The following is a 144179-nucleotide window of genomic DNA, read 5'->3' on the forward strand; positions in this document are numbered from 1 at the left end:
AGTCTCTGTTTATGATTTAATTAGATTAAAAAGTAGTTTAATGCCATTGTTTATGGAAAGGAGAGCAAAATGGTTGATGCTATCATTGTATTTAGTGATAAATATCCAAATAAAATTACTGCAGAAAGAAAAAGAAATAAATGGCTAGCGTACAGCTTTTAAAATAGTATTGTTAAAAAGCTTTTGGCCCAAGGCTAAGGGATCCTGCCCAAAATGCCATATGTATTACACAATCAAGCACTGCAATGTAAACAGAATACTGTGCCATGGAAGCAGGGTGGTCTAAACCTCCATCCCTCTTCCCCCACACCCCCTCCCACACTTAAAAATCCTCTCTGACGTGAAATGACCACAGTATTTGTAGTGTTATTTCTGTTTTGGCTGCTGAGCCAGGTTTTGGAACAAAACTGACAGTGAACATTTGAATTATTATAGGCCCTGCACTGCCAAAGAACTGCAACTGAATTCAAAATCCAGTAAAATCTGGGTCAGATACAATTATCTCATTGTTTTAACTAGCTTGTAATGCATAAAAAAATCAGAATTGAAAAATGTATAGGCATATACATGTATCAAAACACAATGCATTTCTCTCTAAACATCTACATAATTTTCAGACATGGGTATAACTCAGGTCTAAGCTGATCAAAATCTCATTGCCTTTCATCTTGGATGCCCCTTAGTAAAACAAAATTCAATTTGATATGTAAACATCTTTAAATTACATCTATACATGTCTTTGTATGATGTATTCTTTAACAAATTCTGAAATTTTAGATTATTAGTGTAAAAGATTTTCTTCAAAATTTGCTAGGTTGCCTTTTCCCAGGGCATTCTAAAGGTGATTGTTACACAGTTTCTTTGATCAGTCCAAACTGATTTTATTGTTCAAGAGTGGTTCATTTTGTTCCATATGAAGTAATGGAGATTTTTTTTCTATCATCTTTTATCACTAGTTTTATTGTTTTAATACCTGGTGTAAAAAGAACAAATGCTGGTCATCTGGAGATCTTGGGAAGAAATGGGTGGATCTCGTGTTTTTTTTTCTTTTTTAAAGCTACTGTTTCACATGGCTTGCAAAATATATCTCTTCTTTTTTTGTTTCCCACACCAATTGATTTATCATTTTGCTTGCAAGCAGACTTAGAATGTTAGGGCAGGAACACACTCACTTTTTTCTCGTAACTTTTTTGTTGCAGGCCGAAACCAGTTGACTTGAATAAATTTTTCTGCAGTCTGAATGAAGCCAGCAACGTGGAAAAATCTTGCCATTCAGGGTTGTCTGAATGTACATTTCAGCCACACAGTAAGCTGTATTTGTAGGCAGTGGACTGCTAAATACAACCATTTTTCGCAGCGGAGAGTTAGACAGGTGATTAGCATAATTAGCACAGACCGAGCTATACATATGGAAATGCTAAGTGTGTAAATGCCAGCTGCGGTGTAAAATTTATGTCAGGGGGTCGACAGGGCTGTGTGAAAGTATTGTGTTACAGCTGCAGGTCAAAGCCTCCATTGCTTACCCCCTTTCTTTTGATAGTGAATGCGCTAAACAGAAGAGAGGAGAGAAAGAAGGAGAAAGAGAAGAGGAGGAATATAACAGATAAGGCTTTAATAAAACATCAACATTTCTCTAAAAGTTTCTATTTTCTTTAGTGGGTTTGATTTTAGTTTTTCCTATCTTCAGTGCAAACGTGTATTTGTTGACGTTAGCTATTTCTCATCATAATTTCTATGCCCATGCACCCATTTTGGTTTACTAAAAAAAAATTCTTAAATTTGTAGAATACTTTTGGGAGTACCCATTGTAGTTAGTTTGCAGGGAAATGTACAACTGCTGATAGACATTTAAATATTTGTTCTTTAAAACTTTCCTTCCATGCGCAAAGGTATCAATTTGGTGGCAAAACTGAATGAGTGTCACCCCTAATATATCATGAGATGTGATCTTTTGGAATATAAAAGGTCTAGATTTGTGTAGGTTTTTTTTAAATTGGGTTACTAAATGTATTTCCAAAGTTCCTATTATCTCCTGAAAGAGAAAAAGTAACATCAAAGGGGAGGTACTTGAATATTTGAAAGAACCCCATAAGTTTCATTTCCTATAAATTGTTTCATTCATTTTTTGGTTTTGTACCTACTTTATGGTAGACTTGTGTTGTTAGTCAAGTATAGTTAACATCACACTGACCCTGTGATGAAACTTCCTTGTGTCTGCAGGGGGTCCTTATGAGTCGGCCCCTAATCCAGCTAATCCTAGTCGCAACAAAATCATGAAAGTGGCCCCCAGTGATGTGTGTTTCCCTGCAGAGATGCAAAAGGAAAAGTGTTGGTTATAAATCACTCCAAAATGATGTTCCATACAGACTGAGAAGCATGTGTGAAGCTGGGGGCGGCCATTGTGTTTGCCCCAGGTGGCCTACAGTGGAAAACCAGTGAAAGAAACTTTGTTGCCTTGAGGTGAGCTCTACTCAAAACTGATCAGTGATGTCAGCTTTTACAGAATATAGATGAGAAGTGGAGTTGGTCTGATGCAACAGAATTAAATGTAATGACAATGTAATGCATTTGCAGTTTCTTTTATCAGCTTGAGTATGCCCATACATGCCATGTAATAAGACTGGTCATGTAGATGTTTCAGGAATTCTTTTTATACTTTGAAATTCAGTTTTGATTCCTTTTATGTGAAGGTTATCATTAAATTTTGCCAACATAAATCCACGTGTATCTTTGAAAGAGGATAGTCAAAATTTAAAATTTTGTGATGTTTTACAGATGTGATTTTTCTTATTTATTCATGATATGTGTGCTGCTGGCTAAGGAAGCATTTATTGTCCATCCTCAGTTGCCCTTGAGAAGGTAGTAACAAGCTGCTTTATTGAATGACTGAAGTTCTTGGAATGTTGGGAACTCATAATGCTGTTGGGAAGGGAATTCCAGGACTTTGGCCAGACAATGCTGAAGGAATAGGGATATAGTCAGTATGGTGTGATATTTGGAGGAGAATGTGCAGATGGTGTCATTCCCATGCATCTGCTGCCCTTGTCCGTCTAGGTGCTTTGAAAGGGACTGACAAAGGAAACTTGACTATCATAGCAGTATAGTGAATGTTGGATGTTGAAGGATTATAATGTCAATCAAGCAGGCTGCTTTGTCCTTTTTTACAAATTCGCTCACGGGGTGTGGGCATTGTTGGCTAGGCTAGCATTTATAGCCAATCTATAATCATCCAGAGGGTGAGGCTAAGAGTCAGCCACATTACTGTAGGTCAGGAGTCACAACCAGGTCTGATCAGATAAGGAGACAAGATTTCCTTCTCTGAAGAGCATTAGTGAAACAAATAGCTTTTTACAACATTGATAATTTTTGTGTAGTCGCCATCAGGTCAGCTGTTTATTCCAAGATTTTATTTAATTCAAATTTCACGATCTGTTATGGTGGGTGATATTTTCCATGTCCCCTGAACATTAGCCTAAGGTTCTGATTGCTAGTCCAATGACATTTCCACTATGTCACTGCGTCCTGGATGGTGTTCATGTCCTTAACTGCTGTTAGAGCTGCATTCATAATCATGCAGGACCTCAGTATACAGGTAGACTGGAAAAATCAAATTGGTAGCGGATCCCAAGAAAAGGAATTCCTGGAATGTCTACAAGATGTTTTTGTTTGAAGCAACTTGTGGTAGAGTCCACTAGGGAACTGGCAATTCTGGATCTGGTAATGTGTAATGAGGATTCAATTCCGCCTTCAGGCGACTGTCCGTGTGGAGTTTCTGCAGTCTCACCGTGTCTGTGTGGGTTTCCTCCAGGTGCTCCGGTTTCCTCCCACAGTCCAAAGATGTGCAGGTTAGGTGAATTGGCCATGCTAAATTGCCCATAGTGTCCAGGGATGTTTGGGTTAGACATGGGGAAATGCAGGGGTAGGGGAATGAGTCAGGGTGGGATGCTCTTTGGAGGGGCGGTGTGGACTTTTTGGGCCGAATGGCCTGTTTCCACACTGTAGGGATTCTATGAAATCTGTCATGCCTGACAAACTGATAGAATTATTTGGCAGAAAGGAGAGGGTGGTAATAAACGTGTCTTTTTCAGGATGATAGCCGGTGACGAGTTCTGCAGGGGTCAGTGTTGGGACCAAACTATTCATGTTATGTATTGATGATCTGTACGTAGGAACTGAGGGCATTGTTTCTAAGTTTGCAAATGATGCAAAGATGAGTGAAGAGATAGGTAATGTTGAGGAAGCAGTGAGGCCGCAGAAGGACTTGGACAGGCTAGGAAAGTGGGCAAAGAAGTGGCAGGTGGAATACAATATGGGAAAATATGAGGTTATGTACTTTGGTAGGGACCTTACGGGCATAAAATATTTTAAAAATGCGGAAAGACTTCACAAATCTGTAGCTCAAAGAGACTTAGGTTCCCTGATTTGGTATTCTCTGTCAGTTAACATAGTCATACAGCACGGAAACAGACCGTTTGGTCCAACTCATTCATACTGACGAAGCATCCCAAGCTAAACTAGTCCCATTTGCCTGCATTTGGCCTCTATCCTGCTAATTTCATTTTCATGACCCTGTCCAAATGTCTTCTAAATGTTGTAACTGTACCTACATCTACGACTTTCTCTGGCAGTTCATTCCATGTACACACCGCCCTCTCTGTGAAAATGTTGCATGTAGGTTTAGTTGGCAATTAGGAAGGCAAGTGCAATGTTAGCATTCATTTCAAGAGGGCTAGAACGCAAGTGCAGAGATGTGCTTCTGGGGCTGCATAAGGCTCTGGTCAGACTGCGTTTTGAATATTGTGAGCAGTTTTGGGCCCTGTACCTGGTGTTGGAGAGGGACCAGAGGAGGTTTACAAGAATGTTCCTGGAGATGAAGGGCTCATCATATGAGGAATGATTGAGGACTCTGGGTCTGTAATTGATGGAGTTTATATGGATGTGATAGGATCTGATTGAAACTTAAAATACTGGTAGGAAGAATAGAGGGGTAGGCTATTTTCTAAATAGGGAAATGTTTCAGAAATCTGAAGCACAAAGGGTTTTGGGGGTCCTAGTTCAGCTTTCTCTTAAGCTTAACATGCAGATTCAGTTGGCAGTTAGCAAGGCAAATGCAATGTTAGCATTCATTTCAAGAGGACTAGAATACAAGAGCAGAGATATATTGATGAGTCTGTATAAAGTTCTGGTCAGATTGTATTTGGCATTGCAAGCAGTTTTGGGCTGCATATCTAAGGAATGATGTTCTGGCATTGGAGGGGATCAAGGGGTGGTTTACAGGAATGATCCTGGAGATGGAAGAGCTTGTCAAATGAGGTGCGGTTGAGGACTCTGGGTCTGTACTCAATGGAGTTTGGAGTTTAGAAAGATGAGGAAGAGATCTCATTGAAATGTACAGAATACTGAGAGGCCTAGATAGGGTAGAAGTGGAGAAAATGCTTTCGTTAGAAGGTAAGACTTGGACCTGAGGCATAGCCTCAGAGTGATGGGATGACCTTTTAGAAATGAGATGAGGAGGAATTTCTTCGGCCAGATGGTAGTGAATCTGTGAAACTCGTTGCAGCAGAACACTGTGGAGTCCAAGTCATTAAGACAGAAATAGATAGGTTTTTCATTAGTAAGAGGATCAAGGGTTACAGGGAGAAACCAGGAGAATAGAGTTGAGAATCATATCAGCCACAATCAAATGATGGAGCAGACTTGATGGGGAGAATGGCCTAATTCAGCTCCTGTATATTATTGTCTCATCGTCATTCAAGCAAATGGAGAGTATTCCATCACACTAAAAGTGCCTTTTATAATATGAACACACACCAGAGAGTTAGGAGATGAGATAGTCTCTGCAGAATTCTTAACCTCTGATCTAATGTAGCCATTTATGGTTCAAGTTTACATTAAACAAAACTGTAAAAGTTGAATTCTACAAATTGTCATTTACAGTTCCAGATTCTTGCAGTAGATATGTGCAATAAATGGTGGGATGCACAGCCATACAGACCAAGCTTTCACATCTAATCTGTGTTGAGATAACTGATCCAGTTCATCAAGCATTGATATAGTTCTTCAAACCAACAGTTAAGATAGCAAAAAAATGATCAACCCAAGTTTCCTCTTGTGATCAGGGAACAGTACCCACTTCCATGTTCCCTCCAAACCATTCACCGTCCTGACTTTGATATATATCACCATTCCTTGACTGTTGCTGCATCAAAATCCTGGAATTCCCATGCTAATAGCATTGTGGGTCTACCTACACCACATAGACTGCAGCAGTTCAAGAAGGCACCTTCTCAAGGGCAACTAGGAATGAGCAGTAAAGGCTGGTGCAGCCAATATGATACCCACATCCCATGAATGAATTTAAAAATCTTGCTTGACTGTGGGCCAATTAGCTACATGTCCATGTTGAAGAGCCTGATGACACTCATGTATGGTACCAGAGGTTGTTCATATCCATAGAACAGTATCCAGAATGATTTCTCTCTTCCCAGGGAGAAAGCTGAAACAGTATCTATTTTGAAACAGTTGAGACACAGAAACTTAGTGGTGCTTTTGACTAGAGTAAAGCTGGTTCATGTGTGATGGTATAGTGAACCAGATCAAAATCTTTGCAAAGATAGTAAAAGTTGATGCTTTCCATTTTCATATTGTCTTAGTGGAAGACTGCGGTTCCAAATTTAACTAAAGTGCGCTCCTGGGCTGGGAATCAAGCACAATAACCAGCCTAATGTAGGACATCCTTCAGGACTCAGGGATGCTAGAATTCCATTCACAGTTTTGTCTTCTGGTAATTCTTCTGGTTGACAAACATTGGTAGCAGAGGAGCTAAGCGGATATAGTTCCAACCACTGAACAAGCTGACAACTGGGATGAACATAAGTGTACAGGCGTGGTTATTTTCATAATTGTGACCTACCAGAATCCAGGCTTAGTTCCAGCCTTGTTCCCTATCGGCAGTCCTGTAGCATAACTGGCGTTGGGCTTTTTTTGATTATTGTCAGTGACTGACTTGCTCGTACCAGTTTTTCCCACAATCCATCCTCTAGCAAGCTTCCATGCACCATCATGGCCAAGGTATTCTCAATATGAATTCAAGTCAATTATCCAGTCCTGACATGCAAATTGCAATAGGGTTAGGAATGAAAGCATTATCAGTTCCCATGCTGTCAAGCTTATGTTGGCAGAACAAGTCTAAGATTCTTGACTTCAATTAAATTAGTTATGACAGTACCATTAGTAAGAGGAGAGGTCGTGGCATGGTAGTAATGCCACTAGAGTAATAATTTAGAAACCGAGGTAAATTTCTGGTGACATGAGTTCAAATCCTAACATGCTAGATGGTGAAATTTGAATTGTGTTTTAAAAAAATACTAGCCCAATGGTGACCATAAAACCATTGTCAGTTGAATAAATGCATCTGTTTCACCAAAGTCCTACAGGGAAAGAAATCTGCTGTCCTTACCAGGTCTGACCTGTTTGTGACTCTAGATCCACAGCAATTTAGTTGACTCTTAACTGCCCTGTGGGCAATTAGGAATGGGCAGTAAATGCTGGCATAGCCAATGATGCTCACGTCCTAATAACCAGAATACATTTGTATTCCTGTATAAGTTGAATCTGAAGCCTCAGTTATTAAAGATGAAGCAGAATGGATTATCAGGAGACACTGACTATGAAATGTGTATTTCTCATGGCCATTTTGGACGGGAGATTTTATCATCTGTACATATCATGCTACCAAGTGCATGATTTGACAACACCAGTGCTGTTGCTGGCCAGACAGCAGAAATGACTGAGTGTGGATTAATTTTCTATTTTTTTTCTTTTTCCAACTATGTCGATAACCAATTTCTTCCATTTGATATAGCTGAAATTGAGAATTCTTTCTATTGCTGATTTTCATCTTAAAATGGCTTGTGTGAATGTGGGTAGCAGAAAGTTTCTCCTGGTCTTGTCGATTATTGTACAAATAAAATTGAGTATACATAGCTGACTGAGTTGAAACATTTAAATATCAAATAGCACCACCCACAGAATAAAAGAGATGATTGCAGTGTATTGGCCAACAGTCAGTTTGTACCTTAATAAACAGGAGGCTTTCTTGGCTGTACCTAGTAGAAAAGACACACTTTTTGGATAAGTCATTGTAAGGGAAGACAGTGATATTTTTTGAGCTTCACACACTGGGAAATGTTAATCTGACCTGATCATGCTCAGCAGAAAGTTTCTTCAGAGTAGTTCTGAAGTTCTGCGAAAATGCAAATTAGTTTTCTGTAAAACTTGATGGCTGCAAATGGTGGTAAATCATTTCAGTAAACTATAGCCAATCTATAATACATTTATCCGGTAGTAAGTGAAACAGGGAAGCCTTGCTGAACCCATATATTTCCAAATACAATAACATTTACAGATGTCTGATTTAACACCCTATCATATTTTTGCAACTTCTTGAAGGAAAATTTGACCGCAATATTTATTTATAGAGTTTCTTTGAGCACTGATTAATACCTATATCAAGATATATTATTATTCAAATATTGACTGAAGTTACGTTAACAGTTGACATGAAGGTTGACATGCTTGATATTAGAATATTAATAACAACTGGTTTCATGTATAGAAATTTCAGATGTTACCTTGGATTCTTGATGCACTATGTCCATCAATGCTCTCACATCATGGGGGAATACAGTGGTTTATTTCCCTCTCCAATTCCATCTTGGCTTAGTTCCTTTCCTCCTCCACACACCCCTCTCCCACTGCCTCAACCCACCCACCCTATTCCCCCTCGTTGTACTTTACAGGCTTTCTTATAAATATTCAGTTGGCCACTCAGGAGTTTTCCTGGTGGTGGAGAAAATATATGTAGTATATATTTATTCACAATGGTGTCTTCATTTTTCTGTCTCACTATATACATAAAAAAAAGGATGATTTGGAAAAAGAATTGAAAAAAATTTTCCCTGGGCCCTCTTGTGGCACAATGATAATGTCCCTACCCCGGACTGTGAGGAAGGGAAAAATATAAGTCACTGTTATCAGTCTCTGTGACGGAGTGGTTCAGTGCATTTGGTTGTTAACTGGAATGTTGGTGGTTTGAGTCCACCCAGGGATGAAGTCCTCCTTACTTAGGCCTTCTTGTGGCACAGTGGTAGTGTCCCTAACCCTGGACCGAAAGGCATTACGGGAGAGTTGACCATGCCCTACAGGAAAGGAGGTAAAATGTGATGTTGTGTAGATACACTAGTTGTGCTGTATTGAGGGAGTACCAGGATTTTGACCCAGAGACAATAAAGGAACAACAAAAAAGTTCCAAGTCAGGATGGAAGCTTGGAGAGGAACTTTTAGCTGGTGGTTTCTCATGAATCTATTGCCTTTGCCTTTTAAGATGGTAGAGATGATGGGTTTGGAAGATGTTGTTTAAGAAGACTTGGTGATTTTTTTTTGTTAACTCGATGGGCTGAATGGCTTGCTTTTGCTCCTACATCCTAGTCACTTACCAGCAGTCGTCTCACTCTAATGAGGGAACAACCCTCTGATTCTCTGGGATTATGGTGACTTTACCTTTATTGAATAGCATGTGGCAATAAAATCTTAATAAAATAAAATTCACTGAAGAATCTCAAAACCTTGTGGCTGAGTAAAGTATGTATAATCTGGTAACATTAGAAATTAATCTAATTCTTGTAAGTTGCCAATGGCTATCGCAAAGTTCCTCTTAGGATGCTTCAAACATGAATGTTGTTCAGTAGTGTGATTGAAAATGTTGCAGTTGTGACATAGTTTAAATTAATGCACATAAACCAAATGTGTGTGATGGAACTATTAAATAACTGGTTAATGTAACATCTGCATCAATTTAAAGCACTTGTTTTAATTACTTAAGAAAGAAAGGATTGATTTGAGATGAACCTGTATTGTGGAAAATGTAAATTTCACTGTGCTCCCACATTCATTATTGCTGCATCCCATTTCAAAATTAAAAGAATTCAACACTCCCAGTATAAGAAATAAAAAAAACTATCAAAACATGTAACCTTTTAAACTATGTTGCATAAATTTGCAGTTTATGACTATTACACGATGTTCTATTGAAACCTGACTAAAAATAAAAGTAAAAATTTTTTATTCGTACCATTTGTAAAGAAATTAAGTTATTGCAGTATCTATGTAGTAAATATGTAATACAGTCTATCCGACTTCCTTAGTGGATAACTCAAAATTAATACTGCAGTTATACATGTATTATGTTACTCTTGAACAGAAGTCATTGACAAATATACATAATGATTTAAGTTGTCAATATATACACTAAAAACTGTGTACTTTCAGTACTGTATGACTTTCATCTCCATATCACTAAATGCTAAACATTGATCTACTCAAAGATCTTTGGGTGTTGAGGATCCCTTGATGTCTTCAGGTGTTTGCCCTATTGTTAAACATTTGGAACTGAAATTTAATTATGCATAAATTATTATTGCATACAATAATGGGCTGTGTATCTGTTTTCTCTCTGAGACTGTATATGTTCTGTGTTCAAATTGATGTTAGACCAAAGTGGTCAAATTGTTGCATCTTCCAGCCTTTAATCAATTTGGCAAGACTAATAAAGAGGAGAATTCTTTATTCACTCGTGGGACATAGGTGTTGCTGACTGGCGAACATTTATGCCTATCCCTAGTTGCTCTTGAGAAAACGGTGGTGACCTGCTTTCTTGAACTGATGCAGTCTGTGTGCTGTAGGTTGACCCACAATGCCCTTAGGGAAGTAATTCCAGGATTTTCACCCAGTGACAGATATATTTCCAAGTCAGGATGGTGAGTGGCTTGGAGGAAAATTTGCAGGTGGTGGTGTTGCAATATATCTGCTGCCCTTGTCCTTCTAGGTGAAAGTGGTTGTGGATTTGGATGGTTCTATCTAAGGACCTTTGGTGAATTTCTGCTGTGCATCTTGTAGCTAGCACACACTGCTGTTACTGACCATCAGTAGTCAAGGGAGTGAATGCTTGTGGACATGATGTCAATCAAGCAGGCCAGTTTGTCCTGGATGGTGTCAAGGGGAAGCAATGGTCTAGTGGTATTATCGCTAGATTGTTAATCCAGAGACCCAGATAATGTTTTGGGGACCTAGGTTCGTATCTCGCCATGGTAGATGGTGGAATTTGAATTCAATAAATATCTGAAATTAAGAGTCTAATCATGAGAATAAATTGGTTGTTGGGGGAAAAACCCATCTGGTTCATTAATGTCCTTTAGGGAAGGAAACTACCATTCTTTCCGGTCTGGCCTACATGTGACTCCAGATCCACAGCAATGTGGTTGATTCTGAACTGGCTAGCGACACCTTCATCCACGTGAATGAATTTTGAAAAAAAGCTTCTTGAATGCTGTTGGAGTTACACGCATCCAAACAACTAGGAAATGTTTCATTACATTCCTGACCTGTGCCTTGTAGATGATGGGCAGGTTTTGGGGAGTCAGGAGGTAAGTTACTCGCCATGGTATTCCTAGCCTATAACCTGCTCTTCTAGCCACTGTGATTTTGGTAAATCCAGTTGAGTTTCTGATCAGTGGTAACTCCAAGGATGTTGGTAGTGGGGGCATTTCAGTGATGGTAACACTATTGAATGTCAAGTGCTGTTGATGTCTCTTATTGGAGATGGTCGAATGTTACTTGCCACTTGTCAGCTCGAGCCTGGATATTGTCGAAATCTTTTTGCATTTGAGCATGTAATGTTTCAGTATCTGAGGAGCCATGAATGCTGCTAAACATTATGCAATCATTGGTGAACATCTCCATTTCTGACTTTATGATGGAGGGAAGGCCATTGATGAAGCAGCTGAAGATGGGTTGGGCCTTGGATGCTACCCTGAAGAACTCCTGCTGAGATGCCCAGAAGCTGAGATGACTGGCCTCCAACAACCATAATCATTTCCTAGATACCAGGTATGACTCAAAACAATTGGAGAGTTTGCCCTTGATACCCATTGATTCCAGTTTTGCTTGGGCTCCTTGATGCCACATTCTTTTGAATGCAGCCTTGATGTCAAGGTTGTCAATCTTACCTCATCCTTGGAATTCAGCACTTTTCATCAATGTTTGAGCCAAGGCTGTAATGAGGTCAGGAGGTGAGTGGCTCTGGTGGAACCCAAACTGGGCATCACCTAGTAAGTTATTGTTGAGCAGGTAATGCTTGATAGCACTGTAGATGCCACCTTCCATCACTGTACTGATGATCGAGAATCGACTGATGGGGTGGTAATTGGCTGGGTTGGATTTGTACTGCTTTTTATGTTCAGGGCATACTTGGGCAATTTTCCACTTTGTTGGCTAGGTGCCAGTGTTGTAACTGCATTAGAAGAGCTTGGCTAGTGGATTAGCAAATTCTGGAGCATAAATCTTGATTAGCACTGTCAGAGTGCATAGCCTTTGCAGAATCCAGTGCCTCCAACCATTTCTTGATATCATGTGGAATGAATCAAATTGGCTGAAGGCCAGTATCTGTGATGCTGGGGACCACTGGAGGAGGCCAAGATGTATCATCCACTTGGCATGTTTGGCTGAAGATTGCTGCGAATGCTTCAGCCTTATCTTTCGCACTGATGTGCTGGGCTATTTCATCATTAAAGATGAGAATATTTGTGGAGCCGCCTCATGGAGTGAGTTGTTAAATGTTCACCACCATTCATGACTGGATGTAGTAGGACTACAGAGCTTCGATATGATCCACTGGTTGTTGGATTGCTTAGCTGTATCTATCACTTGCTGCTTATGTTGTTTGCTACACAAGTAGTCCTAATTTTTAGGTATTCCTGGTGCTGCTCCTGGTATGCCCTCCTGCCTTATTCATTGAACCAGGGTTGATCCCCTGGCTTGATGGTAGTGATTAATTGGGGTATATGCTGGGCCATGAAGTTCCAGATTGTGCCGCAGTACAATTCTGTTGCTGTCGATGGCCAAAAACCATCATGGCTACCCAGTCTTGAGTTGTTAGATCTGTTTGAAGTCTGTCCCATTTAGCATGGTGTTAGTGCCACACAGTACGATGGAGGGAATTCTCAAAATGAAGGTGGGACTTCGTCTCCACAAGGACTGTGTGGCATTTGCAGCTGGTGGATTGTTAAGGATGAGGTCAAGTATGTTTTTCCCCTTTGTTGGTTCCTTCGCCACCTGCTACAGACCCAGTCTAGCCGTTGGGTCCTTTAGGACCTGACCAGCTCAATCAGTGGTGCTACTGCTGAGACACCCTTGGTTATGAACATTGAAATCCCCCACTCAGAGTACATTTTGCACACTTGCCACATTCAATGCTTCCTCTACCATGGAGGAGTACTGATTAATAAACAAGGGAGAGTGGTACGTAGTAATCAAAAGTAGGTTGCCTTGCCCGTGTTTAACTTGAAGCCATGAGACTTCATGAGGTCTGGACTCAACATTAAGGACTCCAGATGCAACTGCCTCCTGACTGTATACAATTGTGCCACCATGCCAGTTTTACAGGACCTATCCAGGGATGGTGATGGCAGTGTTTGGGACATTGTCTGTAAGGTATGATTCTGTGAGCATGAATACGTCAGGCTGTTGCTTGACTAGTCTGTGAAACAGCCCTCCCAGATTTGACACTAACCCCTAGGTGTTAGTAAGGAGAGCATTGCAAAGTTGACACGTCTTTATTTATTCAGTCACCAGTTTATCAAAGCTTTGTTTTTATCACTAAAAAGAGCTCTGATGAAGAGTCATCTAGACTCAAAATGTTACCTTGCTTTCTCTCCATGGATGCTGTGACCCGCTGTGATCTCCAGCACTTTTTGTTTTCAGTACAGATTTAGTGTCTGCAGTAATTTGCTCCTACTTTTTTTTTAATCAGTTCATTGTCCAAATGTAACCTATAATATTTTCATATTGAATACTAATTGATTGGGTTAAATGAAAAACTCTAGGGCTTCAAAGTATTGCTGACCATTCATACTGTCTCATAATTTTGTAACACCCTATTAACTTCACCTTGGGTTTTATATTTATATATAATTAGCAACTTCTCTACTTCCACAGGTTTTAAAGCTGTTGCAATCATTTTATGTTATGGTTTACCTCTGTATCATGCAATGGCAATATTTATACATTAAATGTTACAAAATCTGTGTTGATCCAAAAACAGATATCTGTTCTGGATTCAACGTCATATTCACCTAAGTGATGATGTGGTTATGGTCATATTCACCCTCGTATGGGTGAACCACAGCCATATATAGGTGCCAATGCTTCAAAAAGGCGGTTCATTTCCACCTTCTTAAAGACAGTTAAGGATTGATACATAAATGCTGACCTGTGAACACCTATTGAGCAATCCTGTATCTTGTAAACACTGATCATCTCGAAAGCTGATGGACCTAGGCTGTAGAATCAAACGTTTGCTTCATATTTGTAGTAAGTTCAAATGGAACCATTGATGGTGGGATTTACTGTTGTCCTTTTAAAGTGTTGGGGCAATGTCGTAAGACATAGATCAGCAAACCATGCCTTTAAGACCTTTAATGGAATTTGACAGGAGCTTGTTTGGGAAATAAAGACTAGTGTTGATAGTAAACAGTTGGCCAGTTTGAGAAAAGATGAAGATTGTCTTGTTTGTCTTGGTCAGGATTTGGCTTTGATGCAAATTAGTGTTAAATTTCATTGATCCCAAAAGGAAATATCATCTTAGACAAGAATTCCTAATAGAGTCCCTTTGCTAATGAATGAAAGGCTTCTAAAGTTAGTAAAGTTCTTTTTTTTGTCTTGACCCTGGTGGGGATTTAACAAATCTTATTAAGTAATACTTTATCTGCATGGATGTCAGGGTCTCTCCTTTTTCAGCTCTTTGATTAGGGTGATAGTGGCTGCAAAATGTTACAGCTGTACTGATACTTAACACTGGTGCAGACTGTCTCATTACTGGAGTAATGGAAGCTTTGTGCTGATGATTGTTAATGAACTGTGTAAGTGGATCATTTTGGGCTCCTTTTGTACATTACTGATTGCTTTACTGTTCAAAGCTTTGTTTTTTATAAAGTTGAAAAATCAGGTTGAGAGTAGAAAGCGTGCGGTGTAAGTTCCACAATATTGTGATTAATGAGAACCAGGAAGTAATTGTCATGATGGGAAATAATAGCATGTAGTGCATTAAATTACTTTCTAGGCTTCTACAGTAATTTAGATTTGATGTAAAAGAAAGTAATTTATTATACTGATTGCTGAGTATCTTTACCTCATTTTGCTTACATTACTCATTTGTTCTCGGGATAACCTGCAGGACTTTATTTTCTGTTGTTGGCCACATGAACAATAAGTACGAGTGTCCTTGGTATAATATTCACAGATATATTTGATGGAAAGTAGTTATATTTTGCTAGCAGAACAGTTAATTTGTAATTTCTTTACCGTGCTGTATTTAGGCAGGGAAATATTCAAAAAGCATTAGAGTTGTACAATTTTTTTTCTACTTGGAAAAAGGCGCATGTCAATTTTGTTGCAGCATTTGCACAAGTACACAATATAAATTGATCATATTGTAAGTAGCCCATTTATTCTTGTGAAAGTTTGAGGGAGTCTGGTTTCACTGCCAAAATCATGGTTCTTTGGTCAAGGACAATAATGATATCATTGTTCTCAAAGTTTGATGAGATACAGAAGACTATTTAAATGGCATATTTAATAAGTTAATTTGACCCATTGCGTTCTTTGGCAGTGTTTATTCAGACTACAGGTACATATGAACCATGTACAGGCTGTGGGAATATTTGATCTATAACCAAAATACCCATAAATGAACAGCAAATTAAGGAGTAGCAGTAATTTTCATACAATTTATACATTACTAATCTATTATCCTAAAATTAGAAGTGTTAAGCTATTTCATATTCATTTCTAGAAAATTTGTACTACTTTAATGTTGCAGTAAAGTTCATTTAATGTCCTATATTATACTGGTACTTTGTAATGCACAACTAAGCTTCATTTGAAATGAAATACAATTAGATCTTATCATACCTGGTCTAGGTGTGAATTACCCTATCATTTAACTAATGAATAAATTATTTATGGACATGGAGATAATCTTTTAATCCTTTCACACCTGTTTTTCAAAAAATAGACAATTAGTGTTCTTATTTTTCAGGGTTTTAATCCGTTATTTCTCTTTTTTTTAAACTTGAGTGTTTGCCAAAATCTCTAAGTATCTAATGTCACATATGTGCTAAAAACTCTTGAGTTGTTTAGTGCTGATGTTTTTTGTTTCTGTCCTGCAGAATGCACTTTGTACATTTCTTAATATAAGGTTCCCTAGTATTTTGCTACCCGATCTTTATTCCCAAGCATAACATGTGAATATTTCAAAATACGATCTTTAATGTAACCATTTTTAACAAAGGAAGATACTATTAAGACCGGATGTATAATACGCATGATAGATTTTGGTATTACTGTTTTTAAGTTCTCAGTAGTAATAAAAGTATTTACAAATAAGTGCAAACTTTTTAAATTTTGACATAGAGAACTGAGCAAATAAAGGAACTTCCTATAATGGTGTTAAACTGAATAAAGGCTAAGCTAAAACACTAGGGCAACTTTAAAATTATGCAAGCACATCCATCATGACATTACTCACACTCGGTCACATGTTTAAATGAATAGGTAGTTATTTCAGGTAATATCATCGGAACAGAATTGGGAGAAACCCACAATTAGATATTAATGTTGTGGAGTTTCATGATCCAGGACAATTTTTGGACAGGGATTCAGAATTTGGAAGTTCTAAAAGAGGAGATTCTGTGGGAGGAGTGTTCTCAGAACATTACAATAGGTCTTGGGATCTTGGACCACTGCAGTGAAGGTCCCAAGGTTAATAGCAATTGGGAAAGAAAATAAACCCATTCTTAATAATAACCTGTTCTGAGTGTATAAAAGTACACCAAGCAGGCCACCACTGCTTTAGAAAATTAAATGGTTAGAAAATTAAATGGAGTTCTCAACTAATTGTGCACTTCATATTAAAAAAGTTGTTAGTACTTTATATTAAACCTGCCCAAAATAAACAATTAACCTTCACTTTAAAAGAGGATCTCATATATCTTTTCTTTTGCTTTCTGCTTCTAACGGATAATTGGAAATTCTGCAAACAGCACATACTCAGAATGTGCAGTTGTGGTTGGAAGCTGCGTGCAATTTTTTTCTATGTTAGAAGAAGCAAGTCCAAGCTTGATTTTTAAGGTACTGTAGTGAGACCTTGACAGAAAACATTAAGATACAAAATGAATGATAAATCTAATCATGTAACTGTTAATTATTGAAATATTTTGTTTAAAACTCTATTTGGACATTATAAATTTCAGTTACTTAGAACAAATTGACAAACAATGCATTTAATAAATATTTTGATAGATGCTAAACAAAACAGACAAATAGTTAAATATTTACAACATTAATTTGTAATTTATGAGCACATTTTTAATTTAAATGTGTCCTTATAGAATGTGACAAGAACTAGAAGTCATACTTACACAAGTTTTTTAATATTATGTTCCAAAGTCCCATGCATTATAAACTTAAATCCATATTGTTGAGGAGAAGTATTTTGAAGCTACAGGTAGGAACCATCATCTCAGCAATGCAAAACTTTAAAACGCAACCATACTGCATGCCTGATTCCCTTACACACATGCATGTGTACATAATAATATGCACACTTGCAGCTAAAATTTAGTAATTAAAATGTAGAAGAACATACGTAATATATAGAAATATTTCTATAATTAATTGCGATGAAATAGAAGTGCATCACAGTAATTAACAGAGTGGTTTTAATGGACACTTTTTCAGAATGTTTATTAATTTCCAAGGTCAGTCTGCTGTAGTTTTTATTGATTCATGGTATGTGAGTGTCACTGCCTGTGCCAGCATGTATTGCCCATCCCTAGTTGACCTTGAGAACCTGGTGGTGAACCACTACAATCCTTTTGCTGTGGTTGGATCCACAATGTCGTTAGGGAGGGAGTTCCAGGGTTTTGACACAGCAACGCTAGAGTGTTGTAATAATAGGGACAGATATCTACCTGGCAGTGTCTTGGAAAGTACAATCATGAAATGCTTGTGAATATACAAAGAAGAATATTAATAGATACCAGGAAGCCAGAAGATAGTAAATGAACCATTTAGTTAAATGTGCAAATTGAAGTCAAAGTTGTTTGAGTATTTTGAATTTGATTGCCTGATTTTAATTGTCCTGTCTCCTAATTTTTATGGAATGAGTTATTTCAGAAATAGGTAATGATAAGTGATGGTAGAACTGTACTACATATATAATAGTTAATGGTTAGACTTAAATTCCTGTGTTGTATTCTAAACTTGTTTTTATCAACGTGCACATGAGAAGTTTCTTTCCTTGAACAAACTACTTCAACACAATACCAAATCCTTGAATAGTGATGGAAATAATTCCTGAAATCAACAACTTTTACATATGTGCATATTTTCTTTGTGCTTAACTTTACTCTTTGAAAAATAGTGCCATATGAAATTAGATCAGACAAAACAATTCATGATTAATAGCACATTAAGCATTGTGACGCACATATGAAGAAAAGAGTGTAGTTGAGTTTGTCTCCAGTAGGGTGTTTTACTTGATGCAGTAATGCTTAAATTATCATAAATAACTCAGCATGAATATTATAGTATTGAAGGATCAAACAGAGTTTTATTACAACTATTACGTACAATCATTACCTTTCTCAGGCACAGAAGTGCCTGGGCCAATATTAAGCTGCTACGTACAACAAAGCAGCATGCTTTTCCAGTATAGTGTCATGATTCAAGTGATCCAAGACAAGATGGAGTCCAAGATTTTCATACTCTCAGGTCACGTGCTATAATACAGGATGATATTGTGAACATGTCTCTTAAAGGTACACTGATATATAGGACATAACAGAACACCTCATCTTTCAAAAGATAAAAACTGATTACATGCAATTATAGTTGGTTGTACATAAGCACATATTAACAATTCAATGAGTATACAAAGAAAATGTTTCAAGGAATAACGTTATAAAGTTCACTGTAATGTTTTGGAGTTTTGACAACTTGTCCTAAACTGCTAATCATATACGCATCCGGAAAGATATGTGTCATTCTCTATTGCACTTGTTTCACACATTGATTGTTTTGCTGCTGGTAGCTGTTACTGAACATGATCACAGAACCATCAGTATCAAAGTGTTCCTCATTCTCTTTGTGCGTGATTAGTGTGCTATACATTGGCCTGAGCCAGTTTCTGTTCATTTGCAATGGAGCACTATAATCAGTAATAATTTTCTATGACCTGGTTCGTTGTATATCCTAGAAACATTTGCTAGTATCCAAGTATTTGTATTTCTAACTCTCATACTCTGCCCAGTGACCAGTTTTGATATTTCCCTACTTGTTTGTACATCAATTATTGCTGTCTTTCTCCCCGTGTCTGCGTCGATTTCCTCCAGGTGCACCAGTTACCTCCCACTGTCCAAAGATGTGCAGGTTAGGTGGATTGGCTATGCTAAATTGCCCACGGTGTCAAGGGATGTGTAGGCTAGGTAGATTAGCCATGGGAAATGCAGGGCTAAAGAGATGGGGTAGGGTGTTGGTCTGGAGGGGATGCTCTTTTGAGGGTCTGTGTGATTCGATGGGCTGAATGGCCTGCTTCCATACTGTAGGGATTCTGTGAATCAGTGATAATGTTGCCACTTAACAGGGAATCATTATTGAGGAAATCCCTCAGTGTAGAGAACTTTTCTAACTTGGGAATATTAAGTGAGAGGATGTTTAAAAATCAGAGTTAATGTTGAAGATCCTCTTTATTCTGTGGCATAGGTATTTGTTTAATATCTGCGACTTTACTGGAATCTGGACAGAGTGTGTAAAATGAACCAAAAGAAAATTATTGTGATGTCATTGGCTTAGCAATTCACTCTGTTAAAGTTGAATCTTTGTCATCATAAGGCTGTCACTGGTAGGCATCGATGTGGTCATACTCTGCCTGTATCTTACCCATAAATAGGATATCTTCAGCAATGCAAACACAGCCAGGTATATTACCAATGATCCCATCTATGTATTGTTGGAATATGTTGTGGCTAACTGATAGCCCAGATTCTCACCATCAGCAACACTATCATTCAAATTTTGTGAATTCTTCAGCGAAATGAACACACCAAAATCCATGCTTTGCATCTGGCTTGAAAAAAAATTGCTTTGGAAAATTTAGAACTAAATTCTTCCAACATCAGTATTTTGTGTGGACATCTTTTGAAGTGCCTTTGTTCTTGGTGTACTCTTATGTTGCAGTATATGTGATGGACCTACAGCATTTTGCTGCAGCCCCTTCATTTCTGCTCAAAACGTCTTCTGAATGTGTATACATTTCTTGAAGGATCAATAAATGGGATTGCATCATCCTTAAGGTGCGATACTGAATCAGTCTTAAAATTTCTGGTCGCATCAGATACTTCTGAGTCCAGGCATTTGAGATTGTTGACTGATTTGATTATGGTCTTTTCCACCACAGTTTAAATCTCATGTATTGCAACTTTACTACAGTCTGTATGTAGTGGTAGCCCTGTCACTGCTGGATTACTGGCTTCTGCCACTACGTGGAACTGATGATCCTTTATATGTTGTGGGACATTCTCTCATAGGCTCTACACAGATATCAAATAAACTGCCATTTGGTGAGATAGCATGTCTTTCAGGAATCGTAGTGATAATATGTTGGCACTAGCTACTGTCTCAATTTTGGTTTTTAATATTTGTTGTCCTGCTTCAATACAACATGATCATAATGGTTAAAATATTATAATCACCTTGTGTACTACTGACACGGTGTGTACGGTTAACAATAAGGAAAACTTGGTCATCTTCCAAAATTTGCCTTCTGCCTGCTGACTCTGAACCTGACTTATGTGTTTGCATTTCTGTATCTTCTTTACACTTTTCTTGCCTATGTTGTGGTTTTGTACCATCTTGTTGCTCACTTCACTACTGTTTTGATCTAGGGTCTGGCTTGGCCTTTGGAATGAGATTTCTTTCACATGCATGCCCATTGCCCACCAATGTCCTTTGGTGGAAGATGCTTTACAGATATCTAGAAAAGTTGGATACCTTTTGGTTAGGTCCAAAAAACCACCCCTATTACAGATTTTGTTAGTTTAGTACACTTTGCTAACCATAACAATGGTGTAGGCTGCACCTAAAGCATGTAATTTTTGTTCGTCTGACACTGTGGCTTTCAACTTGTATCCATCCTCAAGTAATGCACCAATGGCATGGCTCTTTCTCATGCCAAAAGTCCCTTCTTTAAATGCTTTTACTGGGGCAGAGGTAAGGACTAGTTCAGTGAGACACTCAGTAGCTCCATTTACAGTAGGCCTCACTCATACCCTTTGCTGTGATGTCTTCTGAAACTGTTTAGTAGACTCTTGGGTTGTGGTCTATTTGACATGAGTTAGACTCTGTTAATCCTGAAATTAGTGTGTACCTTCAGCTGATTTTCAAGAATATTTTAGATCTTTTCTGGATCATTCTGATTGTCCATGCAAAGACCACGTGTCTTAAGTTTGTGAAGTCCTTCCTTGCCAATGGCAAGCAAGATCTTTAGAGCTCTTTTCTTGAGGTCATCTATTACTTATTTTGTAAATTAGAAGTGCATGCATTATTTGAACAGTTGTAATTTAGTAAAGGTGCAGTGAATGCCCAATCTATATTGAGATGCCACCTTAAGCCATCTATCCCTGATTTTGTCAGTGTAAGTTTGAAAGTGTGTTCTTCCTTTAAGGGACGAACTCTGTAGGTTCTGTGTAGCACTGCACCGATTTTGTGTTTCAACTCAAAAGGGCATTGGTCATAGAGTCAGAGAAATGTACAGCACAGAAACAGATCCTTCGGTCCAACTCCGTCATGTTCATTCCATACACGCACCACCTACTGCATGAAAACGTTGCCTCTTAGGTCCCTTTTAAATCTTACTCTCACTTTAAACCTATGCCCTTAGTTTTGGACTCCCCTACCCTTTGGACAACACCTTTACTATTCACGCTATCCATGTCCCTCATGATTTTATGAATTTCTATAAGGTCACCCCTCAGACTTTGCCACTCCAGGGAAAATAGCCCCAGCCTATTCAGCCTCTCCCCATAGCCCAAACCCTCCACTATTGGCAACATTCTTGTAAATCTTTTCTGAGCCCTTTCAAGTTAGCCAACTTCCAGTCTTCTGGTAAAGATGTACTGACATACTGATTTGTGAGTAATAACACAACAGAGTGGAAGAAGTTTCAATAAAAATATGTACTTCATGCAAGTAATTTTCGAATGTGGGGTTTGTTAAGAAATCATGAATTTGTAGAGAAGTTTTGCATCAAATCAATATCATTGGAAACACATTGGTAACAATAACTGAAAAATACCCTTTCTCCCTCAGTTGGTGGAAGAGTGAGTCAAGAATTATCATACACACGACAGAAGATAGGGGAGGAAGCCATGTTCAATCCTCAGATCATGATTCAAACATCTCCTGAGGAAGGTGCTAGTGTTCTAACAGTTGAAGCGCTGCAACAGCATCTTAACTCTGCATTTAATGCCAGCAGAGTGCAAGTTTATTTGTACAACAAGTAAGTGACATTGATTTAGTTATACCTCTAAATACTTTCTAAATTATGTGAAGAACTTTTTTTGTCAAAATCAAATGAAATGTTTGCTTTCTATAGGCATTTGAGCCTTTAATGTAGGCCAGTGTACCATATTGTTTTTTTTCAGATCTGTTAAGTCTGGTTTAGTCTTCTTTTTGAATTGTCACTTGACCTTGCAATTTCATTTTATTGTGCCAATGTACTTTTTTTAACTAAGCCTTTTTCTCCTGATGATCTTGTTTCTATTTTTGTTCAGACAGTGGACTTTGGACAACTTGTGTTATAAATCAGGAGCACTCGTAACAGAAACTGGTTGGATGGATCAGGTGAGTTCAGATCCCACTTAAAATTAATAGGAGTTCTTAAAATCAAAAGTATATTCCAATAAACAAAGTAATCTTCCACCTTTGATTTGTTTGATGTTTTGATGTTTGCTATACTTGCTGAGCTATGTGTGATGCCATGTTTCTGTTTTTACCAGCTTATTGAAAAATTGTATCCTTGTGTAATAATCACACCTTTGGATTGTTTCTGGGAAGGTGCTAAGTTACAGCTGGGAACAGTCTATCTGCCGTAAGTAAATCAAGTTTAAGACTATTAGAAAATATTTCCTGTGATGCTTCTTACGTTTATCCTTTTAGTTTAAATATGCAAAGCTAATTGCAAGGTAATGCATTGCCTATATACCTCGATGCAGAATAATAAAAAGCTCCTTCACCATTGTAATAGTCAGGAACTTTAAAACTTTTGAGATTGTGTTAGTTTAAGATTTTCAGTATGTAGACTGCTCTTAGTATTTCCTTAGCTATGGCTTTCTGTACTTTTTTTTTAAGAAAGGTAGGAATAGAAATTGCACCATGACACATATGCATACAACAATATCCAATTTGGAGACCAATGCCCTGTGTGCAAATCCCTGAAAAACATTCAGCTCAGTTATGGGTAAGCAGAATTTTTAAGTGTCCACAGGAACCACCTTACATTTATATGTTTAATAATTATTTTAGGAATTTGTGCAGGAATTGGTTATGACAGAGTTGAACAGGCTGTTCTCTAGATTCTTCAGTGGTCATTGTTTGAACCAGATGGAACAGAAGTGCTCCACCAATTCTACAATGTCCAGTTGCTGCTCCACATCTGTTTCCCTGAACCACTTCCCCGAGCTCACATCCTGGGACTTAACTTTCAAGCTACTTCCAGTGAATCAGGCAACCGGATTTTTTTCAAATGGGTAAGCTGTCTGTTGAATAGCAGCAGAAGCCAGCAGCTTGCCCACTTAATATTAGTGAGAAAAAAACAGTTTCATGCCAGACTTAAATCTCCTGGTTGCTTGATTTGGTCACATGCACACCTAAAATCAGCATCAATACTTTTCTATCCTTTGATCCTTTTATACTGTTAATACAGCTAAACATTGGGTGCGATGAATCTCTGTTCTACCATCATTCACAATAATCAATGGAGATTTTTGCCCGCTGACATCAATTATCAGGGGAATAGTGAAAACATATTTTCTCACATGTGACTGATTATCAGTCACATACATTGAGCATTTTGACGTGGAACATTGTGTAGATTTATAGGATCATGATCCTACCACGAATCATGAGCTGGTTTTTTTGTCTCTGAGTGTTTTGAGGTTTCTTGGAAGGGTGGGTGGGAGACAGGGAATTGATAATATAAAAATGGAATTGTAAATAAGGGTTTTGTGTTTTCTGGTTGGGAGAATTGAAATAATGACTCAAGCCTGGTTAAGCAGATACAATGTGGTTTGAACCACAAAATAAGCCAGCCAAAAGCCTCTCCAGTCTGTCAGCACCAGGAAGAAATTCAAAAGGGGGTATGTTGGTCATTTGCCAGGTTGTCAAAGCGCATAAAGGAGTAAGGTATCATTAGTGGCAATAAAGGTCAGGTATTATGATTGATTCAAGTAGAAGAACTGTTATTATAATACAGGAGGACTGTAATCAGACATTATGTCACAATCTTTTGATGCTGCCAGATGCTAATTTCTTATCCTGTTAATATGAAAAAAACTGACATCATATTTTAACAGTGGAAACGTCTCAGTAGGCACAGACTGTCAGCACATTCATATTAAATGCTAATTTATCTGACAATATCAATCAAAGTAACAGAAGCAAAGTTTGGAAGAGGACATCTAGTAAAATACATTTCTTTAAATTAAACAGAAATAAATAACTAGGAAAAGAAAAATATTCAGCTATTTGGAAGGGCAGTTAACTTATTTGCTGGTTATCTATTTCTGATTTGCAAAAAACCTAGACAATATTATAGTGTCTTTATTCCACTGCATTATCTCCATATATGAGTACTTACTTTTAGCCCCACTTGCAAAATCCTTAATTTTCGTGAGGATCTTTGAGCAAGTTATCCTTTGCTTTTTGTATTTTATTCTCAATGCCTATTCAGCCTGACACCAACTTAGGGTTGGCTCACAGCACTCCAGTGCTTTTGGTAACCGCCAGGAGGTGCTAGAGATAACCTAGGTATGTTCTTCCCTGTGAATTTCTGTACTTCTGCTGGGAATCCTTTCAGCCTCCTGTTTGATGAACGTTATAAATGGAACACCAAAGTACTGAATATTGGATACTAACCTACAACATTCCTAATTCTCCCAAAAAATCACTTCAATACATTGTGCACTGGTGAACTTTATTAAAATTACAATTTTAATTTTATCTTTCAAGAATGTATTGGATTAATGATTTTTATGCAGTTAATTAGAGTCATGGAACATAGAGATGTGCGGCATTGAAACAGACTCTTCAGTCCAAGTCGTCCATGCCAACCAGATATTCTAAATAAATCTAGCCCCATTTTCCAGCATTTGGCCCATATCCCTCTAAACACTCCTATGCATATACCCATTCTGATGCCTTTTAAATGTTGTAATTGTACCAGCCTCCACCACTTCCTCCGGCAGATGATTCCATACAACACCCCTCTCTACGTGAAAAGGTTACTCGTTAGGTCCCTTTTAAATTTTTCCCCTCTCACTTTAAACCTATGCCCTATAGTTTTGGTCTCCCCCGCCCTGGGGTAAATACCTTATCTATTTACCCTATCCATGCCCCTCATGATTTTATAAACCTTTATAAGATGACCACTCAGCCTCCGACTCTCCAGGGGAAAATAGCCCCAGCCTATTCAGCCTCTCCCTATAAATCCAACCCTAGCAACATCCTTGTAAGTCATTTCTGAACCCTTTCTAGATTCACAGCATCCTTCCTATAGCAAGGAGACCAGAATTGCACAAAGTGTTCCAAAAGTAGCCTAACCAGTGTCCTGTACAGCTGCAACATGCCCTCCCAACTCCTGTACTCAATGCATTGACCAATAAATGCAAGCATAGCAAATGCCTTCTTCACTATCCCATCTACCTGCAACTCCACTTTCAAGGAACTATGAAACTACACTCCTAGGTCTCTTTGTTCAGCAACACTCCCCAGGACCTTACCATTAAGCGTATAAGTCCGGCCCTGACTTGTCTTTCCAAAATGCAGTACCTTACATTTATCTAAATTAGACTCCATTTGCCACTCCTCGGCCCATTGGCCCATCTGATCAAGATCTCATTGTACTCTGAGGTAACCTTTTTCGCTGTCCACTACATCTCCAATTTTAGTGTCATCTGCAAATTTACTAACCATACCTCCTATGTTCACATCCAAATCATTTATAAAAATGATGAAAAACAGTGGACCCAGTACTAATCCTTGTGGCACACTGCTGGTCACAGGCCTCCAGTCTGAAAAGCGATCCTCCACCACCACCCTCTGTCTTCTACCTTCGAGCCAGTTCTCCCTGTATTCCATGTGATCTAGCCTTGCAAACTAGCCTACCATGAAGAACCTTGTCAAATACCTTACTGAAGTCCATATAGATCACGTCCACAACTCTGCCCTCATCAATCCTGTTCGGTACTACTTCAAAAAACTCAATTAAGTTAGTGAGACACGATTTCCCATGCACAAAGCCAATTTGACTATCCCTAATCAGTCCTTGCCTTTCCAAATACGTGTAAATCCTGTCCCTCAGGATTCCCTCCAACAACTCTTTGAATATCATTCTAAATCTTCATGAAATTTTATGATTGAAAGTTACAGACCTCTATGTTAAACTTCAATGAAATTGATAGGAGACAAAGTTAAATTTCTTACTGACTTACAGCAGAAGTTGTTGGGACAGACTTCAAGTTTCCCCATTAGGGGATGAGTTCAATATTGTGAATTAGCCACTCATTATACATCTTAATGAGTTTTCCTATTCACTTCAGTGGAAAGAAAGACTGAGCTGAGTGTATAATCAGCGGTTGATACTCTGCCACCAGCTTTTTGCCTGTCAATTGAAGTTAAATTTAATCCCCATGAATGGAAAATCCATACACCAATTTCCCAATATCTGGTGTGGCAATCCTCATTTAAGGCTGCTAAAGATGCAAATATATTAATGATTTTTCACTTTTATACCGCAGCAATGTTACGTAGTTTCAATTTTTCTTCATTTCTGTAGTTCTGGAGCTATCAGTGGACTGCAATGGGAATGTGAAATGGTTCAGTAGGCTATCTACAAAAATGGCTCCAATAAAAGTTGCACATTTTAACTTGATTTCTGTCACTGTAAGGAGAAAGCAAATATCTAGCTTTAGCAAAAAAATTTGTTACCCTCTCTTAACATGAATATCTAGCCTAAATAGTAAAATATTTGTATACGTTGCATGGATATTTGATGCTAAGTAGTATCATATTGAACAAGCTAACTGAATATTTATAGCACAAAACAACAGACCATGCGGCCCAATAAGTGTATACCAGTGGGTTGGATTTTACTAGCAGGGAGATGGGAGTGCTGGAAGATGGTGAGGGAATAGGAGTGGAATTTATATCACTACTATACTTTCACTACTACTTTTCCACTACAGTGCCATCTTGCCAATGGCTGAGAAGGTGGCAAATGCCTTTCCTAATCAGAGACCAATTGAGCCATTTAAGGACCAATCTCCCTCACATCCCCCTGTCACTGGCAGTTTAACAGTGGCAGGTGAGCCCTCCACCATGAGGCAAAACTGCCAAGTAAACCATTATAGTCTTGCAGTGGGTTCAGTGGTTTGCGGGCGGAGTTGGGACTGCATCCGTTCAGGCGCTCATTGGGCCTGGCATGTGCTCCCCACCATCAGTGCTCGCGGCTGATCTCACTAAGTCATGCATCTCCCAACTATGATCTCATCAGGGTCTGCGTGACTGCTGCTTGTGCCCCCCAAATCCACCTACCTGGTCGGGTAGAATTCATCCTTCAGTAGTATCCTCTTTATCCACTTGCAGTTCCAGCAGTGACCACCGTACCTGTGCTGTCAATGAGGCTGCTGGCCATTTGATTGACCTACAGCTGGGTGGATCGGTCTGATGGGTGCCCACCCCAATGTCAACCAATCAATTACCTATTCCTCTGGCTCCACAAAATGTGTTTCAGGATCCCACAGACAGCTAAAATGGGGTCACAACATGTTGGCAGATCTCCACCACAAGAACAAAGTTCTAGCCAATATTTATGGCCAACTGCATATCAATTATGTAATTCATGGCTCATGATAGACACTAACCATCTGTTTTCAATGAATTGTGAAGCTAGTTTCATAATGGGCTGGAAATCTACCCACCCCACCAGCAGGTTTAGTGGTGATGGGCCTATAAAATCCAGTATAATGCCTGGCCTTCCACATACCAACCTTAACTATTTCTCCAACCACTTTGTCCATGAGTCCACTGACCTCTTAACTGTCGGGGGATGGGGGCTGAGAAGGAGGCAGTGCAGTTTGTGGTGTTGAGGAGGCAGAGATCTTGACCCCCAATAAAAGCCCACCCATTGCGACTCCCCTTAGCAGTTACCCTTTTACATGTTATTTTTTAAATTAAAAATGTTATTTTTTTTTGACAGAGGTAAACTGCAGTTGCAGTGGACAAATCTTGACCCTTTAGAATTCCTGGAGGAGTTAAAGAATCTGAAGTATGAAGTGGGTGGTTGGGAGGAGATGCTGAACAAGGCTGAAGTTGGACATGGTTACATGGATCGCCCATGCCTGAACCCTGCAGATCCAGATTGTCCACTTACTGCCCCGAATAAAAACTCAACGACAGTAAGTATTAAAATGTAATCCTTCTACCTAAATTCAGATTCATACCATAGAAATTATTTATGAGATTTCATTCTGAAACGCTGACATTGGCAATTTTAGCTTCTTTAAGTGTTAATTAAAAGTGTATCTGTATTATAAATTGAAAGAGTGTGGAAACTCATGAACTCTGTTGTTACAGTTTATAATTATATGGATGTTATCCAGTAATGATGCTTTCTATGTTTTCAGCCTTTAGATATTGCCCGGGTATTAAGTGGTGGTTGCCATGGGTTGTCCAGAAAGTATATGCATTGGCAAGAGGAGCTAATATTAGGGGGTACCACAAAAAACAGCAGTGGAATACTACACAGGTAAATGACCAAACCAGACTAGAGTTGAAATCAGTTTGTACAAACCAAGTTACAGTCAGTCTCGTTTCAATGTCTAGCAATTGAGAGAAAGAACAGCACAAAATTGAAACTTAACCAAGGATCCTTTGGCCAAGGCTACTTTATGAGATTGTTTACGGAGGGTGGGTAGATGATCTTGGGTAAAGCACAAGATTGCCAGCATCAGTTCGGAGGGGAGGGTAGCCATTGAGAACCAGACCCCTGTTAAAATTGATGACATCCACCCTACTACTTTCTTCTCACATCATTCTTCCTGTGAACGCTGTCCCCCGACCCCCAACCCCCACCGCCCCCCCCCAACTTCTACCTCACTTACCTATGTCCAGGCTCCCTCATTGTTTCAGCATTGGTACTGTTGGCAATGAGGAACTGAAGGCCTCTGTCTGCCCTGCCTCCTCATTCTGAACCTGTTAGTGTGTTTCAGAACCTCCTCCCCTTACAGGAGATATTCACTGAGTGATCATCTGGGAAGGGAAACTTTTTTTTATCAAGTTGAAGAGTGGAATCTTAATAGTTTGCAATATGGACCTTTTTAAACTATTGAGGGGTCTTGGGAAAAACAACTTTTTGTAAAGACACAGCTATTTAAATGAACTGTTTTAAAATGGCCTTGTTTCCTATAATGTATGGAAATGCTTGGATAGGCAAATTTGAATGTATTTTTAAGTAATGTATGATTTAAACAAAGAAGGTTAATTCAATGTGGACCAGTACTTGAGTCTGGTTCAGAATGTATAATGTTATTTAAAGCCACTGAACTATCATTTGTGGGCGAATTTTCATTAAACTGAAAAAGGGAGCAGTCCATAATCCTCAAATAAAAGCAACATACTGCACTGTATATCTGAAACAAAGACAGAAAATGCTGGAGAAACTCAGCAGGTCTGGTAGCATCTGTGGAGAGAGAATGTCCATAGATGCTGCCAGACCTGTTGCTTTATCCAGCATTTTCTGTGGCAATCTATAAACCTATTCACAGATTGCTTTAGTCCAGAAAAGGCAGTGTTTTGATTTGGAGTGTAGTAGAATGGTACTGTCTACTTTTACCCCGCTTGAATCCCAACTTTTTTCATCTGTCCACCATGATACAACTACCTTTGTTAACAATCATGAAAAGCACAGTTGTAGCTTCCTGCCTTGAGCATATAGGCTGTTACTAAACAGATCTCGATAAAAGTTTCCAAACTGGTTTCAAGTGGTATTCAACTTTATGTTATACATGACTCAATCAACTAATCAACAAAATAGGACTCTTTCAAAACAAAAAGTATTCTCTTAATACAAAGCAACGGACTGGCACATTGTGTTTATTCAGAAGTTCATTCACTTAAATGGTGTCTTAGTTTAATAAAAGTAATGTTTTTAGAGGGTGAAAAAATAGCTGAGAGCTCTTGAGTATTTCATTTATGACTTTGTAAACTGAGTTCTCTTCCTGATAATGTTTATTTTTTCCCATCCCCCAACTCTCTGTGCCTCTGTTCAGTGCCCAGGCTTTTCAGACTATGTTTCAGTTAATGACCCCCAAGCAGATGTATGAGCACTTCAAGGATTATTACTACGTTTCGGATATCAACTGGAATCTGGACAAAGCTGCAGCGATTCTAGAGGCCTGGCAAAGGAAATATGTTGAGGTAAAATGGGGAGAAAAGTAAATTAAAAGTGCTTTTGTTTGTAAGGTGAGACCAGTATGTTGGACTAGTATATAAGTAATAGTTTAGGATCTAAGGAAGGGGTTAACTACCACAATATACATACACTGTGTAATATTGTGGCCATCCATCTACTTATGAGATCTTGCTGTAAGAAGAAGGACTGATGTATTTGCCCCACATAACAACGGACACTGCTTCAGGTTATATATTATGTATGAAGTGCTTTGAAACATTTCTTCAAGAACTGCAAGTTTTGCATATACATTGCAAACCATCATTTGATAATTCCAAGTTATTCTGAATAAGTAAAATCATATTTAGCATTATTGTTTTTGTGTATTTGTTTTTCTTTTTAATTTGTTAGAATAAGTTGCATTTCAGTGTTTAGAAAACTTTGCTTATAAGGCTGTGTGTAATAGGGAGGATGTGTCTGTTGAATGGTCTATTTAGCCTCCAGATGTGGTTTCCTGCAGTGAAGCCTGCTTCTGTCTCTCTTTGCTTGCCCAGCCTACAAAAAAAAATTACGCTATGCAGTGCCTGATTTGAGATAAACCTGTTGGGATTCAGAATCATTGGTACAGCTTTATTTTTGCAGTACTACCTGTGGAGATTGCATTTTTAGTACAGACAAACATTGTGTTAATACTTCAACCAAACTTATAATAACATTTGTTTTCAGCTGCATTTACAAACATAATATGGAAACAAACAAAGGCTACACTGAACTGAGCAACAGTCGCCCACTGTGATTGTTACTCTGTTTATTAAAAAAGGTGTCTGGAAAACATTAGCTAGGCACAGAATCTGCTCACAGCTGCAGTCCCATTGGTAGGGTCAGGTGACATCATCTGGCATTTGTTTCCCGGGCAGTGACCTTTCTGAAGCAGCCTGTGACCCTGTGTGCTGGCCAGTCATTGAAGCATGAATGAGAAGCCATGATTTTTTTTTGGCTGAAGAAGAACCTGATGAATTGCGATGTGGTGACTTTTACTTTGGAACGGGGTGTGGGGTGCTGGAAGTTGGCTAGTGGAGAAATTGAGAGAGTTTTACGTATAAGCAGAGTAGGAGGTTCATAAGTATCTGAATAGCAGAAGTTCAGTAATTCAGTGCAAATAAAACAAGAAGCATGAAATAACTTATCTCAATTTCCGATGTTACTGTGTACCTTAGCTAAAATTCAAAAATTATGACATAGACTATAGGAAGGCTAGAAATCTTCAATCTTAATTGATTAATTATTAACTCATCTGGTCATTTTTATGTCCCTTGTTGAAACTGTTCTACAAAAACTACTAAATTTAGATACATTTACACTAAAAATTCTTAAAGGCAATCAAATGAATATTTATTTTAAAAGTTATTTTCTTTTTCTAGGTTGTCCATCAAAGTGTTGCACAGAATTCAACCCAGAAGGTTCTTTCTTTCTCTACTACAACTCTTGAGGACATCCTCAAGTCATTTTCAAGTGTCAGTGTTATACGAGTGGCTGGTGGCTATCTTCTTATGGTAAGGTATTCTATGCATCTGAGATTGCAGCTGTGGACATAATAGCATTAGCAAAATTAAACAATCAAAAACAACATTGCAAAGCTGTTATCTAAGAACTAATTGATCAGACCTTCATAAAATTGTCACAGTTCATAGCACACATGCGTTTGAGTGGGACTAATGCATGAATTCCTTGTTTTATTTTGAGTTGCATTAAAATAATTCTTTGTTTGGAAAACATCAAGAAAAATTGGATTTTAATGCTTGTCTTCTCCTTTGTTCTGCTTGCAGCTTGCCTATGCCTGTTTAACCATGCTACGGTGGGACTCCGCCAAGTCCCAGGGTGCTGTCGGGCTGGCAGGCGTCTTGTTGGTTGCACTGTCAGTGGCTGCAGGATTGGGCCTGTGTTCTTTGATTGGAATTTCCTTTAATGCTGCAACAACTCAGGTACAATGTAAAATCAATTCCTTTGTACCAAAGTAAAAGAAGCTATCTTCTTCAGCGTACTATTTTATATGATGCTATTTGTTATATTATCCATCAAAAGAGGGGTAATTTATCCTCCGTATGACCCACAGATTTTGTTGAATTTTAAGATTAAGTCAAATAATATTATAATGACATCTTCATCAAGGTCTGTGAACAATCAGTTCCCAGAGTAAAATGGAGGGGATAAATGGCATTTTTCTTTTTCAATTCTATTAACCAGTTGAATTTCAACAGAGTATTCTAAATTTCGATCAGTGCATTTATTTGAATGCCTGACTGACTAGAAGATTCTGGGACTTTTTGATTTTCTAATGCCTAACTAAGAAAAAAATTATTTAAAGGGGGCCGTGAAAATGTCGCCATTTCTAAGAGATGGTGGATATGACCCAAAAATGTCAGCTAAATGTTGAATGACTTGTTCAGGTCTTTAGAGAAAGTTAAAATAGTATCCACTGACGTGGAGATCGCCCCACTTGCTGCTGACGTCACTAACTCCGCCTCCACACCCAGCTCCAACCCAGCCACCAGCTCTACACCCAGTTCCAGCCCCAAGCCCTGCCGGGTATTCACTATCCCCCCCAGATCACCCCCTCACTGAGGACAAACGGTCAGTCCTCAGTAAAGGACTCACCTTCGTTCCCCTATGCCAACATATCAATGAATTCCATTCACGTTTGGACATCAAACACTTTTTATGTCACCTCTGCCTCCGCGCCTATTTCTTTAGCCGCGATTCTAAACCCTCTACAGACCCCTACTCCCACCTTCAACACACCTCATCCTCCTGGAGACCACCCCAAGGCCTCCTACCCTTCCTCAACCTCTTCATCTCCAGCTGCCGTCGCGACATCGATCGCCTCAACCTCTCCACCCATCTCACTCACTCCAACCTCTCCCCTACGGAACATGCAGCCCTCCGCTCCAACCCTAACCTCACCATCAAACCCGTGGACAAGGGAGGCGCAGTAGTGCTCTGGCGCACTGACCTTTACATCGCCAAGGCCAGGCACCAACTCTCTGACATCTCTTCCTACCGTCCCCTTGATCATGACCCCACCCCTGACCACCAAAACATCATCTCCCAGACCATTCTTAACCTCATCACCTCAGGTGACCTTCCACCCACAGCCTCCAACATCATGTTCCCCAACCCTGCACTGCCCATTTCTATCTCCTTCCCAAAATCCACAAACCCTACTGCCCCGGCTGACCCATTGTCTCTACCTGCTCCTGCCCCACTGAACTTATCTCCGCTTATCTCAACTCCACTTTCTCCCCGCCAAGTCCAGGAACTCCCCACCTACTTCCGGGACACCACCCACGCCCTCCACCTCCTCCAAGACTTCCAATTCCCTCGCCACCAACACCTCATCTTCACTATGGACATCCAGTCCCTATACACTTGCATCCCCCACATGGATGGCCTAAAAGCCCTCCGCTTCTTCCTGTCCCGCAGGCCCGACCAGTCCCCCTCCACCAACACCCTCATCCGCTTAACCAGACTCGTCCTCAACAACTTCTCCTTCAACTCCTGCCACTTCCTACAGACTAAGGGGGTTGCCGGTGACACACGCATTGGCCCAAGCTATGCCTGCCTCTTCGTAGGATACGTGGAACAGTCCCTCTTCCGCAGCTACACTGGCACTACCCCCCACCTCTTCCTCTCCTATATCGATGACTGTATTAATGCTGCCTCGTGCTCCCATGAAGAGTTTGAACAGTTCATCAACTTTCTAACACCTTCCACCCCAACCTCAAGTTTACCTGGACTGTCTCTGACACCCCTCTCTCTTTCCTGGACCTCCCTGTCTCCATCTCTGGTGACCACCTTGAAACCAGCATCTATTTCAAGCCCACTGACTCCAACAGCTACCTACACTACACCTCCTGTCACCCACCTTCCTGCAAGAATGCGATCCCCTACTCCCAATTCCTCCACTTTTTCCGTGTCTGCTCCCAAGATGGGGCTTTCCACTCCCAAACATCCCAGATGCCCTCTTATTTCAAGGACCACAACTTCACCCCTCTGGTGATCGAAAATGCCCTCAACCACATCTCTTGTGTTTCCTGCAACTCTGCCCTCACATCTTCTCCCACCAACAAAAATACAAACAGAATCCACTTTGTCCTCGCATATCATCCCGCAAACCTCCGCATCCAACATATCATTCTCTGCCACTTACGCCACCTACAATCCAACCCCACAACCAAAGATATATTTCCCTCCTCACCCCTATCTGCCTTCTGGAGGGACTGCTCTTTCCGCGACTCCCACGTCCGCTCCACACTTCCCACTAGCCCCACCACCCCTGGCACCTTTCCCTGCAACTGCAGGAAGTGCTACACCTGCCCCTACACCTCTCCCCTCACATCCTTTCAAGGCACAAAACAATCCTTTCACGTTAGACATGGGTTCCCCTGCACATCCGTTAGCGTGGTTTACTGCATCCGCTGCTCCCGATGTGGCCTCCTCTACATCGGTGAGACCAAGGGGAGGCTCGGAGACCGTTTTGTAGAGCATCTGTGCTCTGTTCATGGCAAACAACAACACCTCCCAGTTGCGAACCACTTCAACTCCCCCTCCCACTCCCTGGGCGACAGGTCCATCCTGGGCCTCCTCCAGTGTCACAATGACACCCCCTGGAAACTGGAGGAGCAACACCTCATATTCTGCCTCAGGAGCCTACAGCCCAATGGCCTAAACATGGACTTTACCAGTTTCAAAATCTCCCCACCCCCGGCCTCATCCCATGACCAACTCTCCCTCTCATCTCTGCCTGACACAACCTGTCCATCTTCTCTCCCAGCTATCTGCCCCTCCCACCTCACTGACCAATCCCCACCTGCATTCACCTATCACCATCCCACCTACCTTCCCCAGTCCCACTCCTCCTCTCTCTATTTATTTCTTAGCTCCCTTCCCCTCCGTATTTCTGAAGAAGGGTCCCAACCCGAAACGTCAACTTTCCTGCTCCTCTAATGCTGCTTGGCCTGCTGTGTTCCTCCAGCTTCACACTGTGTAATCACTTTTCAAATATTTGTTCAGGGAAAGGGATTAAATGGGATGCTGCCAGAGGCTAATACACAATGATCATAGTATTTTCAATTTGAGTAATGTTGGGCTAGATTTTTGCAGAGCTAGAGAGACTCCTCAGACCTGTAAAATTGTGGCTGGGATCTGTTCTCAATACTTCTGGCCCCATTTCCTGCACTCCCAATTTTCATCAAAGTTCAAAGGTCTTAATCCCATAAAACTTGGTGGCATACACACCACATATGCTTCAAACAAATGGCGATGTGTAAAAGTCAAGGAGAAGAATCCTTAGTAGGTGAAGAGTGACCATTGTCAGTCTGTAAGTGCCTCCACAATTAATCAAAGAGCTCATTTAATTAACACCACAAGGGTTTGGCCGTCTTCAAATGCTGTAGGTCAATGGCAGCAGTCTGGGGATTACAGATAGGTCAGTAGAGATGCAGTTGAGACATTAGTCTTGAGGGATGGTCCAGTTTATCCGGTAATGAAAGAAACGGACAGATTGAGGTTGATAGAGCAATTAATGTTGTCCTTGAGCAGGACCCATAATGATCTGTTCCCACTGAGTGAGTAGGAACTGTAGAAGGCATACAGGATTCGTACTTTGGGAGGAGGAGATGCATGTCAGCTGTTGAGTGGGCATGATACATAACACACTGAGAGTTATAGAACACTAGCCTAGGTGTGGTGTGAATGCAGTAGCAGAATTCAAGTGAGTGCAAGCCTTGCGAGTATGAGGTAGAAGAAAGACAGCAGTTACCCTTGTGGAGCACAGAAAATTATTGACCTTCTTGGATGCGTGGCTGGCATATTATTTAATGCAGAACACGCCTTGTGCTGCGTTATATTTCCGGGACTGCTGAATCTGTTAGTATGATATTCTTTGGCATCCAGCAGGAAAAAGGGCTGCCCTGTCCACCAGTATCTTCGGATTTCTGTTGTGGAGTGGGCACATTTTCAAAATCAAGCACTGCCATTTGAGAGGAAATTCCTGACTTTCAACATCCGCAGTGGTATAACTGGGCTTTTAAATATGACGCCAAAGACAAGTAAGTTGGGAGGTCTCACCAGTGGTAAGGGCTTCCACATTTCTGGCCACATGATTCCATGGGAAACATGCTCAACATGTGAGAAAAGCCATTCCAGCCCATGGAGGATCAGAGGCCATGAAACAGAATCACCACCACACCCTTGGCTGAATTTTCTCACCTATAGTTAATGCTGGATGTGAGAAAACATTAAAATATCATTCATTTACAACATTCTTTAAACACCCCTTTTACTATGATTGTACTAAAGTGCTAATCAACCAGACCTTTAAAATATTAAAAGCAGAACCTACAAGTACTTGACTCTTCTTGAATTTATGAGATAAATATTCAACAATTGAGAAATAGATCCAAGAGAAAAATACTGTCAATCCAGCAAGGTTTTTAGACTTAATACAGATGTTTCAACAGATTAATAGACATCTGGGCTGTTTCTCGATAATACACAATGAAGCAGTATACTAGGTGAAAGGACATTGATGGGCCATAGTTGGACATGGAGGGAATGAGGGTTCGTGGAGGATGGGTGGTGGAGCACTGATTGTCATGCAGGGGTTATGATGACTTTGAGGGGGTGAGGGTTAGAGGACTGTTCTCTGTTTAATTAAAAGCAATAAAACAAAGTCCCAGAGAATCAATTAAACAGCCCTGGAAAGAAGATCCCACTTCTTCAAGCACTTTCTCAAACAGGTTAAACCAAGAAATATTCAAACTCTTACTTCTTGCCTCCTGGATGACAACATAGCCAGCTTTCCTGAACTTGATTTTACGTCATTTTAATTTTCATATCTGAGCTCCAAACCAAGACTGTAAAAATTATAAATGCTTGAATTTGCATTGTCAAAACCATTTTGTCAGAAGTATAAGATCGTATTTTTCCTCTTGCTGCCATGTCTATTCCAAGACATTTTGAAAAATGTTTATATTAATGCATGTTTAATTTAGATTCCGGGACAGCAACATCCATGAGCCAGTTACAGCATTTATACGAACAAACTAGGCAACATTAAATTTGAGAGCAAAGTAGTAAGCCTAGTTGTTGATGAATCCAGTTTTGTGCCATCAAACAATAGAGCCAAAATTATTTTTGTAAAGTATGGAAGGTATAGTGTAATCACTAATCTCCCAGAATTAGACCCGAACACAAAGCAGTCTAACTACTAAAATTGTATGGAGTTGATTATCAACTGGACGCATATTAGACCATTAAACGAATCAGCCATGGACGACTCAAGCTTCCTTGATGCTTTCGCTGTATTTTGATTACCTATGGAGTAGATCAAGGTGCATTGTTATAGGTTTGCTGGTACTGGTAACCATCAGTAATAATTATCTGGGAAATACTTTGTTTCATCGGCAAATTAAACATGACAATCTCAGATTGCATTGGATATTATAATGACATTGTGTGTTGTTCATTGAACAATTGAGCACTGACCGTACAGTCACTGACTTAAAACACAATCCTTACGGTAATTAGTTTGTAATTAGAAATCTAATCTCAACATTTAATTTCCTGATCTTGACTTGTAAGTTAAGAATGTATGGATGTTGCATGAAGAAATGAAATGAACTAAGTACTAATGAAATAGATGGCCTTAAGTTTTCATATAGATTATAAAGGTTAATGTCACTACTTTTACTACAGCAACAACTTTCACTTATATAGCACCTGTAGCGAAGACTAATATCTCTAAGTACTTATTCTTAATACTTAAATATTAAGGAACCCCAGTGGATCTCCGGACTGAAGGCCAGAAAATGGGGTGGAACATGGTTCATCTGAGATTCCGTCCCATATTTCAGGTATGGGAGGCTGTGGGTACATCTACAATCCATGTCCACTCCTACCCCATTTCATTAGGTCATGTCTAGGAAATTTCCTGGACAGTTGAGAGCTGTTAGATTTTAGACCTTCAAAAAGCTACCAAACCTTTACCGAGGAAAGGTACTGAATTTTAATTAAAGGGTTCTCTTAGAGGTGAAAAGCATTAACTGTTTCTTTTTAAATTCTACTACCTGTGTGAGCCTTACACATAATAAAGCAGGGTGTCTTTAGACCCATCTGCTGCCACATCAGGGTGGACTCAACTATAATGTGCCATTTGGCAGTGGCCTGCCCAGTCTATACTGTCTCTCTGCAATGTGAGATGGGGTTAAAGGCTCGTTGTATCAGCAAAAACAGCCTCCTCTGCTATCTCTCTGCCAGTGAAACAGACCAGTCAAAATTTTGTTCCCTGGGACTTTGTTAGATTTTTCACAGAATTAAGCATTGCACGTGCTTCATAGAATTAAATGCAGATGAAAAATATTTTTGACAGTTGTTTACTGTAGTCACTGATGCAGCAACAATGATATTAGGTACTTCATTAGCAACTGCTTTAATAAGAACATTTTTAATTCCATATCTGAGATACTTATTTGTTAAATTCAGATCATCTTTTTCTGCAGGTTTTGCCTTTTCTTGCTCTTGGTGTGGGAGTGGATGATGTCTTCCTTTTGGCACATGCATTCAGTGAAACGGGACATAATAAAAAGATTCCATTCGAGGTAAAAATAAGAAGTTAATTTCAGGGAAGCTGGCAAGTAATCTTATTTGCATTTCAATTTTTTTTCCATTTGGTATTTCTTTAGTGATACATTTCAGAGCAGGTGTCATTTTTTTAACTAGATTTATTTGCAACCAGGGATTAACAGTGGAGCATAATCCAAATAGAAGGTACTTGCAGTAACCTGGGTATAGACCTCTGGGGTTCACTGATAATGTGGCAGAAACCTGTATTTGCTTAACTTTCTTCCCATCACCAACCACAAACCCCCACCCTCACCCAGCTGCAATTGCCCACCCACAACTCCCAACACGCAATATTCTGACTTTAAAGTTCCCAGTGTCTTTGTTAGCACGCTTAAAGCATTTTGACTGTCTTCATTCTGTTGAAGCTTTTATGTGCTTTAAATCAAAAGGTAAACAGTTCCCTTTGGTGAGAAAACATTATCCCTCTGGTTTTGAATGACAGACTAACTCAATGTGTGGTCCAGCATTATATTGCTGCACCCTTTTTTTAAATAAAGGAGTGTCACTGTGTGTTGGTAGCCCTGCAGATATACTATCAGCCGAAATATGAGGATAATGCAGGAATAGCTGTATCAAAAACAGGGATTGTTCAGCTTTGATGAAAAAATGCCCACTATTCTTCTCCAGCACAATAGGGTTGTGGTGCATTTTGTGAGTAGAAGATTTAACATATGATTAGATCATCTGAAAGAAGTTAACTGTTTTATAGTGTGGAGGACATGGAGACTGCTGTTCTGCATGCTTCGATTTGCTAGCATAATGAAGAGGTTACTATGTTCCTTAATAAAAGGAAATTTGTTGTTATTTTTATGAGCTGTTGTCCAAATGCCCAATTTTACTTCCCAGAAAGAGGATATATTTTTGGTACAGCGATGTCAGTGAAGCATTTAGAAGGTTAAGTTGAATAGTATTTCAACTCTGGGGAAAAGAAAGATTAGCAGTTCCAAAGTTGGAAAGTTGATTGTAATTGGTGTAGTATTTGTGTGCTGTTGGCAATGTCTGTAGCCAAGATGGTAATCTAAACTACTCTCATTCACTGATGTTACTTTCTATGAACGGTACTAATAAACTTTATCCATGTATTCAGAAAAACTTTTTTTTTGTTTAAATTTTTGTACCACCTGATGTCTTATGGAAAAATCTTGTTTTGATTTTCTTCCTCCTATTCTTCCCCACTGCAGGACCGAACAGGAGAATGTCTAAAGAGAACTGGAGCAAGTGTGGCCCTTACCTCCATTAGCAATGTGACTGCATTTTTCATGGCTGCTTTAATACCTATCCCTGCCTTAAGAGCATTCTCCTTACAAGTAAGTGAAACAATACCATTCAGTTCTTTGTTTTTTGAGAAGAGTCATTGCCATTGCTACTGAGTGAGCTACATGTTACACTATTTTGAAAATAAAGTGTGCTCTCAGAAGTTATGTATGCAAATTATGTTTTAATGAAATGATATGTGTGAGTCTTACTTTTTCAGCAATACTGTTATTATAGTAAAATGAGGACCATCAAAGTGGTGATTGAAGAAATATAGCTGATATGCACACCATTGTCAACGAGATGTCACTAGGGACAATGTTAGAGGTGCCATTACACTGCAGTTTATTGTGGTAACCTAGTTGTTGGAGAAGATATTTCTGGTGCATTTCTACAATTGTCATGAAACTGGTAAATCCTTTTCAATTTAAAGGTGGTCAGTATTTAATGGCATTTATAATGGTGTCTTGCTTGTCAAAACTATAAACACTGGAAGCAAAATTCCTTGTGAAATAATTTAGTACTTTTGAGGCTTTCTGTACATAAGGCTGCAGTCACTTTTATTGCTACACAGGCAAGTTAAAATGAGTTCTGCAGTTTCAGTTATAAAGTAATAGTAGTATGCAGTCATTAAAGTGAACTTTGTACTTCAAAAATCTTCAACGGAGTAATCTAAATGCTTAATACTTATCCTGGATCAAGTCCAGTAAAGGAGCTTAATTAATTGACATTGATCCTATTGTAAATGTGTGCACAAATGACACATGATAATAAGCTTATTTTTGGGTAGAATTTTTCCCATATCAATAATTAACTACCGCAGGCTAGCTGATTTTAGTAAAATGAAGACAGATCTTTTTTTCAGTATTGCTGACTGGAGACATAATTGCTTCAGCTTAACATGAAGACAATTTATGAGGTCAGTTAACCTCTGCAGTGCAGATAAACTGTACTATTTCAAAAGAGTAATTTTGCTTTTTGTAACCTGTGTCTCCACTCATTTTTCATGCTGCTTGACCTATAACCTCCCCAGCGGAAGTAAAGTGTTGTAATTTTTCTTGATACCTGAGATAATAATTTCAGCAGCTAGATACTGCCATAAGGGCAGCACTTTGAAGCTAGAAATGACATTTGGTTACGGTAATAGGTTCTAAATAGAGAAGATGAGAAAATATTTGGAAAACTATATGTTTTCTAAATACCTATTTAAAGTGGATATCAATGTAGAAAGTACAGAAGCAAATTCTCACTCACTCAACTTCCTTGGTAATATAAATTTCAGTTCCCCAATCACCTGCTCAGATCAGTTTGATTGGCTTGCAAAGTATACGATTAGCATTGAGTATTCAAGTTTATGCAGAATTTGAGGCTTTCCTCATTTCTTCAGATTGGTTTGACATTTTAAAAAAAAAAGAATTCCAGTTGATTTATGTGTTCAGAAAGGGAATTGAATTTGACCTTTCTCTTAAGACAGTGTGAGATAATTATCAAAGTGTCCACGTCTTTTGAGGCCCCAGTATCTGTAAACCAATCCAGCCGCTGAGGGAGAATAAATGGTTTCCTGATTAGCTCTTGCAACTGCAGTCTGCTTTCAGTCTCGCATGTCAATGGTTTCTTCTTTCCTTTTTTTTTCCTGTTATTTTTCCTGGAATGTTTGGCATAGTTTTCGTCTTCTGAATTGTTGGTCAAGTCACAAATCTAAATTTGATCAGCCTTGGTGTCACAGTTGACAAACAGTGTATATTAAGGTAATCAGATCTAAGTTAGCAATTTTGTGAAACTTGCACAGACCTGTAATGACTGGCTGAAGAATATTTAAAAACATCAAGGCATATTTATTTATCCAGAATGAAAATGTTTACTTGGAAAACATTACAGTGTATGGAAAAGGAAAAAAATTAACTCCTTAGCACAGTTGCTGCAGATTGAGTAAGTGGCCTATATAGCTACCCTCTTTTCCCAATTCTTTAACCTTTGTAGACCCCTACCTTGCACTCAGAAGAAAAGCTGTTGCAGCAGTTTGGAACTAGGTATTGAAAAGGGCAATAAAGGGAAAATCTAACAGTGTTGCAATCTGGCAGAAATAAGGTAGGAACTGTGGATGACAGACCTCATCATCTGCTCATCACCTCTGGCTATGCATTACATCCACTCTCTCTGGGTGGCCTGGAATGGTGGATACAGCATGTACCTTGGACTGGGCCCCTACTGTGCTGGCTTCTCATTGTGTACCTCATGCACAGGCTTTTATTCTTTTTAACCTTAGCATGACGTAACCAACTTCAGTATGAACTATTGATGATACATTTTGAATTGTTTGACCAATTTCATTAATAGTTTTAAAAATTGCTTTAAATACTGAATTTCAGAGTTATTATGTTCTTTTGGAAAACATATATCTGAAGGATTTACTCATTTTACTTTGAATTAGTTTTGTAAGATGTAATTGTTTAAAACTGGAAAATATTTTTAAAATTTATGAATTATCAAAAGATAGATGATTCTTTATAATGATCATTTAACATACACCTCTGTTTCTATAAACATAATTTTATTCTTACTTAAGCCATGGAAACACTGGTTGTAATACAATTTTGAGGTTTTGGTTTTGGCAACCTGTATAATGAGCAAAGGATAAGTAACTATTTCAGATTTCTCGGGATACTGTTGTTGCACTTATTGGTGAGAACTTTTCACTGCTGACCTCATTGTCTAATTGTGGTGCGCTGCAGCCTTTGTTCTTTTTGATAAATGCTGTATAAGTTACAAACTCACACACAGGGGTCCATTGATTTAGGTGAAGCACAGTACTATAAAATGTGTGAGCAATGCATGGCAAAACTGCTGACACTTCATCTTTCTCAAAAATATGTTAGAAGAATGGAGACTTTTAATTAAAACTTTTTAGAAGAAAATTGACAATTATGTTTTACATAATTACAAAATGACATTAAGAACTTTTGTGGAAAAGTTAAAAGCTTTTAAAAAAGGGCTTGTGATTAGACATTAATTATTTGTTCGTTTATGTTAGGTAATTGTGTGAAACACACCCTCTCCCCACCAAGAGTAATGTGAACTTTTCTTCTCGCTTTAATGTATTATAATGTTAAAAATATTGACACTGTGATTACTTAATATTGTTACATGAGTGTCAAATACTTTCAGAAATGTCTCCACAGTCTACTTGTTTTGCTATTTTCTCTAAAGGGCTGTCTTTAATTTTCATTTCCAGGCTGCTGTTGTTGTGGTATTTAACTTTGCCATGGTTCTGCTCATCTTCCCTGCTATTCTCAGCATGGACCTCTACCGCAGGGAAGACAGGAGACTCGACATCCTCTGCTGTTTTACAAGGTATGGGCCAACTGAAAAGCTGACTTTTGTACATCTTCTAACGGTTCTGTGGTATGTGAATAAAAGACCCCACAGCTTTGCAGCACTGCTTTTCTCAAGAATTGGGATAAGAATGAGTTTTATGACTCTTTTTGACTGGATAATTTACTAGAAGCAGAATTGTTTGAAAAGCAATAAACGTTCTTTGCCTCTGGAAAAGTAAAAGATAAATTAGAAAGTTATGGTCTGTAGGAGACAATTACAGATGTTCCCATGGATTTTAGTACAACTGACTACGTCCATTCATATTTAAATGCTAGCAAGTTTCATCCCATTTTACAAAACACACATTTAATAATACTGATCTGAAAAGTTAATAGGATTTCTTGTTGACGCTGAAGAAAAAAAATCAGTAGTGCTATCAAAAATTCAAAATAATAGGTAAGAATTTAGTCTGCAGTTAGTCTTTGTGTCAAAGGACAGGCACACACGGTGCACACTTTATATGTGGACAGATACAAAGTAATTGGTGGTAAATATTCAGATACTAGTTTACAGATGGCTTAGGGCCTACCTTTGATAAGTGAAACTGTTCTTTTCAGCGTTAGCACTACTAAGGCTTCCTTTTGCAACAATGCCGACAGGATGGTAGGTTACAGTGTTTCTCACATCATGCACAATAACAGGAATGTTACTTGTTTTCAGTAGGTCAGAAAAGGGGGCCACATTTTGGAGAATTTTTCTTTGTTCTGTGCATTTTTTTTTCCAACTGGATTATTTTCATTCACATTCTGGTACACAGTAACCACTACAGTGATTTTATTGTCAGGCTGATAAAGATAAAACACAGGTCCATATGGAAAAGTCCAGACTGCAGTGTACTAGGGCTGGCTTGTTTGCATATTTGATGATCTCTTGAATTCCATGCAGAATGAAAGTTGTAAATGTTGAGATACAACAATGAACAACTCGGAGGATTAAAATGAGTGTCAGCTTCACACTGCCATCATGTAAATGTTTGTTCTCTTTTTTTCAGTCCTTGTGCCAACCGAGTGATTCAGATAGAGTCACAAGCATGTAGAGGTACCAATGACAACCATCCTTGCCAACCACCACCACCATACATCAATCAAAATTTTACCCATGAGACTCAGATTACCATGCAATCTACTGTCCAGTTACGCACGGAGTACAATCCTCACACCCAAGCTTATTATACAACTGCTGAGCCTCGATCTGAAATATCTGTTCAACCAGTCACCACAACTACACAGGATTCACTTAGCTCTCAAAGCCCAGAGACTGCTAGCTCAACACGGGATCTTCTCTCCCAGTTTACAGACCCCAATATTAACTGTGTAGATCCACCCTGCACTAAATGGACTCTCTCTTCTTTTGCTAAGAAGCATTACGCACCACTGTTGCTAAAGCGGACAACGAAGGTGAGTATTAGAGCCACAACAGTTTCCTTTGTTTACTGTTGGCTGAAATGCTATTTAAGCCAATGTCATGAGAAAGTACTTGCATTCAAACTTTTGAGTATAATTTTGCAATCTGGCAGTAACATGGCAGAGAGAATCATCTAATCTCTCAATTAAATCCAAGTTAGGTAGGCTCTGCAGCCATGCAGGTGGGATAATGACAAAATTTGCAGGCACTACAAAAACAGGACCAGGTTTAACTGTGATTAAAACTGTAAGCAGCTTTAGAAAGATACAGAAAAATCAAGAATTTGGACGGTTGGTTGTCAGATTGAATTTAATGTAGTGAAATGTTAGGTATACATTTTAAGAGGAATGAGGAGTAGAAATGTATGAAACTGTAACACTTTAAAGGGTAAAGCAAACATTCAGATATACAAATCTTCATTGGAAGAGGAGGTTTGTTATGCATGTGGTTCTTAATTCACTGATAAACATATATAAGTTTAACACAAACCCGTTTCAGTCACTGGTACTGAAACGTTAACTCTGATTTCTTTCCACAAATGCTGCCAGACCTGCTGAGCTTTTCCAGCAATTTCTGTTTTTGTTTCTGATATTCAGCATCTGGAACTCTTTCAATTTTTATATATGAATTTAACATCGTTATGAACAGAATTGAGGAGACGTTTAGGAGATTTTTCACAAAGTTGTTGGGACATGAAATGCTCCACCAGAAATGGCATTTGAAGCAGAATTCTTTTTGGCCAATGAAGAAGGAATGGATAGATACTTGTAAAGTTAAGAAAAAAAGTTAGCAGAAAGGGGAAGGGAATGGACCAGGGATATGATAGGCCAAGTGACCTCCTTGGGTACCTATATGGGCATTTAAAGAGGTGAGGAGAAATGAAAAGCTCAACTGGTCAAGAAGAAGACCCCAAGTTATGTAGAAGCCAGCAAATTGTGTACCTTCTAATCCCACTGTCTTCCTCTGCAGCAAACTTGGCAGAGACTACTATGCCAGAATAGAATCTTGAACCATATCTGGCGATTCTGAATGCAGAGTTGACCACTAAGATCTAACCATTGTCTCACAAGACAGAATATATGTATATGTATAATGTATAATACAGAATGAGTCACAATATTCTATTTCCAAATGTACAGAAAACTCCTACTTTTTGCAATTTATACTGTAAAATTTGGTTTCAAAAATATGTAAAGTGTATATACAGTTGCAGTTACACCTTTAGATTGTGCTATGATTTGACTCTACAATATTAAAATCTCTGATAATGTTAGTTATAAGTTCCCTTAAGCTATTGCAGTTGTCCTTGCATTAGTGCATCTGTAAAATGATAACATTAGCTCTGCTCAATATCGTCTGCCAAAGTCACTTGTGAGATTTCTTAACAATTAACACTGGTAATTCTTCATGATCAGATTGTTTACTTGGGCTATCACCAAGGCTTTTACTTAATTGATCTTGCGCAGCTCTTTCTATGTTTAAGCCCTGTGAATTTTGTTCAGTTCTCAACCTGACTTTGCATTTTTTTTTTATCTTTTATGACATAGATTGTGGTCACATTGCTTTTTTTGGGTTTACTTGGGATCAGTCTGTATGGAACCACAACAGTCAGAGATGGTCTGGATCTTACTGACATTGTACCTCGTGAAACGCGAGAATATGACTTCATCGCAGCACAATTTAAATACTTCTCTTTCTATAATATGTACATCGTAACTAAACAAGAAACAGACTATCCCAGTGCTCAACACCTGCTGTATTATCTCCACAAAAGCTTCAGAAATGTGAAATTTATTTTATTGGAAGATAATGGAGAGCTTCCAAACATGTGGCTGCACTATTTTCACGACTGGCTTAAAGGTAAGAACAACAATCCTCTCCTCTTCTTTTAAAACATCAGATTGGGATGTATAAGTAAAAATATCATATGTACTCTAGTTGTTGTTTCATTAAAAGAAAACCAATAGAGTTACACAGCGGAAAACAAGAGAGTATTTATTAGCTTTTCTTTGGCGCTGAAGAGGAGCACCAAATTGGTATTTATGCATCGTATTTTTAGTCTATTTATATTGTTGTGAAACACCTCCATTTGTCTTTCTGTGTTAAAATAATTATATAAATGGAAGTTATTGCAGGTCCATTAAGTATAGATTTTTTGAAGCTCATCTAGAAGAATAACAATTTAACAATGTACATGTGTATATATATGATAAAATTGTAACAAAAGCCTTTTCAGGAACAGAAATGTGCCCTGGTCTGTCATTTAGAATCTTAATTGAAATTGTTTGCAGTGCATTTGGTGCCAAACAATCTGCAGGGGATTGGCACATTTCAGTACAAGTGCTGAGATGCTCCCACCAAGGAGTTCCACTGTTTACCCAAATAGGTTTCCTGAATTGCCCTGTAGTAATAGTTTGCTACGCAACAAGGGGCACATCTCGGGTGCCCGCTGTTACAAATATTCTGCAAGATCTATCAGAAGTGGTTCAGTCAAGGAGTGTCATGCCTGTATTTCTCCCAGAGACAATATATCAAATCCATTAATTGCAATTTTTAGTTTTAACATATTGTAGATAATTGCATGTTGAATTATGAATTTTAGATTAAAAATTTCTTCAGAGATCACTATAAGCAAAATCATTTGCTATGTGGGGTTGCTGCAGTTCTCCTCAGCACCCCCAGTCTGAGAAATCTGGAAAAAAAAATCAGCCAGAAGTTGCTTCTCAGAGTGTGTACACGCATATGTGCATTCATGAACTGAGGTTCAGCTCAGGCCCAACTGTTATGATGAAGGCTATTGAAAGGCTGCAGATCTGTTATTTTTGTTCTTAAGTCTGGGAAAATTTGTCTTCTTCACCACCATGATATTTGCATTCCCATTCAAATCTCCAGAATCATTCTATTCCATTCTCTGATTCACTTCTCTCAACCACTTTTGGGTTGTATCTGATGTGACCGCTTTAATCCAGCTTTGGACTATTCTGTGATTTCTGGAAGGAATTCTGTATCATGATAGTTCTACCATATCGGGAGATGCTGGTAGAAGTGCATAGCAGAGTCTGATCCCAAAGCAAAACAGTCACATTGAGCAGATATCAGAAGCACAATAAGGAATGACTTGTAGTGGGGATGCATTAGCAACTAGGGTCAAGGAGAACATTAACTTTGTGACTTATGAATTGAGGCGGACAACACGAAACATTGCATGATTTCTACTGTATGTTATTGTAAAAGTTGGCAACATTTTGTTTCCTGTGTTCTTTGCTCTAAAATAAAAATTTTAAAAGCTGTACGCAGTTAGTATTTAAATTCTGTAAATTAGTGTATTTTGTTATCGATTAGTTATAAAGTTCATTACTTTGGTGGCACTGAGTGTTTGTGTTGATGGGTTAGAAGATAATCCAGTTGAATAATCATTGTTTAGGGAAACTAAACTTTGAAAACATGCGTGCAAGCCAAGGCCACACTGAGTAGAGTGCTTTGAAACCACCTAAGTAGTATTTACAAATTGGTTCCTCTTCATTCCAAGCTGGGCCAGGGAATGTGCATCAAGTTTGGCAGGTGTGCAGTGTGTGTTTTTGAAGCTGCTGCCATTGTTTCAAACCAGTTTGTTTTAAGTTGATGTCTGCAGGCCTATGTGGGAGTTTTTTTTCAAAACTGGAATGAGCAAATTCAGCCCTTAGGCAATGGCATTTGTGCCTGGCTTCTTTAGCCTTATCTCCTTACAGCTGTAGTTAACCTATCAGATCTGTAATGATGGTTTTGATTACAACTTCAGTGCAGCTGTGAGGTGGGTCTGAACGTCGGGGTATGTGGTTTGTCATCTGCTCACACAGAGGCTCGTTGTACAGGGTTGTGGCTTCCTGTTCCAAATCTGATCCAAATTACCTGCTTGGAACAGCGAGCGATCTTCCATGCTTTTTAAAAGGGTGCAGAGAAAAATCACAGTTGAGAATGAATAGGTGTTGGCTGTGATCTTTACACGTGCTGGCAACATCTCTCACGACTTGTAAGTGCTGCCCAAGTCAAACAGATGGAATGAATTGAGGACACAGTGCTAACTCATGCTGTGCTCAAGGAACGGCTGAGTTCCTTTTATTTTTTAACTTGTGTGTTCATACTGTTTTCTCTCTGTGCTGAACATATTTTCCTCTAGTCTGTTCCATGGAATTTGCTTGTGTAATATTGCTATTAGAAAAGGTTACCATGAATATTGTATTCATATTCTACACAGTTACAAGTTTAATTATCAGGGATTTCTTGTAATAGGTATCTTCAAGCAAGCAAATAAGGAGGGAGCTTAAAGATTTTTAAGGATAAATTTCATTGGGCACAGGAGGCTTAAGCAGGTAGCCAATCACTCATTTCACTGGTGTGCGAGAGCCAAGTGCAGTGGGCAATACCATCCAAAGTTAGTGGGCAGCAGTGAAGTTTCACATGGCTATGGGGGTTCAGACAGTCAACTCTCTCCCATTGAGGTGATCCCTAGGAGACAACATGTGAAAGGGGGATAAGAAAAGATGGCTGGGCAGTGGATCACAAACTGCAGGTGAGAAACTCACTTACGAAGAACCTTAGCCAAGATTGGTATCTCCTGCTGGTTTCACTGACTGGGCGTAAACTGTGTGGTTCTCCACAGCAGTAGTTATGTTGGAAAGCATGCTCAATAATATAACTGTGACAAAACAGTGCACTTTGAAAATGGCCTTGTTCTTTTGGGGCAGGCAGCCTGCACTCTGCTTAAGCCAAGTTAAAATGGTGGAGACGGCAGGGGTGTGTGGGGATGGGGCATATTTTGGCAATAATTCTGCCAGCCTGATTGGGTTAAAATTGGAACTTTAGCTTCTAAATTTTCAGCTTTAAACTTTTGGTGCAATAGAAATACTTTGATATCAATGGGTTTGAAATTGAATTAAGTGAATTTTAATATTATTTGTGTATAATTCTGTTCTTGCTATTTTAGGGGAAGTATTAAGTTCTGTAAAACAATAGAATGACACCAATATTAAAATATCAGTGTGAGAGTTTCATGAGACTATAAAGTATTTGTATGTTATGATTTGCATAGCAAATTTAAGACCCCAGACTTTAGATTAAGTTACTAAGAATGGCCATCTTCCTAAATTTCTGCACCATTCTGCAAATGCATTTTGCTCTCTCTTCCTTTTTATAAATCCCTTCAAAATCCATCTTCAGCAAGGTTTTAGTCACCCTCCCTAGTCTGTTTTTTGTTCAGCATCCAACTCAGTTTGGTCCTATTTTTGGACCCTTTTGTTTTTTAATTCAAGTTATGGTGTTTTTTTCTATAATGCTTTTTGTATAAATTTCAGTAGATCTTTATTTCCTAATCTGTTGCTTTATTTCTCTCATTTTTTTTTCTTTAAATGTGCAACAATTTCTCTCCCTGCCAACCACCTAACTAAAGATTGGGTATGTTGATGGCTGAGGCAGGCCTCCCTCTCCACCAGATGCTCTGTGACATGCATTGCCTCCTCAGTGCTCTTTTGGGAAGCGAAAACGCCTTGCTGCTATTCTACACTTTTTCAAAACATTCCAACTGAGACACAAAGCTCACTATATGTAGAACGTCAGTCATAAACTTGAGACCCTCCACTGTGAGCGCAGCAGGCTACCAAACCAACTTGCTGCGGTACCAATTTGCCTTATCTAATATCAAATATCTCTTAAAATACTTTTTCTGCCAATGATTCTGTTATTTTACTGGGATTTCTTCTCCAAGACTCCCCATCCCTACAAAATCTACAACAGTCTTTAGCTAAATGTACTGTTCGTATCGGGGAACTAATATGCATGTGTGTTGTAATAATGCTGCAGTAATCAACATTTCCATCTCTTTAGCAAAGTGATCTGTGATGGCTACAGTTCATGGTCAGTTTTCATGCATGTGTCTGATAAGTACCTCACAAATTATTCATTCACAAGAGGCATCACAATCAAGTCCAAGCTGTTCAAAGTTTGAATTAGTACAAATGCTGTTTATTGCAGTGTTTGCTGTACAACAATTAAGAACAAGAATCCTGATCAGCCTACCCGACCTTTTTGGCCTTGGGAGCTGTGGGGGCAATTTTCGACTGCCATCTGTCAATTTCTTGCCTAAAGACAAGCAGACAGCAATTAAAATCAGGAGTGGGGCAGTGGTGAATACCACCTCAAACACTCTATTGTTGCAAACGTAAGTGCACTTTCTTAGGTGAGCTTGTAAATGGAGAAGCATTTAGTGTTGACAAGTTTATACATACAAATGGGCATTTCAACAAGAATCAAATCTCTGACCTTTGTGACTAATGTGGCTGAATGACATAACAAGGTGTAGAGCTGGATGAACACAACAGGCCAGGCAGCATCAGATGAGCAGGGAAGCTGACATTTCTGAAGAAGGGTCCAGACCCGAAATGTCAGCTTTCTTGCTCCTCTGATGCTGCCTGGTCTGCTGCGTTCATCCAGCTTCTACACCTCGTTATCTCAGTCTCCATCGTCGGCAGTTCCTACTATCTCTGGCTGAATGATATTTTTGTTTTATCTTCTAAATTGAATAAATTTTACCACTGACAAAAATTTTTAAACTATTTGCCGAAGCAAAGAATGTTTCAGAAAATTGATGCCCAGTTTCAAACATTTTCCATTAGTGTGCTCACAGTGGAGGGTTTAGAATGGTTAGCTGGTTGTTTTTGACTGGCGCAGATCCAGTGGGCCAAAGGGCATTTTTCTGTGCTGTAGATCTCTATGATGACTCTATAACTCATGTGCCTACTATTCCGTAAAAGCACATCTCGAGTTTAAATAGAGTATGTGGCAGTTAACAAAAATGCTTTGGAGTTTCACTTGCTATCTATTAAAAAAAATCACCCTCTTATCTCATCAGGTCTGCAAGACACTTTTGACAGGGAATGGCAAGCTGGGAAGATTACTCACAACAGTTATAAAAATGGTTCTGATGATGGTGTTCTGGCATACAAGTTGCTAATTCAGACTGGCAACAGGCATAGGCCAACTGACTTAAGTCAGGTAAGAGCTTTTTTTAAGACATCAACGCCTGTTTTGTCGATGAGTGAGAAAATCGCTGAATTTCTTTTGTCTCCTGAGTTGCTGAGTGTGAACCCAAAATTCCTCAAACATTTTAGTGGCCCCTTTTGTTGTAATACATTATTTCTCCACATGGCTTCTGCACATAAGGTTACAGAATTACAATTTTTTATTGTCTGCCTTCATTACAAATGTGAAATCTCAGTGGAATGGTACCGAGCACTGAAAAAGCAATTAGGTTCTTGTTCAAGCCATTTGTCTTTTTTTCCTTTTTTTTTGGCAGAATCCAATCAATAATGTGCTGAGAGTAGTTCTGCTTATTCTCTACCTTGCCCGTCATATTCAAGATGACAGTTTTACAGAGGACATTGTTTAAAGTTATTATGTGGTGTAAAACATGTTGGTTTACTGCAGACTACAGCATACCCGTTAACACTGAAAGAAATAAGTCACAAAAGTCTAATGTAGAATTACTCTGAATGAGTATTTACCCTGGTAAGCTTTAAATACAGTAGTTCATTCTTTACTAGGTGTAGCTTTTGGGATGAAGTGTTGGACTGTAACTTCTGATGTAATTTCCTGTGCCTGGGAGGGAGAAAAGTGTGCCATGCCCACAGGGGTTGCTAGCTGCACTGTTTGATTCCAGATACAGCTGAAGACATACAGTTGCTGAGTATCCTGTGGATTAATTGAATCCAGAGCCTGCAAATCAAATCTTTTTTTGTACTTCTGTCATAGTTGTGTTTCATTTCATTCAAAAAGACCTGAAATGGGAGCATGGCCAGTGTGCTTAAAGGCTACAAAATACATATTTTCCATGAATTTAATTTAACATTTAACCTTTCAGACCTCCACCAAAAAGTGCAAAAATTGGCAACAGTAAGTTGTTCTTTGTGACACTATAGTGTATTCTGCTTCTTGTCCAAGATGAACACTCAAAAGATGATTGCCCCCCTGGTGACCCAGGCAGGATCTCGCTTCTGTCTGTTTCTTGGCATGGTGCATTTTCCGAATATACACAGGTCAGGAGAAGCAAGTGCTAGCAAAATTTGTACAGATGTTGTTTTATTTTTATAGCGCTCCTTCATTTGCTGGGTGGCATTTCCTTCAGTGTTAACAACAGAGGTTAACTGTGCACAGGGACTCGTGCCAAGTTTTTTCTTTCTCTCTTTTTTGTTATTCTAACTTTTATATTGTTTCTTTAGATACTTAAAATTCTTAAAGGGAATTTGCTGCAAAGTGAAGTATTTGTAACATTTATTTTAGCTTCAAATTGAAGTAAAAATTGAGATTCATTCTTTGTGTGAAGTGTGAAGGCAAGTTGTGTTGCTCAAGCAGTATCTTCAAACGTGTTGTTTCTTTTTTGCTCTGTGGTGATGAGGCACATTGATGAAAGAGCAACAAAAAAAAATTCCTGTGTTCAAAATAATTTTTCATCTGGTTACAGTTGACTAAACAACGCCTAGTGAGTGCTGACGGAATCATCAACCCAAATGCTTTTTACATCTACCTGACTGCCTGGGTCAGTAATGACCCTGTGGCGTATGCTGCCTCTCAAGCCAACATCCGGCCACACCCTCCAGAATGGGTTCATGACAAGACAGATGACAGGCCAGAAACTGCGCTCAAAAGTAAGTCTACTGTTTTCCCTTCCTTCAACTGTTTCAATTAATTTCTTAATTCAAAATACTTTCACTAGCATGTTTGTAATTAATGGCCTTAGGTTTGGATTCAAGTCCCACCTGTTCCGGAAGTGTGTAATAACATCTCTGACCAGATTGATTAGAAATAGTCTTTTAAAATCAGTTTTTATTGACAATTTAGAAAAAGTGATGTGCTTTAAGTACTCCTTTCTAGCATCAATACCAAACGAAAATAATGGGAAATGAAATCAAGGTATATCAAGAGAAAATCCATAAAAAACGGCATTTGATTTGTGCATCAATCTGTTATATTGTTGTGTATTTTATGCAAGCCTACTTTATCATCCACCATATGCATATTAACTTATATACTGCTTTTAGTAGTCTTGCCTTGTTATATATGATAAACAGTTTTACCTTATCTTGCATTCTACACAATTGTACTTCATCATGTTAATCTAAATTAGCTTAATTTGTCATGTACTTTGTGAGGATTGAACTGAAGCATTTCTATTTTGTTCTTTGAAACATGTAAAATAAGATTTCATGAAGTCAAATATGTGGCTGCCATCATGTCAGTATTTCAGGTCGTCTATAATTCTTCACTGTAGGTTCCTGTCAGTAGAAATATTTTATTCCATATTTAATGAAAAACAAATTAATAGCAGTTGAAACAGTCTCAATTCCATGGATCAACAGTTGACAACAAAATAACAGATTCTTTGAATTACCCACTTTGTAAATTCTTTAGCTCTTGACATGTCTTATGTTTCCAGTATTCTTGAGGATGATGAGGTTAATTTTAACCTAACCCGCCAGGCAGGGAACTAACAGGATTAGGTGAACAGTCTGTTTCGTAGGATTTTAGTCATGACATTGTGCTGTCAGTATTATTCCACATTTAACTCAATGCACATGAGCAGAATATGTGGGGCTAAATTTTACCAAAAATCAGCTAAATATCATGTTTGGGGAGTTTCATGGAAGGTTTCTCTCGATTATGTCTAGCAGGTTATTTCACATAATTCTCCACTTCTTGCCACATTATTTATGCAGTACGCCTCTATGGTGCCCTGCTTGTGCTATCAAGCTCTCACCAATGGCCGAAGTGCTTGCCATTGCGGGGATCTCATGGGATTTCCCCTGTCGGTGCCATTTTTGAAGCCCAGCTGTGCACCAGGTCACATGCTGCTAGCCAGGAGCTGCTCTTCAAAGTATACTTAGGGGGAGAGGGACAAGAAAGAAAAGCTTCTGAGAGCACACAGGTGGCACAGATTACACTTCAGTGGAAACAGAAGCTCGCATTCCTACATGTATTATTATTTTACATCATCACTATTATGTTTGTGGTTCACTAGAACCATAAATATATCACGAGGTATACAGAGGGTAAACTTGTACAGGGCATCCTTTAATTATGTGTTTTCTCAGCTCCACAGTTAGGTTTAGACTGCCTCGCCTAGCTCCCGCCTCTGAGTTACCTGCTCCACTCTCTTAAAGGGGCAGCACATACCAACTATATACATAACAATCACCTGTCTGATCGACTGTCTTTGTAACTGAAGCTGCAAGAATCATACTAGAAAGGTTACCCATTCTTAGGGCCATAGCATGTTACAAGTCTGTTTGAAGGAATGCTGCTCAATGCCCAGTGCAACATAAAGTTTTCTCATTGTTCATTGTGGGAGCATCACATGTTGAAAAATCTTCATATGTCTGAACACATTAGAATTTACTTGAACAAAAGTGAAAACAAATAAACGAAAAAACACTGCTTTTGCTTCTGGGAACAAACAGTTGCCTTTCCAGCAACAACAAGTTTACAGTCAATAAATGATCACTTCACCCAGCCCATTTCTATTGGAACCGGATGTCAATTAAGTCCTGTCTGCACCTGATACTGCAGTGCCCTACCATGGTAAAGGTGACATTCCTTCTGCTCAATGTCTTCATCTGCCACCTCTGAAGAGCTGGGAGAGCTGTCCCAGTCTTCTGTGTCCATCACATTCCCTTTTGGCCTGCTCCAGTTGTGCAGAGCTTAGCAGCTAGGATTATGTGGCACACTGTCTGGATTGTACTGCAAGATCCCCTTAGACTGATCTAAGTATTCGAACCTCATCTTCCGAAGGCCATAGCTCTGGTGGATGAAAAGATTGCATTTGATCTATGCTTGGCCTCAGTCAGGGGATTGTATAGCGGAGTCATCAACCAAGGTCACAGAGAGTAGCCTGTGTGTGACAGTAATAATCCTTAAAATGTAGCAGAAACATGAGAGTTCTGAAGGATACAGGCATCATTGCACTGCCAGGGTACCTGGAACAGACATCTAAGATGTGATATCGATGATCACATTTGACTTGTATTTCGATGGAATGGAATCCTGTTCAGTCAGTGAAGTCGGCTACATTTTGAAATGGATGCCCAGAACACGCATGCTTACCGTCTACAGCATCTTGCAGCTGGGAGAAGCAGCTGTGTTGGCAAAGGCTGCTGTTTGGGGAAACAAGATCAAGTGGTATGATCTGGCACAAATTACATTAGTAAGAGCCTTGTTTTTTTTGTGGATTGAGGATCGAGAGATTCCACACTGTGGTTTCTTAGAAGGAGCAGGTCGCATAAAATTTTAGCACGGCTGTCACCTTGATTGCTGCTGGGACAGAATGGCCATCCACCCCTTCAGGTTGCAGCTCCAACAGTTGATGCAATTCTGTGATGGTGCCCAGGGTATCCTCTGTCTCTGGTGACAATGTTCCTTGCTCATTTGGAGAAAATACAAATGAGGACAGTAAATCACTGGACCTGCTATACCTCCTCCACACTCTGAGGGCAACTCCAGCTCTGATTTCTTCATGTGGAGGCCGTTTGTCAGCACTGGAAGTTGCTGCTGGTCCGGGGTTTGCTGGCACATCTGTTCCTCCTCAAATTCTCTACATCTTTGCAGCCTCGCAGCCACAGTGACAATGACACCTGCTGTGGCCTGATCCTTTGGTTGTGCTTCCAATGAACCTGCGTGGGGAATGTCAGAAACAGAACCGGTGCTGAGTAATGTAAACAGTTAGCATTCATATCACACACAAATGACAGATTGTGATGGTCTTCCACACAGTGGGACATGGAGAACTCCAATAAGGAGGGCCATGGAATGCCTGTCCGTGGAATTTCACCATAGGGGACCTTACTTATATGTATGCAGTACCAATCACCCTGTGTAAATACAAAAGGAGATTGTAAGTGTGTTGAACCAATGAGTTGTCCCCCCTATCTTTCAAGAAAGGCAGCATATAAAATTGCATATAAAAACATGTAGGCGAATTCTTACAGTTCAAGGTGACAGGAAATCAGCTTCTTGCTCTAATGCAGTCTGTGAAAGCTTAGATTGTCTTGTGAATTTTGATCTGCTGTTGTTTGTGACCAGGATTTGTATCCCACATAGTTGGATATTTTATGTATTTCATAAGCAGCGTGTTACGATTACTGGCACACTATACAGTTCAAGGTTGTGTGCCTGCTTAATGCAGTTGCCCCTTAAAGGGCTTCACATTGCTCACTGCTAAAGTCCATGTGTGCAGACTGAAAACAAAACACCTACTCACTCACTCCTCATTTGGCCACAGACAATTTCCATTTTCCATTTTCATTGTGTATTTACAATTCAATGAAGATAAATGGAAACACTGGTCACATTTGGCCAAGTGAGTTGCAGGCTCAGCCTGACAGTCAAGGGCCCCTATTTCTTCCTTGCACTCTTTGTCAACCCTGTCAATACCATGATTCCATGTATTCCTACACAAATCTTTAAATTACATCCAATCTCTTTTCAACATTACCCTCTGAGCCCTGGCTCTACAGCTTAGTCATGCTAACTATTGTGCTTCACTTATGTCGTTGTGGAAGTTGGTATGATGGAGTCACCATTGATGACCACCCACCCCACACCCAAGTAACTGATGTCGTCCAATGCACTAGCGTCTCCCCCCCGCCTTATATGTTGATTTTCCTCCCCGCCTCATAATTATTGTCCCCTCTGCATCCCAAAATGCTTCCTTCAGTCCCCACATTCAAGCTCCCCAACCTCCCTACCATAACAGTGGCCCCTGATAAAAGCCCTGACTTTTCATGGAACTGGCCCCCAGGAATGACCACAGTCCAATTTCCAGGCTGTAGGGATAAGTTACCCCTAACCGCGACTGCTCCAACTGGCTGTTTAACCAAGTCCAAACCCAGGACTGAGATCGGATGCTGCCATAGACTGACTGTTGTGGAACCCCCTAATTGATGGCTTTATTTGACCAAAGACTACTCCCCTTAAACTGTGACACATGGCCATTTGACTGAAGCAAGTGCAGTGTGTTTGCTATGCAAGCTGCTGGCACTTGATGTAGATGTGACATTGATGTAGTGTGTGCAGTTCAGAAGCATGTCCAGCACGCTGTGTTGCAGATCTGACTTAGTTTTCGACGTCGAGAATCTCATTTTTCTGATCTTGCCATATTTCCCAACTGATTCAGCCACGTTGTTCAGGGCTGAGAAATTCAGCCTGTGGTGTCAGAGCCTTGACGGTCAATGAAGAACCATTGAAGCTAAGGAGGATTCTTGTATTAATGATGGAAATGGACCAGAATTCTTTACAAAAGATCTTTCAGCCTAGAGTAGGGAAATTAGTGGAAAATCAGTGGAAATTAGTAAAGAAAAAGTAATTCGCACTAATATACATTAGACTACAGAATAATTAATGATTTCCTAGAATTGCTTCATTCATTTCAATTATTCCTTTTTTAAAAAATGCATTTAGTTAGAATAATTTGTAAGCCTTGCTGAAACTCAGCACTTAGATATAGGAAATAATATAAAATTTCAACCTTTTATCAAAAACAGAATGTTTTTAAAAGCATGCAATATACTCTAGCCAATTGTTTGCAAAATGCAGTATAATGTCTTATACTTGGATTATTTAAAGTGAATGTACAGTTAAAGTATTACAGCAATAGTCCTGGTGCTATAACCTAAGCATTTCGTAGAATGAAATTCCATCTTATCCCTCTCCCCAGTATAAAAATAAAGCTAAAGGTTAAGTGAGAGAAAATACTACATGAGTAATTTTTCTAGAATTTGCTTTATTTCCCATAGAAAAGGTGTATTTCACTTCCTTCAGAAACTGCATGGGTTTTGCATACCCGTTAGTCAATGATATGATACCAGTATGTGGGTTGTTGCACACCTGTGCTTCATCACAATAATTCTGTGGCGTATTGGCCAGGAGGGGGTCCTTTATGTCTCAAGGAGGGAACTTGGATTGATTTAATTTCCATTCAGGATTCAGTTATGTGACTGCCTGCTTGTTGCTGTTATTGGTCTGTGGAATGGGCTCCTGAAAATGTGATTGGATAATGAAACTGCACTGTATTCCAAACCCTGGAGCCTGGTGGCAGCCAGCCAAGTCTTGTCTTAATGAAAATTTATAGTTGAGATTATAATAGGGCAAATCATGTTTAGCAAGTCAGTTGAATGACCCTGCAGGGTCTGGAACACACAGCAGCAAAAACTAAATGCTGGTTTTGTTGAGGTTTTCTTTTGGTAAAGTCTTGCTTTAAAAGAAAGGAAAGTCACTCACTGAAAAATACTTTTGAACCTACAGACAGTGATTTTAGATTTTGATTTTAAATGCATGCTTCGAGGTCATATTGCATAATTGTACTTATTTTCACCAGTTAATTGGATCTGAATATTCTTTATATTTTATGCCACCAAGGTCATCCAGATGTAAATTTTTTAATATGGATTCAAATCACAGTTTTGTGGATAAGTTATGGAATATTATGCTTGTTACATTGGTATTGTTTTGAATTGCCTTCTGACTAATTTGGGCTGTTAATGTGCAAAATTAACTTGGAAACAGATGAAATGAAAGGTTTTATTAGCAGTATGTTTCTTTGCAGTATGATTAGCTAAATTTTTTGTAGCGCGTAGTGAAAAGCGTGGTAGCATAATGCTTTTTATATTAAGTTTCAATTTCAATTGATGGAACTACATATATTTCATTACATGAAAAATTTTCTCTATTATTAGTATTTTATAAATCAGAAACATAAAATTACTTTTCTTTTATAACAGCAATTTGCTTAGCACAGTCCTATTAATTAAAAAAGAAATATTGGATGAATTTTAATGCTACCTAGGAAGTGTGTTTGGAGGCAGTTGGGGTGGGCATGTTGTCAGGCAGGAAATTGGATGCCCTGATGTTAATTGAAACCCTTACGTGGCCACTTGCGGGTGTGATCCTGCAACCATTGATATTTACACTGGAGTTGTCAGGCGTACTCTTACACCATGAATAACCAGAATGTTCATGCCCACGGCATCCCCCGGCTGAAACAAAGGAACTCAGACTGATTCTTCTTCCTCTCTCATGACCTGTTCACTCCCCCCAACTCGCTACACCTCTCTTGCTGAGCTCAGCAAATTCATCCCAGTCACTTTATTCCTGGGACTCCATTGGCAAACCCCAGTCAAGTCTACAGTGCAGAACTGGCTCTGATTAAATGTTATTTCTCGGGTGAAGTACCTGTCACGTGCTAGAATTTCTTGACAGGATGCCCCCTCACACAAGCCGAGAAGCCCAACAACAGAGACGTATGTACCCAATTTGATACTTACTTCCACTGGGCCTCCTATAAATAGTCATGAGCGATTTCAACTGGTTTTCTAGCCAGTGGGCAGGGTGTCTACTGCAACATTTAATTCCATTCTTTGCGGATCCCAGTTTCCCTTTCCTAATCAACTAATGCTTATTTTGAACATCCCGTGATTTCATCCCCATCGTGAGTATTTATTTTCCCTTCTCTCCTGGAAGTATTGACTCCTTCAAAGTGATCATTATTTATGTATGTTAAAGATTACAGTCATGCCTAGTTCTGCCTGTATGAGCATTCACATAGATATTTCATGGGTAAGATTGGCTTAGGAGCATTGCTGCCAATTGCAGCAAGCTCAGCATTGGCCAGTCATTGAATCTGGATCTTCCTGTCAGAACCATGAGAATAGTTGTATCATTATAGCTTCAAAAAATGTATTGATTAATTAATTCTGATATATAATAAGTCTGAATCAATTCATTATCAATTGCCCATCACACAATCTGTGCAAATAATGAAAGCAGAAGTTATTAAATTGGTTTATTTTATGCTTAGTTCCAGCTGCTGAGCCTATTGAATACGCCCAGTTTCCTTTCTACCTCAACGGACTGCATGAGACTTCAGACTTTGTGGAAGCTATTGAAAAAGTCAGAAATATCTGCAGTAACTTTACTAACCAAGGACTTGCCAGTTATCCAAATGGATACCCATTCCTGTTTTGGGAACAATATGTTGGGCTCCGACATTGGCTGCTGCTGGCCATCAGCGTGGTCTTGGCTTGCACTTTTCTGGTGTGTGCGCTTTTCCTTCTGAACCCATGGACGGCTGGGATCATTGTAAGTTTACAGTGAGCTTTGTTGCTGCTGAATTCCTTTTGGTATAGCTCTTTCTTTACTCGGGAAGGTTTTGTTTATGTCTGGGCCTCTGGTGGGGTATGCCTGTGACATCATTCATGAAATGTTTATTCGGCATGGAAAGATGACGACAGTGAAAATTTAAACAGTGGAAAAAAGTCTTATAAGTAAGTTAGAATTTGAATGAAAAGAAAGTCTTTATTGCTCTGGATAACTTGAAATGTATGTTACAAAATCTATGCAAGATACATTGCTCTTGCTTTGACTAATTTCAGAGTACCAGTAAAATTGCACAAAACATGCAAAGTTGTTCAAAATAATACCAGATGTGAACCAATTAACTGGGACTGAATTGCAAACTTTGTGTAAGTAAACATGTTTTATGAAGCAAAATGTTTAGTCTGTGACATGTTTTGCTGGATGGATTGTTTGAGTGAATTAGGATATTACTTCAAATTTCATTAAAGCTTAAAGCTATTTCACACCAGACAGAGATTACTTTCAGAGATAGTAGGAACTGCAGATGCTGGAGAATCCGAGACAACAAGGTGCAGGGCTGGATGAACACAGCAGGCCAAGCAGCATCATAGGAGCAGAGAGGCTGACGTTTCGGGCCTAGACCCTTCATCAGAAAAAGAGATTACTTTCACATAGGTTACTTGGTCAGAACCTGAAAAAAAAAATCAGTGCTGGTTTTATGTTCCATTGCAGAACTCTTTGTAAAACTTATCAGTTAGTGCTACTATTTTTTCCTTTCCCCATTAACTTTTATAGCTGGATGAAAAAATAGTCATGATTTGCCTCATTTTTAATTGTTTAATGGTAAAAAGGTCAATCATTCAAATTTTCTGAAGAAAAAGAGAGGCCATGCAATCTGACACTCATCAAATGGTAATAGCCTTAGACAGTTTCGGCCTATCTCAGACTCATCATCATTTATTTAGGGTTTCTGCAGAACTGTGCAGAATAATCCAGCTTTCTTCCTCAGCCTCTTCAAACAATGCCACAGCATTGAAATGACTTTAAACAAGTCAGACATGATATCATGAGTTAGTGTGGCCATAGTGTATTCTTCTCAACCTCTGTGCAGCTTTGACATGGTTGATCACAATATCCTCCTCCAAATCCTGTTCTCCTCTCTGCAGATGAATGGAACTGCTGTCTCTTGGTCCCCGCTTAACTATCTCATTTTAACCCAAGGAACTTCTTCACCATTTTCTTCCAGACCTTACTATGTTACTTCTGAAGTTCTCCAAAGATTCATCATTAGTTCAGTCCTGTTCCTCAACTTTGATGTTATTTGTAGACAGTATTAGTTTCTGCATATTTATTGAAGACACCAAGCTCACAGTCTTCGTTTCCTAGTTATCTGAGCTGAACCTCTGACTCCATAACACCTCTATCACAAAGAGCATCAGCTTCCACGTCTTTGATATTTCATTTCTGTTCCTGCCTCAGCCCATGTGATGCTAACTCCAATTCATACTTTAATCAGATCCAGACTGAACAATTTCAGTGCTCTCTTGGCTAGCCTTCTACTCCCCATAAGTAAAAGCTTATCAAATGCTCTACTGCCTGTCATCCACACTACTACCCTATTGCTCATTGACCCACAATGGCTCCTGGTCTACAAATGCATGAAATTTAAAATTGTCAATCTGATGTACAGTTGCCTTCATGCTATCTCTGTAACTTGTTCCAGTTTTCTAGAAACCTTGTTTCCAAGAACTGCACCATCTTACAGGTGCCCCATTTCCTTCACCTCACCTTATCACTTGTGGTTTCAGTTGTTGAGGCACTAGGCACTCCCTAAACCTCTCAGCGTGCCTATCTCCTCTTATTGCTTGAATCGTCTCTTCTTTGGCTAAATGTCAGTTTTTATTTGAATACTTTTATTTGAATAATAAACTTTATAACTTTATTATAAAGTTCAATAAGTTAACTCTGATATAAATCCAGGTTATTGTTGTTAAATGAGAGTGAAATATAATTTTGAAACGTTTGCTATCATGCAAGGATTCACTGCTTTTTGTCATTTATATAAATGATTTGGATATGAACATAGGAGGTATGGTTAGTAAGTTTGCAGACGACACTAAAATTGGAGGTGCAGTGGACATCAAAGAAGGTTATCTCAGAGTACAATGGGGCCTTAATCAGATGGGCCAATGGGCCAAGGAGTGGCAGATGGAGTTTAATTTAGAATAATGTGAGGTGCTGCATTATGGAAAGGCAAATCAGGGCAGAAATTGCACACTTCATGGTAAGGTCCTGGGAAGTGTTGCTGAACAAAGAGACCTCGGAGTGCAGGTTCATATTTCCTCGAAAGTAGAGTCGCAGGTAAACAGGCTAGTGAAGAAAGCATTTGGTATGCTTGCCTTTATTGGTCAGTGCGTTGAGTATAGGAGTTGGGAGGTCCCGTTGCGGCTGTACAGGACATTGGTTAGGCCACTTTTGGAATACTGAGTTCAATTCTGGTCTTGCTGCTATAGGAAGGATGTTGTGAAACTTGAAAGGGTTCAGAAAAGATTTACAAAAATGTTGCCAAAGTTGAACAGTTTGAGCTATAGGGGGAGGCTGAATAGGCTGGGGCTATTTTCCCTGGAGCGTCTGAGGCTGAGGAATGACCTTATAGAAGTTTACAAAATCATGAGGGGCATGGATAGGACGAATCCAAGATCTTTCCCCCAGGGTTGCGGAGTCCAAAACTAGAGGGCATAGATTTAAAGGGAGACAGGAAAGATTTAAAAGGGACCTAAGGAGCAACTTATTCAAACAGAGGGTGGTGCATGTTGGAATGAACTGCCAGAGGAAATGGTGGAGGCTTGTACAATTACAACATTTAAAAGACATCTGGATGGGTATACGAATAGGAGGCCTTTAGAGGGATATGCTGGCAAAGGGGACTCGATTAATTTAGGATATCTGGTCGGCATGGAAGAGTTGGACCAAAGGGTCTCCATGCTGTATAGCTGTATGATTCTATGACTCACTTTGTAATATTGTAATTAATATTACAGCATGACAATGTCCAGCTGATTCATGCATAGAGTTCCTTCAGCAACTGTCCAGTAATAGCTTGTAACCAATGTAAAAACAGAATTATAATTTCAGTATGTCTCTTCCTGGAACAGTTTAAAATTTCTTCTTTCAATTTCACTTTTTGAAACACCTAGAAATAAATGTTTCTGTTTTCTTTGTAAGAATGAGTTAACTTGCTGGAGGAAAAAGAGTCTTATTTTGACATAATTAAAGATGGGTTGTTTTAACCCCATTTAGGTATTAGTCCTAGCACTGATGACTGTGGAACTTTTTGGAATGATGGGCCTTATTGGGATAAAGCTGAGTGCAGTTCCTGTAGTGATTCTCATTGCGTCTGTTGGAATAGGGGTGGAATTCACTGTTCACGTTGCTCTGGTATGTAAACAAAAACCATCTTTCACTTAATAAAAACCAAAAGAACAGCGGATGCTGTAAATCCGGAACATAAATAGAAGTTGCTGGAAAAGCTCAGCAGGTCTGGCAGCATCTGTGAAGAAAAATCAGAGTTAACGTTTTGGGTCCGGTGACCCTTCCTCAGAACTGAGGAAACATCATTTGCTGTTCGGAGGAAGGGTCACCAGACGCGAAATATTAACTCTGATTTTTCTTCCCAGATGCTGCCTGAGCTTTTCCAGCAACTTCTGTTTTTATACCTTCTTTCACTTTTCCATTTGTCAAAACAGAATGCAAGAAATGCACACAACTTTCCTAAATTCTCTGAGAAAAACAACAAAACTATATTTTCGAGATTTGAGTACATCTAAAGCTGATATGATTTATTTGCAAATAATTAATTGATATTTTAATTTGAACATAACTGAAGTGAATCATTATAAAAGCTGCATATAAACTTCATAGTTTCATATCTACATCTCTGGGTTAAAGTACTATGGCAGAATGAGGGCTTTAATTGGGCATTAATTGCCTGCTTAAAGATTTCAATTGGCAAAGATGTAGAAAGGCTGTCCATAGATCAGCACTGACCTTGTCAAGGTGGATGCAAGAAATTGACGTTCCCCATCCACCACCCTCATACCCAATTAAATGTACCCTAAACTCTAAATTCTAATCCATAAGGCTGTTGGCAGCTTTTTGGTCTGGACTGACTTCAGATATATCAGAACTTATTGGGATAAGAAAAGGGCATCTGATCTTTTGAAGTGTGGTGTTCTCAGTACACAAACTTGACCAGTTAAGTAACTGGCAATATTTTGAAATAAACTTGAAAGTAAAACACATCTACAACAGCAATTAAATAAAAACATTGTAACTGTGAAATCACAAATAATGATCAATTTTAGTTAATGCTTCATATGTTGAAGAAAAAGTAAGGTGGGGGACTGGAAAAGCAAAATGTAGGTAATCAATATAAACATTGTGTATCTAATAAATAAGTAATATAAAACAGGCTTTTTTCATATGAAATACCTTTTACGTAAATGGCTTTTTTTTCCAAATATATGTGGGTTTGAATTTACACGGTGGTCTTCTTGTCATCATCTAGTGTACCTATAATGAAACAAGTGCAGATATATCAAAAAAGTGGTATAAATTCAAACCCTTTATCTCCCCTATATCTCTTGGATATCCACTTTGTTTGCGTTGAAAATTGTTAAACAAATAGTAAGCATTTTTGAGACTTGGTTAGAATTAAACTGAAATATTTAGTCTGTCACGCATAATCAGAACAGCTGCTGAACTGTCGGGTGGTGCTTTATAGGTTTCGTTAGACGGGTCTGATTGAATTAATCATATTGCCCACAGGCATTTTTAACAGCCATTGGAGATAAGAATCGAAGGGCAGTTCTTGCTCTGGAGCACATGTTTGCACCTGTACTAGATGGAGCTGTATCAACTCTTCTTGGAGTTCTCATGCTTGCTGGGTCTGAATTTGATTTCATTGTCAGGTAAGAAGCTTTCTTTTTTTTTGGCTATTGCCAGAAGTTCTGTTCTTCATTGTCCTGTCAGCCTTCATTTTGAGCTTCATTTTGGGGAGGTTTGGGGACCGCTTTGGAGAACACCTACGCTCGGTTCGCACTAAACAACTGCACCTCCCAGTCGCGAACCATTTCAATTCCCCCTCCCACTCCTCAGACGACATGTCCATCCTGGGCCTCCTGCAGTGCCACAACGATGCTACCCGAAGGTTGCAGGAACAGCAACTCATATTCCGCTTGGGAACCCTGCAGCCCAATGGTATCAATGTGGACTTCACAAGCTTCAAAATCTCCCCTCCCGCTACAGCATCCCAAAACCAGCCCAGCTCGTCCCCGCCTCCCTAACCTGTCCTTCCTCCCATCTATCCCCTCATCCCACCTCAAGCCCCACCCCCATCTCCTACCTACTAACCTCATCCCGTCCCCTTGACATGTCCGTCCTCCCTGGACTGACCTATCTCCTCCCTACCTCCCCACCTACACTCACCTTTACTGGCTCCATCCCCGCCTCTTTGACCTGTCTGTCTCCTCTCCACCTATCTTCTCCTCGATCCATTTTCTATCTGCCTCCCTGTCTCTCCCTATTTATTTCAGAACCCCCTTCCCCTCCCCCATTTCTGAAGAAGGGTCTAAGCCCGAAACGTCAGCCTTCTTGTTCCTCTGCTGTTACTTGGCCTGCTGTATTCATCCAGCTCTACACCTTGTTATCTCAGATTCTCCAGCATCTGCAGTTCCTACCATCTCTGAAACAAGATCATTATGTTCCTTCAGTGTCAGATCATAGATCTTACTGAACATAGCTGTTGTGTTTACCATTTTAAACTGAATTTCCCACTAATTCTTTCTATAGAATTGCCTTATTTTTATACTTAGCCATTAAAATAAAACAGAAAGTTGTTCTATTTATTGTACTTTCTGTTTTCAGTCACTGAGCTGCTCTTTCCACTTGTAAGTTTGATACTCTGTGCATACAAATCTATATGGGCAATTTTTACCCTTCTTGTTCAGGCAGTTATATCAGCCTGTGTAATACAGCCACATCAATGCCATCGCCTTCCAATGATTTGTTGCCTTAATGGTGGGCAGTGGGATCCATCTTTAATTTGGATATGGAAGTCCAATAGCATTATTATTGGGCAGTATTAATCAGCAAGGAGTGGTGATCACAAACACATGGAAGAACAGGACACTAACGTAGAGGCTGAGGAGGTGGTTACTTGTAGGAAAAAGGTTTCTGCAGTCTCAGTCAAAATTAACAGCCGAACCTAATTTCTTGGTTACAATCAGCCAGATTGAAAGGTTAACTGGCTGTTGGCTGGGCTGCAGCCAGGAAATGGAGGGACACTGGGCAAGGTTCATGGGATAGGAAGTCAGAATCTTGAGCTAGGGTATAGAAGGAAGTTCAGTGTTAAAAGCTGGACAAGGTTGGTGTGAGGACAAGAAACGTTGGGAGTCCAGAACTCGAACATTTGGGGATGTCACGTTCGGGGATAAAGAGCTTTGGAGTTCAGAGTCTAGGAATATCAGGGATTTTGCGCAGGGAATTAGACTGGTGAAGCAAGTAAACTGGACAAAACACTTAACTCCTTGCTCCAGCATCCTCACTTCCCTTTGTGATGCTTTCTCAAGGATTGAAACCTCAGCTGGTCAGGGTAACTTTTAAAGTAATTGTTAATATAAGTACTCAATATTTAAATTGCCTCTTTGTAGCAAGATAATTACTCATTCCCTGTCCTATTTCCATTAAAACCAGACACGGTCATTTTGGAAGTAGGTTCAGATCAGGATTCAGATTTCTAACATTGTAACATCTGTTCCATTCCTGCAACTGACCTACAACAGTTGTATTCCTCCACATCAGCAAACGTTAGAAGATCAGTATCTTGGACAGATCCTCTTAACCATTCAGTCAGCCAGCCTTTCCAAGAGGAGTCCTGAGCCCATATCGGCTCTGTATGAGTACCCTTGACAGATCTTTAACTAGTGACACAGAATTTGCTGGGGAGGCAGCTAAGCTGCATTGTCCATTATCGTAGCTATACACTTCATTGTACCTACAGAGTTTCCCCATCTGCCATGGAACATAACATATATTATCTAACATGTTTTAGAAGTAACATTCGTACCATACATATCCCAGGCAATGACCATTTCCAACCAGAGAGAATCCAATCATCTCCAAAATGCAATATCATTACCATTGCTGAACCTCCCGCTGTCAGCATCCTGAGGATCACTGTTGGCCAAAAACTGAACTGGACTTGGACCGGCCATATACATATGACAAGATCTATATGCATTTGGAAACAGATGGACTTATTAGCAATAGATAGCATGGTTTTGTGTGTGGGAGGTTGTGCCTCATTAACTTCATTGAGTTTTTTGAGGAGATGACGAATATGATTGATGAAGGAAAAGCAGTTAATGTTATCTATGTGGACTTCAGTAAAGCCTTTGACAAGGCCCATCATGGCAGACTGGTACAAAAGGTGAAGTCACATGGTATCGGGGTGAGTTGGCAAGATGGATACAGAACTGGCTTAGTCATAGGGGACAGAAGTTAGCGGTGGATGTATGCTTTTCGGAATGGAGGGCTGTGACTAGCAGTATTCCACAGGGATCAGTGCTGGTACCTTTGCTGGTCATGGTTTACATAAATGATTTGGAGGAAAAGGCTGGTCTAATTAGCCTTTAAGATTGGTGGAGTTGCAGATAGTGAAGATTATTGTTAGAGGATACAACAGGATATATATAGATCAGTTGGAGGCATGGGCAGAAAAATAGCAGATGGAGTTTAATCCAAACAAATATGAGGTGATGCATTTTAGAAGGTCAAGTACAGATGGAAATTATACAGTGAATGACAGAATCCTTATGAGTATTAGTATGCAGAGGGATCTGGATGTGCAGGTCCACAGATCACTGAAGGTGGCAGCGCAGGTAGATAAGTAGTAAGAAAGGCCTACGGCATACTTTCCTTCATTGGAAGGGGCATTGAGTATAAGGATAGGCAAGTTATGCTGCAGCTTTATAGAACTTTAGTTAGGCCACACTTGGAATATTGCATATTCTGGTCACCACACTACCAGAAGGTTGTGGATGCTTTGGAGAGGGTACAGAAGAGGTTTACCAGGATGTTGCCTGGTATGAGGGATTTTAGCTATGAAGAAAGATTGGATCGACTGGGTTTGTTTTCACTGGAACGCAGGAGGTTGAGGAGCGATTGTGAATGGCATGGATAGAGTGGAAAGTATGAGGCGTTTTCCCAGGATTGAGGGGTCAGTTACTAGGGGACAGAAGTTCAGGGTGCAGGGTGGATGTTCAAAAGAGATGTGCGAGACAGATCTTTCATACAAAGGGTGATGAGTGCCTGGGACACGCTGCCAGAGGAGGTGGGGAAGCATGCACAATAGCAGCATTCAAGAAATGCCTGGACGAATGCAAGAATAGGAGATATGGATCCTGTAAGTGAAGACAGTTTTAGTTTGGAAGGGCAAGATGTGTCAGCGCAGGCTTAGAACATCAACGGACTGCTCCTGTGTTGTATTGTTCTTTGTTCTTGTTCTGTTTTCAAAAGCCTATCAGGAGTATGATAGAATACACTGCTCATTATAAAAGAGCCTGATCCTGCCCTGTACCTGAGAACTCCACACACCGATTTCTGTCAGAGGTCACTGATCAGTGATCAGGAATGAGATGCTTTTCCCTTTTTATGACTTATACAGATTGTAGCACATTATAATATACAAACTACTATCTGACCTGGGTCAGATAGTAGGTTGCAATAAACATTTGTGATGCCAGTGATTCCCACATTCTATGAATTCATTTTAAAAACCCAGCACTGACCAGGAATTAGATACTGTATAGTGTATGTCGCTCAGTTCTGCAACTGAGCCAGCTAGATCCTGATTTTTCACTACCAATTTAAATGGATATAATTTTTTTTGTATTTATTTGGAAAAGACCAGCCTTCTGGATTATTCGCAAACACATTGACTTCCATTTCCTGAAGTTGCTGCCATGTATGGACCTGTTCAGCAGCAGGTAAAATTAGAGGGAACATGGCTGTTAGCCATCCAGGCCTATACTTTAGAGCTTGGGAACACATGCCAGGCTACTTTATTTACAGGGACACACATATATGTCATGCATCTATAAAGGATTCATCTTATGGCTGTTAGCTTGATTTCTTAATTTTGTGCTTACCTGGAGCTTTAGTGCTTTTTAGTGTAGAGGAAGTGGCAGACAGCCTGTCAAAGAACACTGAACAGTCAAGAGGGTGGAGACGTTGCATGTGCGAATAGCTTAGGTGACAAATACACTGCAGGGGTTTCAAGCATTTGTGAACACTAAAGGGATGCATACTTTAGTGGGGTCAAAGGAGACTGTGATTAGCTGGGGGCACTGCCACAGTTTTGTGAAAACATCAATTCTGAGGGTGAACCATTTATGCAAAGAGATAAAGGGAGGGAGTGAGTAGTATGGAAGTGGATGGAAGAACAGTTAATAGTGATGCAGTTACAGGAAAGGTGGTGAGGTGTGCCCTGCAGAGTATCCTTCAGTTTTCTTACTGGCTGCGCAAGCTTCCACAGGCCATGCGCAGCAGTGACTTCCAGAACCAGAATTGGCCCACAGCCATGCAGCTTAGAGGGAACAGTGGTCCCCAGTGCATGTGTACAAAGTGCAGAGGGCAGGAAGGGTTAGTAATTTAGCTGCAAAATGTGGGTGATGCATGCAGTAATGAGATATGTAGTCCATGATCCTCACTGAGATGAATATGCAGTGGCTAAGTTCAAGTAAGTGCAGCATGAGATGACTAAGTACCAAGAATCTCACTCACTCAATGAGCACTTTAACTACAGCTGGGGAAATTCACCCCATAGTCTGCATGAAGAGACATTTTGAAAGGTAAGTTCTAAAGGTCCTCCTTATGTATTCCATGCCAGACTAAGGACTATTGACCAATCCCAACCAATTACCATCAGCTATGGCCCCTGTCCACAATGACAGGCTGTGCCCTCCACACCACCACCCCCATCCTGCCTACTCATTCCCGAAAAACAGGCTATGCCACCCTATACCCCCATGCCTAACTACGTCCTTCCAACCAAATCCAAGGCCCAGCATGCCACCACATTTTCTTCCATGCACACCTTATGGTTGTTGTGTCGTTTCCATGCACATTCACTGACTGTACAGTGTATAGAATGTATATACTATAGTGACGATGAGATCAATTTTTTTTAAAAAACACTTTTTAAAAATGATAATCCATTGATAAGTTTCCACTGTGTTAAAAACTTCTTGATATTCAGATATCCATATGCTGACAGGTCGGAGAAGACTTTCCAAGAATTTCCAATATTTTATTGTTAAAATATAATTCAGTACAAGTAACAGTTTCTCCACTTCCCCTCGGGATCCTCATCCTATCCAGAAGTCAGTTTCCCAACTGGGGAAAAACCATTAACATTGATGGGACTTTATTAAATCATTAGTATGAATATAATGTAATAATGTGGGAATAAATTATCATTCAAGTATTTTGATAGTTACTGGAAGACTGCAACTCCCCATTTTACTGGTGAATATTTTTTGGTCAAGTGTCTGAAAGAAACAGCATTTAAAATGGTGACTGAGAATCTATCTGAATGATGAAATGAAAAGGTGTTTTAACATATTAATCAGTTACGTTTTATCCAAGTATCATATTTGTAGTTTTAAAAAATATATTTTCTAATCAACCTGTTCAAAGATATTATTACACATCTGTGGAGCAGGTAGGACTTGAACCCAGGTCTCTGGCTCAGAGGTAGGGACACCACCATGACACCAATAAAAGCCCTACATTTGCTTTTTTTTTGTTTTTTATTAATCTATTAACCATCACCAGTAATCACCTGCATAGCCAATTAAAAATTTACAAGCATTGCCCATTACAGGCAATGAAAACCGTCAAAGTGAGGGAGAGATAAGGAGAGTGGGAAGGGCTAAATCAAAAGGCAGTTGGATGGAGAAATAAAGCACTGTATTCCCCACAGTCCCCATCTTTCTGTAAAGGCATTAAGAGCATTGAACACCACCAGCTCCTTTTCCAAGGACAGCCAGGCACGAACATAAATGCAGACAAGGGCAGATATTCAGCAGATATGACCCCCTCCACAGCCCGTTGCCTGGACCTGTTTATAGCCAACCTGGCCAGGTCCAGAAACAGACCCACAAGGAAGTCCTCTGATCTGCACACACCCCTCCACCCTGGATGCCCAAAGATCAGGAGCACAGGGCAGAAGTGCAACCAAAATCACAATAAAAGATTGTTCAAATAACTAAAAAGGGTGTACAGATGTCCACAATTGATATATATATGGTCCATGGACTCCATGGTGCTGCAAAATAAACAGTTGGTCTGGGAATCCGTGAACCACTGTAATATACAGGACATTTGCTATTTATATGTACAAGCTCCTTTATACCTCACCTGATTTGAATTAACATTGAATCTGTCTTGGTTTACTCTTAAAGGAAGCTGCATTTCCAACATTGTCACCTCTAAGGCCAAACCTCATTATGTATTCTTAGCTGAAAGCCCAGACATCCATTACTCTGTTGAATTTCTGAGACTCTGCTTGATTGACAGCGCTGTCTTGATCTCTGCTGTCAATTTCATAACATCTATTTACATAAAGTTAAGAGATTTTTAAGTGCTTACAGTTTCAGGTATTAATACTTTGAGGATCTGAATGGTTGACACCTTTGTGTTACAGTGAAAAGGAGTTTGTTCAACATAGTGGAAAGTTATCAATGAAAAGCATTTTTTTTTAAAGTTTTGTTTTATACAGCCTTCTGTCACTATCCTGTCCATTCTTTATATACTTCATCTCGTGTATAGTGGGTGAATGAACATGCAGCTGCCATAGCCTGTCCTGGGCGCATGTGGAGCCTTAGGGAGTGGGTATGTGGCATGAATGGGGAGCATATGGAGGTGGGTTGAGAGCTGAAGGACTACCATAACCGTAACTTCGAAAGAAGTCATACATCACCAAGTTGGACTTCTTAAATAATTCACCTCTCTAGTCGGCAGTCTCGCATCTGCCTCCAAATATTTTCATGGGTAGGCTGGCTTACAGCAGCCAGCACACCCCACAATGAAAATGTCATCCTTGCAGGCACTTTCTACTGAGGTAAGCAGACCATATTGGTAATTTTGCCAACTCCTGCTACCTGCCTTGAGAATGAAATCCAAGTTAAAGTAAAATCTATACTGGATACAAATGACTCTTTAACGTACTGCTTATATGTGAAATAATATTTAATATTAATATAAATAATATATAAATATTGTTATTTCATATTGGATAGTAGTGCAATGTCTGTAGTTTGTGAATATAAAAGTAAGATAATGTTTGCTGCTCAAATGAATGCATATATAAAAATGCATCATTGTGCTTTTGGGCATAGTGAAGGTAACTGTGTTCCACTGCTGTACAATGAGATAATAGAATAATCCTTTATTTGTGCAAGTTAATTAAAAACGTGCCCAAGGTTGCGGCCTTGAAGTCATTACTCAAAAATGTGTCCTTAAGTTTAGTCTGAGGCCCAGCTGTGTTGTATACCGACCTTCTCTTAAACAGTTTAAAGCTTACCTTGGTATTCATGCAAACACCCGGTTATGGCCTTGAATGGTAGGAATCGACGACCACTTGAATGCTTTTACTTTTTCACAAAAATTCTGGCTTTTATGCTTGAAATGGTTGACGCAAAACAAGAGTATTCATAATGCTAAATTGTACCACAAAAGATTTAGTTTGCAGTGCAGTGATGCTATTGTGTGGAGTGCTCTTATCAAACACAATGCTAGAATCTTCTATTGAACTGACAGCATTTTACAGCAGAATGTTGGTTCATGTTTTATAAAGGATTGCAGTTTGAGCTATTTAGTAAGACTAAATCTCTGAAGACTGTAGGCAGAAAGTTTTGATTAGTGTTGTGAGAGAAAGCCTACTTGATACACTTGAGATTTAATTAGTGATTCTGTTGTGAGATGCAGCAGAATTTCACAGTGGATTAACTGCCTGAGACTTTGCTTCTCCTGCCCCTAGACTAAATTGTTTAAATTCTGCACCCTTTACTTCATTTGTTTGCTTCTGCTGGGGTTAAGGTAATGGGGCCCCTTTCATTGTGCATGTTGTATGGGCTTGTCCAGTCATTCAGATCACGTTCCATATTTTTCTATATGCGTAACAAACTATTCATGAATAACAGTCCATATAAACATTTGTTTGTCAATAAAATTAACAAGCTAATGTACTGTGCTTTATTTGATCAACTAATGTGCGATGTAGCCTCACTGATGTAAAAGGCAAAAAATTACTGAGGTATTTTCTCTGTGTATTTACACTAAGGTTTGTGTTGTAATTGACTTTTAAAATGCAATTAGTTTGGCATGAGTAAGGAGCAACTTAAAATTAATTGCACTATTCTTTGCAACTATTACAGGTACTTCTTTGCAGTCCTGGCTATTTTAACTGTTCTGGGTGTTCTCAATGGATTAGTGCTACTTCCAGTCCTTCTTTCTTGCTTTGGACCATATCCTGAGGTATTTATTTCCTTATTTTCATGATGTTCCTGCTATATTTGGACTTTGAGATGTTCTAAGTGGAAAATAAGAATGAATTCACCAATTCTGCATTCTTAACAGAGCCAGGCTTAAAATGACCAGAGTCGGAGAATGCGCATGACAATTTGTTTTTATTCACTCGTGGAATGTGGGCATTGCTGTTTGGTCAAAATTTATGATCCATTTCTAGTTGCCCTTGAGAAGGTGCTAGTGAGCCGCTTTCTTGAACTGTGACAGTCCACTTACTGTAGGTACACCCATAATGCTGTTAGGGAGGGAATTCCAGGATTGTGACCCAGCAACAGTGAAGGAAGGACAATATATTTCCAAGTCAGCTTGGAGGAGAACTTGTAGGTGGTGTTCCCATGTATCTGCTGACTGTCCTTCTAGATGGAAGTTTAGCAGGTGCTGTCTAAGGATCTTTGGTGAACTTCTGCAGTGCATCTTGCAGATAGTAAACACTGCTGCTACTGAGTGATGGTGGTGGAGAGAATGGATATGGAGCAGTTAAGTGGGCTGCTTTGTCATGGATGGTATCAAACTTCTTGAGTGTTGTTGGAGTTGCACCCATCCAGGCAAGTGGGGAGTATTCCATCACACTCCTAACTTGTGCCTTTGTAGATGATGGGCCGGCTTTCAGGAATTATTCACCAGTGTATTCCTAGTGTTGTCCTATCTCTGATCCACACACCCTTAATGCACAGCACTGGACACACACGATTGGTGACTTTATACTACTATCACATGTTACCAGGAAACAAAATAGGTGCAATCATGAACAAATGATGGATTTGAAAAATCACAGAAATCTGAGCCATATTTTTCAGGAAAAAATTAAGAACTAAAGTATCTGAGGTTAATAGATTCATAGATCACGTAATTCCTTCTTGACCCCATAGCCTCGTACAACTAACAGGAAGTCAGCATTATTGATATGGCTAATGCCAGACAGATTGGAGTGTCTGTACCTCTCACTATTACTTGAGCCGCAAAAGAACAGGGAAGATTACAGGTCACTGTCCATGCTGTTGTTGAAGGATAGACCTTGATGTGACAGTTGCTTGCATAACTCCACAACCAGGTGAACCCAAAGCAATCAGGGGTCAGCAGTAGCTAAGACTGTTAAGGAAATAAGAAAATAAAAAACTAAGGATAACACTTGAGGTTAGCTATTCTTAGTGTAAAAAAACTTCAGAGGGATGCAAGCAAATGCATATTTGGCACATAGCTAGTCTTGGATTAGTTGCTAGAATAGGTTTCATCATATCAAAATTCAGTGCATCTTGTTTTCTTTCATCAAAATCATTCCCAAGGTCACCTAGGGTAAAGCTAGGGACCGGGGCACCGGAATCTCTTTCACATTCCCCTTGTGACTGCATACTTTTAATTCTAAGGAAGAAGAGCTTATAGATTTATTTGTCACTGTGGTTCAGCCATCACTGCAGCTGCTCTGCTAATCCCTCTCCCTTTTTGCCTTAAACATCCCCAAGCTGCTCACTCTGATCCCTCATTACTTTGTATTTTCTTCATCTCTCTCCAGAGTGTTTTATCTTTGGGGCATCACTGGCAAGGCCAGTATTTGTTGCCTGAAGGCCATTTAACAGTCACCCACATTGTTATGTGGACTGCAGTCACATGTAGGTCCAACATTGTTAATCAACCTGATTAGACATGTTATGACACACCTCTGAAGCAGATAGGGGTTGAACCTAGACCTGCTGGCTCAGATGTAAAGGTAGAGACATCACCACTGTGCCACAAGAGCCCTACTTTTCCCCCTCCAAAATAATTTCTTCCATGACACTCACCTGACGATTCCATGATCCATCTCTGCCATTTTCCTCCTTAATCACCTACCATTATCATTTCAACAACACTGACTTCTCCCCTTCCTCTAAAGACATCCTTCTCACTTTTAAATCTGCTGTCATCACTTCCACAGTGAAGAACACTTGTTTTGTCTGACTTTTGCTACCACTTCATCTCTAAGCTGCATTTCCAGTCTGTAAAAGTGATTTAACCAGTTTTTACCTCATTTTGTTTCTCATTTCTCACATAATTCCCTTTATGACCCCCTCCAGCCCAGATTTCAATCACCCCATGGTTTTACAAATCATAAAAGGTATTCTAAATGCTATGACCATGACACATATGCTGTTTGTGTCTAGTATTATGTCTGGTCACAGTGTTGCTGTGCTACAAAAAGCCATGTTAGTGAATGAGCTCTCTTCAGACTCCCTCTGCACCCTGTGTGAAAAGAATTATGCCACCCAGATGTTTCAAATGACTGGATCTGACTACAAAAGTGTTGTGAACTCTAGGTGAGACTAATTACTCCTTACACATTCATAGGTTTCACCTCTAGATGGGAGAACCAGGTTGCCTACTCCATCACTGGAGCCACCACTTCGAGTTGTGAGGTTCGCCATTCACCCTGAGCAAGGAAATAATGGCTCTGACACTTCAGATTCTGAATACAGCTCACAGACCACAGTTTCCGGAATCAGTGAAGAGCTTCAGCATTATGGATCCAATCCCAGCTCAACTGCACCAGCCCACCAGATCATGGTGGAAGCAACTGAGAATCCTGTCTTCCCCAGATCTACAGTAAGTGAAGCCAGTTCTTTTTTTCAAAAGCAAGGCTTCTTGCCAATATTTAAAGCTTCAACATTTTTCGTTTAGCCATCAGTTCTTTAATTTCATTCAAAATGACATACTAACAACAAAATACATTTTTTTTTGCTTTAAAGGCATGCTTGTAATGTTTGACATATGACCATTATTTGCCAGCAACATTTGTATTGTTACTTAGTGTGGATATATTACAGGTAAAAATTTCAGTGAATTCCATAGCAGATATAATTTCCTACATTGTAAACAATAATTGCACACTAATAATGCTTTCCAATTATTATATATTACGTACATTCTCTTCAAAGTCCTCCTGCTAAAAGGAGTTGGACAAGATGTAGCAACCACATTTAAAATTGATGTCAGTTCACTGATTGATGTGGTTTCTGGACATATGTTTTACTTCAGGCAATTGCGTGATTCCAGAAATCAAATTCCATAGTGATCAAGGAAATCTTCTGTGATGATATAAATTTTAACATAACAATAGAGAACCTTTAGGAATATTAAAGGGCCTTTTCTTTTTTGCTATTCACAACCAAGCTTTCTCACTATAATCTCTCTCCTTGGAAATACACTGAATTCTTTCTTCAAACTTTCAGCTATGTTAATGGCTTTCCCAGATTACTTATTCTAATAAATATTTTTCAAGGTGAAAGCATGCTGCATGACTTTTGTCCATCCTGAGTCTACTACCAATTAAATTTTTAATTAAGTTGTACATTGTTTTGTACACTGCAGTGTAATAATGAATAAATTGATATGATAAGTACTAATAATTTATCTTGTTTACAGGTTATTCAGTCAGATTGCAGATTACATCAACCCCCAAGACCACAGCCACCTCCTCAACAGGATGTTAAACATCAACAATCCTGGAGGAATTGTAGGGACCACAGTTTGGAGGCTAGAGAAGGGTTTCGACTGCCTCCTTACAAACCACGCATGGATGCTTTTGAAACTGCTCGTGAAGGGCATTCCAAACTTGGTAATCGGAATCATCCAACTCATAGATCCTGTTCTCATAAGACTAGGAACCCAACATTCACTGCCACCGGTGCTACGGCACCTACATACTGCCAGCCTATCACTACTGTGACCGCCACAGCCTCAGTTACTGTGGCTGTGCATCCTCCCATACCCAACCAAAATGTATTTGGAGGATACCCACATCGCAAAGGGTACAGTGGAACTGATGAAGGAGCATTTGTTGATCCTCATGTGCCTTTTAATGCACGTTATGAAAGAAGGAACTCAAAGGTCGAAGTTTTAGAGTTGCAGGACGTTGATTGTGAAACACAGAGAAATGGGAACAAAACACATTAGGTACGTTTCCTAAGGAAATTCAGTGAGAGATGCCTTACTGTCTAAAATACTATGAATCATTCACACCCCTGTCAAATTCCTTCAGTTAGGTAGAAGAGGAAAAATTTAGCAATGTTTATTTTAAAGGGCAGAAAATTACATCCTGATATAACTCCGTTACATTTGTTTTAATTAGTTATAGATGGATTTAAAAAGATGACAAATATGGAAATTTTAATCAATGTGTTTTTGTAATATGGAAATAACCTCCCTGTCCTTACACAAATTCTGTTCTCTAAAACATGAGGAGAGTTATTGAAACCTTTCTCAACATCCATTCCTAATGGTATGGTATTGAATTTGACCCTTTCCAATATGGAATTTATGATGCACAGATGGCCAAAGATTGGAAAACTCTTCATTTGCATTGTCTGATCCTTGAAGCTCTAAGGCTATTAAACACAATAACTGAACTGGGAAAACAGTTTACAGCAACTGTTAATCTATTGTAATATTTGTTAAATATTTCTTTTTTAAAATATTTAAAGGATGTACACATATGTATTATACAAATGTACAATGTAAAGTAGTATAATTTTGGGAGTTGAAAACCTCCTGTGAATGGATTGGGAACAATATTGTATGATCTATATGTTATGTACATTGATCTGTGTATCTGTGCCACATTTACGCTTAATCTAGTCATAAATGTCAGCATTTGTTGCTGCTGCTTAAGATATTGTATAATTTACTTGTATAATTATTCTATGCAAATATTGCTCATGTGATAGTTCTTTTTGTAAAGATACACATCTTGTTAAAATATTTTAATTTTGCATATCACAACCCTGTGGTAGTATAAAATGTTACTGTTAACTTTCAAGCACGCTATGCGTGGTTCTTAAAATTATCAGATATGAAGAAAAGCACGTTAATCTTTATTGCCTTGTTAGCATTAGTTGACTCTTTCGGTGTATTATACAGGTCTGTAATGTTTTAATTTAACCCTTAGTGTGTGTATATTTATTGATCCCCTCCAGATTCTTTGAATGATAAACTGTATCGGAATTTCTAACTGTCAGACTAACACAGAGGCAGTTTTTTATATTTTTCTTTATTTATTTTCAATTTAAATAGAATGCATTTTTGAAAATGACCCACCATTAAGCTTAGACACTGTTCTCTTTAGTATAGATTTTAATATTTGTAAAGATATGCATTCAGCATTGAAAGCTTATGATAGGGAGGCATTAATTCAATCCAACTTTGTGTAAATATTTAGGGGGAGAAAACTGTCTCTTCTTAATTCTGACTTTATGTTAATGTTAAACTCACCTACTACTGCTACTACACATATTTGGCATCAATAAAATCAAATCAAGTGGACATGCAAGTTATGAATCTTTCAAAGGAGCCTTAAGTATGTACTTTAAAGAAAAGCGTAGTTACTGATGTAATGCAGGAAGTCTGTAGTTCAGAAGTACTTCATTGGCTATAAGGCAGTTTAGGGCATTCTGAGAAAATGGAAGATACATGTAAGTTCTTTCTTTCCATTCAGTGTTCAAAAACCCAAATTACTTTTGTAATTGAACCACATTATTCTGTTAATGACTGTCCAGAGGCCTTACCTAGCTTTTGCTTTTGTTTTGGTAGTGAATGGGTTCATCATTAATGGGATGAAATTGCCATTGGTGATAATTGTAAGAAACCGACATTCACATGAAATCCATCTGTGCATTATCTTAATGAATTTGTTAACTCACCCAAAATAAATGTGTTATCATATGCATTAAGATGACACACATAGGATCTCCATGCAAATACAACAAGATGAAAATTGCAAATCATTTAATTTTTAAATGTTTCTTCGCATGTTCACTATTGAAGGATTTTGGGTTTTTTTTTTACTTTTGACCAATGATGTCAAATGGGTGATACGGACCTGCTGCCCAGTTCACTCCTTTCCTAGAAAAGAGAGTCAGGAGAGGAGTACAACAAATGATTGATCCAAGATCATCTATTTCACACTACTGCCAAAAGCAATCTTATGAATTATTTTGTTACTTTGTCACATTTGTTTTGCTATTGAAGTTACAGATGATGCCAAATTGTGTCACGTAGCAAGTAGATTGAATTATATTTTCTATTTTAATCTTTAAAATAAGCTACTGCCGTTAGCACACTAAGGGTTAACCCTAATTGTGAACTTGCTTTTACATAACAAAAGTTGACTTACTGGTATAGAAATGTATGTGACATTCACCAAGAGTTCACTGTGACACTTATGGTGGATTGACCTTAGATCATCCAGGATCCACAACAAAAACTGTATGGTGTTCATTGAAACTAACTTCAGCTGCCCTGGTGTATATTAGGTTGTGTTAACAGTTTAGAGTGGCTTCCCACTGCTACTGCCTTAGCATCTGTCATTTCTCACTAGTATTTTCTCCCTCTTGTTTACCAGCACAGATTCTATCAAATGCATATATAGATATGCGTACCTTCTCCCCTCCCCTACTGTCTGCTGCTTCTGCACAATGTAGACATTTTCTCCTATAGTCACATTGGCAAAGGGAGAACTTCTCAGTGGCTGGCAACTATGTTTTTAAGAAAAAATGTATTTTTTTGTGATATTTATATTTTTGTATCATAAGAATGTTTTCTTACAGTATTTGTCGTATGCCAGTTTATAACAAAAAATGCAGGGATTTTTTTTCTTCTGTTACATGTGTTTTATTTTGTAATGGATTTTAATCTGTATAAAGTGCTTACTAATGTTAATAACTAAATAGGAAAGATATATAACAGCTGCATTAAGAATTCGTAGATTTTAGTATGAGGATGCAAAAGTAAAAATATTCAAACTGGGTCTCATCACCTGCCTGTTTTGGTAGAGATGGGTTTGTGTCATTTCAGTTACAAAGATAAATGTATGCCATATAATTTATTTATATGAAAATTTATTTTTGTAGTGTATATAGTAGTCATCAAGTCTTTTGACAGAAGTATATTTTTAAAGAGTTTATATGTAATGATACCATTATGTTGGATCATAATTGAGACAGTTACAGTGCACACTTTCATTGTAACGTACACATGGAGAAGATGTTTTACAGTGTTAAAATGAAAGCAACTATTCTAAATGTTACAAAATTTGTTTCCAATTTCCATGGAATACGTGCCTTTTGTGTTTTACCATTTGCATCATGGGACATGGAAATTGTGGCAAGCTGTCTAAATATTAATGTTCAAACACTGATAGAATTTCTAACAAATAAAAATAATATAACTTAACTGTGAAACGGTGTCCTCATTACTTCACAAAATTGTTTTTGGAACTGTAGTTATAAAATTCCCAAACTATCTGGTGTATTTGTGTCTAGAAAGAGTGAATCAAAATCAGAAACTGGTTACACCAGTGAACCTTCCTCAGGAGTTTTTGTAGAGTTGGATGCAGACAATTACAGCAACATTCCCTTGCAAACGGACAACATACATATAGGTGAAACCACAAAATGGCAAAAGGCAGAATTCCTGCTAGTCTCACCCTGTAGTGGTCCCAGACCTTCAATACCTCCTTGGTTAGAAGTGAGGCCAAAAGGATATTCCAGTGTGTCCTTTTGGGAAGGAAACTGCTATCCTTACATGGTCTGGCCTATATGTTACAAACTTAGGACAGCTGTCTCACGGACACGCAATACCTGACACAGTCATAATTCATGGCATCATATCTTAGTGTCCCAGAATTTGGGCAGCACGATGGCTCAGTGGTTAGCACTGCTGCCTCACAGCATTAGGGACCCCAGTTCAATTCCAACTTTGGGTGACTGTCTGTGTGGAGTTTGCACATTTTCCCTGTGTCTGCATGGGTTTGCTCCGGTTTCCTCCCACTGTCCAAAGATGTGCAGAGTAGGTGGGTTGGCCATGCTAAATTACCCATAGTGCCCAGGGATGTTTAGGCTAGGTGGGTTAGACATAGGAAATGGGTCTTGGTAGCATGCTGTTCAGAGAGGCAGGTGGACCTTTTGGGCCGAATGGCCTGTTTCAACACTAGGGATTCTATGATGATAACATCATCACCATTCCTGGGAATGCACTGTCCCACTAGCAGGGCATCTTAGCAGAGATGGTGACACAGTGATATATAGATAAGAGGGAGGTAGTTGCCCTAGGAGTCCTCAACATTGACGCCAGACCCCATGATGTCTCATACCATCTAGTTCAAACATGGGCAAGGAAACCACCTGCTGATGACCAAGTAATGCTCCTACCCACCAGCTCATGAATCAGAATCCTCCACGTCGTACACCATTTCTAGGAACCGTTGAGAGTTGCAAGGGTGTACAATGTACTCTGGGTTGGCAGCATCACTACTGACCAAGCTGGACATAGCTGCTAGACTGGGTCTGGCAGGAGGTGGTAAGGGAACCAACAAGGGGGAGAAACAAACTTGACCTCATCCTTACCAATCTGTCTGACACAGATGCATCTGTCCAAGACAGTATTGGTAAGAGTGATCACCACATAGCTGTTCTTCATCACATTGAGAATACCCTCTATCATGTTATGTGGCATTGTGCCAACACAATCTTTAACCTCACAGCCCAACATTTCCTCCACTCAACCATTCCCATCAAGCCAGGTGATCATCTGGTTCAAAGAATAATGTAGGAAGACATGCCAAGAACAGCACCATGCATACCCTAAAAATGAAGGGTCAACCTGGTGAAGCTACAAAACAGAATGATTGAATGCCAAACAGGATAAGCAGCAAATGACAGAGCAAAGCATTTACAACTGATGGATCAGATCTATACCCTGCAGTCCTGCCACATCCAGTCAAAAATAGTGGTGGACAATTAACTCACTGCAGGAAGAAGCTTCACAAATTTCATCAACAACAGAGGAGCAAAATATAAAGGCTGAAGGATTTTCAACAATTTTCAGCCATCAGTGTTGAGCGCATAATCCATCTTGGTCTCCTCCAAACATCCTCTGTGTCACAAATGCCAGTCTTTAGTGAATTTGATTCATTCCATGCGATAACAAGAAATGGCTAGAAGCATTGAATACTGCAAACAGCCCTGGGCCTAGACAACATTTTTACAATATTAGCGAAAACATGTTCCAGAACATGTGACCCCACCCCCCACTTGGCACAGTGGAAGATGGTTGTGGTTGTTGGATGTGCGTCATCTCAGCAACAGGACATCTCAGCTGGAGTTCTTCAGGATCTAATGCCAGCCATCTTCAGCTGCTTCATCAATGACCTTCCCTCAATCACGAGGTCAGAAGCGGGAATGTTTGTCAATGATTGCACAATGTTCAGCACCTTTTATGACTCCTCTGATACTGAAACAGTTCATATCCAAGTGCAATAAAACATGGACAATATCCAGACTTAGGCTGACAAGTGACAAGTAATGTTTGTAAGTAATGCACAGTGGCTCAGTGGTTAGCATGGCTGCTTCACAGCACCAGGAACCCCGGTTCAATTCAAGCCTTGGGCAACTGTCCATGTGGAGTTTGCACACTCTCCCCGTGCCTGCATGAGTTTGCTCCAGTTCCTCCCCCAGTCAAAAGATGTGTAGGTTAGGTGGATGAGCCATGCAAAAATTGACCACAGTGTCCAGGGATGTGCAAACTAGGTAGATTAACTATGGGAAATGTAGGGTTACAGGGATAGGGTAGGGGGTGGGATGCTCTTCAGAGGGTCAGTGTGGACTCAATGGGCCAAATGGCCTGCTTCCGCACTGAAGGGATTCTATGATTCTATGAAATGCCAGGCAATGACCATTTCCAGCAAAAGAGAATCTAATCATCATTCCTTGACACTTAATACAATTACAATCACTGAATCCCCACTATCAAACCTGGGTATTACCATTGACCAGAAATCTAACTGGACTAGCCATACAAATACTGTGGTCTGTGACATAAGGACTCTTATAGTACAGGCCTACCTCTACTGGGTTTAAGTCCCACCTGCTCAAGAGGTGTGCAATGTCATCTCTGAACAGGTTAATTAGAAAATATATTTAAATATCCTGGCTACAGGAGCAGACTGGAGGCTAGGAATCCTGCAGCAAGTAACTCACCTACTGTCTCCCAAGACTGTCAGCCATCTACAAAACACAAGTGAGGAGTGTGATGAAATCTCTCCACTTGTCTGGATCTGTACAGTTCCAACAATAATCAAAAAGTTTGATACCATCCAGAACAGAGCAGGCTACTTGATTAGCACCACATGCACAAAATTTCACGCCCTCCACCACCAATTCTCAGTAGCAACATAGTGTACCATTTATAACACACAGGGTTAAGGTTTCGAGTCTGGTGACCCTGACCCGAAACATTAACTCTAATTTTTTCTTCATAGATGCTGCCAGACCTGCTGAGCTTTTCCAGCAACTTCTGTTTTTGTTCCTGATTTACAGCTTCCGCAGTTCTTTTGTTTTTTTATGTACCATTTACAAGCTGCACTACAGAAATTCACCAAGGATTCTTAGAAAGCACCTTCCAAACCCATGACCATTTCCATCTAGAAGGACAAACCAATTCCGATCCACAAACCTAGCGACCCTTGTCAACACCAAGTTTAGGGATTCCAAAAGCGTCTTGTCCACCCGCAAGACCACCATGATCAGTGCCTGCAAAAACTCAATCAGTCAGGAAACACCAAGACTGGTTTGATGAGAATGATCAGGAGATCCAAGAGCTGTTAAGTCAAAAGCTCATGGCATTTCTGAGTGTAAAACAACAACCGCATTTGGAAGAGAAAAGACAGGCCTGCAGGTGGCTGAAGGTCGAGGTCCAACAACAAACCCACGACATAAAGAACAGGTGGTTGGTGGAGAAAGCACTGGAGGCCCAACGAATGGCCGACAACCACAATATGCAGGGTTTCTTCTGTGCTGTCAGGCCCACCTACGGACCAAACATCCAAGGCTCCACCTAACTGCTGGCCAAGGACGGATTGACTCTTATCAAAGATAAGGAAGCCATCGAGCCATGCTGGGGGGACCACTTCAGAGACCTCAAGCAAGCACCTGTCATTGATCCAAGTGTCCTTGAATGCATCCCACAGCATGCTACACACCATGAGCTCAGCAACACCCCAGCCCTGCACGAAGTAGAGAAGGCCATCCGCCAGCTTATGAACAACAAGACTGCTGGAGCAGACAGTATGCCCGTGGAGGCACTGAAGTGTGGAGGCAGACAGCTCCTGTTGCAGCTACATGCCCTTGCCTGCCTTGTCTGGAAGAAGGAGAGCATTCCAGGAGAGCTCCAAGCTGCCACAGTCGTGAGCATTTTCAAAAAATGTCCAATTGTGGTAACTACAAAGGAATCTCCCTGCTGTTGACTGTTGAAAAGTCATCACCAAGGTCCTCCTCAATCATTTCCTCCATTGGCTGAGGCCTCCTGGAATTTCAGTGTGGCTTTCAGCCATGGAGGAGTACGATGGATATAATTCTCATGGCATGACGGCTGCAGGACAAATGCAGAGAAAAGAACCTGCACCTGTACCGTGCCCTTCTTCAACATTACAAAGGCCTTTGATACCATCAATTGGGAAGCATTATGGAACATCCTTTTCCGCTTTGGTTACACCATGAACTTCGTCACCATCCTTCACTTGCTCCACAATGACATGGAAGTTGTGGTAATGACAAATGGCTCCATCACCAATCCATTCTCCATCTGTACCGGTGTCAAGCAGGGCTGCGACATCGCCCCGATCTACCTCGCTGCAAAACTTCACCTCACTGCCGACAAGCTCCCCGCTGCAGTGGAGCTAACTTACAGAACCTGCAGGAAATTATTCAGCCTCTACTGTCAAGCCAAAACCAAAGTCACCCCAAGCAGTGTCATCAAGTTGCAAATGATGCTTGCCTTTGTGCAATCTCAGAGGATGTGCTCCAGGCCATTGTCAACACTTTTACGGAGGTATATGAGAGCGTGGGTCTCACCCTGAACATCCGCAAGATCAAGGTCCTCCACCAACCTGACCTGGCATTGTACAGCAAACCCCCAACCATCAAGGTCCACGGGGATGCTTTAGAGAATGTTGACCAATTCCAGTACCAAGGAAGTGTCCTGTCAGCCAAAGCAACTATTGGTGAAGAGATCCAGCATCACCTCCAGTGTGCTAGCACAGTCTTTGGCTACCTGAGGAACAGGGTATTCAAGGACAACAATAGCAGGTCCAACACCAAGATCATGGTTTACAGAGCTGTGGTGGTTCCCACCCTATATGGCTCTGAGACGAGGACTGTCTACAGCAGATACCTCAAGGCAGCAGAGCAGTACCGCCAACACTGCCTGCGCAAGATTCTGTGAATCTATTCTAAGGAAAATGCACCAACACCAGCATCCTCAGCCAGGCCAACATCCTCAGCATCAAGGCACTGACCACCCTTGATTGGCTACGATGAGCTAAGCACGTCTTCTGCATAACCGATGTTCTACTCCCAGCTTCGAAACAGCAGGTGAGCCCCAGGTGGACAGAGGAAATGCTTCAGTGATACCCTCAAGACCTCACTGATGAGGCGATGCATTCCTACAGACACCTGGCAATCACTGGCCCAAAACTGTCCTGAGTGGAGAAGGAGCGTCCAGGAAGGTTTCAAGCACATTGAGACTTTCCATCGGGAAAAAAGGGAAACGAGGTGAAAGCAGCGTGCTGCCACACCAATGCCCCACCCACCCCTTCCTGTGACTACCACCTGCCCCAAGTTTAACAGAGCCTGCAGTAACCACATCAGTCTGTACAGCCACTTACAGACTCACCCTGAGAGGGGAATAGGGTCATCCTGACCTGCAAGGGACTGCCAATCAACGAATGAATGAATGAATGCAACTTCCTTGACCTCAAGAAATCTGATGGAGTCAGTTACTTTCAGGCACTTCACAAGTTTCACTTTAGAACTAATGCGATGTATTAAAATCACAGAAGCACAGAAATGATACAGAAGGGGACCATTTGGCCCATCTTGTCCATGCCGACCAAAAGACACCCAGACACTCTAATGCAATCTTCCTGCTCGCAGCCCATAGCCCTGCAGCTTACAGCACTTAAGGTGCAAATCCAGGTACTGTTAAGAAGAGTTTAGGGTCTCTGTTACTAAGCAACTTTGGATTCAATTCGACACATTATCCTGTATTCCATGGGTTTTTACTTTTTTGACCAGTCTGCCATGTGGGACTTTGTCAAATGCCTTACTAAAATCCATGCAGACAATTACATCTACTACACTACCTTCATTGACTCTCCTTGTCAGTTCGTCAAAGAATTCAAAAAAATTTGAAAGACATAATCTTCCGTTGACAAAGCCATGCTGATTATCCCTGACTGGTCAGTATTTAGTGTGGAAAATGATATGGAAGCTCAAGAACTTAGAGAAATAAACAGTTATGTCTTGGAAAGTGGGGAGGAGGTGATGGACATTTCAAAACGCATAAAGGTGTATAAATCCCCAGGACCTGATCAAGCATTTCCCAGAACTTTGTGAGAAGCTAGGAAAATGATTGCAATGCCCCTTGCTGAGATATTTGTATCAGCAATAGCCACAAGTGAAGTACTGGAAGACTGGAAAGTGGTAAATGTAGTGCCATTATTTGAGAAAGGTGGTAAGTAAAAGCTATGGAACTATAGACTATAGGGCTTTAGGTGAGCCTAACATCAGTGGTGGGTAAGTTGCTGGAAGGGATTCTGAGGGATAGGATCTGCATGTATTTGAAAAGGCAAGGACTGATTACGAATCATCACCATGACTTCGCGCATGGGAAATCGTGTCTCACTAACTTGTTTGGGTTTTTTGAAGAACTAACAAAAAAGATTGATGAAGGCAGAGCAGTAGACATTGTCTATATGGACTTCAGCAAGGCATTCGACAAGGTTCTGCATGGTGGTCTGATTAGCAAAGTTAGATCACGTAGAATACAGGGAGAACTAGTCATTTGGACATAAAATTAGCTCGAAGGTAGGAGACAGAAGGTGGTGGTAGAAGGTTATTTTTCACACTGGAGACCTGTGACCAGTGGTGTGCTGCAACCATTAATGCTGGGCCCACTGTTTTTTGATATTTATATAAATGAGTTGGATGTGAATATAGGAAGACTGGTTAGTAAGTTTCAAGATGACATCGAAATTGGTGGTGTAATGAACTGTGAAGAAGGTTATCTCAGAGTACAACGGGATCTTGATCAGATGGTCCAATATGCCAAGGAGTGGCAGATAGAGTTTAATTTGGATAAACATGAGGTGTTGCATTTTGAACTGAATTGAATTAAATTAGCTTTATTGTCACATGAAAAGTTTACAAGTCCCACTTATGGTGCCTTCTTAGCTATGAGGTACATAGATATGGATTCTTCAGTACAAGTTCTTAGGAAAAAAAATTAGAAAAATACAGAAATAAAAATTCCAGCATTACAGACCATTGGAATAAATTAGAAAAATAGAGAAATAAAATGTTCAGAATGACAATCTTTCCAACCCAGTTCACACCGGCACCTTGCTTCCAGCCCACCTGGACCTAAATCACCTCTAAGCTAGAAGTCCATGCTGAGGCCATACCAGGCCAAAAAACCACCATGGGCCACCAAGAGATTTTGGTAAATATCAGGGCAGGACTTATACACTTAACTTTAAGGTCCTGGAGAGTGTTACAGGTTCATAATTCCTTGAACGTGGAGTCACAGGTAGTGAAAAAGGCATTCGGTGCCCTTGCCTTTATTGGTCAGTGCATTGATTAGAGGAGTTGGGAGGTCATGTTGCGACTGTACAGGACATTGGTTGGGCCACTTTTGGAATACTGCATTCAATCCTGGTCTCCCTGCTATAGGAAAGATGTTGTGAAACTTGAAAGGGTTCAGAAAAGATTTACAAGGACGTTGCCAGGGCTGGAGAGTTTGAGCTATAGGGAAAGGCTGAATAGGCTTAGCCTATTTTCCCTGGAGCGTCAGAAGCTGACATTAATAGAACCTTATAAAACTATGAGGGCATGGATAGGGTGAACAGCCATGGCATTTTCACCAGGGTAGGGAGTTCAAAAATAGAGGGCATAGTTTGAGGGGGGATAGATATAAAAGAGACCTAAGGGGCAACTTTTTCATGCAGAAGGTGGTGCATGTATGTAATGAGCTGCCAGAGGAAGTGGTGGAGGCTGGTACAATTACAGCATTTAAAAGTCATCTGGATGTGTATCTGAATAGAAAGGGTTTGGAGGGACATGGGCCAAATGCTGGCAAATGGGACTAGATTAATTTAGGAAATCTGGTCGGCATGGATGAGTTGAACTGAAGAGTCTGTTTCCGTGCTGTACAACTCTATGATTCAATAATTAACCAGTGCCTTTCTAAGTGACAGTTTATCCGATTTCTCAGGATTGATTCCAACAATTTGCCCACCACCAAAATAAGACTAAATGGCCTATAATTTTTTTTATGGGATTACACAAAATAATGTGAAAAGCAAAGCAAATGTTACAGTTTTGAACTGTTTGTTTTATTAAATTAATATTTTTGTGACAGTTCTATGTCACATTTGTAGCACACAAACAATCCAACAGAGTATGATGCACACAAGCCACCTTTGAACCTTTGTAATCTAGCCCTGTCACCATGTCCTTCTAAATAAAGAATGTATGAACCAGGAGTAGGCCATTGAGCCCCTGAATATATCCTTCTATTTCTTTATGCCTCATATGTTTAAGCTTTCTGCAAAAATGTGTCTCTAGTATTTGCCTTAGCTGTTCCTTATGGTAACTGAGCCCATATTCTAGCCATTCTCAGGGCAAAGAGGTTTCTCCTGAATTCCCTACTACACTTGTTTGTAAAATCTCAAAATTATGAATCCTGTTTTTAACCTCACCTATAAATAGAAGCATCCCTATGTCTAACTTAATAAATCCTTTCAGAATCATAAAGATATTGATCAAACTTCATTCTAGAAAATAACAGTTTATGCTAATTCCCAACGGAACCAGAGGCAGGTAAACATCTAGGTTGATTGTCCTCACTCATAGCTATAATAGCCATGGGAACATTAATGTTCTGCCTGTTCAGAACATTTAGAAAACTCCTGGAAACAACAGAAGTTTCACAGAACAACCAAGGAATATTGGCTCATAATAAAATGTTTGCTTAAAACAAATATGACCAACTTGTTATAATTTCAATGCCTAATCCAAAATTCAGAGTGCACAGCATTGTAAATAATTGTGACATTATTATTTTGCAAATCAGTGACCCTTAAGAGTTGTATTTGCTACAGTTTTATCCTTGAAATTGGCACTTAGAACACATTCATGGAATTCTTTTAGAAAGGAGACTTTTAACACACTAAAAAGTTAAAATACTGCAGATGTTGGAAATCTGAAATGAAAACTGAACATGTTGGAAACATGCAACAGAACAGATTGCACCTCTGATGACAGATCAGAGAACACAGACCTAAGATGTTCATTTTGTTTTTGTCTCTCTACAGATGTTTTCAGGCCTGCTGCATATTTTCAGATATATAATGCCTTGAAGTCAATGACAGGTACTCTCACTTCATTCGTTCGTGTGAATTAGCACTTTTGTCTATGAGCTGCTCTGGTAGAACCCAAAATGAGTAAATATTTTCTCTAATCAATCTGTTCAGAGATGTTATAACATGCCCCTCAAGTAGACTGGACTTGAACCCAGGCCTCCTGGTCCAGAGGTAGGGACACTACCACTGTACCACAAGAGCCTTATTTTCTAATCAACCTGTTCCAACGTTTTATTATCTCTAGAGCAAATGGGACTTTAACCTAGGTCCCCTGGCTCAAAGGAAGGGACACTACTATTGTACCTCAAGAGCCCTATCTAAAGTAAGTATCGGTGAGCAGATTACTGGTAAGTGACACTTGATAGCATGGTTGATGACACTTTCCATTGCTTTGTGTACAGGATGTTGGTGAAGCCTCTTCTGGAGTACTGTTCCAGTTCTGGTCACCCTGTTATAGGAACGATGTTAGTAAGCTGGAGAGAGTTCAGAAAAGATTTACCAGGATGCTGCCAGGAATGGAGGGTTTGAGTTATAAGGAGAGACTGAATAGGCTGGGACTCTTTTCCATGGGAACTTGAGGGGATAGGAGGTTGAGCGGTGACCTTATAGAGATTTATAAAATCATGAGGGGTATAGATAAGGTGAATGGCAGTTGTCCTTTCCCTAGGATGGGGGAATTTCAAGACTAGGGAGAATGCTTTTAAGGTGACAAAAGACATGAGGGACAACTTAGTCACACAGAGAGTGGCTTGTGTGTGGAATGAACTTGCAGAGGAAGTGGTGAATGTGAATACAGTTACAATGTTTAAATGACATTTGGATAAGTACATGAATAAGAAATGTTTGGAGGGATATGGGCCAAGGGCTGGCAGGTGGAACGAGTTTAGTTTGGGATTATGGTCAGTATGGACTGGTTGGACTGAAGGGTCTGTTTCTGTGCTCTATGACTCTGAAAGTCAATAATTGGATGAATAAGATTTGTCCTGCTTTTTGTGGACAGGACATGCCCAGGCAATTTTCCACTTTGTCATTTAAATGCTAGTGTTGTAGCTGCTGTGCTGCGATAGCTCATCTTGAGACATTTCTGGCTAGTCCAGGACACAAGTCTTCAATACTACAACTAAGATGTTGTTGAGGTCCATATCTTTGTTATCCAATGCAAAGATATGGGAAAAATGCAGAAGAATGGCACTAGTTAATGATGTTCATTGAAATGTTGCTGTAGATCTGATGGGCTGAATGGCTGCCTTCTGCACCATAATACTTCTGTTATTTCATTCAGTATTTCTTGATATCACTTAGAGAGAATTGATTTGGTTGACAACTGTGGTGCTGTAATTTTCAAAAGGAGATCAAGATGGATCATCCGCCACTTCTGCCAATAACATCAGCTTTGTGTTTTGAACACGCTGGGTTTTATTGTCAATGTGGATGCAAATGTTCATGAAGTCTCCACACCCCATTAATCATTTGACAGAGATTGGCAGATTGCAAGATGAGGACCTGTCAGTTAGCAGACCTGTTAAACAAACGTATTGCCAATGGCTGTATAAATCATCGCTGCCTTTAATTTTCCTCGCTTTTGATTTTTCCTGGATACTAACAGATTCATCTTGAGCTGTGCATACATGTGCACGGCAAGTGTTGGATGGATTGCTTGTGTTGGGAATTCTATAAATGAGAGAACAATAGACAGAATGACCAGACACTCGCATTAGCCTGCACAGTCGAATTTTGACAGATATAGCCCTACATCAACTGTGCACATGTGGCAATTAAAGTAGCCCCACAGCAAACAGGAGTTTTCATTGAGCACAAGGGAGAGCCACATACCAATATTGCAGGTTTTGCCACCAGCAGGGTAATTACCTGATGTACCAATGTTTATGTTATCCCATGTAGCAATAGGAACTAGGCATGGATAACATGTATTGTGAGATCCAATAAGAAGTTACACAACACAGCACACCTCCGATGAGGTCAATCTTCAAGTAATCCCTAGTAAGGTGACATTTCAGACCATTATACCATAAAATCACATGCTGTGATACAGTATCATGAACATCTCTTAAAGGTTTACTGACACACTGACTATAAGATGTAATACAACAACTAGGTGTGTCATTGGGAAAACTAGATTGAAATAATACTTCAGATGACTAAATAAGTTTGAGAGTCATCCTTCAGAACCCCCAGTGATGATCTCCAAAATAATAGTAATGTGTTCTGTCCTGTACAACTTTGAACAACAGACTGTTGTTGAGCAGGACAAAGGCTCTCATCAATCATCTTCAGTTGAGGACAATATTGAAAAGACAGAAGAGGAAAATGAAGAATACAGAACTGAGGCAAGCATTGCCAGAATAGCTACATATGTATTTGCAAGGGATTACTCATAGTGCAAACAATCAGCCACTGATGATTCAGACAGGACAACAATACAGCCTGCCTTCACTAGTAAATCCTGCCACTGTTTCACCAGACTCATCCTCTGAACTGTGCAGCTCTAAGTACAAGTGTCCACTCAATGCACATATCCTACTGGGTCACATCATGTATTGACATTCAGAATGAAACAAATGAGAAGGTGAGTTAGTATTTGGCAGTAAATAATGGGCAAGGCATTGCACTAATCAATAAATTTAATGTCATAATAAAAAGAATGAAACTTAGTAATGTATGTCAGTCCCAACATTGCAGCCTTAGGAATTACAATAGACATCCAACAGGTTCTACATGTGCATGTGGTTTCAACAAAGGCAAAGCAGACTGCTCAGTCCTGCTATGGTTAAGAGATGTTTTTGGTATCTACCCTCTGGATTTCAAATTCCTCCGAGGCCTCCACCAATGACTACTGGGGTCAACACGACAACTGGGATATAAGGCAGGATGTCTGGTGGCGGGGTTGCTGATCCAGTCAGCATGTGATCAGTTGGACACGGAGTTGAATTTAAAGAGCATCCATTGGCTGGAGAGCTGGTGGCTACCTTTCCATGGGCATTTCTGGAACGTCGATGGCATTCAGTGTCGTCATGCTGAGGACTGTATCCAAACATTGCATGGCATGGTCATGGTCTCTATAGGTTCATTTAGGAGCTGTCCTGAAGATCCTTGAAGGCAATCACATATTCATGGCAGACATTCTCATAATACTGTACTCCACCATTCCCCTAATGATAGAGTTTGACATGAAGTGAGGAGGGCTAACTTACAAGATAATAGCAATTCAGCAAATCTACTCATTTTATTAGACCTGACTAGCTGATTAGATGACTTGTTGCACAGCATTGGTGACTGGGACACAATGTTTCTCAATACTTTCGCTACTTTCATGAGACATACATATTCCCTTCTCCTTCTTCTGGGGAAAGATATATCTCTTCTATTCCTGACTGCAACCATTGTAATTGTGAGAATCTGTCCTCCCAAAGATTTGGGAGGAATAAGTACCCACCACCCAACTTCAGAAGTGCAGGATTTTAACTATCTTCAAGGAAAGAGATAAATAATGTTGTAGAGATGACCAAGCTAGTTCCTTCTTGTCAATATCAATGTCTTGTCAATAAAGACAATCCTGACACACATTCTCCTGAATCACCTACGTCCTATGATTGAAGAAACCCTCCCAAAGACACAGAGTGGCTTTAGACCTTTCAAAGGAGCATGTGACATGGCCCTTTTTGCCAATGAAATCCAAGAAAAATCTCAAGAAGAATACTAGAAACTCTTCAATGTATTCAACCTGGCCAAAGCATTGACTCAGTAAATCATGCCTCTGAGGATTGTTCTCAAAGATTTGGATTTCCAACTGCTTCAAGATGATATGACTGATATGATATGTCATAACTCAGAGATTCATTCAAAATCTGTTCTGGGGTCAAACAAGGTTGTGCAATTGGTTCACACTATTTGCAATCTACCAGAGAGCAGCTATTCATCTCAACATATCAACCGCCTACTACGGTAAGTATTAAGTACCATCTAGATAAAAAAAACTCTTTAACGTAAGCTGCACCCATGCCAAAACTGACCACCATAGATATACATGATGCATACATGATTGCAGTCCTGTTACACACCTGCATCTTCAATCTCTCCAATTCTGCATACAAGAAACTATATCTGTTCTTGAAATAAAATTCAGATATGAACATAAACCTGTTAGCCAAATATTCCACCTCCTATAAATGTTGAAGGCGAGACTCCTTAATGGGCTGAGCATTCTCCATACCTTTTAAATCACCTTTCTTAAAAGGCCACCATTCATGAGGAGATCCAACATCAGATCAGCCATGTTGATTCAGCCTTCTATAAACTATTGCATTGTGTGTTTGACAACAACCATGTCTGCAAGTCAATAAAAGTAGAGTACAGAGCAGTTCACCACACTCCTGTACTGCAGTGAGATCTGAAGTATATACCAGTGACAAGTAAGTGCACTAGAGAAATTCCATCAACACTGCCTCTCCTGCGTTCTCTGTTTTCAACAGGAGGACCATTAATCAAATGGTGACATCTTTGTTAGGTCCACTGGAATTCAGGAAGACTCATGCAAAATCATCTTTTATGGACTCTACAGTATGTCCGGAAAGCTGAAAACTGTGTCTCCTGCCAGGTCCTGTTCTCCAAACTCTCAAATTGCCAAAATGCCAGTAGTGGACAAAGGAAATGCTTCAAAGACACTCTGTTGCGCTCCTCGAAGCCTGAGAGCATTAACCTTCATAACTGGGAGGAGCTAGCTACCAATTATTACACTTTGAGTCCCAATGCCTAATGTAGAGGCAGAGCAGCAGAACAGAAGGAAAGAGAGGGAAGCAAATTCTGTACTCCAGATCTGACTATCTCAAGGGATATCCCACCAGATCAACAGGTCAAGAATCAGCCTGCACAATTAAATGAAGATAACGAACAGATATTCAGAACCCCAAGTAGACATTATCCTTGAATTGAGAGAAGATGAACAATATTCATCCACGCTTAACATCCTCTGGCTTCCTCGAAATCCAATTTCTACATTGGCCCTTGAAATAGATTTGGGACTGTGTCGTGAGAAACACACTGACTGCTTCAGAAATGAAGCTAGGTCTAGTTTAATCTAAATGGCGTAAATCCTGGTCCTCAATTCCCACCAGCTGACATTCTACAGTGAATAGACAGGGTGTCAATGGGAAATAACGGAAAATTTCACAGCCCAGAGGTTCACACTGACAACAGCTAGATATCTCGACCAGTTTTGAGTGTCATTCTGCAGGGGTAGCTTGTTCAGCATTTTTTTTAGTCATTCATGGGACATGGGCATCGCTTGCTGTCCAGCGTTTATTGCACATCCCTCGTTGCCCATGATAAGGTGGAGGTGAGCTGCTTCTTGAACCACTGCAGTCCTGATGGTTGACACAAATTGCCTTAGGAAGCAAATTCCAGGATTTTGACACAGCGACAGGTAGGGGAAGCCAATGGGTGGGAAGTCCTAGGCATTTTTTTGAGGCCTGGTGGTATTCTAACTCCTCCATTTTCCTTCTCCCGAGTGGATATTCGATTTTGTTAGGGGTCAGCATGAGTTGTTGTAATACAAGAACATAAGACTGGAAACAGGAAGGTTCAGCAGACACTTCATTTTGCAAACATCTTCAATGCAGTATAGTTCATCTACATGTAAGTCCTATCTAAGTTTGCAAACACAAGCTCTGGTGTACCTTCCCTAGCAGGTCTGACAGTTGCAGAGAAGGATGCCCTTCACACCAAAAATGGCTTCATCTTCACATCTTGTAATATCTCCAGGCTTGGATGAGGATATACAAGGCATAGTTAGTAAGTTTGCGGACAACAACAAAATTGGTGTCATAGTAGACAGTGAAGAAGATTTTCTAAGATTACAAAGGGATCTTGATCAAATGGGTCAACGGGTGAAAAATGGCAGATGGAGTTCAATTTGGATAAATGCAATGTATTGCATTTTGGTACAACAATCAAGGCTTATAAAATTATTGGTAGGGCCTTGGGTAGTGTTGTAGAACAGAGGAACCTAGGCGTGCAGGTACATAATTCTTTGAAGTTTGCATTACATGTAGACAGGGTGGTTAAAAAGGCGTTTGGCACACTTGCCTTCATTGCTTTGAGTATAGGAGTTGGGAAGTCATGTTGAGGTTATACCAGGACATTGGTGAGGCCTCTTCTGGGATACTATGTCCTGTTCTGGTCATCTAGTTATAGGAAGGATGTTATTAAGCTGGAAAGGGTTCAGAAGAGATTTATCAGGATGTTGCCAGGTATGAAAGGTTTGAGTTATAAAGAAAAGCTGGATAGGCTGGGACTTTTTTCACTTGAGCATAGGAGGTTGAGAAGCGATCTGATAGAAGTTTATAAAATAATGGAAAGTATAGATAGAGTTAATTGTGGTTGTCTTTTCCCTAGGATGGGAGATTTAAAGACCAGGGGGCACAATTTTAAGGTGAGAAGAGATAGATTTAAAAAAGGCAAGATGGGCAAATTTTTTGCAGTGGGTGGTTCATGTGTGGTATGAACATCCTGAGGAAGTGGTGGATGTGGGTACAATTACAATGTTTAAAAGACATTTGGATAAGTACATGATAGGAAGGGTTTGGAGGGATTTGGGCCAGAAGCAGGCAGGTGGGACTAGTTTAGTTTGGGATTATGTTTGGCATAGACTAGTTGGACCAAAGGATCCGTTTCTTTGCTGTATGACTCTATGACTCCAAGAGAAGGTCTCTGGTTCCAGGGTCTTTTGTATTCTCTTTTGTATCTTTAAAATTAAAGCAAAAACAAATTGAAAACATTGCAATTGCAAGACACAAAAAATGCCATTGCCCCTTTAAGGCACTGCTGTAGTTTCTTCCTTCTTCAGTGTCAGATACTCAGTATCCCTACCCACCCCCTAACACAACCTGTTGATTTGCCATTCATGGGCCAAACTCCCTTGGAAGCACTAGCGTGTAGCTTTGAACACTGGAAAATAACAGGAGGTCCCCCCACCATACAAGTCAGCAATTGCAAATGTGCCTGCCCACTTCTGGGAACGTAGCAAATGAAAACTCTCCCCTTTTAACCCCACGGTCAAAGTAACTTTGAGGATCTAAAGAAACTGATAGTGATACAGTTACATTTATAACTTATTCAGTAGGTAATTATAGAAGCCATCAAAAAATGCTCAAAGACTTAGTGGTGAAGTCCCACTGTTTTCAATTGGTCACAGAGTCCACATTGCCTTTACAAGCTAATATAAATCAATACTCTCAGGAACTGACTCTCTAAATAATAACATCACACACTGAGCAAGAAAAAAATGCTTGGAATTCTTGTAAAAATCCTGACTGCTGCTAAGGTACTGCTGTCAGCCTTGACATCTCAGGCAGTTTGAATCACAATTCTTCTGCATTTAAATATAATGCTGATTTTCTTAATAAATAGTGCCAAAAAAGAAAATACACCAAGTAATTTATCTGAACAAAAGTTCACTAAATTACCTGGATAAAATTTGGATCTATCTGAATAAATCTAGATATTCTGTTGACATGTATATTCTGCAAATAATAATTATTTATTTTTTCTCTTATAATGGATGTATTCTAATAGTTAATCATTCAATCAATTTTAGAGGAGCATATCTGCTTACTATAAAAGAAAGTTGGAGCAGGAGTAGGCCATATGGCTACTCAAGCATACTTCATCATGCACTACAATTTATCATCTGCCTTAACTCCACTTTCCTGCCCAATCCCTATATATTTTATTAGCCTGAAAAATCAAAAATCTGTATCAGCTGTAAATATATTCAATGATGAAACATACACAACTCTATCTGGAGTTCAGAATTCCAAAAGATTCTCAACTCTGTGTGAAGAGGTTTCTCCTCACCTCATTCCTAAATGGTCAGCCTTTTATCCTGTGACTATGTCCCAGTGTTGATCACCTAGCCAAGTACAACAATCTCTCAGTGACTACCTTGACAAGCCGTTTGATAATCTTTTATGTTTTGATGAGATCACTCCTCATTCTTCTAAAGTCCAGAGAATATAGGCCCAATTCACTGACTGTTTCATTATAGAACAAGATTCACATCACATGATCAAATCTAGTGAACTTTTGTGTACCATCACCAAAGTAAGTTTGTCTTTCCTTAAATATGAAAGCTAAATTTGACACAGCACTTTAAGTGTGATCTCACCAACACCCAGCATAATTATTGCAAGACTTCTTTGTTCTAGAACTCAAATCATTTGCAGCAAAGTTTGCCATGCCATTTGCATTCCAAATTGCTTGTTATATGTAAACATTAACTGTCTTCTGCATGAATACACCAACTTTTTTCTGAATATCAACATTTAGAAGTTTTACATCCTTTAAAGATATTCTGCTTTTCTCCTCTTGCTATCAAAGAAAGTAACCTCACATTTGCTCAGATTATTCTCCATCTGCCATCTTTAATTTATGGCATGTCTTTAATGGCTACTTATTCTAAAATTAAAGGATTACAACAGAGGCCACATAACTGTAGCAAACCACAAGCATATATTTTTTAAATTGCACTTTTCCAAAGATCAACCTTTTCACAAAACAAATAAAAAACAAAAAAAAATGCATTTGCACAATCATCTGCAGTTACAATTTATCCAAGATGCATGGCCTGCAAAGAAAATTATCACTGACAAGCTAAAAGTGTGAATTCATTCTAGTCAGTTCCATATTAGTCTGACCCTGTGTAAGCATTCAACCATAATCATTAAAGCATTCAATCATTTTAATGGGATATGGGTGAGTTGTTGTTGCTAGTTGAATTGCATGAAAGCTGCTTCATGTTCTGTGCCCCGGTATCACAGCGCATCCTTAGCAGTGAGCTTCAATAAAGATTCACACTCTGATGACAAATAAGACAATAAGACCATAAAATATAGGAGCAGAATTAGGCCATTCGGCCAATGAGTATGGTTCACCATTCAATCGTGGCTAATATGTTTCTTAACTCATTCTCCTCCTGCCTTCTCCCCAGTACCCTTGATCTTCTTATTAACCATGAACCTATTTATCTCTGTCTTAAATACACTCAATGACTTGACCTCCACAGCCTTCTGTGACAATTAGTTTTACAGGTTCATCATTCTCTTGCTGAAAAAATTCCTCCTCATCTCAGTTCTCAAGTGTCATCCCTTGACTTTGAGGCTGTGCCCTCGGGTCCTAGTCTCTCCTAATAGTGGAAACAACTTCTCCATGTCCACTGTATCCAGGCCTCTCAGTTTCAATGAGATTCCCCATTATCCTTCTGACCTCCATTGAGTACAGACCCAGAATCTTTAACCATGCCTCATATGACAAGTCCTTCATCCCCAGGACCTCCTCCAATGCCAGCATACCCTTCAATAGATACAGAGCCTGAAACTGTTCACAATATTCCAAATGTGGTCTGACCAGGGCCTTATACAGTCTCAGTAGTACACCTCTGCTCTTGTATTCTAGCCCTCTTGAAATGAATGCCAACATTGTAATTGCCATCTTAACTGCCAACTGAACCTGTACATTATCCTGAACAGAACCTTGAACTAGGATTCCCTAGTCCCTTTGCGCTTCAGATTTCTGAAGTCTTTCCCCATTTAGAAAATATTTCACACCTTTATTCTTCCTACCAAAGTGCATACCCTCACACTTCCACATTGTATTCCAAATGCCATGTTCTTTGCTCACTCTCTTGGCCTGTCCCAATTCCTCAACAATACCTGTCATTCCACATATCTTGTGTCACCTGGAAACTTACCAACAATACCCTCAGTTCCTTATCCAAATTGTTAATGTATAATGTGAATAGTTATGGTCCCAACACTGACCCCAGTGGAATTCCACAAGTCACCGGCTGCTATCCTGAAAAAGGTCCCTTTATCCCTACTTTCTGCTTTCTGCTCGTCAGTCAATCTTCTATCCATGCCAGTACCTTGTCCCTAACAGCATGGGCTCTTATTTAGAAGCCTCCAATGGGGAACCATGTCAAAGGCATCTTGATATCCAAATGGATCACGTCCACTGGCTCTCCTTTGTCTAATGTGCTCATTACCTCTTCAAAGAATGCTAACAGATTTGTCAGGTTTGACCTCCCCCTGATAAAGCTGTGCTGATTTAGCCCTATTTTACAATGCACTTCCAAGTACTTTGCATTCTCATCCTTAATAATTGCTTCTAAAATTTTATGAGCGACCAAGATCAGGCAAACCGGCCTATAGTTTCCTGTTTTCTATCTCCCTCCCTTTGTAAACAAGAGTGTTACATTTGCCATTTTCTAGCCCTCTCGGATGCTTGCTGAGTCCAGTAATTCCTGGAAGATCAAGACCAATGCCTCTACAAGCTACTCAGCTATCTCCTTCAAAACTCGGGGATGTAGTCCATTCAATCTGGTGATTTCTTCACTTTCAGACCTTTCAACTTCCCGGCACCTCTCCCTCAGTGATGGCCACTACATTCATCTGTGCACCCACCCAGCCCCACTCTCACCACAACCACCACACTCCACACCACAACCCTCCCCCCACCCCCATCTGACTCTCTTTAAGTTCTGGTACCCTGCTGGTGTCTTCCACTGTAAAAACTGATGCAAAGTACCTATTCAGTTCTTCTGCCATTTCCCTATTACTACTTCTCATTTTTTAGCGGTCCAATATCCACTCTTGCCTCTCTCTTGATTTTTATATATCTAAAAAAAATCTCTTGTGATCTTCTTATATTTTACTACCTAGCTTATTTCATCTTCTTCCCCCTTTTCGTTTTTTAGTTATCTTCTTCTGGTTTTTAAAGGCTTCCCAATTCGCTTCCCACTGATCTTCACCATATTGTATTTTTGCTTTGATTTTATGCTGTCCCTAATTTTCCTTGTCAGCTATGTTTGCCTCATCCTCCCTTTAGTGTGTTTCTTCTTCCATGGGATGAATTTCTCCCGAATTACCCAGAAACTCTTGCCATTGCTGCTGTATGCTAGACCCCCCCTTCCAATCAACTCTGGTCAGTTCCTCATTTATGTCTTTGTAGTTACTTATACTCAATTATAAAACCACTTCATCTGATTCCAGTTTCTCCCTCTCAAACTGCAGGGTGGGTTCTATCACAGTATGGTTACTGCCTCCTTGGGGTTCCTTCACCATAAGAGCTCCCAAATCATGTCTGCCCCATTACACATTACCAAATCCAGAATTGCCTATTACCTAGTAGGCTCTACCACGAGTTGCTTCAAAACACCATCCCATGGACATTCCACAAATTCCTTTTCTTGAGATCCATTAACAACCTGATTTTCCCAGTCCATCTGCATATTGAAGTCCTCCATGATTATTGTAATTGTGCCTTTCTTACATGCATTTTCTATCTTGTGATTTATTTTCTTCCCCACATCCTGACTACTGCTTCAAGGGCTGTACATAACTTCTATCAAAGACTTTTTTCCTTTGCAGTTCCTCAACTCTACCCACACAGATTCTAAGCCTTCTGACTCTATATCACTTCCTGTTATCGGTTTAGTTTAATTTCTCACTAATGACACTTCCCACTGCCCTGCCCATCCACCTGTATTTTCAATGGAACATGTTTCCTTTGCTATTTAGTTCCCACCCTGATCCCCTTGCAGCCACGTCTCTATGATACTCACAATATTGTACAATTTTAATCTGCGCTTCAAGTTCATTTACCTTGTTTCATATACTGCATGCATTTAATGTTCCCTGATGTGTTGCATTGTTTGACTCTCAGACTTCAGTTCATCAACTCTGATGTGGAAGTGCAGGTGTTGGACTGGGGTGGACAAGGTCAGAAATCTTACGATATCAGGTTATCATCTAACATGTTTATTTGAAATTGCAAGCTTTTGGAGCATTGCCCCTTTGTTAGGTGAAGTGAGAGAAAAGCACACAGGCACAGAATTTGTAAGCAGAGAGATCAAGTACAGACAGATCAAAAGATCATACAAATGGTGTGAATGGAGTGTCAAATAATAAGTCTCTGCAGGTGATCAAAAGTGTCAGATGGTATGAGTAAAGTGTCAGCAGCTGAACATCAAGTAAGGGATGACCTATAATCTAATTAAATAAAGCAGAGAGATAATTACAAAAAATTAAAAATATAAGGTGGTGCTGGTCACAAATCAAATGACTAGAATAACATTCAGAGATAGTAGGATCTGCCAATGCTGGAGAATCTGAGATAACAAGCTGTAGAGCTGAATGAACACAGCAGGCCAAGCAGCATCAGAGGAGCAGAAAAGCTGATGTTTCGGGTCTGGACCCTTCTTCAGGAAACCTTTTTCTGAAGAAGGGTCCAGAACCGAAACGTAGCTTTCCTGCTCCTCTGATGCTGCTTGACTAGAATAACATGATAGGTATAAGATTCCCATGCCTAGAGTCTAACCATAGTAATAAGTAATCCAAACTAATTAAGGTAGAGAGATCATAACAATTTAACAAGGTGAAGGTGTCAAAATAGGACGGTAAGGAAGATTTTACGGATACAGAACAGTGTGGTGGGGTCACATGTAGTGCAACATGAACTTTTGATCACCTGCAGAGACTTATTATTCGACACTCCACTCACACCATTTGTACAATCTTTCGATCTCTCTGTCCTTGATCTCTCTGCCTACAAATTCTGTGCCTGTGTGCTTCCCTCTCACTTCACCTAATAAAGGCACTATGCTCTGAAAGCTTGTGATTTCACATAAACCTGTTGGACTATAACCAGGTGTCGTCTGATTTCTGACCTCATCAACTCTGAACCAGAGTTCCTCAAGCAACCAAAACTTGCTACAAATGTGGTCACTATGAAACACAATGGAGTCCACAAGATCCCCACATCATGCAATACATTGCCTGGCACTACATCTCTATTTAATTTACTTAGTTCTTGATTTTTAAAAAGAAATCCTACTGGTCTTTTAGCTGGTAACCTGTAAATATTTCCCTTATTTATGTTCAATCTGAAAATAACCAATAAAAGATAGTCAAATTAGTAGCTATTACCAACCAATGAATATAAAATTTACCTGGGATGTCATTCTTTTGTTGCTGGGCCGTTGATCGTGATCTTCAGTTATTCCATTAAAAAAAAACTTACAAGCTATAAGTAAAATAAAAAGCACCTTTTCCCCTATGTACTGAATTCTCATGCTGCCTCCAAATTCCCTGAACAATGTTTCTACTCCGGTTATGTTTAACTCTGGACGTGATCTCTCCTTCTTGACTGTACACAGCTTACTGGCTGTACACTTTCAACAGGCCTCTCTCAAATAGAGCTGAGGCAAGAACTTTGCTTGGAAGTTCATGAATCTAACAAATAATTGTCCCAATTTCAGTCCTATTGGTAACTGCATCCTTGCTACAGCTCTTACCATACTGGGATCTGGGAAATGTCCTTTTGTTGTCTGCGTACACCTTAGCACTTGACTTCAGCCATCTTCAAATGCATCTTTTCTTGTCTAGTTTTGCTTCAGATTCATGTATCATGTTTTATCAAGCAGTTGCACTAGATTCTGATTATGTAATATTGCTGATATTTAAGAGGCAAGGTAAAAAAAAATACAACACCAGGTTATAGTCCAATAGGTTTATTTGAAAATGCAAGCTGTCAGATCTAAGCTCCTTCCTCAGATGTAGTGAGAGAGACAGGGTACAAGACTCCGAATTTATAAGCAGAAAGGTAGCAATCTTAAAACTGGCTGCCTCTTTTTGAATCTTTGCTCAGCTAGGAAGGAGACTACTGATTAAAATGCAAAATTTAGATTCCTTTCACGTCATTGTCCTGAGATACTTAAAGGTTTTATCAATGCATACAAGAGGTGACATCTCAGGTCTGACAATGCATTTTAGGATTGAGATCTTGCTTAGAATCTGTCTATGCTTTAAACTGGGGCCAGGTTGTTTTTTGAGCAAAACAGAATATATCCGCAAATACACAAACTCTCGGATGAAATAATTCAGGGGTGTGTGTGTGTGTGTGTGAGAGAGAGACAGAAAGAGAGAGAGTATGTGCGTGTGTTTGTGCTTCAGAGAGTGTGAGTGTGACAGAGTGCATGTGTGTGACAGTGTGTGTGCGTGTATGTGTAAGTGTGTGTGCGTGTGAGACAGGGTCTGTGTAAGAGTGCAGTTGTGTGTGTGTGAGTATGTTTGTGTGAGACAGTGTGTGTATGTGTGCGTATGTGTGAGTGGGTGTGTTTGGGAGCATACAGTGTCATGGGGTCACTTGTAGTCTGATATGAACCCAAGATCATGACTAAGGCCGTCCTCATGATTATGGAATTTGGCTATCAGCCTCTGCTCAGCAATTTTGTTCAGCAAAGTTGTTGTGTATCTCAAAGTCCACCTTGGAGGACGCTTACCTGAAGGTCAGAGGCCGAATGTGCTTGACTGCTGAGGTGTTCCCCCACTGATGAATTGTCTTGTAATTGTAATGAGATTTTATGAAATATGGAGTTGAAGCATAATCTAATACATTCATTGTATCTCCACATACATAGGTTTGTAGATCATCAACAATAGCTTGTGCTCCAGTAAGATTACTGACTATCTTATGCTATGGTTTGACCCTATTCCACAGAGTGGAATTACCAACAGCATGCACAATCATTTATATCTCCTGAATGGTGTCTGGAATGCAGTTACAAAATTGCTGCCTTCATCTAGCTTCAATTGCCAGTAACCATGCTTCACATTGAGGGCAGTAAAGACCTTTGCCTTGTTAAGTCTGACAACATTTTTTTCACTGCTTAGCATGAGGTAGCGAGATCTCTTCAAAGCATTGTTGAGATCCTTTGCATCGATGCATAACCTCACTTTCCAAGTTTTTTCAATACTACCATGATGTTCATCCAATCTGTACCCTGTACAGATGTTACCCTAACACTTCGCTATTAAGTGGAGCTCTGTGTGTGACTTTAAATATTCTTAAGTTATCAGACACCAGAGACATTAAAATTCATCATGGAATCCAGCACAGACATTCCAGACCTAGTACTGCAAAAAGATAATGCAGAATTGCCATTTCTCTTAAAAGAGAAGCTACAAATAATGGGAGAAGAGAACCATACCTTTCTTGAAGTAAGTAAAGAAGGGGTGAAGTTGTCTATTTATTTCACCAAGGAGATGCTGCAACAGCAACTGCAGCTATTGTTAGTTGCAGAAATTGCTCCTTGCATGGAAGATTAGACCACTGCAAGGAAGTAGAAACAAAATCTAATACTAGTTTAATCACCAATAAAAGCAAGTAAAATGTTAAATAATCCAACAGCTACCAATGTCCATGGATGAGGGTTAGTGACCATGGATCATGCTCTGAGGTGCAGTTTGGTGCTGAGCATCATAGAAGTTGTTCAGAGCAAGTAATGAACTGAATCCACCAGGCCCCCACTCATGTCTTCCATACTGAAATTTCACATCTATTTTGTTCATTGAGTTTATTAAGATAGAAATCTGAATAATAATGAGGTGTGTAGGGTTATCAATGAGGCATATAAAGAGCAACAATCACCCTTAATTGGCAATTTACTGCTAGCTGGTGTGTAACTTGCCACACTGCTTGTGAAAAGCATAAAACATGGCCAAGTTGCTCTCACAGTCAAGATCAGTTTAAGTGAATTTCTCATTTTGATACCACCCTAATATCTCACCATAGCCCATGTCACTCAGACTTATATAACATTCCATCCTTCACGTTTCTACTGATCTCACACCAAAACATGATCTGAGCTCTGGCAGATTACAAAGAATTTTGAAATACCACCCTGGAGAATGGCGTGGCACAATTGAACATTACTCTGCAATCCTTTCTTAGGAGGACAACATTCCCACGACTGTCTTTCCACCAATATGTATAGGATGGGCCGAAGGGCTAAAAGTTAATGATATTCGACAGCTGCATGAGAAAATAGATTGTACAGGATGGGCTGAAGGGCTAAAATTGTTGATGATACTCGACAAGCTGCATGACCTTGAATGAGTCCTGTGAACATGCCTTTACAAGTCAAAGACACACCTGCAGCTAGTTTTCCCATCTGTGTTTCTGTACCAGCCAGCAGTTTTGTCTTTCTGTATCTGCTTTCCTTGTGCTGGCTGTTTGTTACACTGTATAAGAGAGAGAGACTTTCATTCCAAGGTGGGACCTCATGAATGTTCCAGGAATGAACTTAAGCCTCCAAACCAGCCATCATCGAGAAGCCCCCGATGGGCCGGAGGACAAGAGACTTGTTGCTTTTTTCTAGAAGGGCATGATACTTGTTTTTCTTCTTTTCTTTTCTATGTATTATTCATTTGTTACTACCACTATAATAATTTATTATTACTTAATAAACATTCATATTTAAACAAATTGCTGTTAGGCAAGCCTTCTCTTATTGCATTTATCCGAATCTGAAAAGAACTGCTTGGATACACGCTATGTTCCAGGACATTTTTGGTGACGACGAATGGGATTCAGGAAAATATGTAAGAGAAGGGAAAGACAACTTAATGCTCCAGAGACCTTCCGTATCCCAGGGTGGAATGTGGCAGATTCCAGATTTGGGTCTGTAGCTAACTTGTTAGCACGGTTAGGATCCCCGCAGGAATAGGGGATTATTCATACAGGCTGCCGTTCATGACTACTTACAGGAGACAGGCTTCCCCGACAGAAAGGGCAATGTACAGCAAATGGGATGGATGTTGATAACAGCTTTGCATTCTCAAAGGGAATTGGAAGCGTGCCAGGCCAAAAACAGGCAGCTTCAGGCTGCATTGACGGCAGCAGAACAGCCAAATATTATTCTAACAGAAGCAGTTAAGACAGTGCAGGAAAGAGCTGAGAAGTCAGAGGAGAGACAGAACTAGCTAGTATGCCGTCTGGTGATGGTACAACAGAAAAAGAAAGCCAACTGGCACAATTGGAAAGTTGACCCTGTCAAAGTGCATGCGTTATCAACCTCACAATGGGACCCCGACCATTGCGATGGAGAAATTTGGTATTCATCTGATTCAGCGTCTGAATAAACAGACCAGGAAGTGCTCCACCTCTGGAGCCATTCACAGAGAAGGGACTAATAGCACGACCCCTAATAACAAATAAGGCAAAAAAGATAGGAAGACAGAACCCACAAAAATTCAAGAATAGTGAGAGATTACTGTATGTCTGAATTGCAGGATTTGGGGTCATGCTTTAAGCAGAAGTCGGGCGAACCCTTGGCCTCTTCGTTGATGTGGTGATGGGACCAGGGTCCTGTCCATATCATGCTGAGTGCTACTGAGTGAGGGAATCTGGGAGCACTAAGTGTTGACCCACATGTGAATAGTATCTTCAGAAACATAGGGCAAACTGGATCATTGTGGAATACACTGACACTAACAGTAGGAAACAAGTACCCTTCCCCAGTAGACTGGGAAGGCGATGTTGAAAAATGAGAAAGCGCACCAGAAGGTATAAAACATTTGATGAATTCGGCTACACAAGTGGGTATGTATTCTCCACAGTTTCAGGGTCCAGACCAGGAACCCTTCACAGCTGGAATGAGGAGCCGGCTAATGCAAAGTGGTCCAAGCTGGATGGGAGGTGCCCTGTTTGCCAGCCCGGGGACAGGCAGTGGGACAGGTATGTTGCTGTTACACCAGTTGGAAAATATGGAGGCTGATAAGCGAAGAGTAAAGCCCACCCGAGCAAGCAACAAACAGGGTCAACAAGTTGGAAATGGGTGGGTTCGAAGATGAAACAAAAGATTACCAGAAGGGAAACATTCGTGGCATTACTGAAAGCAGGAATAGAAAGGAGTAAGATAGACGGAATACCTATGGGTGCCATGTACAATATGTGGAGAACACACTGCTCTCCAAAGCATTAGGAAGTAAGAGAGATCAAGAGAGATATGGAGGGAGGAAAGAAAAACCAATAGAAGACAGGGTTTGCACTCCACTCTAACACAGAAAATGGTGAAAAAATGATAATACACAAGGAAGCTAAAGCTGTTCCAAATCAGAATTCATTCATTAAAGATGTGTATGCCTTTCCTACTAACAAGCAATGTCCCACTGCAAATAGGCAGATTCTGCAAAGTAAAATGCATTTACCTTTTATGAAAGATGTCATGATTTCCAGTGCTCCATGTGATCAGTCAGTTAACACATCTATGACCTTTGCAATAATCCAATTCCACCTTGATTTTCAGATTCTGTTAAAAAGCATGTTACTGCTATAAAACAAGGTGATTGCATCTCACATAATTTATGTGCCTCAAATCGGCCCACAATATCTACTGTACCCTCCCCGTTACTGAAACAGTATTTGTGACACAGTCAGAACCTTCACCTTCCTTTCAAACAGGTTGGTTCAATATCAAACCCAACATCAACATGTTTGGGCCTGTCAAGAAATTCAAACCCATCATTCAGAAGCCTGTACAGAAAGATGAGAGCTTACACAGTTCTCTAGTGGAAACTATTCAATCAGGGCAAAACAAAGAATGGCTTAGAAAGATTTCTGATACAGTGATAAATGGTAACCTTAAAAAAAGATTCATTTATTGCACCAGAGAATGAACACTTTGCATTTTTGGAATTACAAAACTGAAACAGACAACTTCTGCAGTATCAAAAGAGCTAAAGAATATAAGGGAATATTCTCAAACAGGACATCCAGCCACTGCATCTTGTTCTCCTCTTCCTCCTCCTGATTTTCCAAAAACTGAAAAGATCACTACCAAATCTGTTGCAAATGTAGAAGAGGCACGAACTGCATTATTAAAGGTGATTCAATCTGGCACCAATGCAGCTCACTTAAGAAAGGTCTCCATTCCGAGAAACACAGTATAAATCAATGAAACGCCATATTCTGTACAAAAATCAAGTTTCTCAAGCCCGTACGTTTCTTAATGAGCAATGTTGGAAATAATCGCACAATGACCTTAAAATGCCATTCAGAATATTTTCAAGCATACAGAAGTGTTAACTTTTTGTGGTCTAGTTTGAATGCACCTTTCTTTGTTGGTTGCTAAATGTCATCTTGCACAATTTGTGTCTTTTGGTTCCCTGGAGCTCGAGAACTGGGGATTCTTTGAATTTTAGTTTGAATTTTGTAAATGTCTGGTGATTTGAAAGTGTGTTGTGTGCCTCTTTCAGTGTGGAGCACGTATGGCTAATGTAATGTCCTTTTAAGAAACCATCAATGGTTGTGTAAAGCAAAAATCTGCGACAAATTATTGATCTTGAATTAGTATCTTAAAGCATGGTAAGAATTCATTTCTTGAAATTGGTCATAGGTGATTAAAATTAATTGGGAAAAAATAAAGCCAAAAAGAATCTTGAGTAGATTTTAGTCCCAGAAATTACAATGTTTGGAATTTCATTTTCTGGCCAAAGTGAACTTCCAAACACTGTCTTGACACACATGAATGAATCTTTAATTCCGGATGATAAGATTGACTCATTGTTAATATTCAAGTGATAGGAATATTGGAATGTTGAAAATGCAGCTCTCTGTGGGTGAGGAGTTTAGGAAAGGCAAATTTGACAATGGGAGGGCTTTTCCTTCCTTCAAGAAGGAGGAGAGATGGATGACATAATTACGTGCAGGAGTTTATGCCCCATCCCCTCTTTAAATCCAGAGTATTTAACACTAATTAACCCATTCTGCTTGATGTGGAATGGACAGATCTTGTTTGTATTTTTTTAGAAATTGGAGACACTGAAGGATGAACCCGTTTGCAGAATTTCAACATCACAATACAGTGACGGATGAGACACCCTCAACCCATCAAGCCATTCATCAGTAACACATTTCACTGTTGGGGAAGTACTGTGGAAATATCGATTGTAGTGAGTGTCAGGAATCTCAAAACCTCTGAGCCTGGGTACACTTAAGCACACCATGACAAAATCTATGTTAAGACCCACATGCCGGGTATTCTAAAACATTAAATGGAATAGTTATGTGAAAATTTAAAGGGATTCTGGGAAATGATAATATGCATGCATACCGTCTCAATGGGTTCAATGCATGAAAACGGTTAGTAACTTCAAGGGAGTAAATAGAATATTGAATTTGGACAATTTTTACATAGCAATGTGTCAAATATCTAGTCATCAAGTAACATTTTTAAAAAGTGGGTCATCTTAGAAAACGAACAAACAAAGTATGTTGTGTCTGAATCAAACAGAAATGTTTGACTTCTGTTTTAAAATATTATAAAATTATGTTCCGTGGACTATAAATCTTTACAGATCTCTGGAATTAGATATGGTGGTAATAGTTAAGTTGGAAAATTGGATGAGATGAAGTAATTAACGGTGGAGACTGGTGGCAGAAGACAAAAAAATTAGAATAATAGTGGCAATTCAGGTTAAAGTGTTACAGTAGTGAAAACGAAGTTTAGATGAGAGTACAAAACTGATAATTTTCTCTTGGTGATGTTTGTGTTCTTGTCTTTACTTTTAAGCGAATTACTTTGGTGATCAAGCCACTACCCAGGACATTGGGATCATACGTAGAGTGATAAGTAAATCTATAGAATGTTTGATAAGATCATGTGGGAGTCAAGAACGCATGGCATGGTCTTGGGATACCAATGTAAGTGTGCAAAAGTAAATGTTACCCCAGAGGTAACGAACATGAGATGGTAAAAAACATGCACCGAAGAATAGGTCTCAGGTATGTACACCTACTTGATGAAAGGATTAGTGTGGCTTGGAAGAGCACAAAAACATAGTTTAAACAATAAGACACTGACACAAAATTCGTAGAGAAACTGACTTTAAAACAATGAAAATAGTATTAGTGAAGGGGATCTAAAACAATTACAATCAAAATAAAAAATGTGATTGGCTATTACGTCAAAATGTTACAGAAATGAAAGAATATGGACTCTGGGAGGAGTAATAGTGGACTGAGTGAAAGGGCTCTTGGATAACATATAGGTGTCCTATCTTGAGCATTTGTATGGCTAAACCAGTAGGTGAAATTGTAATGAGACTCAGGTAGTGTAGGAGTCTGTGGTAAGGGAACCCCAGGGTAAAATGAAGGTGGAAAGTATAAGCTGAAGGTAAAGCCTGATTAACATAGAGCTGTATTGTTTGATTCCATGTATATTGTAGCTCAAAAGGGGGTGCTAGCATCTGGAGGTGGTTACTACTCAATGAGACAATCGTTCATAAAATTGGTGAGAAGGAAACATAGGGAAGAAGTATCCACAAGACAGATACAAATGAAGAGAACTGGAGAAATTTTGAGTCCATTTTTGACGTTATTTTACTGTTATTGGGTGAGGTGATTTGTGGATAGGGAATTAGAGGATTAAAAAAAAACACAAATTAAGGAACCTGAATCTGGAATAAACTGAATTATAGAGCAAGTTATGTAAACAGATTAATTGAAATAAAAATGTAGACAATATACTGGTTGCCTCAGTCAGGTGGCATGACTTGTTGGTTCCATCATGGCCTTGACCATACATCAGGTTGGAATATATATATTTAAGTGTCTGTCTCCAAAAGCCACGGCAATCATTAATTTAATGATACATCCTATTGTTGTATTCTTTGTATTAGTGCTAGTTATTTTCATTGTAGTTTTAATTTTCTAATATAGGTGACCTACTCTTATTGTATGTTCTTGTACAGCTGTCGCTAATTTGCGTCTGCATTTGCAATTGTAACATGCGCTGTCAAATTTTGTTGGGGCGAATTGTACAGGATGGGCTGAAGGGCTAAAATTGTTGATGATACTCGACAAGCTGCATGACCTTGAATGAGTCCTGTGAACATGCCTTTACAAGTCAAAGACACACCTGCAGCTAGTTTTCCCATCTGTGTTTCTGTACCAGCCAGCAGTTTTGTCTTTCTGTATCTGCTTTCTTTGTGCTGGCTGTTTGTTACACTGTATAAGAGAGAGGGACTTTTATTCCAAGGTGGGACCTCATGAATGTGCCAGGAATTGTGAACGTGCCAGGAATGAACTTAAGCCTCCAAACCAGCCATCATCGAGAAGCCCCGATAGGCAGAAGGGCATGAGACCTGTTGCTTTTTTCTAGAAGGGTGTGATACTTGTTGTATTTACTTTTCTCTTCCATTTATTATTTATTTATTACTACCTCTATAATCTTTTATTATTATTTAATAAACATTAATATTTAAACAAATGTTTGTTATACAAGCCTTCTCTTAATTGTATTTACCTGAATCTGAAAAGAACCGCTTGCATACATGCTGTGATCCCAGACACAATGCCACTGTTGTTCTCTAACAGTCAGGTAGCAGTGATAGGCCAAGTGAAGCTGTAGCTGATCAGAGCAGGATTTTTAAGTTTGGAGCTATTTGAGGTTGTCCAGCAAGCCTATCCGCAGTCCTCTGTTCCCAGGAATGTCAACAACTTATCACCAGCAGCCTTGGGATACAGCAGTTTAGGAACATGGCGACAGGTAAGTTAACTGCAAGATTAAGGGATGTCCAAGGGAGATGATTTCATCCATTTTTTCCCCCATTAGTTATGAGTTGCCAGATAAATTTACTCAGAGGAGCTATTTTGCTGTGACCTTTATTAAATGATTTTGGTCATGGGAATCTTATGATGGGGAATTTGTTACAGACAAACAGAATTGTAGGTCAATATTCTGGATAGGGTAGTTCCTTCTAGCTGAAACAAAGCCTCAGAAAGCAATGCAAAAAGATTATTCATTTGAGTTCAGAAGAATGAGGAGTGATCTTATTGAAACATTTCAGATTGCAAGGGTTCAACAGATGTTGAGATAATGTTTCCACTAACGGGAGAATCTTAAATTAGGGGACGTCACCACAGATTAAGAAAACATGCATTTAAAACTGGGATGCAAAGACATTTCTTCTCCCAGATGGCATGAATGTCTGGAAGTCTACGCCAGAGAGTTGTGGAGACTAGATCAATGACATATGTAGCAAGAAGGTAGACACATTTCTGAAATATCGAGGAGTTGATATTATATTGATCTGGTATGAAAGAAGAGTTAAGACCTGAGGCAGATCAGCCATGAATATATTGAATGGTGGGACGATCCCGAAGGGCCGAATGTCCTGCTCCTGTTCCCACTTCTAATGTCCTTGTGTTCTAATACCTCTCACTTTGTCCAATTGCACATGTTGGATGTGATTTTTTTTCCACTGCTTCTTTCTCCTCATTTTCCTCCTGAGGTGGCCTGTGAATTCTATCTAGTCTTCCAGAATGGCTAGCTTGTGAGTGTATAACACACCATTACAAACATGGACACACTCATGGATGTATACTGTAAAGATTGGGAAGTGATCTAAGCAGAAAATCCATTGTATGAGGAAGATAATGACTTGCTCCAGTATGTTGCAGATGGCTTTCATTGAAGTTCCTCTGATCTTGCTTGGTGGAATGCCAGAGGGTGTCATCTGCCATGTGTGGAGGAAATAGCTCTTGTCACAAAGCAGTCATCCTCTGGCACATACCAGAAACGCAAAGTCTTGAGGATTGGTGCATATGAATACGTGGCTCAAAGACTGATACGGGAGATGTAGATTCCAGTTCATGGAACCAGCACTGGTGAAAGTGGGGCTATACCATTGGGATGATCTGCACCATGCTGAGGCTAATGTCCTTGCGAAACATAAAACTAGGAAATTGAAATTCTCCCCTTTTAGTGGGGAGAAGGGATTAAATATGAAAAATTAGGGTATATCAAATAATAGAGAGCCAAGACAGAAAAATAGTAAATAGGAAATGACGGTTAGTGAATGGCAGGAAAAGACCGAGAAAAAACCCAGGGATACACCATTAATCAAGAGCAGATGTTACAAAGATAACAAAAAGACAAAATAAAGACTCTATATCTGATTATGCGCAGCATTTATAGCAAAATAAACCAACTGATATCACATATTTAAATAAATAAAGTAGGAGGAAATTACTGCAGATGCTGGAATCTGTACTGAAAACAAAAAATGCTGGAAATCACAGTGGGTCAGGCAGCATCCATGGAGAGAGAGCAAGCTAATGTTTTGAGTCCAGCTGAGTCTTCATCAGAGCTGGTGTGAAGTATGGAGGGGGCAACATTTATGCAATAGTGGAGTGCTGGGGGAGAACGAATATTGATAATTCAGATTATGTGTGAGAATGTGAGAATGGTAGAACAATAGTGTGTCTAACTGCCAAACATGAAAGAACAGACAGTCCCACTGGGGTGGGGGGAGGGGAGAGAGGCCATGGTGACAAATAATGTAACAGATAAAACTGAAAGAAAGAGAAGGAATGGGAGTGGGTTCACAGTCTGAAGGTGTTGAACTCAATATTAAGTCCAGAAGGCTGTAAAGTGCCTAATCTGAAGATGAGATGTTGTTCGTCCAGTTTGCACTGTGATTCACTGGAACATTGCAACATGCTGAAGACAGACAAGTGGGCATGCGAGCAGGATGCTGTGGTAAAATGACTGGCCATAGGAAGATCAGTGTCATGCTTGTGCACAGACCAGAGGTGTTCTGCAAAGCAGTCACCCAGTCTGTGTTTGGTTTCTCGAATGTAGAGTAGGCCACATTGGGTGCAAAGAAGAACAAAAGAACAAAGAAAATTACAGCACAGGAACAGGCCCTTCGGCCCTCCAAGCCTGCGCTGATCCAGATCCTCTATCTAAACCCATCGCTTATTTTCCAAGGATCTGTATCCCTCTGCTCCCTGCCCATTCATGTATCTCTCTAGATACATCTTAAATGATGCTATCGTGCCCGCCTCTACCACCTCCGCTGGCAACGCGTTCCAGGCACCCACCACCCTCTGCGTAAAGAACTTTCCATGCATATCTCCCTTAAACTTTTCCCCTCTCACCTTGAAATCGTGACCCCTAGTAATTGAGTCCCCCACTCTGGGAAAAAGCTTCTTGCTATCCACGCTGTCTACACCTCTCATGATTTTGCAGCGAATGCAAAATATCAGTTTGGAAGAGGTACAGGTGAAATGCTCCTTTACCTGAAAAGGCTGTTTAGGCCCTTGGATGGTGAGCAGGGAGGAAGTGAAGGGGCAGGTGTTGCACATTCTGCCAGTGAAATCACAGTTATGGAAGAAGGAAGCCATATCAGTGGCGCTGTTTTGGAAGGTGGCATCATCTGAACAGATACTATGTAGACGAAGGAACTGGGAGAATGGGATGGAACCTTTGCAGGACGTGGGGTGTGAAGAGCTGTAGTGAAGGTAGCTATGGGAGTCAGGGGCTTTGTAATGGATGACTTCCTTCTTCCATAACTGTGGTTTCCCGCCCACTGTGGTTGACAGGATCCTCCACAACATCCGACCTATCACCCGTGCTTCCACCCTTGCCCCTTCCCGTCACTCACGACAGTGTGATCAGGTCCCCCTTGTCCTCACTTTACATCCCACCAGCCTTCACATTCAAAGGATCATTCTCTGCCATTTTAAACAACTCCAGTAGAATGCCACAACCAAACACATCTTCGCCTCGCTTCCCCCATCTGCATTTTGCAGGGACCGTCCCATCCAAGTCCATTCCTTGACAATCAACACAAACACCCCTCCTTCCCACAGCACCTTTCTATTTAACCTCAGGGGTGCAACACCTGCCCCTTCACTTCTTCCCTGTTCACTATCCAAGGGCCTAAACAGTTTTTCCAGGTGAAGCAGCATTTCACCTGTACCTCCTGCAATCTAGTATTTTGCATTCGCTGCACCCAATGTGGCCGACTCTACAAGAAACCAAATGCAGACTGGGTGACCGCTTTACAGAACACCTCTAGTCCCTGCACAAAAATGATCCCGACCTTCCTGTAGCCGGTTATTTTAATACAGCATTCTACTTGCATGTCACTTGTCTGCTCTCTGCAAGTTCACTGACAACACCACTGTCGTGGGATGGACATCTAAGAATGATGAGTCAAAGTACAGAAGGAAGATAAAGGGCTTGGTGATGTGGTGCAATGAAAACAATCTGTCTCTCAACATCAACAAAACTAAAGAACTGATCACTGACTTCAGAAAAAAAGGAGAACACGCCCCCCAATGGAACTGAGGATGAGAGAGCGAAGGGCATCAGGTTCCTCAGAGTGACAATAACCGACAACCTGTCCTGGACTTCCCACGTAAATGCGACAGTCAAGAAGGCACAACAATGCCTCTTCTTCTTCAGGCAGCTCAGGAAATTTGGCACGTCCATAAGGTCCCTCACCAAATTGTACAGATGTACCATTGAAAGCATACTGTCTAGGTGCATAACAGCTTGGTATGGCAACTGCTCTGCCCAGGACCATAAAAAACTACAGAAGGTGGTGTGCACAGCCCAGACCATCACGGAAGCCAACCTTCCATCCACGGACTCCACTTACACAGCTCACTGCCACGGAAAGGTGGCCAACATCCTCAAAGACCCTTCGCACCCCGGTAATGACCTCCTACAACCTCTCCCGTCAGGCAGAAGATACAGAAGCCTGAACACATGCACAAGCAGACTCAGGAACAGCTTCTTCCCGGTCATTATCAGACTGTTGAATTGACTCTCTAGCCTCAAATAATGTAACCTGCAATGTAACCTGTATGCCTCTATAAGTCTTTTTGTTCTGTACATCCTTTGCTTGCTGTGATCTGCTTGTACTGCTCGTAAACAAAGCTTTTCACTGTACTTTGGTGCATGTGACAATAAAATCAATCAATCGTCGGCATGCTGCATTGCTCCAACGAGTCACAGTGCAAACTGAAGAAACAACATCTCATCTTCAGACTAGGCACTGTACAACGTTCTGGATTTAATATTGAATTCAACACTTTCAGATTATGAACCCACTCCCATTCCTTCCCTTTCTTTTAGCTTTACTTGTCACATTCTCTGTCGGCATGTCCTCTCTCCCCTCCCCCCACCCCAGTGGGCCTGTCTGTTCTTTCCAGTTTCACAGTTAGACACATTACTGTTCTGCCATTCTCACATTCTGATCACTTAATTTGCACTGTTAATGCATTTTCTCACCCTGCACTCCACACCCCCTCCATTGCATAAATGCTGCCCCCTCCACACTTCACATCAACTATGATGAAAAGTCATCTAGACTCGAAGCATAAGCTTGCTCTCTCTCCATGGCTGCTGCCTGATCTGTGTGATTTCCAGCATTTTATGTTTTCAGTTGAGATAAATATATATGATTTCCTAGTCACTACAGCAACATTGTTGCAGCATGATGGAGTTGGATCCTGATTATTGAGGGATATATGACTTTTAATAAGGATAGAAAGTTTGATGAAGTTAGAGGGATGGTACTATTAATCAATGATGGCATTGTAAAAGTTCCTGATGACATTGATTCAGGAGATCAGGATGTAGAATTGGGTTTGTTGGAGATGAGGAATAGTAGGGGAAAGAAGTTGCTAGTGCCAGTAGTCTTCAGGTCCCTAACAGTAACCACAATGTGTATGAGATATACGAAAGAAACATTGGGTCCTTGTGATAAAGGGATGTCAAGAATCATGGGTGACTTTACTCTACATATAAAGTGAAAAATGTGAAAGAATGGTAGTAATAACCTGGATGAGGATTTCATTGAATGCTTTTGAGACAGTTTCTGAGACTGACACATTCTGGAACCCAACAAGAAAACAGTTAGAGATAATATAGTGTGGAACTGGAGGAACACAGCAGGCCAAGCAGCATCAGAGGAGCAGGAAAGTTGATGTTTCGGGTTGGGACCCTTCCTCAGAACAATTTTCTGATGTATCACTATCCTCTGATGTTGCCTGGTCTGCTGTGTTCCTCCAGCTCCACATTGTGTTATCTCTGACTCCAGCATCGGCAGTTTCTTACTATCTCTAACAGAACAATTAGGCTTGGCATTGTTTAATGTGGACAGGATTAATGATCTCTGAGTAAAAAGTACCTCTAGGTATCAGTAGCCATATGTGATTGAATATTCCATCCAATTTGAAAGGGAGAAGATTGACTAGTATTTTGAAACTAAATAATGACAACTATGTGGGCATGAATGCTGAGATAGCTTATGTGAACTGTTACATTCGGCTAGGGGACACAGCGGTAGACATTTAAGGAGATATTTCAGAATACCTAGAATAAGTATATTCCTACAATCAATAAAAATTTTAAAGGGAGAATGCACCATCCATGGTTAATTAAATAAGTTAAGGAAAGCATCAAACAAGGAAAAAGGATATAACTGCATAAAGATGAATGGTAGGTCAGATGATTGGCTGAAATATAAAGAACGGCAGAGAATGCCTGAAAGATTAAACAGGAGAGAAAAAAAAGTGTATGAGAGGATGCTAGCTAGGAATGTAAAAATAATTGGGAAGAATTTCTAAACAAAGTTAAAAAGGAAAAGATTAAGTGAAGTGAGTGTTGGTACTCTAGAGAGTGAGAGTGGGAAGTTAAAAGTATTTGACTGAATTAATTCAAGTGTCTCAACACCTGTTCAGCAAGTGAATGAGACACTCAACAAAAACAGAAGATTTCACCTGTTGTTTTCGGAATAATTAATGAAGACACTATCAGTAAAAGTATTCACCAAATTTGGTATACTCTGGCATTATGTGAGCCCATTCAGGGTTATGGTAATAACATCACTGAACAGGTTGATTAGAAAATTTTTTTTCATCAAAATTGAGAGAATTCATAATGTTTATTTCTTTTGAGTGGCACGACAGACAGAGGTCTTGAAACATGTAATGACCTAACCTCCACTGTCTTCTGCCCATTCAAGTCATTGATAGCATTTATCCAGAGTCTTCAGGCAGATGCAAGCGTGACATCCTTAAGTGTCAGTCTACTTCATTAATGATGCAAGGCTACACAGGACGTGACAGTGACTCTAAGTATCCGTCATGCCACTGGAAAGATATGAACATTACAAATTGTCTCAATTTTGGCTAAAAAAGAAACTATTTTCTAATCAACCTGTTCAGAGATGTTATTACACACCTCTGGAATAAGTAGGACTTGAACCTGGGCCTCATGCCTCAGAAAGTATCTCCCAAGTAATATCACAAAATTGATCTGATTGGTTGCAGGACCTCATAGGATGTAACTTGGCTCCTCTGCTTTGCTACATTATAACAGGGATTGTATTTCAAGAGTACCATATTGACTGAAAAGTGCTTTGGGACTTCCCATGGTCATGAAAAGCTTGTATAACTGTTCATTCTTTCTTTGCATGAACATTTTCTCGCTGTTATTTTAATTCATTAGTTAACTAGAATTTTTTAAATGGTTTAACAAATGTGTTGAAATAATGCACAAAGAAATATCTTGCAAGTTTCATTTGTTAAAAATGTCACACCCCATAATAGAATCACTGTTCAGGCATAAACTGGTGAATTAATTTCAGTAACAGTAGGGAATTTGTACCACTAATAGGACTCAGGTGTGCAGGAACTAGAAAATTGTGTTGCAACCATTTCTGACCCCACTGGAAACTCTCTATTACTATTCTTGTTTTGAGTTACAGCAACAGAAGTACTGCTATAAGAGTCCATACCGACCCTCCAAAGAACATCCCACTCAGCCCCACCCCCAAACTTATCCCTGTAATCCTGCATCTCCTATGGCTAATCCACCTGGTCTGCACATCCCTAGACACTATGGGCAATTTAGCATAGCCAATCCACCTAACCTGCACATCTTTGGACTATGGAAGGAAACTGGAGCACCTGGAGGAAACCTGCACAGACACGGGGAGAATGTGCAAACTCCATACAGACAGTCACCCAAGGCTGGAATCGAACCCAGGACCCTGGCACTGTGGGGCAGCAATGAGCCACCACGGCAAAGTAAGACAGAGAAAAGCTCATGTTTAGAACTGTCAGCCAACACCTACAAGGCAAATTGTGCATATTGAGTGGAAGGAGGTGGTGGAAGAACTCACTGCTGCATGCAAAGGACCTGCTGAAAATGCTAAAGAAAGTTGGAGGCCTCAGCAAATTAACTAAAGTAATACCATCCAACATGATTGACAAAGGATTTTCAACTCTACTTCTCATACTACTTACAGCCTTCTGAATCTTCATTCTGCAAGCTTTGCATAGTGTATCTACTGCGCATTGTCTCTCCACATCCAACTTGAACACCTATAATAGGAATTGTGTTAGTTTAACGGCACATTTGTTACCAAGATAACTGCTGTCCATTCAGTTTGATCTGCTGCTTCCTTCTTTCCTTTTAGATATTTTCTACCAAACCAAGCCTCCTCACAGCTTCCTTCCTGACATTGCATTGAACCCCTGCATCTCTTCATAAGCTGCACAAATATCCTCCTTTTCTCAGTCACAAGACATGCCTTCTGCATCTTGACTCCATTCCAAATAATTGCACCACCACTGTCTTCAGAAAATTTACTGCTTACTTCCACTGACCTCTCTGGCTCCCTTCTATACTGCATTCCCCTCTAAAGTCCTTGAGTCTATCATCAACCCCAAATCTGCACCAATCTCTCTTGGAATTCTATGTTTAAATCCTTCTATCCCAATTAAACAATCATAATTGACTGGTCGTGAAAAACACTGTTATATAACCTAACTATATAACCTGACAATCGTAATAATCATAATCATTCTTTGTTACTGTAACCTTGGTGTGTTACCACTCACACTTATAATTTCTTGAACTCGTCTCAGCCTTTGGAACTTAGCCTTTGTCTTCCTCTAAAACATTTTGTCTGTTGTCCAGCCTGATAGAGCTTTTATTTTAATTCATTCACAGCATGTGAGCATAGCTGGCTATGCCAGCATTAATTGCCCATCCCTAATTTCCCAGAGGGCAGTTAAAAGTCTACCTCATTGCTGTGGTCTGGAATCACATGTAGGCCAGGTAAGGATGACAGTTTCCTTCCGTAAAGAACATCAGTGAATAGATGGGTTTTTCCGATAATAAACAACGGTTTCACCGGCTAATCATAGACTCTTAATTTCAGATTTTTTATTGAATTCAAATTCTACTATCTGCCACGACTGGATTTTAACCCAGGTTCCCAGAACAATACCTGGGTCTCTGGGTTAACAGTCTAGAAATAATACCATCAAGTTATTGCGTCCCTGTGCTGTTATTTGATTCTGCTGTTACCTATTTGACCACAAACATAACATCTTCAGCATATAGACCTTCTCACATCATTGTAACATTATCCCTGAAGTCCTACAAGGATCTATTTTTAACTTATTTTTATTTCTCATCTATTTTCTGCCCTTGGGTGGCATATTCTGCAGATATGGACCATCTCCAAATTATCATATAATCTAATAATACCCAACTCTATTCAGTACAATCACTCACAGCCCCTACACTGCATCAGTGCTGGTAGATTGCTGCAAATATTATAAGGTGGATTATACAGAATGCTGCGGTCCCACCCACCCATCCAGCCAACCATTCCTGGCTGAAACATCGTGAGAGAGCCTGCTCAGCAAAAGAAGGGCAATCTTACAGACAATCAATGGCTGATTGGATATTAGACAGGAGGTGGGATTCCCATATCTCAGCGACAGGAAGTCTTGCCCCAGACATCTAGCAGTCAATTAGTATTCTCCAGTACCAGCAGTGCACCAGGACTGGCGACTACTACCAGTCATCTCTTTACTTTTCTAAATTTTTGTTTCCTAAGAACTTGTACTGAAGAATCCATACCTAGGTATCCTTGTACCTAAGATGGCACTGTAAATGATGACTTGTAAACTTTTCACTGTACTCGTTTGAGTACATGTGACAATAAAGCTAATTCAATTTGATAATGCATTTGGGGCTTTAAGCAACAAACAGTGCTGGATCGTGTTCGTGTCTTGTGTCTTGGAGGAGCAGGCAGGCAAGGGAGATGGGGGTTGAGTAATGCATGGGGGTGGTGGGGTAGGGAACATCTAAAGGACTCAAGAATCCTATTAAGGATGGATTGTCATTCGCCAGTCAAGCCGTTTTCTTGTGGTGAGTCTTCCTCACCACCAGGTAAATTCCGGCCATGGGGGCAGTGAAGCCGTTAAATGGATATTAGTTCTAACATGAGTGCTCCAAATGGTTCATTGGCAGGCAGGCAGTCCAAAGCCACCCCCACTGCTGATAAAATTGTGATGGCGGAGGGTTAGGCAGATAGACAAGCGCAGGCCTCCCCTTGAATTTTAGTGTCACCTGCCTTCAACCCCACCAGTAAGGGAGGATAACATCCAGTTGCACGGTGAGTGGGGGAGGTAAATTTACACAAGTGCAATTGTAAGACATGCAATTAATATACTTGCATCACAGAATGTGAAGTGTGGCTTATTGCCCACATTTTGGTGGAAACAATCATATTTCAGTTTTCTGAAGAAGGGTCTAGGCCTGAAACGTCAGCCTTCCTGCTCCTCTGATGTTGCTTGGCCTGCTGTGTTCATCCAGCTCTACACCTTGTTATCTCAGATTTCAGTTGATGACTGGCTCTCGTAGGCTTCTATGAATTTGGTGCACTAATCTCAAAGTCCTCATTTGTATTGTTTTCAGCAGTACTGGGATTGGGGCTGCCTCTCTCCCGGGTTTTTCTGCTATCAATAGCTACAGCTGCCAGTCTAGCGGATCTAATTCTTCAGGCAGTTAGAAAGCGCATTGTCCTTCAAATTTTAACAGGGTCTGGGAACTGAAATGACCCTGGCCTGAACTCAGCAAGGTAATGGTGTTTGCTACCCTGAACAGTCTAATTCCTACTCAGAGTTAAAATTAAGTCGAGAGAATGGGTTTCTTCATCATAAGACTACAATGTGTTTATGCATTATTAAACTGGCAATAGAATTTCAAAGTACTACCACCTTAAACAATATTTAAACCAAATATACTGTAAGAAATGCCAAGGAGTATATACTATGGAGTAACAAGAGAAATCTACATTTTATTGAATTGTGCCACAGAAACCTGAGCACTCAGACCAAGAGAGTGTTGGTACAAGTCTTGTTAGCACATCTGTTTTGGTAAATGTATATGCTATGGACCCTAAAAGGGGGTTAATTATAAAACTGAGAAGGAAGGCATATATGTTTTCAATTAATTTTCAAGTGACAGACCACACAGCAACGAAAGTCATGGGAGGTATTTGAACACAATGGTTGTAGGAGTCATACATATTGTAATATTTGACATAGTCCATGGAATTCTACATCCAACACTAATATCAAAGCCATCAATCACATACTCTCATCATTTCTCAGTTCTCTTCTGTCCGGCAGTAATCAGAATGATGCTGTTAAAACTACTTTCTCTATTGCTAATGTCTGAGAAATAGCTCCCTCTGAAGACAGCACCAAGATTACTGTTCTAAAATATACTAATATTTTTCATTTTATCCAAATAATAGTTTTTTAAAAAGGAAACAGAACAGTCGTGTGATTCTGTAACCCTACACTTGAAGACAAATGGGTCATTCATACAATTCACCAATTCACATGGACAAGTCAGGGTCGGCACAGGAAGAACAAACACAGCCACATGAATTCAAGAAACTCTGTTCACTGCTGCTCTCTGAGAAGTTGGAGTCCTATATGTACACATGGAAACATTAGCCACAATGCCTGGATTAGATTTTAGATAAAAATCTCAATTGCGCCAATTTAAAAAAAATAACTATTTATTCTTGAGAATAAACAAAAATATTTTCTCTGGAACTAATAAAAAAAGACAAGTAAGAATTTCTCCTTCGACATCATTATGTAAATAAACCGTAGTATGAATGAAGCGTAGATCAGTGTTTCTGTTTTGTAAATGGTTATCACCAAACTAGTAAGGCTGAATCTTGTGTTTTTTGGCCAAGTCCAATTTGCACAAGCTTTCTGGAGGGTTTTTCACCAAGGAGCTCAGTATGTTATCAAACTCTCTAATTAATTAGTCAACAGAGTGTGGAGCTGGAGGAACACAGCATGTCAGGCAGCATCAGAGGAGCAGGAAAGTTGACGTTTCGGCTCGGGACCCTTCTTCGAGTAACTCTAATTAATTACTTACCACATCCTTATGGTATTTCACATTTCTAATTTCCACCTCACCTAATCATGGCTCGCTACTTGGGACGATAGTGGCCAAGAGGCTGGCATCCCTTTTGTCCGTGACATTTTTAAAAGGTTGCTGTGTACCTCAATGAACACTGGCATTCCAAAGCTGCTCTGCTTGGCCAAAAACAGAGTTGAAATATAATGGAGAAGGCCAAGATGGCACCTTGATTCTCTGACAAGGACCCAGAGGTCCTGTGGATGAAATGGTCCAGAAGAGAGTTGTTATCTTTCCGAAAGACCTGCATAGGAAGTTTCACCACCAGTCCCTGCCAGTCTCTTGCAAGTTCCCACCTGGAACAGTGCCATCACTACTGTGTGGTGGAATGGCCGGCAGTGCTGCAAGAAGGAATGAACTTCAGTCAGGACTGCACCACTGCCCCTCCCTAAGATTTGGATACGTGCTGTGTTTTTATTCCATAAATTGCTAGCACATGGTAGAGGTGAGAGATTGATGTAACATACTGCTGTTCTAAAAGATGTACTCACTAAAAACTGAAGACTGCTTAGCAGCAAGGCAAACTCATTTTGTGAATTGACAATGACAGTGCAAGGATGCTGTGTGCATGTATGTAGGCACTAAGTGAGCAAATGCTAAAAGAACAAGAGCAGTCCTGAGAAGCAGTGAGTCAAGTCTTTGAGCTGCGTGCCTGTCATTGTTCCCCAAGCATCCCTGCTGCAGTCTTTTGCTGTGCTTCCAGAGTGCATTGTAATGCATCACAGAAGTGTCAGGATGGCCATGAGGGGTTGGCAGATGCTGGGTGCCAAATCTGTGGATGAGGGGTGTGTGTAAATGGTGCTTTTGGATTGTGCCCTGGGCTGCGGTTTTGTCATTCAGAGTAAGTGACAAGCTGAATCTGCCAGTTATTTCCTTTGTTTTCCATGTTAAATTTTTAAATGTCAAGCATGTTTGCTGAGTTTGGTAAAATGGGAGGCTGAATATTGATGAGGTGTTTAACAAGTGTTCATCAATGTGAATTGGTATGTCACTGGTGCCTGATGGAAATCTTGCCATGGCATACGTAAAGCATAAAATACAGCAAGTTGCTCCCGACACCAAAATGGGCCTTGTAGCACTTGTCGCCCAATTCTGTCAGAGATCTCACCATAGCCCATGTTGCTTAGACACCTGGAAGGTTCTGTTGCAGTGTATTAATGACACAGAAAATTGGAGTTCAGTGATATGCATTATTTGTGTGTTATGAATTCTCTTAAGGTTCTACGATAGCATTCCAAGCATATGCACACACTTCAGATGCAATAAGTGCGTCTGGCATCATATTGGTAAAGAAATCTACATAGATCTGGCAGATGTATGTAGAACATAGAACAGTACAGCACAGTACAGGCCCTTCAGCCCACGATGTTGTGCCGACCTATTATCCCACTAAGATCAATCTACCCTGCATACCCTACATTTTACTATCACTTTGGTGCCCGGAACACATTTTTCTCTCCTAAGGCATACACCCACCTTGGAGAAATGTTTAAGCACTATGTCCAAGCTCTTTAAATGCTCTTTATTGGTCTTTCCTGTTATTAGCACATCATCCAGATAAATGACGACCTGGGGTGGACCTTGTAAAATGTTCTCCATCGTCTGCTGGAAAATGGCACAGGCTGATGATATCCCAACAAGCAGTCTTGTATATTTATATAAACCTTAAACCATGAGGATTTTCAGCAAAAATAATAATGCTATATAAAGAGGGCTTTAACTATTCACAGATTATGGTTTGATTATTTCCACAATTCTGTATGTTTCGCATGTTTATACATATTTTCTCTATGTTCTAATAATCTAGAGTCATAGAGTCATATATCACAGAAATAGACTTTTCGGTCGAACAGGCCATGCCGACTATAATCCCATATTAAACTAGTCCCACCTGCCTGCGCTTGTCTCATATCCCTCCAAACATTTCTTATTCATGTACTTATCTAAATGTCTTTTAAACGTTGTAACTGTACTGGCATTCATCACTTCCTCTGGAAGTTCATTCCAGACACAAACCACTCTCTATGTAATAAAGTTGCCTGCATGTCTTTTTTAAATCTTTCTCCTCTCATCTTAAAACATGTCCCCATGTGGTTGGTTGGCTCGTGGAGCTGGTTCGTTGTTCCACAGACACTTCATTGCCCTGCTGGGTAACATCATCAGTGCAGCCTCCAATGAAGCGCCGTTGTGTTTTCCCACCTATTATTTAAACTCTGGTGTCCGTTGACCTGGGTTACCTCACTTCTGGTTTTTCCTTCGCAATGGAGTGTATATGGGGTCTGGCTCTATATGTTTATTAATGGCTTTCTCAGTAGAGAACCAGGCTTCTAGGAATTCCTGTGCTTGTCTCTGCTTAACATGTCCCAGGTTCCTGGTGTTGTCCCAATCGAATTGCTGGTTTTCCTTATCCATGTGGATGGAGATGAGTGAGTACTGGTCGTGGCTTTTTGTTGCCAGTTGATGTTCATGTACTTTTGTGGCTAATTTCCTTCCTGTCTGTCCAATGTAATGTTTGTTGCAGTCTTTGCAGGGAATCTTGTATATGACATTGGTCCTGTCCATAGTGGGTAGTGGGTCTTTAGTTCGGGTTAGCAGTTGGTGTAGAGTTGGTGTGGGTTTGTGTGGAACTCTGATGCCCAGTGGTCATAGGAGTCTTGTGGTTAGGTCAGATGTGTTCTTGATGTAAGGTAGTGTGATGAGTGTGTCGGGGCATGCAGTATCTTCCTGGTATTGTTTGTGTAAATAGGCATCTTTTGACCCAGTTTTTCGGGTATCCATTGTCTTTGAGTACTTGGAGGAGGTACTCTTGTTCTTTTTGGCGTAGCTCTGTGTTGCAGCAGTGTGCTTTTGCCCGTTTAAATCGTGTTCTCACACAACTTCGTTTTTGTGTGTTTGGGTGCTTGCTATTGATATTCAGCACTTGGTCAGTGTGTGTGGCTTACCTGTGTACCTGTGAACAAACCAGAAGAGCCAAAAAAAGACAGATCCTTCAGGAAAAATTGGCTAAGCTAATCCACCAAAATGACAACAACAGGGCAGACACCTGCATAAGAAATCTTTCAGACAGGAAACTGACAGACACTGAGAAAGCTGTTCTAATTTGCTGACTCAACTACAACCACAGAGCTTGCAAAAGACAGAATTCCTAACCACACTGGAAGCCACACTGAAGACCAACGGCATCAATGAAGAAACACAACAAGCCATATGACAGACAGCGGTCCCAACACTGACCAGAAAAAGCGAACATAACACTCTCAACATGTCAGAAAGGAAGGCCCTACAAGGACTGAAAAAGGACAAAATCATCATAATACTACCAGCAGACAAAGGGCGCATGATGGTAATACTTAATAAATGGGACTACCTCTCCAAGGCACAGACACTACTAGCTGACGAGAACACATACCGGCAAGTGCAGATAGACATGACACCACAACTGGGCAACAAGATTCTCAACACACTAAACAGACTTAAACAGACCAGACAAATCAACAAAACAGATAACCTAAGAATGAAACCTAAAGGAACTAACACCCCCCGATTCTATGGCCTCCTGAAGGTACACAAACCGGAAGTACTCCTCAGACCCATAGTCTCACTGCCAGGCATACCAACACATTGATTAGCCAAGGAGCTACAAAGGAGACTCAGGCACCTAGTCAGCAAGTCACCCCCACTCAATCCACTCAGACCAAGAGTTCCTCAGTTCCATCAAGGACATAAGAATAGATGACGACGAGACCATGGTATCATTTGACGTTACTGCCCTATTCACATCGATAGACATACCACTAGCAACAGAAACACTGGCAACACTACTAAAACAAGAACAAGATCCAAATGACACCATCTCCACAGACAACATGCTGAAGCTACTGGACCTTTGCCTCACCACCCACTTCACCTTTAACAGCCAAATATATGAACAGATCAACGGGACACACATTGGCTCACCTATCTCCGGACTAATAGCTGAAGCTGTGACGCAGAGACTTGAAAACATGGCCCTTCAGCTAATCCAACCGAAACTATGGATACAATACATGGATGACACCTTCGTCATTATTAAATGGACCAAACTAGAGGAGACACACGAACTAATAAATAACACCCTCACTGGGATCAGATTCACCAGAGAAGAAGAAAAGAACAAACAGGTCCCATTCCTGGACGTCATGGTGGAACGCTGGACCAATACGGAATTCCTAACAAAGGTACACAGGAAAGCCACACACACTCAACAAGTATTGAACTTCAATAGCAACCACCCTAACACACACAAACAAAGTTGCATGAGAACATTACTTAAACAGGCAAAAACACACTGCAGCAACACAGCGCTACGCCAAAAAGAACAAGAGTACCTCCACCAAGTACTCAAAGACAATGGATACCCGAAAAACTGGGTCAGAAGATGCCTATTTACACAAACAATACCAGGAAGATACTGCACGTGCTGACACACTCATCACACTACCTTACATCAAGAACACATCTGAACTAACCACAAGACTCCTACGACCACTGGGCATCAGAGTTCCACACAAACCCACACCAACCCTACGCCAACTGCTAACCCGAATGAAAGAACCACTATTCACTATGGACAGGACCAATGTCATATTCAAGATTCCCTGCAAGAACTGTGACATACATTACATTGGACAGACAGGAAGGAAATTAGCCACAAGAGAACATCAACTGGCAACAAAAAGACACAACCATTACTCACTCATCTCCGTCCACATGGATAAGGAAAACCACCAGTTCTATTGGGACAACACTAGTATCCTGGGACAAATGAAGCAGAGACAAGCACGGGAATTCCTAGAAGCCTGGTTCTCCACTAAGAAAGCCATCAATAAACACATGCAGCTAGACCCTATATACACTCCATTGCGAAGAAAAACCAGAAGTGAGGTAATCCTGCTCAACGAACACCAGAGTTTAAATAACAGGCGGGAAAACACAACAGCACTTCATCGGAGGCTACACTGATGATGTTACCCAGCAGGGTAATGAAACATCTGTGAAACAACAAACCAGCTTGGCGAGCCAACTGACCACAACATCCACAACCCAAGCTACAAATCTACCCTAAACCTTAAACATGCCCCCATCCTGGGGAAAAGACACCCACCATTCACCTTATCTATACCCCTCATGATTTTATAAACCTCTACAAGGTCACCCCTCAACCTCCTCTGCTCCAGTGAAAAAAGTCCCAGCCAATCCAGTCTCTCCTTGTAACTCAAAACTTCGAATCCCGACAACATCTGGGTAAATCTCTTCTGAATGCTCTCCAGCTTAATAATATCCTTTCTCTAACAGGGCGACCAGAATTGCACAACTGTCCTCCAGAATAGATCTCACCAACGTATTGTATAACCTAACATAATGTCCCAACTCAAAGGTCTGAGCAATAAGGCAAGTGAACTAAATGCCTTCTTAGCTACCCCATCTGTATGTGACACAAACTTCAAAGAATTATGTACCTGAACACCTAGGTTTCTCTGTTCTACAACAATACCCTATTTTTAATTGTATAAGTCCTGCCTTTGTTCGTGATAGCAAAATGCAATATCTCGCATTTATCCAAATTAAACTCCATCTGTCACTTTTCAGCCTTTTGACCCAATTGATCAAGATCTCTTTGTAATCTTAGATAACCTTCTTCACGGTCCACTATACCATCAATTTTGGTAACATCCCCAAACTTACTCCATGCCTTCTCTATTCTCACCTAAATCATTTATATAAATGACAAACAAAAGCAGACTCAGCACCAATCCCTGTGGAATACTGCTGGCCTCCAGTCCAAAAGTCACCCTTTCATCATCACTCTGTTTCCTGCTGCTTAGCCAATTTTGTATCCAATTCGCAAGCTCACCTTGAATCCCATGTGATCAAGCTTTACTAATTAGTCTACCATGCAGAACGTTGTCAAAGGCTTTACTAAAGTTCAAGTAAACAATGTCTACTCCTCTTCCCTCCTCAATCTTCTTGGTTACTTCCTCAAAAAACTCAATCAAGTTTGAGAGATTCCGAAAACCTTGCTGACTACACCTAATCATTACCTTGCCTCTCCAAATGCCTACAAATCCTATCTTTCAGAATCACTTTCAACAACTTACCTATCACGGAAGTCATACTCACAGCTCTATAGTTCCCAGGCTTCTCCTTATATCCTTTCTTAAACAAAGGCACAACATTAGCCACTCTCCAGTCATCAGCACCTCACCCATATTTATAGATGACACAAGTATTTCTGCAAGAGACCCTGAAATTTCCTCTCTAAATTCCCACAATGTCCTGACACACTCTAGATCAGAACCCAGAGATTTATCCACCTTTATATTTTCTAAGACGTCCAGCACTTCCGCTTCTGTAATGCGAACTGTTCTCAAAACATCAATATTTAATTCTCTGAGTCTCTAGCCTCTATTTCTTTCTCCACAGTAAAAAGTGATGCATAGTATTCATCTAATATTGCTCCCATCTCTTGAGGTTCAACGCAAAAGTGCTCTACTCTGTCTCTAGTTGCCCTTTTGCTCTTAATTGTCTAGTAGAATCTCTTTGGATTATCCTTTACATTATTTGCCAAGGCTATCTCATATCCTCTCTTTGCCTTCCTGATCTCCCTCTTAAGAATGCCCCTAAGCTCTTTATACTGTTCATGAGATTCATTTGAACCAGTTGTCCAAATCTAACATACGATTCTTTTTTATTCTTGACTAGAACCTCAACATCTTTATTCATCTATTGTTCTCTAATCTTACCAACTTTACCTTTCATTCTAACAGGAACATAATGACTCTGAATTCTCATTATCACCCCTTTGAAAACTTCCCAATTATCAGATGCCCCTTTACCTGCAAACAGTCTACTCCAATCAATTTTTGAAAGTCCTTGTCTCATTCTATTAAAATTTGCCTTACTCCAATTAAAAACTTTAATTTTTATGGAAGGCCTATACTTTTACATAACTATTTTAAAATAGAGTTATGATTACTAGACCTAAAGTGTTCCCCTACAATCACTTTGTTCACTTGCCCTGTCTTATTGCCCAAGATGTCAAGTTTTGCTTCTTTCCTAGCAGCAACATTTACAAATTGATAAGGAAAATTTTCTTGCCCACATTTAACAAATTCTTCACCATCTAAACCTTAACACTATGGTAATCCCAGTCAATGTTTCGAAAATTAAAATCACCTATTATTACAAACTTATTATTCTTACCTATATCTGAGGTCTCTCTACATATTTGTTCCTCAATCTCCCTCTGACTATAGCAGGGTGGAAGTTATTGTACAATCCCATAAAGGTGATCATTCCTTTTTTATTTGTAATTTCAACTCATATATTTTCATCAGACCACTTTTCAGAAATATTGTCTCTAGTTACAGCAGTAATGTTTTCCTTAATCAAAAACGCTGGTGTTCGACTGGGGTGGACAAGGTCAGAAATCACACGACACCAGGTTATAGTCCAACAGGTTTATTTGAAAACATAAGCTTTTGGAGTACAGCCTGAGGAAGGGACTGCGTTCTGAAAGCTTGTGTTTTTGAATAAACCTTTTGGACTATAACCTGGTGTCATGTGATATCTGACCTTAATCAAAATCGCCACTCCCCCACCTCTTTTACCTCTCTTTCTACCCTTCCTAGAGCATCCGAAACTTGGAACATGGAGCTGCCAGTCCTGTTTACTCCACCGGGAGTAAACCAGAGATTACTACTTTTGAGGTTCTGTTTTTTAATCTTCTACCTAACTTCTTATATTCAATCTGTAAAGCCTTAATCTTTTCCCTAACTATGTGTCAATCCTACCAATGTGTATAACTTCCAGTTTCACTCTCCCCTTTAACAATATCCTTCAAAACTTTTGAGACTTCCTTCATCCTGACACCAGGAACATAAGAACATAAGAACTAGGAGCAGGAGTAGGCCATCTGGCCCCTTGAGCCTGCCCCGCCATTTAATAAGATCATGGTTGATCTTTGAGACTCAGCTCCACTTACCCGCCCACTCACCATAACCCTTAATTCCTTTACTGTTCAAAAATTTATCTAACCTTGCCTTAAAAACATTCAGTGAGGTAGCTTCAACCACTTCACCGGGCAGCGAATTCCACAGATTCACAACCCTTTGGGTGAAGAAGTTCCTCCTGACCTCAGTCCTACATCTGCTTCCCTTTATTTTGAGGCGATGCCCTCTAGTCCTAGTTTCACCTACTAGTGGAAATGACCTCCCTGCCTCCACTTTGTCTATTCCCTTCATAATCTTATATGTTTCTACAAGATCTCCCCTCATTCTTCTGAATTCCAATGAGTATAAGCCCAGTCTACTCAGTCTCTCCTCATAATCCAACCCTCTCAACTCTGGAATCAACCGAGTGAATCTCCTCTGCACCCCCTCCAGTGCTAGTATATCCCTTCTCAAGTAAGGAGACCAAAACTGCACACAGTACTCCAGGTGTGGCCTCACCAGGACCCTATACAGCTGCAGCATAGCCTCCCTGTTTTTAAACTCCATCCCTCTAGCAATGGCAGACAAAATTCCATTTGCCTTTTTAATTACCTGCTGCACCTGCAATCCCACCTTCAGCGATTCATGCTCAAGGACACCCAAGTCCCTCTGCACAGCAGCGTGCTGTAATTTTTTACCATTTAAAACATAGTCCATTTTGCTGTTATTCCTACCAAAATGGATGACCTCACACTTATCAACATTGTACTCCATCTGCCAGACCTTTGCCTACTCACTTAGACTATCTATATCCCTCTGCAGACTTTCAGTGTCTTCTGCACACTTTCCTCTACCACTCACCTTAGTGTCATCTGCAAATTTTGACACACCACACTTAGTCCCCAACTCCAAATCATCTATGTAAATTGTAAACAATTGAGGTCCCAACACCGATCCCTGAGGCACACCACTAGCCACTGACCGCCAACCAGAAAAACACCCATTTACCCCTACTCTTTGCTTTCTATTGGTCAACCAATCCTCTATCCATGCCAATACATTACCTGTAATACCATGCAACTTTATCATGTAGCAGCCTTTGGTGTGGCACCTTGTCAAATGCCTTCTGGAAATCCAGATACACCACATCCACAGGTTCTCCATTGTCCACCATGCAAGTAATGTCCTCAATGAATTTCACCAAATTAGTTAAACATAACCTACCCTTCATGAACCCATGCTGGGTGTTCCCAATGGGACAATTTATATCCAGATGTCTTGCTATTTCTTCCTTAATGATAGTTGCAAGCATTTTCCCCACTACCGAAGTTAAGCTAACTGGCCTATAGTTACCTGCTTTTTGTCTACTTCCTTTTTTAAACAGTGGTGTCACATTGTCTGTTTTCCAATCTGCAGGAGCCACCCCAGAGTCCAGTGAATTTTGGTAAATAATTACTAGTGCATTTGCTATTTCCCCCATCACCTCTTTTAGTACCCTGGGATACATTTCATCAGGGCCAGGAGACTTGTCTACCTTTAGCCCCATTAGCTTGCCCAGCACTGCCTCCTTAGTGATAATGATAGTTTCTAGGTCCTCACCTGCTATAACCTTCTTGCTATTAGTTTTCGGCATGTTATTTGTGTCTTCCACTGTGAAGACCGACACGAAATAATTGTTTAATGTCTCGGCTATTTCCTCATTCCCAGTTATTAAATTGGCCTTCTCATCCTCTAAAGGACCAAGGTTTACCTTCGCCACTCTTTTATGATTTACATATTTATAGAAATTTTTGCTGCCTGTTTTTATATTCTGAGCTAGTTTACTCTCATAATCTATCTTTCTTTTCTTTATAACTTTTTTTGTGGCTTTCTGTTGGCCTTTAAAGATTTCCCAGTCTACTAGTTTCCCACTACTCTTTGCTTTTTTGTAGGTGTTTTTTTTCAATCTGATACTTTCCTTTATTTCCTTAGACATCCATGGCTGGCTCTCTCTTTTCCTACAGTTCTTCCTTATCACTGGAATATACTTCTGCTGAACACTGTGAAAAATTGTTTTGAAAGTCCTCCACTGTTCCTCAATTGACCTACCACAAAGTTTTTGCTCCCATTCTACCTTAGCTAACTCCTTCCTCATTCCTTCATAGTCTCCTAGCAATGTACTATCCTAGATTCAGGTGCACTACCACAGAGTCTTCTAGTGCTCTTGGCAGAAGAGTCCTCTGTAACAAACATTCTTTTAAATTTTGTCAAACCCCATCTAACATAAGATTCATTCTTAGTGCCCAAGATCTGACTGCTCTTCTATTTTCCTCTGAGAATCTATCCTTTTCAACAGTACACCAGAACTGAGTATCTGTTTGAGAGAGGAATGACCACAGGAGACTTCTGAACTACCTTCTTAACCTTCCTAACAGTTACCCATCTACCTGTCTGATCCTGCTGTGTAACCACTTCTCTAAACCTACTAGCCATCTAACTATGTGTCTCACGTATGCCCTCAATGACATCAACCCTAAAAAGAAGCAGGTTACAACAGCACCTTATATATAAACTAAATTACTTTTCCTTACTCAAATAATTAATTTTAAGCTTTCAATCTTCTGGTTAAAAAAAAATCTCACTCCAGAGCTGTCCACTTGTAGGCCTCTCCAAAGGCTCCATAAAGACAACTCGGTTTAAAACAATTCCTCTGCAATTTAAAAAAAAATCTCTCTTCTACCTGTATAATTTTAGAGGAAAAAAACCAAGTCATCCATGTGTAGGCCTCTCCAAAATGTCCATTGACACAACTCTGCTCGAAAATAAAATCACTCGCATTTTTGACATAAAAGAATCAAAAGTGAATCAAAATAAAAATCCTACACTACTGAAATGTAACAACTGTAAGAAATCTAGAAGTAAATCTAGAAATAAGCTTGCAATCTCAGGAGCAGCTGCAAGATCCACGCTACTCTCACTCCACCATTTTAGAGTGGCTTGGCTGGTAATAATGTTCACTTCTAGTCAAAGGTGCCTGCACAAACTACTTCCTTCCGAACATGAATGGCATAGCAGGCTGCTTTCTTGGAATTGAATACATCCGAGCGAATGAGCAGAGATTGTACAGGGCAGGATGAACTGCTAGAATGGGGAGGAGGAAAGCAGGGATTGAAAGATCCTCAGGGTTTGTGTCCAGTGTTGCAGAGCAGAAGGTTTAGCATGAAATTCATTAAGCAATGATCATGTTTCAGACAGCTGACCTTCACTGAAGTTCTGCAAATCTACTCGCTGCTACAGCCACTACTTCAATGTCAAAATATAGAACTTCATTGGAATGGCTATGAAGTTGATTGTGAGTTTGTGTTATTCAAGATACTAATAACATCTTGCAGTTTTCATTGCTCTGTGTAATAGTGGAGATCATCGAGTTGTCTCTGCAAATAGTGATAACATTATTTATTTCCCCCTTTTCAGAAATAAGCAAATAGAGCAAACACCAGTATGTGTGAGAAATGCAGGCTTCCCTGTGGAGCTGGGTGTCATTGGCTGAATACTCATTGCTTTGTAGGTGGTGCATGTCCTTCATCAGAACTGAAAGGGATTCCAATCCTTCAATATTGAACTGGTGTGTGACCATAGGCACCATGCAGATCAACGTCCAGTATCTTGCCAGCAGGCATGATGTATTTATTTTATAGTAATCCTCTGCATTTCTAGGTTTGTGTTTCAATTACCACAGCATATCATAGCATGGCTGCTGGGCAACAATTAACATCTGCTGATGCCATATCTCATGGTTCTGACTCACAATCCGTAAACATGTGCAGACTTAAGATGGAATTGACACTGTCAAAATGAATCTGATACAGCAGGCCACTTTAACTGTAAATCAACAACTTTGTTGCCTGGGCCCCTGAATGGGTTGTAAAATGTATTGCAAAATGCTGCATGCTATACAACCTTGCCATCATGAGGCTACAGTCCTTTCCATCATCTATCTAGGTCAGAAGCTGAGATGCAAAGCATGAGGAGGTCGGCAAAGCTAACAAGGCAGAAGAGGAGGAGGCAGAGGTGTAAATAGAGGTAGGGGTCCTATAACATAGACAGGCCTCCATGTCTAGGTTGTACATAAACAACCAATTCAAAAGCAGCACCAGTAACTTCACACAAAAACATAAATTGCTGGTAAAACCCAATAAGTCTGGCAGCATCTGTGGAGAGAAAGCAGAGTTAATGTTTGGGTCTAGTGACCTTTCTTCAGAATAGATTGTTACTAGGAAAAGGTTGATATATGTGCTGAAGATGGGGTGATGGAAGGTGAAGGAGTGAATGATAGGTAGAGAAGAAGCCCAGAGAGAGAGAGCAACAGTTGGACAGACAAATGAATGGGTAGAAGTCAGCTTGGGGAATCAATACTAATTAAGACCATTAGCTGACAATGGGATGATTGTGTTGGCAGCCCTTGTACAGGCCTGGTGTACAGGGGTTGGGGTAAGGAAGTGGAAGAAGGTGTTCAGCCCTAAAACTATTGAACTCAACATTAAGTTCCAAAGGCTGCAGAGTCCCCAAGTGGAAAATGAGATGCTGTTCTTCCAGCTTGTGCTGAGCTTCGCCCGAGACAGAGATGTTGGACAGGGAACAGGATGGTGTATTGAAGTGGCAGGCAACAGGAAGCTCAGGGTCATTTTTGCGGACAAACTGTAGGTGTTCCTCAAAGAGGGCAGTCTGTCTGCATTTCATCTCCCTAGCATAGAGGAGACCACATTATGAGCAGCGAATACAGTAGACTAGATTGAGGGGAGTGCAGGGAACTCAGTGCTTCACCTGGAAGGTGTATCTGAGGCCTTGGATAATGAGGAGGGAGGAAGTAAACAGGTAGGTGTTACACGTTCTACAATTGCATGAGAATGCACTCTAGGGAATTTGGGAGGTGCTGGGGGTGCAGGAGGAATGGACCAGGGACCATTCCATTGTCAGCTATTAATGAACCCCATTAGCAGCTATTGATTTCCCTGGGTTGACCTTTACCCACTTCTTGGTCTGTTCAACTATTATTCTCTCCCTCTCTCTCTGGGCTTCATTTCCACTTATCATTTACTCCACCCCCCTCCCACCACACCACCCCCTTCCCAACAACCACTACCACCATCACCCCATCTTCAGCATATATATCATCTTTTCCTAGCTATAATCAGGTCTGAAGAAGGGTCACTGGACCTGAAACGTTAACTCTGCTTTCTCTGTACAGATGATGCCAGAACTGCTGAGCTTTCCCAGTGTTTTCTATTTTGGTTTCTGATCTCCGGCATCCACACTGCTTTAGTTTGTTTTTAAACAATAACTTCAACACCAGTTCCCCCTTCACAAGCAGCTTCATGCTCATCATCATCCATCTGTCACTGATCATCATCTTGGCCACAATACAAAAACAAAAGCCAACACAATATACATATTCCAGTGCATATCTGGAAATTAAATTGTATACCAGAATAATCTAATTGTCTTTGTGCATTTCATTTGTGACTATCTTCCCTGTATCGTTGCCCATCTTAATGCACCTCTGAGGTGCTAGCCCAGCGGTAGCAGTGTGGCTGGTTACCACCAGTGTGGCTACTGGCTTTCATGAAGAAAACTGTAAATGGCCTTGAGGCCTGACCTCAAGGAGCTCTGGGGTAGAAAGCATGGCTTCAGATTACAGAATCTCAGCATGACTGCAGTGTCTGAGCTGACAAGGGTGTTAACAGTGTGGCAACGGTGATAGTACAAAATGTTGGACTACCGTAACACCATGGATATCTCTAAGTGAAATATGTATCTCAGGGCTGATAGCTGGAAAACGAGTGAGGGACCTCCTTTATCTCATTTAGGTAAGGCCCACTGCATCTTGTTCTACTCAGGCATTGGACAGGCCAGCCAAAGGAACAGAGATGGAAGTCCTATCCATTGAGAGCTGCCCAACAATCACAGATTAACAGTCCTGTTGAACAGCAGTATCACTAGGAAGGCAGTGGGACACCGACCCAAGACTGGATCATTACTGGATCCCAAATCAGAGGTGATGGTGGGATGGAAGTCATGGTGCAGGGAAGACTATGAGGTAGGGAGTCAGCAGCAAGGGCGGGGGGGTGGGGTCTCTTAATGACATCGTCCTTCCTGATGCCAGGTTCTTTGAAGGCACTTAGTACTTTTGAACAAGGCACCACCTCTAGACTGTCCACCCTCCACTCACCTCTTGGTCAATGATAGTGGCGGCAGGATGATGCCCTTAAGTTGACGTCATTGGCCCTCAAAGGCTTTAATTGATGATGGGACAGGAATGTCACCCACAGGCCTTCTTGCCACATACTTAATTGGGGTGAAGGTAAGAAGGTGGCAATATCTGCACACACCACTCTCCCACCTGACTAAATGCCACATATCACCAAGCCCACTGTATGAAGGGCACAATATTCCACCCTCCTGTGTATGATCTATACCTCAGGAATGGCGATAAAAGCAAAAATCTTGTAACATAAATGTAGCTTATGGAGGATCTATTCTGCATTCACAGGAGTAACTTTGAAATTTTGGAATAGCTCTGCTCACTGAGATGTAAATAACTGTTTCTGGGAGGAGCTGATCAGTTTGTTGTTAGCTATTGGGCCCCGGTGTACTCCACTGTCTGGCGCCTTGTTGCCAAGGCTTCTTGACTTGCACAGACCTTTGAAACTACTAGCTCGAAATAATGTCAAATTGCATTCATCATGATTTACCTTAGTACCTAATTATCATATGTTTATGCTGCAATACTAAGATTAGATTATTTAGTAATCTGCTGATACAATCAAAGCAAAAAGAGTAACTGGCAATTTTAATTATCATGAAATGAACCTTAAGGGGTAATTTTCCAATTTAGTTTTAGCACCTGTTCCTTACTTTTGCAATATAGCTAGTTTGTCTTAAATGGGGTTCATCAAGACTGTGAACCCACTTCTTGATGCTTTCGCGCTAGAGCTGACCAAGCACCAACACACGACGTTGTGCGATGCTGAAGTCTGCTCATTATTTGATGTGTCACACAAATAATCCATGCTGGAAATACATTATTTTGCTTTTTAATGATTGACCACTTTTTCCAGGAACAAGGTTTCCAGTTCTGCTTAAAGTTGCACTCTATTAGCTCTGGCCAACCACTTAACATTGTGCTTTATTGTTATAGGGATCTCTCCTGACATCCACTGTATCCACAGTTTGAAGAAAGATATCATGATTGCCAGGTGTGTTTGCTTTTTGTACACTGCATTAGGACCAACCCTTAGACATCTCTTATGCATACAGAGACAAGTTATCATAAATTGTTTCTAGGGCACCTGTCTGTGGATATATGAATCCTGAAAAATGCAGAATTGTGCATACAAATTATTGTAAGAATAAAAGTATTTTTGTCCTTGGTTTTACATGGGATTTACAGCAAAAGAATGGTCTATCTGCTACAACTTGCCTGCTCTGGGCTTTTTTATTTATTTATTGGAATGGAGTGCTGCTGCCTGAGTCAGCACTTATCATTAAAATTATGCCTGAGAAAATCACAGTAAGCAGCCTTCTTCAGCAATCTGTATTGTAAATGTGCTGTAAAGGTGCATTCACAATACGTTAGGGAGGATATTCCAGGATATTAACCCAGCAGTAGAGAAGAAGCAGCAATATTGTTTCAAGTCAAGAAGCCTTGGTAACAAGGCCCCAGAGAGTGGAGTATATCTGGCCCCAATAACGAACAACAAACTGACCAGCTCCTCCCAGAAACAGTTATTTACATCTCAGTGAGCAGAGCTATTCCAAAGTTTCAAAGTTAATCCTTTCAGGCCAGCTGTTTTATTCAACAGGAAGGCCTCTGATGAATAACTGAAAAAGGTTGGGCCTCAGACAATTCCCTGCAATGTCCTGGCTGAGATGATATATTTCCAACAACCATAGCTATCAGTTGCTTAGTAAACAACTTTAGTATTACTGAAAAGGGAGTCACATTGCTGAAGCTTTAGTGTTGCACACATAAGGACAAATGATCACAACAGTTTATGCTTTAGGAAAAAAAGGTGTTGCTGATTACTAGTTTGCTGACTTACCAAGCTGTTGCAATGGAGGATGCAATGGGGCATACTTCCCCATACTCCCACGTAATTCTAAATAGGTAGAAGACTTGAAAAGGAATATATCTTGGTCTGAGATAGTAGGAACTGCAGATGCTGGAGAATCCGAGACAACAAGGTGCAGGGCTGGATGAACACAGCAGGCCAAGTAGCATCATAGGAGCAGAAAGGCTGATGTTTCGGGCCTATACCCTTCATCAGATGAAGGGTCTAGGCCCGAAACGTCAGCCATATTTTGGTCTGATATGTGTGAGGCAATAGTTTGCACTTGTAGTTCCTCTAGCAAGGAAACCTGCTGATTACCACCAGCTTGATCTTCAGCTGATGAATCTGTTTGTGTGCCTTGTTTGGCTTTTCCATTTGACTGTAAGTATCTCGGTGAGCTAGTTTTGTGTTGGAATTCAGAAAAAGCTGCAATTTTCTCAAAGGACCCAATAGCAAATTATGGTAAATTATCAGATGTGACCACAACAGGGATCTCGTGAGTAATGAATAATTCATATAAGACTCTGACAAATGCATCAGTGGTGGTGGTGGTGAAGTTTTTTTTTTACCTCAAACGACTATGAGAAATATTTGACAATGAGATAAGAATGTCCATTGCATAAAAGTAGGTCAATTCCCATTTGTTCCTCTGGTCTACTTGGAAAGCTAAGGGAGGTAATGGTTTCCTCTATTCAGGCCTGTGTAAAGCACATGATTCACAATCAGCTTGGAGATCTTCTATTTGTTTAGAGATCCCTGGCCCCTATACAGAAACCCAAGCTCTGGTTCTGCATTTGGTAATGTCTAAATGTCTCTGATGTAGTTCATTAAGGACATCAACTCTGAGTGAAGATGGAATGATTAGTCATCTATAATAGTGAAATGATTTTAATATTTGAAGTAAATCTTCATAGTCAAGCCTATGAATTTTTATCTGGCCAAGCTTCAACATAATAACAACAGATGGTGACATATTCTGCGTGATTATTTTGCTCCTAACTGATTTGTTTCTGTCAGTGTTGTGATGCTGGCCACAGTGCTATTGTAGTTTGTGTATACAAATTAAGTCCACCAGCAAAGTTTTCATTAGCCATTATAAGTGTGCCCACAATTGCTCTGGAAAGAGCATCAGATATTTGCAGCTTCCCTAATTTGGTCTCATAGGTAAGCCTCATAAGGTGGAGACAAAATCTCTATATACGTTGATCTTTGCCAATTCTTTCTTGTCTAAGATGGAGAGCAATGGTTTATCTTTGTTTCCATGAGGACATTGAGGTCAAGTATGTAATGTGAAAATCTGATACATGCCCATGTGACTGACAGAGCCTCTTTTTAAATAATTTCTTAATGTGTTTCATTGCTAGACAATGCTCTGGATGCATAATATACCGGTTTCCTATATTACAGAAAGAGAACTGCCCCTATATTGTCATCAAACCTTCCACAGTAATGATAGTTTAGAATGATAAATTATAGTTGACCAAGTCAGCTGTGGAAATCAACATGTCTTCAAATCTTCACAAAGCAACTTCTTGAGCGATATAAAAACAGAAGTTGCTGGAAAAGCTCAGCAGATCAAGCAGCATCCGTGAAGAAAAAATCAGAGTTAACATTTCGGGTCCGATGACCCTTCCTCAGAACTGAGCAGTATACCATTTTTATGACTTTTTCAGTTTCTGTCTTTCAGTTGTGTTTGCTAAATGGGCCAAAAATTTAACCAGCTGATTTACCATGCTTAAGATTCTTTCTAGACCATACATTGTAGGAAGCTGCTCAGGAGCTTTCATACTTTGTTCATCTGGCATTATGTTTCTTTGTCAATAATTTGTCCCAGGAAGATAGATTAAATTTTAATTACTGATTAAGCAAAATGAGAGTTTCGAATAAAGATTTAAATTGTAATTTGTTGCTGTTTCACATTTTTTTGATGCTCCTTTCCTCAAATCTTATGTTTTCACTCTCTTAAATTGCAGAAACATTTCTCATCTCTGTATTGTAAAGGTATTTCATCAATAAAGGTTTGAATCTTAAATGCTTGTAAATCGTCTGGTAAATTAAATTTTAACTTCCTAAGAAAAAAACTAAGATGGCCATTTCATTCCATTTTGCATTTGTTATTGGTGGGTTTCCTGCCGTTTTCAGCAAGTTGGTGAAATTGTGCTATTTCTGCTTCTTCTGTAACTGATTTGTGACTTTACTGGTCCTCAAAATGGTATTTCACTTTTTGTACCTGCCTTTAATAATTATCATTGTACAAACAAAATTTATTTTGTCTCAAACTATACTAAATTAAATTTTCTTCTGCTCTCAAGTTACTAGTGATAGTTTCATTAATGTTGCCATTTTAACAAGTGTT

The 144179-nt window shown here is 40.0% G+C and overlaps 1 protein-coding gene across 1 annotated transcript; it reads left to right on the forward strand.

Annotated features, from left to right (window-relative positions):
• The first annotated feature begins 22487 nt into the window (after nucleotides 1-22487).
• ptch1 (patched 1) lies at nucleotides 22488-82538 on the forward strand. The gene is made up of 21 exons (XM_048595294.1): nucleotides 22488-22672; nucleotides 22947-23016; nucleotides 23172-23263; nucleotides 28649-28847; nucleotides 29076-29197; nucleotides 30720-30867; nucleotides 32263-32394; nucleotides 32668-32823; nucleotides 39400-39498; nucleotides 40705-40830; nucleotides 44010-44128; nucleotides 45144-45549; nucleotides 47104-47416; nucleotides 52440-52582; nucleotides 54048-54231; nucleotides 61431-61711; nucleotides 65009-65146; nucleotides 66536-66678; nucleotides 75208-75307; nucleotides 77681-77935; nucleotides 78755-82538. Exons 1-21 carry the CDS (start codon nucleotides 22542-22544, stop codon nucleotides 79283-79285), a joined length of 3888 nt encoding a protein of 1295 aa, XP_048451251.1. The 5' UTR covers nucleotides 22488-22541; the 3' UTR covers nucleotides 79286-82538.
• The last annotated feature ends 61641 nt before the right edge of the window (nucleotides 82539-144179 follow it).

This window comes from Rhincodon typus, chromosome 3 (assembly GCF_021869965.1).
Source record: "Rhincodon typus isolate 14 chromosome 3, sRhiTyp1.1, whole genome shotgun sequence".
NCBI lineage: Eukaryota > Metazoa > Chordata > Chondrichthyes > Orectolobiformes > Rhincodontidae > Rhincodon > Rhincodon typus.

Excerpts from the sequence above, each read along its gene's own strand:
- ptch1 (XM_048595294.1), top strand. The coding sequence starts at position 22,542 with ATGTTCAATCCTCAGATCATGATTCAAACATCTCCTGAGGAAGGTGCT. Across the intron at positions 40,831-44,009 it reads TAAGAGCATTCTCCTTACAA|GCTGCTGTTGTTGTGGTATT; the intron begins GTAAGTGAAACA and ends TTTCATTTCCAG. Across the intron at positions 61,712-65,008 it reads CATGGACGGCTGGGATCATT|GTATTAGTCCTAGCACTGAT; the intron begins GTAAGTTTACAG and ends AACCCCATTTAG.